Below are 118,488 nucleotides of genomic sequence, written 5' to 3'. Positions count from 1 at the left end.
TGCCCAGAGGATCGGAATTGCGATTTAACGGGGAAATGCTGTACAGTAATTAACTAATAACTATTTTTAATTAATATTTGTATATATTAAGGGCTTAATGTTATAAAAAGTTCAACGTCAATTGTTAACAATAATTATGTATTAATTTTTAATGGTTAAATTAAGGTAAAATAGAAAATATAGTTACTTTATTCTATAATAGAATACAAGTCACCCAAAAGGAATTTTAAATCCTATAAAACAACTCGAATTGTAGAATCTTCCAAGTATAGAGTCAAAGCATAGAGTTATTATTCTTCTTTGGTAAAAGAATTACGTTCCTAACTAATAAAATTTAATAACAACAAGACTCCCCTCTATTATGGAACATAAAAACATAAATAATAAAATCTGTCATATTGTTATAAGACTGTCTAGGTGGGTCAGTGAAACGAAACATGTCAGATCGGAGCAAACGAGTGAACTTTAAGTGGATAATTTCTGTTTTACTCGTTTTCGGCGGTGAAGAAAAAACGCGAGGGAACTCACACTAGTTAAATCAATTTTAGTAGTGCAGACAGACAAATATATTTTTCTATTATAATATCTTGCGAAAAGGAATAAAGATATCATGTTACGTGCGATAGCAGCTAACTACGGTATTGATAACAGTTTTGTAGAAATACACTTTTCTTTGTAAACGTTATCAACAAATCGCTTTATTTATAATAACATTTGTAATTTTGAATTCTTTGTTCGATCGATTTGGTAATGTTTATTTCGTAAAATGATAAGAAATTTCACCAATTATTTTTCGATGTTAACATTCGAATTTATGATGAAATGGTGATGCTCTTCTGACCGAATTCGGGCACGACCTATCAAGGGTGACCAGCCAATAACGCAACACATGAAGTAAGTGAACTACACAGATTCATAGCACTCTCTATTCTCTTACTTTCATAATCCTATGGGGCAGCAAATTAGACTCGACCGAAAAAATTTCAGGTGCAAGATCAGTAGCTTTAAGGGGGCTATAAGCTACGGAAGTCTTCCAACTTCTAGGATTTGAGAGGCTACTGAGAATTTTTTGGCCGAAAACCCAATTTTTTTATCAGTCTTACCAGGGATTGTAACAAGGAACTCTGACTCCACGGCTCTCTTTATATCTTTATCTGTGGATACAATAACATTTTATGACACCCATACATTAATAGCGTAAGCTGATTATTGTCCCATTGGTTATAGGACGTTAGCTACACATTGGTTATGATATCACTTTGAAGAGATCTAGCCATAGATGTTCAGAAAAAGAGGATTCATGATTTGCAAAGATTTATGATTTGACAAAGATTTAATATTCAAGAGCGGAAGGTTACTGGCCAGTGAGAGAACGGTACTACGGCTGTATAAGAGAAAACAAAATAAAAAAAAAATGAAAGAAAATTGATATCGACTAGTCTGTAATGACGAATGTCTCCAATGGCGGAAAGTCGCAGAAAATCGTGGTATACCTATCTCACACGACCGGAAATAGTCCAGGTATCAAGTATTCAGGTAGGTTCAGGATCAGTGCTTACGGTCTTACCAAGGCAAAGTGGTATACACTTGTAACTACCAAAAATCTTTATTAATATTATAAATGTGAAAGTAACTATGTATGTATGCCGCTCTTTCACGACCAACACGCTGTACAGAATTAGATGAAATTTAGCATAAAGCAAACATGAACTCCAAGACAGAACATAGGTTACTTTGTTATATAACACATGACAACAGACATACTAAAACGAGCGAAGACGCGGGCAACTGTAAGTCGATAATAAATACGAATTTATAAATAGAGATGGCCCAGTGGTAAGAACTCGTGCGTCTTAACCGGTGACTTTGAGTTCAAACCCAGGCAAGTACCACTTTATACATATATTTGCTGAATTGTATTTATAATTCATCTCGTGCTCGGCGGTGAAGGAAAACATCGTGAGGAAACCTACCTGGTAAATAGTCAAACCACTCTCCTATTAGAAGAGGAAGCTTTTACAAGACATTTACGGATATTTTAAAATGTTAAAATATATTTAAGTATATGTACGTATTTCGATTATTGAGACTTCGTACGACGTTTAAATGAAATATGTTTAAAAGAATAATGTTTTTCATGTGATGAGTTAAGTAATAAAAATAAGTAAGTTTTTATTTAATATTAACAATACACTAACTCAATTACAACAACTCCATATTAAAGATTTTCATCTTTCGACTTTGACAAGAAGTCACCTCACTCAAAAACAATATAAACTTTAGGAGAGTTTTCATTTGGTTCTTTTTTATTACTGAAATTGGTTAAGGTATGTTTAAGCAAGTGAATTTATGATCTTCAGAAATCGATTCAACTTGATGCTCTTTCCTTAAGCGCGATGCAGGAATCACTAAAGATAGAATAGCGACATCTAGTGACACATTTTGGAACCAGATGACTTCAATTAAAGCGCTAAAATTATTTATTATTAAATGTGAGAATTCGTTTTTACACGTCCCACTAGATGTCGCTCAAAATGTTTAAGACATTGACACCTAGAGACCTAGAGAATTGTTGTTATAAAAAGGTAGACTATAGATTTATTTTATAAAAGCTTTACAGCTTTACTGATAAATAATATGCAATTTCACCTCATATGTTGTAGCGTGTATTTTCATTAGTTAATTGCATTTTTCACAAGTAGAAGGTATTATAATATCCTTTTGTATAGACGTGTGTCCCTCAAGGATCAATTCTTGCACCCATTATCTATTTCTTATTTGTTGATGACCCCTATATCTACCTACCTATAATTTAGATAGACGTATGAGGAACTGCTGGTGGCAAGTCCATCATTAAACTCATACTCACCACTATACACACACCATTGTCATATTCACCCATTCTAGTTCTTGTTATTTAGCTAGACTTCGAGGGCTTGATTCGTCTATAATATTCACTATTCATTTGCGAAAAAGTGGCGTTTTGAACTTCGACGAAAGTGTTTTCAGAATTAAAGTGAAAATAAGCAGTTAATTTAATAGTGTTGTATGATAAATAAAAGTATATGATCATAAAATCTAAGTAGTGCACAATATACCTGCGTTATTAGTATATATCACGAAATACATAGATCTAAGGTTTGTTTATCATTTTCCTACTTCCATTGGAAAAGTTCAGGCTATTGGAATAGTAACGTATGTGATTTTAATATAGCTATCGTTTATAATAAGGCCAACTGAGCATTTGTTTGATTCAGTTCTACAACGTACTTTTAAATTAAGCCCATAGATGTCACTAATACACTCAATCAGCTGACGATCAAGAGATTCTCTTTTACACCGTTAGATGTCGTTGTTCAAGGTTACAGCGTTTCTGAATCGCGCTGGCCAAATTCTTACTCGCCGAATGACTACCGTTGAATATTTTATTTTCGACAAGACCTTACTTCATAGGATCATTTCTATAGTAAGCTCTTCACGAGATCAACACACCACGTGTGATCGTACCAGCCGCGATGAGGAGACGTGGCGCGGCGCCCTGAGCGTGAGGCGGACGGCGGCTTCGGCCGTCAGTCCTCGATGATCGTTCACTCCTCTCCTTCGGGAGGGGGGCGAGGGGCGTTGTCGCTGTCTGAGCGGCTTTTTTAAACCTTATCAATTGTAACTGCCTACCTTTAGCTCACACTAACATATCACCTAATAATACACTATGATAAAACATTTACATTGTGTAAATATGTTTTAATCGCCGTAGTCACTTGCTAACAATGCTGATATGGATTAGTATATTGCAATACCCCATCCTTACCTCTGAAAAAAGAAATTCTCTTGGTAAAGCTACAGACTACGTAGATAGTAGTACAAAAATCATTCAAACAATTTTTATATATTACTCTTAAAACGGTTTATAAATTAATACTAAACTGCAGATTTCCAATCAATTACATAACACTTTAATTTAATAAAATATTAAACATTGTTGTCAACGACTCCCGTCTGTCACTAAGCCAGCTAACATCCAGCGTAGTCGTTTCATAGTCGAATTGCGTCGAGCATAAAGCTTAGTTCAAACATTAATATCTCAAACACCCATTTAATTTTAATTTTTCAACAACTCTATTTCTCAACAGAAATTATCCATCAAACACTACTTGTATTTATTTATATTTTCGAGAGAAGAGAACTGTTATTACTTAATCTATAGTCACTATGGTGAATACTGCTTCAAAGAGCGACTACACGGAAATTAAATTTAACTGAGATAAGCATTAGACATATATGTCAGCGTCATGTTATCGACAATTCTAACGTCTATTTACACTGAATTACATGACAAACCCCGCAGCGCCCTCTTCAAGGAACTAATTTTCACAAAACCGTAACATTGAGTGTCACCTTGTGTTTAGAGGTCGCCCTTGGATCGAGGTTTTGTCCTTGTTCCAAGGTTTCACCTTCACAGAGGACGCGGTCTTGGATCCAACCTTGATCCAAGGTTGGATGCGAGGTCGTCTCGTATTTCCGCAAAATAATCTTCGCGAATACACGCATGTACAAGCTACGTAGGATGACGTAGCATGACGTCATCCCACGTAGTATTGTGATTATTTCTATATGATATAAAGTTATCTCTGACGACAGTAGCGTCTCTATAAAGATTAATTGTATGGTCAATTACGTACACAAAATGTTTGATAACACACATACTTGTACATTTTAAGTTTTAATGGTATTTAAATAATCAAAGATTTTCCGATCCTGTAAGACATTTTGTTACAAAAAATTTTAATAGATATTACTGCCACTTGAAATAAAAATTTAATTTTGCGTTAGCTGGCTCTGGGTAAGTACCGCTCAATTATCAGATATTCTACCTACCACCTTAGTATTATGGAGTTCTAATGGGAAGAGTGACTACAAGCACAAATATTACTTTTTTATGTTATATATACGTAGGCCATCTGTCGGTAAGTGGTCACCACTGCCCATAGATATTGGAGCTGCTAGAAATATTAACGATTCCTTACATCGCCAATTCGCCACCAACCTTGGAAACTAAGATGGTACGTCCCTTGTGGCTGTAGTTATACTGACTCACTCACCCTTCAAACCGGAACACAACAATGCCAAGTACTGTTGTTTGGCGGTAGAATGTCTTATGAGTGGGTGGTACCTACCCAGACGGACTCGCACAGAGTCATACCACAATGTATACCTGGGGGGTCATTGGCGATGTAAGGAATGGTATGGTCACCTCTAGATATTGGTGTGCCTTACTACCGACAATAACCACTTACCATCGGCTGGACCATTTGTATTTCTCACTGCCTAAGGTATAAGAAAAATAAAATAACATAATTATAACAATCGCAGTTTATTAAATTAAACTCTCGATATTTATAATAAACAAATACAAAAAATCGTTAAAGCGATCACGTTGCGTTGGTAACGGTAGGTACAAAACTACGATAATTTAGAAATATGTATATATTTAATCTATTTACATAAGAACATCTCGTAATTTTATTCTCATTACAACTGAATATTAACACATTATACGATACAATAACAATACATAAATTAATTTTGTTTAAAATATAATTGTACAGTTTACGTTTAATTCATAAAAAAGTATTTACAATTACCGTCTAAAATAAATATTTATTAAACAACAAAATTGTCCTAAAGTATTAATTATAGTTGTCACATTAAGCTAATTAAGCAGAATTAAACACAATAATAAAATCAATATAGAATATACACAGTATGCATTGACCATGTAGCGGTTGCAGATCACATCAACAAAACTAAAGCCATTTAAAGGATGGTTAATTTGAGCAACTTCAAAAAGATCTTCTTAACTTATTTGTATTATTTAAGTTTATTTTTCAGAAGTCCATTATTTATGAAGCGTTCTGGAGGGAGAACTTTTTTAAGCCTTCCTGTTTGGTCCCATTATATTTGAAGAACAATTAGGCTCAAATACGGGTTTATTCACATTGTTTTTTTTTATATATTTTATTTTCATATGAATATGACAGGCAATGCAGAGTGCATCTGTTACTCGATATCCTACGATAATGGCTAAATGATGCTTCGAAACAAAAAAATAAGCGTTATCACAATAATAAGAAATTAATTTCCAAGACTCATCATCTCAGTGCTTCTAATGTAATTGAGAGACATAATCAAATACGAAATAGTTTTTCACATTAAAATCACTGAATTAATAAAAAACTTACACACTAACGCCATCTATAAATATTTTATTGTAGCTATATGGCGACACAATCTTAGTATGTTCCCATAGTTATAATTTAGTCCAGTAGATGACATTCTAAACATAAATAATTTTATAATACAGTTATTCTAGATAATGGCAGTAAAATTACACAACAAAAAAATAAGATTCCCAAAATTTTAAGTCTCTAAGTTCAAAATAAGATTGAGCCGAGATAGGAGAGGATCTTAACTGATGCTTGCGGATTCAAACTTTATGTGACATTTTATGTGCCCTATCTGTACTTATAATAACTCATTTCGAGCTAAATGTTGAAAGAAAGCATCGTAATCAAATGCATGCGTCTAATTTCACAAAATTGCTACAACCGACGAATATAAGAACAGTGTGGTGGAATATGCTCCAACGCTCTCAAAGAAAGAGGAGACCCAATCTTAGCCCAGTGAATTCGCAGGTGACATCAATGTCATCACGCATTTTACCGTCAAATGAGAATAATGAGTGTTGTACAAAGGACATATCACTTCCTCACACTAGTGGTGTAATACCGACGTCACTGATGGTTTATAAATCTCCAAGACAATGTGTATGGGCCATGGTGACTACTTACCCTCAGATAGTCCATTCGCAGGCTCTATTGTTTATTCCACAAAAAAATAACAAGATGATGGAAAGAAAGAACGATCTACCTTAGTGTTCAAATTTTCGGAAAACTAGAGACATTTGGATATCTTTTTTAAGTTAGTAATTAAATATGCTTTTTAGTTTATTGTTAATTAAGATAAGGAAACATTTTTACATTCATTTACACGAGTAACAAACAAAGATTCTATAAAACAAGAGTATAATTTTATTTTGATCATTATGCACCAAAGAAAGACTCTTCAAGAGGGCCATTTAATTTAGACTAATTTATTCACATCTAACGTTATAGTTATAAATTAAATCAATCTACTACGTTATATACAAGGGCATGGTTTTAGACTAATTTATTCACATCTAACGTTTTAGTTATAAATTAAAAACAATCAATCTACTACGTTATATACAAGGATATGGTCAACGTTTTACAAAAAGTTAATCATCTATATCTAAAACACTTCCTTCCTAAAGTTAAATCCGAACTGATCGCACTTAACCCTGAGCACTCGCGCCAGCTGCGGCGGCCCGCAGTAGAACACCGTGACTTTCCCCTTTCGCTGTTCCTGCAGCCTTTGGAATACCTTGTCCCAGTTTGGACGACCTGCGTTCGTTCTGGTCTTCAAGCCTGTGATTAAGTCACGCTTTTCCTGAAAATAATAACCCTCGTACACAATGCGCTTGCAAATCGACTTCTGGTTTTGCAATGGATTTATTGTGAAGTTTTTTTATTTTTATTGTATAGGTTGGTGTACGAGCTGATGGGCCACCTGATGGTAAGTGGTCACCATCACCCATAGACAATGACGCTGTAAGAAATATTAACTATTCCTGTGCCATCTAACTACTACTACTACTACTAACTACTAACATCGTAACTAATGTGCCATCAACCTTGGGAACTAAGTTGTTATGTCCTTTGTGCCTGCAGTTACACTGACTCACTCACCCTCCAAACCGGAACACAACAATACTAAGAACTGTTATTTGGCGGTAGAATAACTGATGAGTGGGTGGTACCTACCCAGACGGGCTTGCACAAAGCCCTACCACCAAGTAAAAGTACCTTAATGGCTTCATAAAATTACCTCTTGCAGAAAATGGTTTACGCGATTTTGAATCTTAAAGATCTCTAAAACCACTTGAGTTTTTACGGTAGCACTCGTTCATGAAAGTTCAGAATGGGGTGATATAAATTTGTAACGAAAGGCTCTGCGTACCTTCTCGTGCAGCAGATCGAGCGCCAGCTGCAAACCGACCGCCTTCATGTCGCAGCGCTGCAGCGCGCTCGTTATGTACATGTGCATCTCCAGGAATCGCTCGCCGCCCGCTTCAGCCTGCTCGATTTCCAGCTGCGACAGCAGCGACACGAACCACTCGAACGAGCGCTGCTCCCGGTTGATCCAGAAGAAGTCCACCTTTCGCAGGCTCATGTCGGCGCGGGGCGGCAGCTGGCTGGCGAAGCTGTGCGCGCAGCGCGGGCACGTGGCGCGCGCGCGGCTGTAGCGGTACGTGATGGCCTGCAGGATGGACGCGAAGGGCGTGACGCCGATGCCGGCCGCGATGAGCACGGCGTGTTGAGCGTGGAAGATGTGCGACGACGGCGCGCCGTACGGGCCGTCCAGGTATATCTGAACGACACATTTTTTTAATAAGGTGCAACAGAAATTTGATGGTAGCGAATATCCCAAAAAGCAGATTTTTTTTGTAAGTAGATTAAAGATTGATGTTCGGATTTTTCTTTTGCTAAGTAAAGAGTGTGATGTGTCTTTCAGTGTTCCAAGGGATCGCAGACTAGATTTTGATTTGAGATTAATTGTAGCAATAAATACATCCTAGCGTTCCCCAAAAAAAGGTAACCAACGAAAAGATAGACAACGAAACTTCGTTCCAATAAGTAAAGTAAGTATCCAATAAGGTTCCGTTTTTTCCGCAATCCAAGCCGTGACGAAAATAAAATCTAAAAACTAGAATTCAAGCTTATACGTACCTCTAGTGGTTTTCCGATTGGATAGTCATGTGTAGATTCCTCTTCGATAGTTTCCGGCGGAGACTCCACAGCGCAGGGTTTATCGTTCGACTCCACGTCACGATCCTGAGACAGACTCTTCGACAAACGACGTCTTGCTGGAATACGAGATCGTTTGGATTGAATACATTATATAATACCATACGAGATAATACCTCTCCGCAAAGTAAAAAGTAAATTTGCACAAAAACAGTACACTAATCTAGCTCCTAGGTTATATAAAAGGTTTAGTGAATGTTTAAAATGTCAAAATTTAAGGATAAAAAATTTGACCAGTTATAATTTGAAAGATAAAACTAAAACATGGTTGAAACAGTTTAACTACTATGAAACAGAAAAACTATTAAATATTGATAAATAACAATTTAAGGTAGACGCATACACTTCATCTGCACATCTTCATCACACATACATGCACATACTCACACACACGGTCTGGGTTTTAAAATTATTAATTAAAATAATAGTAATTAGTCTTAACAACTTATTGTAATACCCTTTAGAATTGTAATAACGTTGGGAAGGAACTGACTTCTGACACACGGTTAACACTAGTTCAGAAGTCAGGGCTGCACTATTGTAAGATGTAAGAAATGGTTAACAATAAAGCATTTTTATTATTATTATTTATTATTAATACAAGAGTATTTAGAAGTGAGGTGGAGTCACCGATGCTGAGGATGCTCTCGTTGGAGCGGCGGCGCTCGGCGCCGGGCGGCGGGCACGCGATGATGGCGGGCTTGTTGCGCATGTAGCGGAAGCTGTGCGTGTGCGACGCCAGCGCGGGCGCGCGGCCGCCGCCCAGCGCGCGCGCGCGCCGCAGCGCCAGCGCCGGGAACGCCGACTCCGACTCCGAGCGCGACGCGGCGCGCAGCCTGCAAATAAAAATAAACATTATTCCACACAACAGCAGCCTGTAAATTCTCACTGCTGGACTAAAGGCCTCCTCTCCCTTTGAGGAAAAGGTTTTGGAACATTTTGAAAGAAAGAAAGAAAGAAAAAACATTTATTGACATACACACATATAAAGAAAAAATTTATATAAAAAAAAACATAAACAAAGAAAGATATAATAATAACGAAAATATATATATATAATGAATATAAAACTTGTGTGCAGTCAAAAGGAAACAGTTCAGGCTTTGAGGGATTTTTATCCCTCTGCTGATTTTCAGCTGTCTCCCTTGTAGCCACTTATTGTATTTTCCACCACGCTGTTCCAATGCGGGTTGGTGGAATACACATGTGGCAGAATTTCAATGAAATTTGTCACATGCAGGTTTCCTCACGATGTTTTCCATCACCGCAGAGCACGAGATGAATTATAAAGACAAATTAAGCACATGAAACAGAGGTGCTTGCCTGGGTTTGAACCCGCAATCATCGGTTAAGATGCACGCGTTCTAACCACTGGGCCATCTCGACTCACTATTTCTATCACTATGACATTATTCCAGTAGTCTTCGGAAATTAGATTCCACCGAGAAGAACCGGCAAGTAACTCAGTGGTTACTCCTTTTCATCATTTAGAAAATACAGTCATGCTAGTTAAATAAAATTATATACATAGCTACACAGTTCCATAGGACGACTATATACTTATAGAAATTACACTCACGTCTGTATGCCGAGCTTCTTGCCGTTGCGCACGTCTGGCATCGACCGAGACTTCTCTAGGAACTTCAACGGCGACAGAAATGATGGACGCTTCGTCAGGGGAGGTGGAGACAGGGCTGAAAGGAGATATTCAACAAATCATACTCTACCTCAAATTTTCAGATGATAAAATTAGTAAAGTGTGATAAGGAACAAATTCAATCCAAACCGATCGATCACTAGAGCATGCAGCTAAGAGACATTACCAGCAAATCCATTCCCAGTTTCTTCTTCAATGGTGAAGGCCTCGTTTGTGTACGCGAGGGGGGAGAAGTCGACGGAACGCTTCTTACTCGAGGAGCTCTTTCTTCTGCTTCGGTTGCTTTGCCCCGAAGCGCTTCGAGTAACTTTTCTGAAAGAAGGTAATAATTTCGATTTGCTTCTAATAATGTATTGTCAAATTTTAAATATTATATTGATAAGCTTGACTATTAGTGATATATAAGTATTTGCATTAGTGTTGCATATTGATAGGCCACTATCGATAAACTATCGATAGTTAATGTATAAACGATACTATCGATAGTCTATCGATAGTATTGATCGAAACGATACTATCGATAGTACTATCGATATCCTGAATAGTTTTCGAGGTCAACTATCGATAGTTATGCAACGCTAATTTGCATATTTATCGATTTAAATTTTAATGGTTATCGATTAATTCACCCATTCCTTTTTTCCATTCCATCAAGTTTTTTTTTGGTGCATAATCTCAATGTCACAAAATTTGACAACTGTTAATCTCTTGTTACAAAGTTCTGGTTTAATTAAACAATCTCACTCGTGTACTTCCTCGCTGGCGTTCAGTCTGCGCTGCTCCTCTTCAAAGTACGCATACAAGCGGTTGGTCCACTCGCCGACGCCTCGGATGTGAAGCCAGATGTAATCTGAAAGAGCAACGGACGTCACACAGTCTGTCTCGGCTGACGTCGGCTGCGTTCGGCTGCGCTCGGCTGCGCTCGGCTCGTACCGGGCTGCTCGGGCGCGCTGCTGATGGTGAAGGGGTGCCACTCGTAGGCGGCGATGGCGGGCACGTTGACGAAGACGAAGTCGCCGGCGTGGAAGTGGAATAGCGGCGGGCGGCGCACGGCCACGTGCGTCACGCGCGACGGCAGCAGCGCACCCGACGAGATGTACGTCTTGCCGCGCTCCGACCTGACGCGCAAGACTCACTCTCAGACTCTCAGTACAACAATGATGTTCTAGTTAACAAATGGTCCTGGTGGTCGGCTCTCGCTGAGGGCGTCATTGTTGATGAGCTCTCTTGGGTAAGCCCAGCCGTCAGGCCGCGCATGCTGACTACTTGGTGGTAGGTCTTTGTGCAAGCCCGTCTGGGTAGGTACCACCCACTCATCAGTTATTCTACCGCCAAATAACAGTACTCAGTATTGTTGTGTTCCGGTTTGAAGGGTGAGTGAGCCAGTGTAACTACAGGCACAAGGGACATAACATCTTAGTTCCCAAGGTTGGTGGCCCATTGACGATGTAAGGTAATATATCTTACAGTGTCATTGTCTATGGGTGATGGTGACCACTTTCCATCAGGTGGCCCATATGCTCGTCCGCCAACCTATAACATAAAAAAAAAAGATATGTCATTAAGGCGCAAAAAGTGAAGACTAGAAAACGTCCTAATTGGGACGTTTGCCTTAAGTCGTTTTCATCATAATTATGCCAGTGATACGTTATAATACATCATAATTATGTAGTAATACGTTTTGCGTAATTAAAACATCTAGTTATCCCTTTTACTTATTGTTTTTACCAAGCTATCCTTTTTACTTGTAACGAAATGTAAAATAAACGGTCCCCGGCGCGGCACACTTTTTTCTCTTGTTTAGTATGGGTATAACATATCTGTTTATTAGAATAGCATTGCAGTACAAGATATTTCAACTTTATATGTACAGTCGGGGTAAGAAAAGGTTCACCACCTTAAGATCTTTTTCGTGTGTTCAGTATGAGCGATAATCTGCTTTGCCGATCGAGAATGACATATTGCGTTGCAATGTTTAGATTCAAAAGGTACTAAGAGTTTAAGACTCGATGGAGGAATGAATTTGGAAACTGACAAAGGTTTTTTTCTCTGACTGTACAAGTAACTAATGAAACATGATTATCAGTGGCACCTATTTGTTTTATAGTTAAACAATATCGGGAAGCATCCTTAAGATCGAGTGATCTAAGTTGTTCAAACTTCTCATGTAGAAAAAACCAAGACAATTAAAGTTAAGTTATACGAATTATCAAAAAAACCGGCCAAGAGCGTGTCAGAAAGCCATAAGATGGGCCATAAAATGAAAATTTAGTTGTTGTTGTTGTTTAAAAAATAATTATTTTTCGATAATTTTAAAAACTAATTTTTGGATTATCAATATACATCTCTCCACCAATTTTGGCACCGTGGCATTCGGTGCAGAAACGGCGGAGAACGTGCCAGGACAGACAGACGGACAGACATGACGAAACTATAAGGGTTCCTAGTAGACTACGGAACCCTAAAAATTGAAGTGTATTAAATAACTTCATTGAAACAAATAAACAAGATTGAAATCAATTTGGTTAATTTAACAAAATACCTCATCCAAGCCAATCTCATGATCCGTTCGATGAGATAGATGAACCCAGGCACGATGAACCATTTCCAGAAGTTGGGAGCGTGAAGGATGAGGAGGATCCAAAACGGAATGTACAGCAAATGCGCGAAATAAAACACCTGCAATTGAAATGAATATTATGCGATACTTATGAAATAGGCGTCATAGATTTTAAAAATTGTATCTACATTTACATGTAGTGAAAAATATACAACCCACATATAATCGTAGACTCCAGTTACAGTGGACTCCCGTTTTGCAGGGCAGTGTCAGACGATCAAGATTGTCGGACTATAGAGTACCCTACTGCCTAAAATAATAAGACCCCAATTTCCGTCCGATTTTTTTTACAAAAGAGTAACTTGTAATCTGACAAATTAAAATATCCAATGATAAGATTCTATAAATTATACTCTAAAGTATAAAGAAATGATAATTATGACATATAGTCAAATTCAAATTGAGCAATTCGAATCAAAACAAAAACCTGTGTGCTATCACTACTGTGCTCAACGCGTTACCTTTACAATCATACATTCATAAGCAAAGATTGTCAAAACAATTTTCTATGTCGGATTACAAGTAGGGCGGGATTAACGGTATTCCAGTGTAGTTTTATAAGAAACACTTTTACCAATCAGTAGTCGAATGTGTCATGTCATCACTTACGTACGTAGTTTATATGCCTGTTGACATCCAAGCAGGATACATTAATTTAAATAATTAATTAAGTAACTACTGATTTTCTTGCCGGTTCTTCTCGGTAGAATCTACTTTCCGAACCGGTGGTAGCTTCACTTAATTGTAAAATGACGATTCAAAAGTGCTTATAAAAGCCTACTTGAATAAAGTTTATTTTGATTTTGATTTTTTTATGATTTTTGATATTGACTTTAGACAATTATAACAATGTATCCTCAGCATATATTCCATCTTACCTCAAAACATCCCCCTTTCCTCAAAGCAGGTCGAGACGAGATAGACAGTCCAAACAACGCCACACACAGCGCGACTCCTGTGGGATTAGCGTAGCCACCGCAGAGACCAAACAGCCCCGGCTTGGTTGTGAAAATCCACTCGGATATTGTGTAATTCTGGGAGTTGATAACGGGGTCATTTACAACTAGCAAACCTGAAAGAAGAATTGACCTTGACTTTCTATGTGTAATTAAATCTTTTTTAATTGCACGTTAATACTGTTCACTTTTGATTGGAATGGGTTTTTTTAGTAAAGGGTTATTTTATTTGAAAGAGGAAATATGTATAGTATCTGTAAGAAATTGACAATTGGATACTACGAGTGGTATTTACACCGATTTTCATGGGCATGTCACTTCGAGGTCCCGGGTTCGATTCCCGGCCGAGTCGATGTAGAAAAAGGTCTTTAGTTAGTTCATATGTTGTCTCGGATCTGGGTGTTTGTGGTACCATCGTTACTTCTTATTATCCATAACACATGTGCTTAAGATACAATGAAATCAGAGTAATGTGTGATGTTGTCCAATATTTCTTTAATTTATTTAAAAATCATTAAGACATAATTACCCAAACGAAATTAACATATTTGATCTAAAAGTTTCTGAGATGCTACCGGAAGTCATATCATAAAACGTTGCTTACTAGACAAACTGTAGGGTATGAGTAATTTAATTAAGACGCCTCACTGAAGTTGCAGAGGTGCATGATGGTGTGCACGAGGCCGTAAAGCACGACGAGCACTCCCGTCAGCTTGTGCAGGTACACGTGGTGGTCGAGCAGGGCCGAGCCCACGCCGCGCACGCGCAGCGCCGTGATGCAGCGCCGCAGCATCAGCACCAGCACCCACGTGCACGTCAGGTTCAGGCACTGACCTGCGCCCGCAAGACAACTATATCCAGATACTCAAACTCAAACTCAAATAACTTTATTCAATATAGAAGCATTACACTTTCTTATTGATGGTCAATTGAAACACTACCACCGGTTCGGAAAGAAAATACCCTGACCTGAGAAGAACCGGCGAAAGAAACTCAGCGGGTTTTTTTTTTTTTGTTTGTCTTATGTATTATATAAATAAACAATTTAATATGAGATGAAATAGCCAGGAGGCGATCGTATCATTCCCAAGGTGTGCTATCGATCATAAACTCATTAATTGTATAATAACCTTTTGCACACAAGCGTTCCTTAATAATTTTTTTAAACTTGGCAACAGAGGCATTTTGAACGCTTTCTGGGATCCTGGTGTAAAACCGTATACATTGCCCCACAAAGGAGCTACTGACTCTACGCAGTCGAGTAACAGGAGTAACAAGTTTGTGTTTGTTCCTTGTACCAATGTTATGAGTATCACATTTTCTCATGAAATCATTAATATTTTTTCGTACATACATAACATTAGAGAATATATATTGAGAAGCAACAGTCAATATCTTGATTTCTTTAAACTTATTCTTTAACGATTCTTTAGCTCCTAGGTTATAGATTGCGCGAATAGCCCTCTTCTGTAGCACAAATATGGTATGGATAGCGGCTGCATTGCCCCACAGCACAATACCGTATGACATTATACTGTGAAAGTAGCTGAAATATACTAAGCGAGCCCTATCAACATCGGTACATAATCTAATTTTTTTGACCGCGAATGCCGCAGAACTCAGTCTACTCGCCAATCCGTTAATATGGGGGCCCCAATGCAACTTGGCATCAACAGTAAGGTCAAGCAACTCAGCAGAATCAATTGGATCCATCGATTCCCCGTTGATGAGTACATCGGCTTTTACATTTTGTACATTTGGTTTTTTTTTTTTTTTTTTTTTTATGGAATAGGTGGCAAACGAGCAGGAGGCTCACCTGATGGAAAGTGACTACCACCGCCCATGGACATCTGCAACACCAGGGGACTTGCAGGTGCGTTGCCGGCCTTTGAGAAAGGAGTAGGCTCTTTTCTTGAAGGTTCCCATGTCGTATCGGTTCGGAAAAACCGCCGGCGACAGCTGGTTCCACAGAGTGGTTGTGCGAGGCAGAAAATGTCTAAGAAATCGCGCTGTTGTGGATTTTCGGACATCAAGATGGTGCGGGTGAAACTTAGAATTTTGACGAGATGTCCGAAGGTGAAATTCAGCAGCCGGGATTAATCCGAACAATTCCTCGGAACATTCCCCGTGAAAAATTCGGTAGAAGATGCAGAGTGATCCAACATCTCTACGCAAAGCCAAAGGATCAAGGAGATCGGAAAGGGCTTGATCGTCGATAATTCGAGCCGCTCTACGTTGGATGCGGTCAAATGGAAGGAGCTGGTACTGGGGAGCACCCGCCCAGAGGTGAGAGCAGTACTCCATGTGAGGCCGAATTTGCGCCTTGTAAAGTTTTAGGCGATGGGCCGACGTGAAATACTGTCTCGCCTTGCTGAGCACACCGAGCTTCTTTGAAGCCAATTTGGATTTGCCTTCCAATTGACCGCGGAACTGAACGAGGCTCGAAATATCAACGCCAAGTATTCCGATACTACCTGTAGCGGCTATCGGGATGTTCTCAAATCGTGGAGATACGACAAATGGTGTTTTTTTAGCGGTTAACGCGCAAACTTGCGTCTTTTTGGGGTTGAAATGGACTAAATTTAGCCGGCCCCAGTTCGAGACTTCGTTTAACGAAGACTCGATTTCAGACACAAGTTTGTTCCGGTTTTCTTCGACGTTTTCCCGAGAAATATTAGCGCGGCCGGTGTATAAGGTGTCAACGGTACTGTCGTCTGCATAGCAATGAATGTTCCCGATTTGCAACAAATCATTGATATGCAGAAGAAACAGAGTGGGTGATAGGACGCAGCCTTGTGGAACACCAGCATTGACGAATTTTAAGTCAGAGCATGCACCGTCGACAACGACCTTGATGCTCCGATCTGCCAAAAAGCTGGTAATCCAATTGCATAATTTCCCGGGAAGCCCATAAGAAGGAAGCTTCGAAAGAAGCGCTTTGTGCCATACGCGATCGAAGGCCTTCGCTATGTCCAAGCTGGCTGCTAATGCCTCCCCCTTGCTCTCAACTGCTTCAGCCCACCTGTGAGTAAGGTAAACTAGAAGATCACCGGCTGAGCGACCCCGACGGAAACCGTACTGGCGGTCACTAATCAGCTGATTCTCCTCTAGGTACCGCAGGAGCTGGCAGTTAATAAGGGACTCCATTATCTTGGAGAGCAAGGAGGTGATGGCTATAGGCCTATAATTGGACGGATCTGAGCGGTTGCCTTTTTTAGGGATCGGATGCACCAAAGCAGTCTTCCAGGAGTTCGGGACGACGCCTAATGCGTAGGATTGCCGGAAAAGACGCGTTAAGACCGGTGCCAACTCGGGAGCACATGTCCGTAGCACGATTGGAGGGATGCCATCGGGTCCACTCGACTTGTGAATGTCCAAGGAAAGAAGTGCTTTCCGAACTGCACTTTGCCGAAATTTAACCTCCGGCATCGTCGTATCACATCGCGGGATTGATGGAGGTGACTTTCCTTGGTCATCCAGAGTCGAGTTCGACGCGAAGAGAGACCCTAAAAGATCGGCCTTCTCCTTCGCGGTATGGGCCAATGACTCACCGTCCCTGTGCAAAGACGGAAAAGAAGGCTGACAGAAATTCCCTAGGACAGCCTTAGCGAGAGACCAGAACGCACGTGTTCCTGATGGGAAGCGCACCAGTCTCTCGCCAATTCTGCCAATGTACTTCGACTTCGCCTCAGCTATCACGTTTTTGAAGGACCTGGAGGCAGAGTTATATTCCTTTCTGAATGTGCTGGTGTTTGTATCACGAGACGCCGATGCGTTAGCCCAGTCTTGGTAGCGTTCCCATTTTCGGCGTGAAGCCGTCTTACAGAGGCGACCAAACCAGGGCTGGGACTTGCCACCAATGGGCACCGCAGAATATGGAATGAAAAGTTCCATACCCTGAAGCACCACATCGGCGACAGAGTCAGCAACAACGCTCGGATCATCCATCGAGAAACAAACTCGCCCCCATGGGTAAGATGCAAAGAAGGACCGCATCCCATCCCAATCTGCTGACTTGTAGTGCCACACGCGACGACAGCCCGCGAAACGAGGTCGTGAGTACCGTGCAACTGGCACTGTACTCCGGACGAGACAGTGGTCCGACGAGCCCAGAGGGGGATCGACGACAATCTTATAGCCGTCCGGATGCGAAGTCAGCAGAAGGTCCAACAGGGAAGGTGTATGATCCTCCACGTCCGGTATTCGCGTTGGCGAGGTGACCAGTTGTGTCAAATCATAAGCCAAAGCGAAGTCGAGAACAGATCTACCCGCATGATCAGTGGTGCGTGATCCAAGCCACTCTGTATGATGAGCATTGAAATCGCCCAGAATAATGATCTCTGCGGATGGAGTCTGCTGCAGCACGGAATCTGTAGCCAATTGGACGTGCTCAACCAGTCGGTCGGTTTCGGCATTACCGCTATGGGACCTATAAAGGCACGCGTAGATTCGCGGATGGTCGTCGCAGTCTACGCGCAGCCAGATAATTGATAGGTCCTGCCCTTCAAGGCTGCCGAGGCGTCGAGAGCAGATATCATCTCTGACGTAAACGCACACCCCAGCTCGTGGCACAAAAGTATGCTCCAATTTGTACCCGGGGTAAGAGAGAAAAGACGTATCGGCAGGAGAAGATATCTGGGTCTCGGTAAGAAAGAGCAAGGCCGGCTTCGCCGTCTCAAGGTGAAAGTGAACGGCATTCAAGTTGGAGTTGAGTCCCCTTATGTTGCAGAAGTCCACAGCGAGTGTGGTAGGGGTTGCCTTATGATGCCTGCTCCGCTTGCCCCGAACAGTGGCGAGCGCAAAATTGCCCCCCCCAGAATTCGGAGGGCAGCCTGGGCATCCCTGCTCAGGCGGTGTACGTCCTGAGCATGGATGCCCAGAGAGGGATTCTCCATCGCAGTCGCTGATGGTACCCTCCTGGGGTAATGTCACCAAATTCTGCACAACCATGTTTTGGGGGGAGAGGGATCGGGCCTCCGGAACTCTCACTTACCGGACGAAACGCGGTAGCGTAGCTACCACTTCACGCCGATTTTAAGTGAGAGAGTGGTACTTCCCCGGGCGTGCCGGCCCATTCGACTGCAACCGAGAGGTATGCAGTGTGGCACTACCACTTGCAGAATTTGGTGTACTAAATTTCACAATTTTAGTTTTATTATTATTTAGTTTAAGATTATTTACACTAAACCAATGTACTATATCAGCTATAGCATTGTTTACGTCGTCGTACTGTACCTGTTTTCTATTAATTTTAAAAAACTAAGGAGGTGTCATCAGCAAACAATACGATATCATGTTTGTTCCCAACAAGGAAGGGCAAGTCATTTATATATGTGAGAAACAGAAAAGGTCCAAGAATTGATCCCCGAGGGACCCCCATACCAACTGAGACCCCAAGAGACCTTTTTCCTTTAACGTCAACCCTCTGAATTCTATTGTTAAGATAGGAAGTCAGAAGGTCGAGCGCAGTTTCTCTAATTCCATAGTGATAAAGTTTCCTGACCAGAGTCTCATGTTGAACACAATCAAAGGCTTTGGATAAGTCACAGAAAATCCCTAAGGCATCCCGTGACTCTTCCCAGGCTTCATAGATATTCTTAATAAGCTCGATACCAGCGTCTGTAGTCGAGCGACCCTTCGTGAAGCCAAATTGTTTACTATGAAGCAGATTATGTTTGTTAAAGTGTTCTAATAATTGATTTAGAATTATTTTCTCAAATAATTTGCTCAGGGTAGGTAGAATTGAAATTGGTCTATAGCTGTTGGGGTCTGAAGAACTACCAGATTTAAATATTGGAATAACTTTACTATGTTTCATCAGGTCAGGAAATATACCACGTTGGACACAACTATTAAATATTAAAGCAAGATAAGGTGCAATCACATCAATAATCGAATTTATCACCTTTAGAGAAATACCCCATAAATCAGCCGTTTTCTTGATGTCTAGCGACTTAAAGGCGCGTATTATGTCGTTGGGGTTTACAAGGGTAAAATTAAAGTTAGATTTGCAAGCTCTTACATTTTTTTTCATCAATGACTCGGCAACATCAGGAGAAGAAATAAGTAACTTAGTCGTGAAAACTGGTATGTCAGCAAAAAATTTTTCAAAAACTGTAGCAACTTCCTTTTGACTATTTACTACTTAACTATTATAATTCAGGCTCAATTCGGAGTTGCAACTGCCAACTCTACCAGTTTCACAATTAATAATTTTCCAGGTCATTTTTATCTTGTCATGTGCATTCTTAATTTTATTTTTCATAGTTAAAGATTTTGCCAAAAAGCACACTTTTTTAAATAATTTTGAATAGTTACTTACATAATTGGCAAAAGTGGCACTATGATTGTACGTCCTTTCATTGTAAAGCTCATACATTCGTTGCCTACTTTTATGAATTCCAATAGTCACCCAATCATTGAATTTTAAAAAGTTCCTCACGTCCGATAACTTCAGTTATCACATTACAATTATCACTCACCGCAAGCCCTCGCGAACATGACGAAGACATTCGACTCCCAGTATTCAACGATCCTCGCGATAAAGAGGCCGAGGTTCACGAGAAAGAATAGCAGCAAGTATGTGACGTAAACGTAGTTATTTTTGAAGTACGGCATTGAGAGCTGGTACGGCATCATCTTCATAAATCTTTGGTAGAGGGACGTCGGCTCGGGTTTTGGATTCGTTGGGACCAGCCAGCGGTCTATGCTGTGGATAAATGTACGCGTTAAGGAGGTATAGGTAACATAAGGAAATCATTTAAATAAAACTAGTTATTACGGATTTTAATCGCGTATATTAATTATTTTGGACATCCCGACGAACACTTTACAGCGTTCGTGGTCACGGGTAGACCACGAACGCTGTAAAGTGCTCGAACGATTAAAATCCGTAATAACTAGTTTTATTTAAATGTGTAATAATCGCGAAAATTTAAGACAACATTATAAGGAAATCGTAATAGTGTTACGAACGCGATATGATAAAACTTTTTTTGTATTACTTCCAACCATGAATAAATTACTGGAAATTAGACCAAATACGTAAGATGCGGTCCGAGAAAATTCGATAATCATTAGTTACACTACAAAGTAATAAGTCATGTTTAAATCTTAAAAGGACATAAATAAGGTCATATTTCGCCACAGAGATGACCATATTTAATATCTCCCTTTAGTCTAGCAAGTAAAACGTTTGAAGGTATCGTGTTAAAGCCTCACATATTATGTATATTCATAAAATAATAAATGAGTTTAAAATAAAATATAATATAAAATAAGATAAAATGTATGCAATAAAATAGTATGTCACTAAAACAAGTCACGATTCATTCTGAATCGCGCTATCGAAGTTGTGAACTGAATCTTCATATATGTCATAGACGGTAAGCAACGGCAGCTCTTATCTGAATCGCGCAAGCATTGTGTTCGCGGGAAGGTATATAAGGGTCGCCGTGTTTTTGTAGCACTAGGCCAGTGGAGACGAACTCCGCCACACCCGGACTGACATACGCGGCTGCAGCGGCATACCCGGCGAGGAACACACCCGCCATGACTACAAAAACCGCAACCACGGCGGCTACCACTGCCACCTATGCTGCTTCGACCGGCTCAAACGCACCGAAGACATCTGGCCGCTATCCGCCGCTTATAGTGGAAGCACTGCCAGATTGGCCAACACACTTCCAGGAGCTAAAAAAGCTGCTCGGACATACACCAAACGGACGCCCGTTCGGGAAAGGCGTCAGGTTTATCCCAAAGTCGGACCAGGAGTTCCGGTTAATCCAACGGTACTTGACCCAGCTGGAGAATACAGTCGGAATCTCCTGGTTCTGCTACTCGCTCCCGGCAGAGAGGAGCATCAAGGTAGCAATCCGCGGCCTACCGGCAAACACCGAGCCAGCACTAGTCGAGGCAGAGCTCCGAGAGCTTGGTTATGTCCCGGAGTATGTGCGGACGATTCCTGCGCGACCTGGCAGACCAGGCTGCCTCCTGTTTGCGCAACTGCAACGGACACCAGACCTCATCCCGGGAATATACGAAGTGAATGAACTTCTATGCATGCCCGGGATCACCATCGAAGCATGGCGTGGCCGTAAGGGGCCCGCGCAATGCCACCGCTGTCAGCAGTTCCGGCATTCATCACATAACTGCCACAGACCTATTGCCTGTGTGCGCTGTGGAGAGAACCATGCGGCCAGGGACTGTCAGCGCCCCTTGGAGGAAACCCCGACATGCGCCAACTGTGGCGGCGCGCACACGGCAAATAACTCCTCCTGCCCAATATTCCATAAGGAAGCGAAGAACCGCCGAGTTGGAACCGTTGTACGTACCACAGCTGCGCGCGCTCCCTCAGCCCCTGTCCCCTCAGCCTCCACTCCTGCAGAGGTCAACGCGCCGGGTTCGCTCATGGCAGCAGCAAACCAGCCACAACAGCAACCGAGCCAAAAGCGCCGTCGTAAGCGCGCTAAGCGCACTCGACAAGATTCACGGCCTGAGGCCGTGCCTCCTCCAGCACCCCCAACCTCAAAAGAAACAGTGACGGCAACATCAGTGTCGCCTAACATACCGTCCAAGCGCACCGTGGTCGCTGCCCCTGTTACGGGGACGAAGGCGAAGCGGGTGGCTCCTATGGGCCCAAGACTGACCAATATCATCGGCACCCTTAATCAGGTTCTGGTGGCCATCCAGGAGCAGCGTGATCCGATTCCGCTGATCCTAAAATGCATAATGGAGCTCTGTCATGGATGAGCTCCGTATTGCATTCTGGAATGCCGACGGGCTTTCATCACAAAAAGCCCAGCTCTTTAAAACTCTGCTTGCCCAGCGTCGAGTGGACATCGGCCTGATTAGCGAGACTCACCTTAGACCAGTAGACAAGTTGAAGGTTTCCGGATACTACGTCTACCGGGAGGACCACGCCTCGCCGACCGGAACTGCTTATCGGGGTTTAGCAGTCTTGGTCCGTCGAAAAATCATTCACCAACTCCTGCCAGTACAACAACTGCAGTCGTCGTACGCACTGGGCGTGGAGATATGCATCGATCGCCAGCCCTTCCGCGTGTTCGCCTTCTACAAGCCTCCGAATAACCGACTCGCAGTAGCTGACGTCCACACTCTGTTGAACTCGCCGCTGCCCACGGTAATTGCTGGAGACTTCAACGCGAAACACACGGCGTGGAATTCAAGCACAGTGAGTCCGGATGGCAGACGCCTCCTGGATGATGCAGACCGTCACGGCTATTATGTGTTAGGACCAGAGGTACCGACGCACTACCCGTACTGCGCAGCCCACATGCCAGACGTCATCGACATTGCGATCACCCGCGGATTGCCCGCCGCACCATCGATCGATGTAATGGATGACCACCTCATTTCCGACCACCAAACAGTCCTCTTAACATTGAATACCACGCCGATGACAGCAAGACCACCTTCTCCAAAACATCGCCAGGACTGGCGACTCTTCGCCGAATACCTGACTAAGCACTCGCCGTCCTACAGAGTTGAGTCGCCAACGGACGTCGACCGACTTGCCTTAGACCTCAGCGCGACTATGTCTGATGCGCTTCGTGAATCCAGAGTTGATGCTTCAACCACATGTAGACAACCCCAGCTACCCCCCTACATCAGAGCGATGTTAGAGGAGAAAAGGAAGCTACGCAGGAACTGGCAAAACCAGCGATGTCCAGCGATGAAGTTGCTACTCAATGCTCTGGCTCTCAGGATCTCGGAAGCACTGGAAACTGTTGCAAACGAGTCTTGGCAAATTACCATCGAACAAGCTGGCGAAGACTGGAACGGTATCCACCGCCTTTGCCGACGTCTCTCCAGGAAGCTACCCCCGATTAGGCCCCTAATGGCCAGTGACGGTACCCCTCGTTACCGTGCTGAGGACCGAGCTGAGATTTTTGCAGATTTCCTGGAGACGCAGTTCAAACCGAACCCGACCACATATGTACAGCATGTTGAAGCCATCGAGCGACACGTAAAAGCATACCTCGAGTCATCGATAGCACCAGTCGAAGACCCCGTCGTGTTTTCTCCTGGACAAATCCAACGGACGATTCGGCGAACAAAACTGCGTAAAGCGCCTGGCCCCGATCGAGTCACCAATGAAGCCCTGCGGCACTTACCCCCGCGAACAATAGCAACTCTAACGCGACTTTTTAATAGCATCCTTCGCATCGGGCACTTTCCATCATCGTGGAAACTCGGTCGAGTTATCCTGGTTCCCAAGCAGGGGAAGAACATAATGCTTCCCGGGAGCTACCGTCCCATCACGCTGCTGTCATCGACTTCGAAAGTCTTCGAGAAACTACTTCTACTGCACATCACGCCCCACCTCCAACCACGCGACGAACAGTTCGGTTTCCGAGCCGAACACTCCACCACGCTGCAAGTCTCAAGGGTTCTGCACCATCTCGCTGTGGCCTATAACAAACGAGAGCACTCCGTTGCAGTATTCCTGGATATGGAGAAAGCGTTCGACCGTGTCTGGCACTCCGGACTCATATACAAACTGTCCACATCTGCTACTCCCCGTCGAGTAGTTAAGACTGTGGCCAGCTTCCTCCAAGACAGGCGCTTTCAAGTGGCAGTTGAAGACGTACTGTCTACGGAACGTCCCATCCAAGCCGGAGTGCCCCAGGGAAGCTGCTTGTCACCCATCTGCTACAGCAGATACACGGATGACATTCCAGTTGCGGATGGTGCCATCTTAGCACTGTACGCTGACGACGCCGCATTTGTAACCACGTCGTTGAATGCCTCGCACGCGGCGACCAAAATGCAGCGAGCACTAGATGCACTTCCCCCCTGGCTGGAGCGTTGGAGGCTTAAGGTCAACGTTGCAAAGACCCAGGCGCTACATATAGGGCGGTCACTAGCCCCGCGACAAATGGTGTCGCTCCAGGGAGAATCGGTCGAGTGGTCTCCGTCTGCAAAGTATCTAGGCGTGACCATCGACAAGAAGCTCTCAATGCGTCACCATGTTAAGAACGTGGTAACGCAGACGCGAGCGGCTAGAACCCTCTTGCACCCCCTTCTGGCGTCTCACCTGCCGCTCCGTGTGAAGCTGTGCTTATATAAAGCGTACGTCCGCACGCGACTCACCTACGCGGCCCCAGCGTGGTTCGCACTGACCAGCGAAACAAGCCGCAAGTCTTTGCGGGCCCAACAGTCGCTAGCGCTGCGCACCATCACCGGAGCGCCCCGCTACGTGAGAAACGCAGTGATAGCCAGAGATCTGCATGTGGAGAGCCTAGATGACCACGTTCGCCGCCTGAGTTCTTGTATGTTCGCGAGGGCCGACGGAGCGCGATCCCAGCATCTCCAGGGTATTGCGCCATACCATCGGCGACCACCGGACCCAAGAGGATTACCACGCGACCTCACTCGACCATGACCGCTTCGTCGTCGCCGGCTGACGGGCGTTCGCCGGGATCCACCGACGAACTCGACCTCGCTGCGCGACGGGAGAAGCCATCACATGGACATACCGCAGTGGGATCCGCCACAGGTTGCCGATTGCCAAGGCTTGATCGCCCTGTGGCGTGAACCCCACCCGGATCGAACACCATGGATTGCAATCCACCCAGTGACCCGGCTGTAGTTGCAGTCGGCGTTGCCACCACTGTAGGGGGCCATCGCCCCGACCAGTTACCCCGGGGCCTATGCGGGCCTGCGTGGATATCTCAATGTAGCACTAGGCCTGAGCATACAGCTCGCCTATACTCCGGTGACGCTGTAGAGGCCTATAGGGCCAACATCGATACACATTTCGAAAATAAAAAAATTGTATAAGGCTTTTTCTTTCAATTGTGAATAAAGTCAGTTCACCTTGAAACAGTTGTTTTACTGAGTGTAATCCCGTAGTAGGTGGCTTTTATTGGATGCGTGTCGAACATATTGGTCCTTCGAGCCGGATTGGGAAGGCAGCATAACAGAGGTGCCCTCTGGTAGTTATATGGGCACCTCTCCAGCCCCTACTACGGTGGTGTATGGTTCTTGACACAGTGAAGATGCTGTGAGGCAGCAAATATATCACAAGATTCATCATCAATACGGGAAAGCCAAGCGGATGAAAAGTCGGTGGATGGATTAAACGGGCGAGGGCTATTGAAGCAAAATATAAATGAACCAAGCTACCCAAATATGTTAAAAGAAATTCTTAAAAAAAAAATGCTATTACACCCTCGAGGAATATCTGACAGATAAAATTGTGATATAACGTCCGTCTCTCTAACATTTGCTACGCCCTAGCAGGGTTTATTTCATGTAAACTAAAGTTTAATTGTATGTGTGAGCATGAAACCGCAAATAAATGGATGAATGAATGAATGAATGAATGAATGAAAGAAAGGATGGATGGATGAATGAATGAATGAATGAATGAATGAATGAATGAATGAATAAGCTGGAGGCACCTGATGGAGAGGTTCTCGAGCAAGCCGCCGTGGCGTCGCAGCAGGTCGCGCAGCGCCTCGTACGTGAGCGCGCGCGCGTCCTCGCACATGGCGCCCGTCAGCTCGAGCAGTTGCTGCTCCGAGAACTGCATGCCGTTCTCGTGCATGCAGGCGCGCATCACATGCTGGAGCTCACGGTGCTGGATCAGCCCGTCGCCTGCGACACACATGACGTCATCAGCGATTACGTCATTAGTCTTGACGGACATCTTCGTCCTTTATGCTTTAGCTTTTAGTCCAATACACCTTTTTTTATGGTATAGGTTGGCGGACGAGCATATGGGCCACCTAATGGTAAGTGGTCACCATCGCCCATAGACATTAACGCTGTAAGAATTATTAACTATTCCTTGCATCGTCAATGTGCCAACAAACTTGGGAACTAAGATGTTATGTCCCTTGTGCCTGTAGTTACACTGGCTCACTCACCCTTCAGACCGGAACACAACAGTACTGAGTACTGTTGTTTGGCGGTAGAATAACTAACCTCTTCAAGACTTAAGCAATCAATTAGATAATAGGCTATTTGACAAAGCGAAAAATAAATTGTGAATTATTGCAATCAGTGTATATTATGAGTTTAAAAGTGGTTATTTACTAACAAAAGTTGAAAATAATACTTAATTTATTCAATAATCCATAAATTAAAATGCAAATTTTCAAACGTTTGTCACGTGACACAAAACGCTTCTGATTGGCCGTGCTTATGATGAAGTCACTTGCTTGTAAACTTTGCTTTTCTACTATATGTACCACAGATTAAAATACAGCAAAGTGACGTCACCGAACCCATTGCGGCGCCATATTCTTCAAGTAGCGTTTTTGCGCGCTATTTAAATATAGAATTTTTAATATGATATTTTTCGGCAAATATGTACTAGAAATAAAAAAACACAACTTGTACTGGATTCCTTAACTTCTACTAAATAATATAAAATGTGTTAAGTCACCAGTCAAATAGCCTATTAATTCTAACCAAATCTAAGATCAACATCTCTCAATAAAAATGACTAAACCCAACTAAATGAAGTTGTTAAAATAAAAAAATGGAATTATAAAAAAATTATTGAAGCTATAATCTAATTTTACAATTATTTTAACAGCTTTGAATTAATTCCAAAGGTAATTTAGGTATATTTTATATATTACCATCTAAATCGTAAACTTTGAACAGGAATCGTATCTTGTCCTCCGGCGTCTGCCTGCCGAACCTGTGAACTGCTTCTATGAACTCATGATGGGAGATGGTCCCCGAGTTGTCTTCGTCGAAGATTTGGAAAACACGCTCAGTGAAGAAGGGCTAGAAGGAGATAAAGTTTTAAGAGCAATAAATTATTGAGTGAATCAGTCTAATTAATAACTGATGCAAAAGACACAGTCATAACATCTTTATAATTTTTTTTAGTGCTAGCGTATATGGGCAGAGGTGAACACTCGGTCGGTTGATATAATTGAAAATTGTCTTAAATTTTATAATTTTAAAGAATTTATGTTTTTCTTTGAAAAGTATTTTTCTATAATTTTATAATCTATAATAAATACATGCCATATTTGTATCTACATATAAAGTATTGTAATGATATCAAACAAAATAATAAGTTTACATGATAATCATAATGAATACTCCCACTTTGTTCATATGCATGTTTAACATTTTACGAATTGTTTATTTACAACTTACATTTTTTGAAACGACAATCTTCTGGAACTGTTCCCTTGTGATCTCTTTCTGATCGCCTACGGTTTGTTTGAAGAGCTGCTCCAAGCGGTCCACACTCGCCTTGTCGATGCCCACGCGTGGACTGCAACATACAGTTGTAGCTTGTCAGTTGTACGTTGTAATATAATGGAACTACGGTTGTATGTTTTAAATTGTATTAATATCTTGGACCTAAGCAACTGGTATGTCTTTATAAAAAATAAAAATAAAAAATAAAAAATAGGACCTAAAAAGGATTTATGGTACATCCGTGAAGAGAGAGAAAGGGTGATTCACTAGCTGAGATTTGTAAATGCTAGATGCCCAACAATAAACTACTGAGTTTCTTTATTTAAAAAATGATGATATACAAAAATCTTAAATAGTAAAGCTTGTTTTAATAGAGTAAGTTTTGATTTTGACTTAAACACCCGTTAAACTGAAATAAACTCAATTTCGATTTAACCAAACATTTTTGTTTATACTTTTCAAAAAATTAAATCAAAATATACTTTATTCGAGTGGGCTTTTTCAAGCACTTTTGAATCGTCATATAACAATTAAGTGAAGCTACCACCGGTTCGGAAAATAGATTCTACCGAGAAGAACCGGCAAGAAACTCAGTAGTTACTCTTTTTCAACATTTAAAAAAAATTACAGTCATGTTAGTTAATACAATTATTTATATTAATATATCCTGTCTGGAAGTCAACAGGTATTAATTACACGCTTTTTTATCATCTACAAAATCTTGTATCGAATAATACGCCTTTTTTACCAATGTATTTTTTATAAACGATTTGAATTTACGAGACGGCAAAGTTAAAAATGTCTGCGGAATTTTATTATAGAAATGGATACCTTGCCCCAAGAAAGATTTATTGACTTTGCGGAGTCGGAAACTTGGCGTTATAAGCTTATCCTTACTTCTACTGCACATACAATGATTATCACTGATTTTATCAAAGTGATCAATGGTACTGTGAATATACATGATATTGTTGTAAATATATTGCGACGCAACAGTGAGTATTCCTACTCTGTTAAAAACATCCAGAAGAGAGTCTCTAGCTCTAAGATTATAAATAAACCGGATTGCTCTCTTTTGTATATCTTAATTTATTAGTTGACTGACCCGCTCAGCTTTGCAAGGGTGCAATGCTGACACTAAATATACTTCAAAACTTGTTTATTTACGACATCACATTACAAACATCTAAAATTATCAGTGTTTCTTTACTATATTGTCCATGTAATTATATACAAAAAAACTTCCTGTCGAATCATTCTATCTATTAAAAAAACCGTATCAAAAGCCGTTTATTAATTCTAAATATATAAGTATGCATAGGGAGAGATAGCGGCAAGGGATTTTGTTTTAATAGTATAAATGACAGTATAAATGTATATAGTATATATAGTTAATATATGTACGTAGTGTATGTATTTTATGTATTATATTTTTATTTATGTAAGTATTTATATTTTCATATGTTTCTGTATATTTTCTATACTACAGTCTGCACTATTTTGCCCGCTACATCACCCTGTCACTCACCTCCATAGGTTGACTGGAAGTAATATCTTTTAGAGATAAGTCCACCTTTGCCTGTACATATATTACTTTACAATAATTGTAACATATTTTAGTGCAATAAAGAATATAACAATGACATAGTTGTCATGAAGGTACCTGCTGCTAGACACTGCGGAGATAAACTCCATGATTTCCTCCGCTGTGATGTATCCGTCACCATCGGTGTCGATCACTCTCAGAAGTTTGTTTGTCACCTGTGATTAGGTAAATTAAGTTAATTAACAATCAAATTTCACAAACATTAGCTAAGAAAATTACAAACTAATTAACTTGCGATTTTATCGTCGATGTTAATAAAACTTGGTCTACAGCACACAAATTGTCATTCCCATTTCATTTTTATTAAAAATCGCTTCAACTGTTTAAGCGTGACGATGTATGAGACAGTTACTTTCGCATTCATAGTGTTAGTGTAGATATGAGTCGAGATGGCCCAGTGGTTAGAAAGCATGCATCTTAACCGATGATTGCGGGTTCAAACCCAGGCAAGCACCGCTGATTCAAATTGTCTTTATAATTCATCTCGTGTTCAGCGGTGAAAGAAAACATCGTGAGGAAACCTGCATGTGACATATTTCATAGAAATTCTGCCATATATGTATTCCACCAACCCGCATTGGAACAGCGTGGTGGAATATGTTCCAAACCTTCTCCTTAAAGGGAGAGGAGGCCTTTAGCCCAGCAGTGGGAATTTACAGGCTGTTGTTGTTGTTGATTTGTAAAAAGAAGTAAAATTTTCTACGACTAAATCCCATTGTCTTTGATTAATTTAGGTCAGCCGCTGTATTCTGTAGTATTACTATTAATCAGTAGTAAGATCAACTAAACAAGACGTTTTCTTCGTTTCGATATAAATAAACATTTGTAACATACCACTTTGTTCTTCAATATCAGCTGGAAGGTGTCCAGTGTGATCACGCCGTCCCCGCAGAGCACGTACGCTACACTTTCCACTTGCTCCACGAAGTCCAGTTGTTTTTCTTCTCTTTAAATAAAATAACTGTTAGGGTACTTTTGATATAAAATGATATTTAACCATGAAGATTTAAAAAGTATAAAAATAATTTTATGAAATGGTATCCTAAAACTAAAAATCTCAATACTTCTTTAAATTTCCTAATTTAACGCCCAATGCTGGTCAAACGAATTCGTGGTCAAAATACATATAGCATATTCTTAAGATGTTTGATCTTAGTTATCACTGAGCGAGATTAGATATAAATACAAATTATTATTATATATTCAGTAGTTTTTTTAATTAACCAAAGTATAGACTGATTTATGTTTTAATTTGTATCTTGTTGGACGCCCTTATGGTTAATATTTTGAGTACTTACATATTAACGCCATCGCAGCAATAACAAAAAGGTTGGATTTAGAAATTAAATGTACGACTTTGTAGAAACAAAGTGTTGCATATGATATATTTACTGTAACATTAATTTACTGTAACCTTTTAGATAATACGTATTATTATTATACTTTACATTAATCTTTCCTTCAAGAACTCGATCCAGTCCTCCTGCACGAGGTGGTCTTGCCTCTCCACGTCGAATAATCGAAATATCCTCTCCAATAGATCCTGCAATACAAACAATTCATTACATTTCTTATCACTTAGTCTGTAAATAAATGTTGAGCACTGTTCATCTTACGCTAGAACTACAAAATAAGTACAATCTCTCATTTGAAGACTTTTAACAATGAATATTCATGAATATTCTTGATGATAGGGCTATGTGCAAGCCCGTCTGGGTAGGTACCACCCACTCATCAGATATTCTACCGCCAAACAATATTACTTTTAATTCATTTATTTTGTACTTGGTATTGTTGTGTTCCAATTTGAAGAGTGAGTGAACCAGTGTAGCTAACTACAAGTACAAGGGACATACGAACTTAGTTCCCAAGGTTTGTGGCGCATTAGCGATGTATGGAATGGTTAATCTTTATTACAAAGCCGATGTCTATGGGGAGAGGTGACGATTTACCATCAGGTGGCCCATACACTCTTTCGCAAACCTGTAGCATAAAAAATAAAGATTTGTATATGTTGTATTTGGTAATATTAGAGGTAAGATAGTCTCCAAGTTTTAAATCCAGCTCTGTATTAACTATTTTGAGAAAGGTTTTTAACTACATAACATTACGCAATGCTGCATTATTAAGCATCATTGTTTAACGAAGGTTCTTTGCGGAACAAGCTACATTATAAAATTTAAAAAAAATTGTTATTATTTAGCTTACTTAATTGTTTATTATTATTGATCCTATTGACCTTGAGATCGTCATCGGTTGGGGTTGTGTGTGACAAGAGACAAGGGGAATCGACGGAAGGGCTACATAAAGTCTAAAAGGTACGAAGTGTAACAAAGGCTTAATACTTTTGAATTTATGATATTACCTGAGGTCAATTTTTACAGCCTTTCAATAATAATGGGAAGAATACTTGACACTGATATGGTTTTAAAGATGGAATTACTTTCTTCTACAGTTCAAAATCAATGTTATTTGTCTTTTACACAATAGACAAGAAAATACTTACAATTATTTAAGTTTAAATGAATAATAATAAGCTTAACACTAAGACTTTCAACAATTAGCACTGACATATACGTGGTATGTTTAATAAACACTTGCTTTGTCGTCGAACATAATATAAATCTACCTTCATATTTTTATTATATGCTCGAAATTGCACTTGTTCTTATTGTACTGTGGCATAAGTCAGTATCGAATAGACACTGTATTTACAAGGCTTACAAGAACTAAGAATAATATTCAACGGTACGCAAGATATTACTGACATACTAAGTAGAATACTTCTCTTGTGATAGAAGCATTTGGAACTTTGTTCACACTATGAGTCGGTGAACACATGGGATAGGATTTCCTCACGAGACAACATGAATTAAATAAGTCTTGCCAGGATTTGTCATTGTAATATTTATGTACTTTAAAGATTATATATATACAATAGCGATAATAAACAGTGGTTCAGGATGCATCTTTGTGTTCATAAACCTTTTGTGTATATTCCAGAACTTCTAAACGACCGATTTCAATGATTTTTTGTATGTATTTGAGTAGTTTAGATTGGACCTGGTAGGTACGCTGCGAATAATTATTGTGATGACAGATTTTGTTTTAATTTCATTTCATAAACTGCAAATATTTCATCATCATCTACATTTGTCGTCAAAATTATGAAACTTTATTTTAAATGAAATTTTAAATGTCAAATAGTATACGTAGGTTATAGGACATTTTTAATTTTGTTTACGTACCTCACTTATTTTCGCTATACTCATACCGGCCAAGAACATTTTTTGTCCACTTTCTAAAATTTATTTATTTTTCAAATTGTAATAATTTAGTAAATTGAAATCCAAGAATCCCTTTCATTTTTCTGCTCATCTCATGGAGCTCTTCAAAAAGAGTAGATAGCGGTTTTTTTATATATAAAGGCGATAGCATCGTCCCTTAAGCACTGGGATAAAAATCGGCTTACGCTATTAATATATAAGGTGTACATTGTGCTGAACTTTCAGATACTCAATTTCGTACGCCGTGACAATATCGTCGCTACAGATGCGTTGTGGTAAGTTTAAATATATGTATGTCCTCAGCACGAAGTCACAATGTCTTTGATGTAATCCTGTTTATTTTAAGATTATCTCATATTTTAACGGACATAAAGAAGCAAGGAGCTTATCTATTCGCTGTAATATTATATTTTTGCTTTGCACCTCAAAAATCTTTCATTTATGCAGAGATAAAAGAAAAAATGAAGTCATTATTAAGGTCACATTTTATAATATTATCTATGTTCTTTCGTATGTTGGGTAAGTGTAAAACGAATGAATATTGTGGATAATGAGATTGTTACAATTCGGCTTATAGAGTTCCTGTAGACCTGCAGGGTTTTTAGAGACAGCAAAGCATTTTCAACATTTATCAATCCGCAACTAATAATTGATAACAATAGTTGCTATGCTACAAGCCTTAAAACACTACTGATTACGGTCCAAATTATGGCCTTAGGTGGTGGCGCTTAGTGCAGAGTAGTTTAGTGGAACTACATAACAAATGTGAAAATTCCGCGCTGCACAAATAATCGATCTAAAGCCAAGGATTATTGATGCATTATAACGTGGTTAATAAATTTACAAAGTGCAGCAGTTATATCGTTTTATTTTCAAAGTATTCGAGATATTTATGCAATAATATTTTATAAAAGCCGCTCAGACAGCGACAACACCCCTCGCCCCCCTCCCGAAGGAGAGGAGTGAACGATCATCGAGGACTGACGGCCGAAGCCGCCGTCCGCCTCACGCTCAGGGCGCCGCGCCACGTCTCCTCATCGCGGCTGGTACGATCACACGTAGTGTGTTGATCTCGTGAAGAGCTTACTATAGAAATGATCCTATGAAGTAAGGTCTTGTCGGAACTAACATATTCAACGGTAGTCATTCGGCGAGTAAGAATTTGGCCAGCGCGATTCAGAAACGTTGTAACCTTGAACAGCGACATCTAACGGTGAATAAGAAAAAAAAATTTGTATTCAGATGTTTTGGTTTACTAGCGACATCTGTTGGAATAATTTTATAAGTTGTATGATTAATTCAACAGTTCTGATTTTTTTTAATATTAATTCATCCAACTTCAAATCCTTTACTTCGTAAAGCATTCAGAACCATAATTATCCATTTTAATCCATCTTTTTTTATCAGGAGATAGAATAAGTAGGGTTACAACTGAGTCATTACGTTGTCTCCTAATTTGTTTGTATAAGTAATTAGTAATAGTAATTGTATATGTATTAAGTCATATTATTCGCTTCAAGCATTGTCGATAACAATTGTCGAGTTATACAACGTACTTTTAAATTAAGTCCATAGATGTCACTTATACACTCAATCAGCTGACGACTAAGAGATTCTCTTTTACACCGTTAGATGTCGCAGTTCAAGGTTACAGCGTTTCTGAATCGCGCTGACCGAATTCTTACTTGCCGAATGACTACCGTTGAATATGTTAGTTCCGACAAGACCTTACTTCATAGGATCATTTCTATAGTAAGCTCTTCACGAGATCAACACACCACGTGTGATCGTACCAGTCGCGATGAGGAGACGTGGCGCGGCGCCCTGAGCGTGAGGCGGACGGCGGCTTCGGCCGTCAGTCCTCGATGATCGTTCACTCCTCTCCTTCGGGAGGGGGGCGAGGGGCGTTGTCGCTGTCTGAGCGGCTTTCATTATCATGATATAAATAGACTTTAATAATAGAAAGACATAACTTTTAAACCTGGTAACTCGATTAGAAATTAGTTACCGTATTATAATGGCTCGTTTATCATCGGTATGATTATTTTTGCAGCACGGAATATTTATATTTGGTATGTAATTACCTCTAATATACTCTGCAGTGATAAATCTACTTTAGTGATTCAATATTGACACCCACATTATAATTACTTTGTCGTGTATCGAATTCAATGAATAAATTCTTCAATATTTCTAGCAATTATCAGTTATAAGAAGATCATTACAGATCATATATGTAATTAACGGCTAACCGACACACAGAACTGAGATGGCCTATTGGTTAGAACACGTAAATCATAATCGATGATTGCGAGTTCAAACCCGGGCGAGCACCACTGAATTTTCATGTGTTTAATTTGTGTTTATTCATCTCGTGCTCAGCGGTGAAGTAATGCATCCTATGGAAACCTGCATGTATCTAATTGTGCAACATGCGAATCTCCTAACCCAAATTGGCGCAGCGTGTATATACTCCTAACCTTCTCTTCAAAGGGAGAGGAGGCCTTAACCCAGCAGTGGGAAATTTACAGTCTATACACTTGACATGTCTACATTTGTAAATATTAATTTATTGTTAAATTTGATACCACTTAGTGCGTCTATAATATCTGCAGGAATGCGGCCCACATGTGGGCGGATGTCATCGAGTGTTAAAGTAAAATATCGCTTTGACACGTGTCGCATGACATCGCTTTGACAGCTCACTTGACAGATCGTGTCTAATTAGTGTTGCTATGTCGATACGTGAACATCGATTTTATTTCATCGATATGAGAACTATTTTTGTTTAGAAATAGAAAACAGACTAGACAATATGCCTTATGATGTTAATTAGTCACTGTCGCCTGTCGAAATTAGCTTATATGCCATTAACTTACCTTGATACTAACACGTTATGCCCCTTGTGACTGTACATACACAGGGTCACTTACTCTTCAAGCCGTAATACGACGAAATCAATCAAAATCAAACTATTCTTTTTCAATTAGGCTTTTAAGATCTTTTTAAAATCATCATATATCAGTGCTAAAAGTACACCTAAAACCGGTCGAAAAGTAGATTCTACCGAGTAAAACAAGAAACTCAGTAGTTAATTTCAATACTAAGTTTGGCGGTTAAATATTTAGTGATCAGTCAGTGTACCATTCTCGGTGTGCTTGCAAAAAAGTGTATCAACTTATTTTGTTACTTCGAATAGATTAAATATAAAAATAAGATTGGCAAAGCCTTGCGTATTACAACATCGTGTCAATTATCAACTAATTGGAGGACTCACCACGATTTTTAATTAAAAAAAAAATATAAGCAACAATTATGTAACATTGTGACCGTGTAAATACTTAAGACGAGAGATTGGGATTGTGTCTAGCTGACACGTTTGACTTGTAAATTGCTTAAAAAATTGTCATTTTGTATTTCATTTTCAACCTGACGCCTGTTTCATTTTGACAGATTTAACTGTTAGCGAAAAATGCGTAAAGAAAGTGATCTTTAATTAATAATGAAATTTAAATACGTATACATCAAGATTTTAAATTAAATCTGTACGATTAATTTAAAAATGCTCCGCATGGTGTATTTTGCGACAGATTTTCTGTACTCAAGAGACTCGCTTAACGGTACAAGTTTGCGTAAGAGATCGCAAACTTGATAAAATGCCATGAAAAAACTGATGAATTTCAGAAATATATCCGATAGTATGTCAACGTGAAAACATAGGAATGCAGTAAAACTTAAGCGGGATTCAAATAAATTTGCATAATTAAAGTGAAAGTAACAGCCTGTAAATTTCCCACTGCTAGGCTAATGGCCTCTTCTCCCATTAAGGAGAGGGCTTGGAACATATTCCACCACGCTTATCCATTGCGGGTTGGTGGAATGCACACGTGGCAGAATTTCAATGAAATTAGACATATGCAGGTTTCCTCGCGATGTTTTCCTTCACCGCCGAGCATGAGATGAATTATAAACACAAATTAAGCATCTATATATATATATATATATATATATATATATATAGTGGTGCTTGATTGGGTTTGAACCCGCAATCATCGGTTAAGATGAAAGTTTTCTAACCACTGGGCCATCTCAGCTCTTTGCTGCATAATTGCTGCATAAAAAATAGATAGATTTTTAGTACGGATAGGATATTCTTTAGGAGATGGGCTAAGCGGTTTGAAATATAGATACCACCAATGTTCAACGCTACTTTATTACACTGTAGTTATTTCTTAAATACGATAACATCGATCGTGATGTCCCGAGGTGTTTGTAAACTCTTGACACGATCAGATCACGCGTTTACATGTTACGAGGTATAATGGTTGCTTTTATTGTATTATCCTTGTTTGTATATAAATACGCTTCAATATATATGTTTTTATATTTATTCACTTCATATTTAACAGGGTAAGGGTTACTTATATAGATTGTCATTACTTTGAGTCGTATGTCCAAAGGATTCGAGGCCGCATGCGCAAGCAATCCCGTGTGGGCCACACAAAGAAGTAGAAGAATCCCTGAAGAGACTGTTTTAGTGGATATTTTGGTGAACCACTACCAACACTAGGCTATCCCGGCCGGTGAGTCCCACATACCCCCTACACGTGGGCAAAATGAGTAAGAGTTATTCTCCAGTGAGAAAAAAATATGCCCAAGTTGAACTATTTTATCAATCTTTCTTTTGTTCTTATAATCGTTTGTTCTTTAAATTTTCAACGTGTATTTATTTGTCTTAGAAACCCTTAAAACTTCTGAAATCTGAAAGTCGACTTACCAACATAATCTAGATTATCGAGTCTCGTTTAAAATGTAGGTCACGCATTGACAGTAATCACGCGCCTCGAGCTAGACTTGCAGTTATTTTAAATTAATAGTGACGTCAGACGCTGTATAGTAATTATATATGTTAAATATATATATTAAGGCTTACGTGTAAAACGTACAGCCGTACGCAATCTATAACACTGTTATTAGTGTAATCAGTATGGAGATTAAGCAAGCTAGGGGACATACAGTCGCATGGAGTATACAGCAAGCTTTTTATTTTTTAATAGTTGTTTTTGTTGGGTTTATTTTTTCTATTTCTTGTACATGGGCGCTGACAATCTATTAAAGATGCTATGATTCCTTAATACTTGTTACACTGATTCGCTTAATCTACTAAACCGAACGCAGCGATATAAATTAAAGTTGCCAATGTGAGAGGTTACCCAAATCTTTTATATTTTACTGATGATTTTATTCATTAGATATTATGAATGTGAAAGTATCTCTGCCTGTCTGTGGCTCTATCACTACCAAATCGCTGAGCCGAATTTCATGAAACTTGGTATAAAGCAAGTTTGAACTCCGAGAAAGGACATAGGCTTTTTTTGCCTAACACTTGACAACTAAATCCCTAAAACGCGAGCGACAACTAATTTTGAATATAGCATTATAATGTTCCGATTCATTAGTTTTGCTGTTTTTTATCTTATATTTGGAACTCTATTTACGAATGATTATATAGTGATACCTAATCACTATACCTATACTAGTGATTCAATTGAGATGTGATAGTATTTTGTTTTTTTTCAAATTAATATGTTTTTGAAACACTATAACTGTGTGTCACTTTTTAAAATCCAATTATTTTATCGCATAGTCAATAATGTTGGACATATTATAACGGATTTTGTAAATTATTAGTAAATTTGTAATGTGTTATCATTTTTATCGCTAGGTTTATATTACTTCATGTTTAATTTTATATAATTCTACTCGTAAGATTATGCCCTAAAGACAGTTATGAGCTGAGCTGTGTATATTACGTGTCTGGTCGACCATCAGCTGTTTGACATATATAAGACATTAAATTCTGAAGTCCTGGATTCAAACATCAGATGGGACCGATAAAAAAATATTCTTTTTTTTTCGTCGAAAGCTTCTTCGTAGAAGAAGCCTTGAAATGGGAACTGTCTGCAGTCCTGTGCCACGTGAGCCCGTTGGTCGTGCGTTTGGGATTTCTCCACCATGTTGCATTTACCGTCCCATTGTGAGATTAAGATAATAGAGTGTATTGCGCACTTACTTGTGTTGTGCCCTATATATCCTTTATAGTTAGCTCGTGTCCCTAAGAATATTCCCCTTGATCGAAATCACTCATCAGGTCATAAACATCATCGTATTTTGTTTGGTTTTTAAAGCAATATCTCTTATTGGCACAAGAAATATGACTGGTACGAAGTGTCAACTTTTTTAATGTGCTTTCGTCCCTACTGTTTTTAACTGCATAACTAAGCGGAAGAGTACTGAGAATCAAGTTCGGTACGAATTTGTCTTAAAATATGCTCGACTTGAGCATCCTATGATGCAGGTACTCGCCGACTATCGCAGGACATAAACAGTGCATCAACAGCGCAACCAGTGACAGGTACTATAACGTAGGAAATATATAAAGATAAATAACACGGTCAAATGATGTTAACAGCTAACAAATACAATTATTATTATATAGATCAATAATCAATACTTACACGTTTAATTGTAATATACACTAAAAGTCAACATAAAATTTGAATTGAATTAAATTTTTGATAAATATGCAATATGAACCTTTAATTTAAATATTATCAATAGCAAACAATTAATATATATTACATTATTAATGTTGTAATTAATGTCTCTGAGTAATATTTTAAATGAAATAATAAAATTAAATACATTACTCCCTTTAGCCCGGTAACCGGCGGTCAAGGTGTCAATGTAAGAATGCCGGATGTCGCTAACATATGTCGCATGTCCGGTAAATGGTGTCTATCAGGTGTCATGAATCTAGATAACGATTTGACTCAAATGTGTCACGTGTGGGGTGACCTCATTCAAAACTATTAGGGTACCGTTAAAATTTAAACAAGAAATAAAGTCAAGAACCTTATTAAATTTATTCGTTCGAAAAAGGTACTATTTAAATGATCTTATACTCCTACGTACAAATTGGGGTCATATCTAGTTTAAACAACAACAACAGCCTGTAAATTTTCCCACTGCTGAACTAAGGCCTCATCTTTGAAAAGAAGATTTTGAAAATATTCCAACACCCTGTTCCAATGCGGTTTGATGGAATACACATGTTGTGGCAGCATTTCAATGAAATTAAACACATGCAGGTTTCCTCACGATGTTTTCCTTCACCGTCGAGCACGGGATGAATTATAAACACAAATTAAGCACACGAATATTTAGTGGTTGGTTGGGTTTGAACCCGCAATCATCTGTTAAGATGAATGTTGAAACAATAAGAAAATTAAGATCCCCTCTCTTTTAGTTTACAATTGAAGTGTAATTAGTGTAATCCTTGCTCCGGTTTATACCGTTTTTTTTAAATTAGCTTTAGTATTTACACTACAATAAATTTTGTCCATTTTCCTTGAATACGGAACCAATCACTTGTATTCCTTTTCAACTGGTTTTTAAGTATGTTTTTATACAGCTTCATTGCAAAATCATTTGAAGATATTAATTAACCTTATTTGTGCAATAACTATCATAATTACGGTTTGCATAAAAATATTTTGCAATATAACATTAATATATTAAAGGCCATAACATATTAAACATCTAAATTCTTAAAATATTTTTAATGTCATTTGTAATCATACATGTTTTATTCTTGCTCGATAAAGAAATACCACCCACGGGGCCTAGACAAGTAACATATCGATGAATAAATTCGTTTGACCGAAACAAAAACATTACAGTGCATATAAATAATAACAAAAATTATTGTGTAATATTGATCAAATCTTTATTTCTTTACTATTATTAAATAGGCTATTTGACAATGCGAAAAATAAAATCACAGTATATCATGAGTTTAAAAATGGTTATTTACTAACGAAAGTTGAAAATAATACTTAATTTATTCAAAAGTAAATAAATAAAAATGCATTTTTTCAAACGTTTTTTTTTTTTTTTTTTTTATGGCATAGGTGGCAAACGAGCAGGAGGCTCACCTGATCGAAAGTGACTACCACCGCCCATGGACATCCGCAACACCAGGGGGCTTGCAGGTGCGTTGCCGGCCTTTAAGAAAGGAGTACGCTCTTTTCTTGAAGGTTCCCATGTCGTATCGGTTCGGAAAAACCGCCGGCGAAAGCTGGTTCCACAAAGTAGTTGTGCGAGGCAGAAAATGTCTAAGAAATCGCGCTGTTGTGGATTTCCGGACATCAAGGTGGTGCGGGTGAAACTTAGAGTTTTGGCGAGATGTCCGAAGGTGAAATTCAGCAGCCGGGATTAATCCGAACAATTCCTCGGAACATTCCCCGTGAAAAATTCGGTAGAAGATGCAGAGTGATCCAACATCTCTACGCAAAGCCAAAGGATCAAGGAGATCGGAAAGGGCTTGATCGTCGATAACTCGGGCCGCTCTACGTTGAATGCGGTCAAATGGAAGGAGCTGGTACTGGGGAGCACCCGCCCAGAGGTGAGAGCAGTACTCCATGTGAGGCCGAATTTGCGCCTTGTAAATTTTTAGGCGATGGGCCGACGTGAAATACTGTCTCGCTTTGCTGAGCACACCCAGCTTTTTTGAAGCCAATTTGGCTTTGCCTTCCAATTGACCGCGGAACTGAACGAGGCTCGAAATATCAACGCCAAGTATTCCGATACTACCTGTAGCGGCTATCGGAATGTTCTCAAATTGTGGAGATACGACAAATGGTGTTTTTTTAGCGGTTAACGCGCAAACTTGCGTCTTTTTGGGGTTGAAATGGACTAGATTTAGCCGGCCCCAATTCGAGACTTCGTTTAATGAAGACTCGATTTCAGACACAAGTTTGTTCCGGTTCTCTTCGACGTTTTCCCGAGAAATATTAGCGCGGCCGGTGTATAAGGTGTCAACGGTACTGTCGTCTGCATAGCAATGAATGTTCCCGATTTGCAACAAATCATTGATATGCAGAAGAAACAGAGTGGGTGATAGAACGCAGCCTTGTGGAACACCAGCATTGACGAATTTTAAGTCAGAGCATGCACCGTCGACAACGACCTTGATGCTCCGATCTGCCAAAAAGCTGGTAATCCAATTGCATAATTTCCCGGGAAGCCCATAGGAAGGAAGCTTCGAAAGAAGCGCTTTGTGCCATACGCGATCGTAGGCCTTCGCTATGTCCAAGCTGGCTGCTAATGCCTCCCCCTTGCTCTCAACTGCTTCAGCCCACCTGTGAGTAAGGTAAACTAGAAGATCACCGGCTGAGCGACCCCGACGGAAACCGTACTGGCGGTCACTAATCAGCTGATTCTCCTCTAGGTACCGCAGGAGCTGGCAGTTAATAAGGGACTCCATTACCTTGGAGAGCAAGGAGGTGATGGCTATAGGTCTATAATTGGACGGATCTGAGCGGTTGCCTTTTTTAGGGATCGGGTGCACCAAAGCTGTCTTCCAGGAGTTCGGGACGACGCCTAATGTGTAGGATTGCCGGAAAAGACGCGTTAAGACCGGTGCCAACTCGGGAGCACATGTCCGTAGCACGATTGGAGGGATGCCATCAGGTCCACTCGACTTATGAATATCCAAGGAAAGAAGTGCTTTGCGAACTGCACTTTGCCGGAATTTAACCTCCGGCATCGTGGTATCACACCGCGGAATTGTCGGTGGAGACTTTCCTTGGTCATCCAGAGTCGAGTTCGACGCGAAGAGAGAGCCTAAAAGATCAGCTTTCTCTTTCGCGGTATGGGCCAATGACTCACCGTCCCTGTGCAGAGATGGAAACGAAGGCTGACAGAAATTCCCTAAGACAGCCTTAGCGAGAGACCAGAACGCACGTGTTCCTGAAGGGAGGCGCACCAGTCTCTCGCCAATTCTGCCAATGTACTCCGTCTTCGCCCTAGCAATCACGTTTTTGAGGGACCTAGAGGCAGAGTTATATTCTTTTTTGAATGCGCTGGTATTTATATCACGAGACGCAGATGCATTAGCCCAGGTTTGATAGCGTTCCCACTTTCGGCGTGATGCCGTTTTGCAGAAGCGACCAAACCAAGGCTGGGACTTGCCACCGATGGGTACTGCAGAGTAAGGAATGAATAGTTCCATACCCTGAAGCACCACATCGGCAACAGAGTCAGCAGCAGCGTTCGGATCATCCGGCGAGAAACAAATCTGCCCCCATGGGTAAGATGCAAAAAAAGACCGCATCCCATCCCAATCTGCTGACTTATAGTGCCATACTCGGCGGCACCCAACAAAGCGAGGCCGTGAGTACCGCATAACCGGCACTATACTCCGGACGAGACAGTGGTCCGACGAGCCCAGAGGGGGATCGACGGTAACCTGATAGCCATCCGGATGCGAAGTCAGCAGAAGGTCCAACAGGGAAGGTGTATGATCCTCCACATCCGGTATTCGTGTTGGCGAGTTGACCAGTTGTGTCAGATCATATGCTAGAGCGAAGTCCAGAACAGATCTACCCGCATGATCGGTGGTGCGTGAGCCGAGCCATTCAGCGTGATGGGCATTAAAGTCGCCCAGAATAATGATCTCTGCGGATGGAATCAGCTGCAGCACGGAATCTGTAGCCAATTGGACGTGCTCAACCAGTCGGTCAGTTTCGGCATTGCCGCTATGGGACCTATAAAGGCACGCATAGATTCGCGGATGGTCATCGCAGTCTACACGCAGCCAGATAATCGATAGGTCCTGTCCTTCAAGGCTGCCGAGGCGTCGAGAACAGATATCATCTCTGACGTAAACGCATACCCCAGCTCGTGGCACAAAGGAATGTTCCAATTTGTACCCAGGGTACGAAAGAAAAGTCGTATCGGCAGGAGAAGATATCTGGGTCTCGGTTAGAAAGAGCAAGGCCGGCTTCGCCGTTTCCAGATGGTAGTGAACGGCGTTGAGGTTAGAGTTGAGTCCCCTTATGTTGCAGAAGTCCACAGCGAGGGTGGTAGGGGTTGCCTTATGATGCCTGCTCCGCTTGCCTCGAACAGTGGCGAGCGCAAAATTGCCCCCCCCAGAATTCGGAGGGCAGCCTGGGCATCCCTGCTCAGGTGGTGTATGTCCTGAGCATGGATGCCCAGAGAGGGATTCTCCACCGCTGTCGCTGGTGGTACCCTCCTGGGGTAATTTAACCATATTCTGCACAACCATCAAGTTTTGGGGGGGAGGGGGATTGGGCCTCCGGAACTCTCACTTACCGGGCGAAACGCGGTAGCATAGCTACCACTTTACGCCGATTTTAAGTGAGAGAGTGGTACTTCCCCGGGCGTGCCGGCCCATTCGGCTGTAACCCGAAGGTATACAGCGTGGCACTATCACTTACTGACACGTTTACGTTTGTCACGTGACACAAAACGCTCCTGATTGGCCGGGCCTATGATGAAGTCACTTTCTTGTAAACCAACCTTGCTTTTCTACTATATTTACCACAGATTAAAATATAGCAAAGTGACGTCACCGACCCCATTGCAGCGCCATATTGTCCAAGTAGCGTTTTCGCGCGTTATTTAAATATGAAAATTTTAATATGATATTTTTCGTGTACAATAATAAAAAAACAACTTTTACTGGGTTTCTTAAGCTCTACTAAATACTATAAAATTGATTTTAAAAACCAGTCAAATAGTCTATTAAACTTCCGACACGAAAGGAAAAAACTAGTAGAACAACAGCTTTACTTGATAGCTGAAGCTTCACTTGATGAGATTATACATACTGTCAAACTCCAAACTACCAATGATCGTTTTCTGATCAGACTCGGCGTTTTTGAACCTAGAACCTCCGTCTACTTTATACACCACTGAACCAGCGATGCAACCACTGGCCCTATTAACGTTGTTTTGTGACATAACTCGACAAGATATCGGGTTCTTATAACATTCAATCATCATTAATCTTCTATGCATTTACATAAACAGACACTTTAACGATTCTATTTATAGATATATAGATAAACGCTATTATATTCAAATGTGGCACAGAAGTGTGCCCTTTGTGACGGATGCTGTATTTAGATCAATGTTAATGCGGCTCTCATAAATTATAATTGGTATTTTGTTTTGAAACGAGCGCGCATTATAGTGTTTAATATCACCATTGATTCAGTATTTATGGATCGTATAAGTTATAATCATGTTCTTATTTATGACGTCCGCCTACATCATTCGTGTTTTAAATTCAATAAAAATGGAAGCTGAGCCCACATTCTATTATGTGGACTAAAAGTAGACAAGCTGATATATTGTTACTGATATGGGGTTTGAATCGTGGTTCGATAACCCAACGGCCAAACTGGTTTGATCCTAATTCTTATAATACCTTATTTATGAAAAGAAAAACATCGATACCCGCAGTAGTATATCAATGTTAAAAAAAACAGTGCTCTAATCTCAATATCCAAAGAGGAATTAATGGACAACGTTTGTATGGGCAAAACGCCACCTTTCCTCTTAATCCTGTGTGCTATGTCGGCCCTTCTTAATAAAATAAAATGAGATGATAATCTGAGGACTTATAAATAAAATTGATACTCTTTAGATATAGTCATTCAACGTGTGGTGTAAGCTTGGAAGTGATGTAAACAGTTTGTCATATCTACCTGGTCTGGTAGTTATCAGCCTAAGTAGCGTTTTCAAATTCGGAAATGAAAAGTGCTTGTTAAAAGGTTATTTAAATAAAGTATATTTCGATTTTGATTTGATTTGAATATGTCATTTGCGTATGTTATACTTGCTCACTCTTCAAAGCGAAATATAATTAGAAGCAACTAGCGGAAAGCTTCGCACGGGTTGACATAAGTTTTTTTTTAAATATTTATTTATTTATTTATTTAATAAGTACACTAACAATATACATATTAATTGATGGCTTACACAACATCCAACAAAAGAAAAACAACTTCTGATATGTACATCGATTACAAGTGTACATAACATTCATAGTGTATCGTGTCAACATATTTGTTTAAAGTTGAAAATAAAACATATTATACAATTAAAAAAAAAATGACCTATGCTATCGTCGTTTATAAACGTAATAACTATAACTAAATAATATAACAGAAAAAAAAAGAAAAAAAAATAACAGGAATGTAACGCACTATTTAGCTAATAAAAAGTAATCCATGAGCTTTTTTTTAAAAGCAATGAAGCTATCATGAAAGATGTCAATGCCATGTATAACTTTTGTCAATTCATTATGTCGAGCACATATGCGCACTATCGGAGCCATTTTTCCAAGACGAGTTTTCGTGATAGAAGTATGGAATATTTTTGTTATGTAACTTCGGGGATGTTTGCGAGGAACAGTAAGAGATATTCGATGTAAATGGTCGCAGCACTTAACCTTGTTGTGTATAATTTTATGCAAAAAACATTGATCGAGAATATCCCGCCTATTTCGAAGAGACATTAATTTATATTCAGCTAGTCGCTGATTGTATGGCTGCCTGTGTGAGAAACCGCTGGCTTGGAAGGCCAAATGTCGAGTAAATGCACGTTGTATTCCTTCAACGCGTTGAGAGTTAGAGCTGTAAAAAGGATTCCAAATGACGCTGGCGAATTCAAGATGACTTCTTACGAAAGCGTTATATAAAATAATTTTAGTCCTGGAAGAAAATCCCTTAGTATTGCGTTTAATGAATCCCAAGAACTTTGCAGCTTTGTCAACAATATTGTTTATGTGTGATTTAAAATTTAACTTTTTGTCAATAGTAACTCCTAAGTCTCTTATCTCAGATAACTCTTTTAAGGTTACATTATTAATAAAATAACTGGAGACAAGCGGTTTTTTCTTCCTCGTGTATTTTATATGAAAGCACTTGTTAGTATTAAGAGCCATACTATTGACTTCACACCAGTTCATAATATTATTAAGGTCATCCTGTATTAACTGAATGTCATCAACTGATTTTACTGTTTTGTAAATTTTTAAGTCATCTGCATATAACGAGCATGAACAATTTTTTATAACATTAGTGATGTCATTAATATTCATTCGCCTTTTATTCATAATTTTTTTTATTTTAGTTTAGCCCTTTTCGAAATGTTTAAGAATTGTCGTTCTATTTAAACTTTTTTTTGTTTATATACACAAAAAACTTTAATAATTTTTTTGTGTATATAAACAAAAAAAACTTACTTATTAATCCCTTTGTATAGACAAAGGGATTAATAAGTAAGTTAGTGAAAACCTCATGAAAATCCGTTCAGTACTTTCAAAATTTATCGCGAACAGACAGACAGACAGTCGTGGCCGGGGTACTTTGTTTTATAATATGTAGTGATAATCAGTGTGCTATACAATTTATAATCTTTTATCGATGTCGATTAAACTGAATGCATGGATACTGTTGATTGCTCCGCGCGTGACCCGAAGATTAACCTCAATGTCACAGCGCAGACTTGCAACTTTTATACAATTTTTTAAATAAAATTATATCGTCCTTGCCTTTGTAAAACGTTGTGCAATCCAAATGCTGTAATTAACTTCATAAGTAATTATTTTGCTGTTCGATATAATTACTTTAAAGTTAAAAAATATTATCTTAGATCAACGAAATATATTTTGTAATAGTCTTGTCATAAAATAATAATAATTCAAAAGTTATTAAGGTACCAATACATACATACATATTTTTTTTCGGGTAAAGTAATTATTTTTTTCTTAAAATAATATTGGTAAACTATCGAATGGGACATTTCATCCGCTGTGATGCCTACTGGCAACATTGGAGGAAGTGTAAACTATTCCTTACACCCCCACAGCATCAATACATCACCAAAAAGTTTCAAATACATTTTATTGTAAAGTTAAATACACATATTTTATGTGATATGAAAACAATTCGAGTCAATATAATTTCAGCAACAAAGTGTTCTAGATATTTGAAACGAGCGGAATTTGCCTAGTGGATAGAAAACGTGAAATTAAATCAAATATCATGTATCATCATCCAGGCAACGAATAATGAGTTTTAATGTGTTTCATTTGTGTTTATAATTCATCTTGTGCAGGGTCATACATCCTAAAACCCTTTTGTCAACTATTCAAGAGCATGAAATATTTAGCCTCAAATTTTCTTCTTCGATGCAAAAGAGGACTTATCCAAGGTGCCTTTTATTGATTCCACTGTACCATTTTAATTTTGATGATATTATTTATGCACAATTAAATCAAAGCTTTTATACTTACTCTGGTTTATTGACAAAAAAAAATGAAGATTTTAAATTTGTTTTACACGCACTAAGACCGACTTAAGACAGTCGCAAGTTTACGTAATTCTTAGCGCTTGAAAGCTCTTACGAAACTTCGTCGCGCTATTGTCTTGAGTTTGATTGCGTAACACCGACAAGGATTATCTTTATATAAATATGAGCGGTATTATAACACTCACAGACATTTCAATTGATACTTAATATCTTAATATGAAGATAAAAATTTTTACTGTTTCATGTTAATCGATAAAAGTATCTAAAACAATAAACTTCAGTTCTAATAAAAGTCTTCAGTCTTCAGTTCTAAAAAAAAAACCCGCTGAGATTTTTTCACCGGTTCTTCTCAGGTAGAATATGCATTCAGAACCGGTGATAGCTCTACTTAATATAGTTTGATAAATGACGATTATTTTCTTTTCCGAACCGGTGGTACTGTTTCATTTAACCATCAATACGTAAGCTTAATACTTCTATATTGAATAAAGTTATTTGAGTTTGAGTCAAAGTGTTCTGCATAATACAACTAAAACATAATTTATAATCTTTATTTAGAGTACTGTCGTAAACACACTGTTATTGCAAAACCCCCTATACTTTCCTTCCGTATTAAAACATGAACGCAATATGCATTAGTGTAATATCCCTCAGTTGCAATATTATTAATGTCTGATATCATCTGGTGGGTGTTACTAATTAATTACTGTTAATCAAAACTTGTATTTCGATAATTTCATGGAAATATATTAAGAAAATATTTATCCATTAAGCATACGTCGAACAGGACAGACGGCTGTGCCGACGTTATTTATTATGAAGGAGTAAGATAAGGCTAGTTAGTCAGGCCTATTTATGGCAACACCTGACTGCTGAGAGTCATAGATGTAAGATTGTTCCAGATGTGGCATGTCCGCGGCATTGGCAAAGATCTATGGAGCGATGTATAAATATTACAAGCACCAATAAATCTTAATATTTTAATAAATGTGCCAAATAATTCTCTGAGTTTCTTGACGGTTCTTCTGGGTAGGATATGCATTCCGAACCGGTGGTAGCTTCACATAATACAGCTTGTTATATGACGATTCAAAAGTACTTACAAAAGCCTACTCGAATAAAGAATATATTTTGATTTGATTCCATATTTAACATTTTGGTATCGATTCCAGCATCAACAATAACAACAACAGCCTGTAAATTCCCACTGCTGGGCTAAAGGCCTCCTCACCCTTTGAGGAGAAGGTTTGGAACATATTCCACCACCCTGTTCCATTGCAGGTTGGTGGATTTGTTGGATTCCAGCATCAATCAATCTATATTTTACTTTGTTAAGTAACGCATGGCATACTTTAAAATTGATCGGAACACTGTAACAAATAAATTTTAATAGTAATAAACATATAAATAGGCCTTTTGATGATAACCGTCACCCACCCATCTAGCATAACAATCTAATTGTTGCTGTTTAACTGTAAAATACCTGAAGATATCTACCCAAACGGGCTCGATAATATTTACAAAAAATATATATAAAAATGGCATATTATACCAATATTCAAAGTCATACTAAAACACGTGACACAATATTTAAGGTCTTTGTTGAAGATATATTATACAAGGAAAAAAACATCCATTTTTGACACGATGAACACTCATCGTCGTCAATCATCGTCGTTTCTATGCTTTTCGTTGCTCTGCGAGAAAAGTAGACCAACGGGACGCCTTGTTATTTCATTAATGAGCTACAGTCCCTGTTTGTAACCGACTTAAAAATATAATGACGTTTTCAATTCGATTGCAATTCCTTAAAATTTTATTTTTTATCTCAGAACCCCGTTAAAATATGTAAACATATTTGTAAAATTGAATATAAATGTTGTTACTTTGAATAAGTTTTGTAAAAAATACCACTCCTTAGGGTAAAAGTAAGGGTAAGGGTTTTTATTAGTTCGAATTTCATTTAAAATTGATCGTTTTTGTTTTTGTTTTTATAGTGTTTGAGGAGCCTTTTTACTACACTTGATATTGAATCTGAAGTGGTTTTCCTCAACTCAACAAGCTGAAATTTTAGGTGATCCTGACAATATAAGCTTGAGTAATTATTTTAATTAGTTTTATTAAAACGCTTCGATAACATAAATGTGTGTGTTTGTAAGTGGTAATCTCGATATTATATATGTATATAAGATAGCTCTTAAAACAAATTACTGGTAAAAAGCTACCTGAGTTTGATACATTCATTATTTTTTGTCACGTATACTTGCCGAGCTAACAACATTCGTCTAACCAGTCGATAAGCAATATTCATTAAGCAGAATATCTGTAGACGCTTTCATAAATTCCAAGTTATGTGCAAATCGTTCGCTGCGAAACCTGCGGCCAAATAAATGGCTGCACCATTTAAATGTTGACCTCCCTTTTTCAATACATTCCATCCTTGCGACGAGTAGTAATAATAATAAATATCTCTAAACTTGTTTCAGAAAATAAAATTAGGTACTAATTATTTTTCACACACACGGACATCTAGTAGATACTGCTAATAAAATTACTTACGTCGAGTTTTTAAGATTATCGCATCCTTGTCAATAATTTCACGTATCTATTGATCAAATTTTTGCCCATCTTGTCTGCACTGTCGATAAATATACACAATTAAATTGCAATACAATGTAATTAATCTCAAAAGCAAAAAGTCCAATTAAACTACCACAAACATTCACCGAAATATAAATTATCTAAGCGAGTTATCGACATGAATTATTAGATCTGCCATCATTTAGGCTGATTCATTGTGCTGAATCATAAATCAACGAATCGTTGAATCATAAATCAGTAAGCAAATCGAAGCTTTGGCTGACAGTACAATACAGTAGTATTAAGAGGCTTGTTTAAGATTAGGGTTGGCACTTTAATTGTTACTTTTATTATTCAGACTATACTAAAAATAATTTAATAATACAAGCAAAACTGATATTACCTATTTGCTTTAATGTATGCTTCTAATAAAAACTCAACAATGACATATACCAATTAAATTGAGACTTAACCAATTTATACCGAAAGCAACGCAATGATTTATCAAAATCTGCTCAATATTTGCTTGGCGTTGTTCCTCGAAAAAAAAAAAGCAATTGTTAAATTAAACAGAGAGACCGTGATGCTTGAGGTACACGCTACAAACAAAGGTTGCTTTTAATCTATATTTAGTGTAACCATCGTTCTCGGCGTTCACGGTTGCTTTACAAATAAGTACTACTGTTTTAGAGCTGCGATGGCCTTGAACTATTAAACCCGAACTTATGGGTCCAATGACGAGCTAATACCACCAAATTGCCATGTATTTTATTCATGTATTTATTCATAGTGATCGGCTTTTAAGGAAACACCTCTGTAGAAGGAGAGGAGATCTTTGTCCAGTGTCACGAAATTTGCAGGCTATTTACTTTATAATTCCAGAAACATTCATATTTCAATTCAATGGCTTCGCATTGCGTACAGGTCACACAAACAAACATCGAACTTCTATTAGATTAGATTCTACCCGGGAACTTCGAACGGGTAGAATCTAATCCGGATTAGTAAAGCCCGTCCCTTAGGTTTACATATTAAAGGTCAAAGAATTTAAGCCAGAAGCTTAACAACTTACTAAAGTACAGTCACAATAAAAAAATCAGACGAATCGTATCGGACAACCATACAAAGACTATATATGGATAGTTACAGTAGCTTATTATTATTATTAACATATTATACATTTTTTACAGTAACATATAAACAATTACTTCTCAAATAACCTTCTAAGCCTCTGATCGATGACGCTTTGACGGGCAACTGTTCTAAATAATCGAAAACACGATTATTATCGCAGATTACTCTTGTATTTAATTACAGCGGAGGATGCTGGCCGATTCGAGATCATTTGTCAATGTGTTGTAATCATCAGTCTTATATGGAGTTGTGTAATGTGGTATGGTCTTTATATTCTCATGATCATTTAATTCGTAGAAACTTATTGTATACAACTATCACACCAGCTGTATGAACCGACTTTCCACGCGTTATATTAAAATTTATACAATGATAATAATTTAGACCAATATTATTCTGGATTGAAGCATGGGTGAGCCAGTGTAACTACAAGAACATAGCATCCCAGTTTCCCAGCTAGGATGCGAATTGGTTTATGTCTCCGGGCAGTGGTGGTCACTAACCATCAGATGACTCATTTGAACATACCATTGATAGAACTAAGAAATTAGTATGATATGCCAAATCAACGTTTTCGCACTCTTTATTTTTCACAATGCGAAAGTTTTATGCGAAACGAATAAGAATTTGACTAAATAATAATAATAAACAAAACAACACATAATAACAACATAAGTATGATTTCTTACTGCTGACGTAGTACGTAGTACTTCATCGACAATTTAAGATATACCTAGTTTTTTTAAATTAATTAATTTAATTTCAAAATCAGTTTCCGCATCACAAGAAGAGAAGCTCTTTATTTAATAGAAAAAAGTTTGTTTCTAGTATACGTTTTTATATTCCCGAAATATAAAAAAACCAAGGTTCTCTATATATCGTCTATCGATTCGTATGAGATGCACAAACAAACATATGGAGCTAATTATTAAACTTGTAGGGCTATAAAGTTACCCACATGTCTCAATCCGATTTATATATAAGTTTAATGAATCTGTAACAACACCAAATAAGATTTCAAATAATTAATGATTTTCTAATATCAGGCTTGAGACATAATTAATAACGATCGCTACAAAACCGCAGTCATGTCGCCAGCGACCTTCCAAGTGTTAATTAATGTATCATATATCACATACACTGCTGGCCAACAGCTTGGGACCAACTTAATTAAAACATAAATTACTATAAAACATTAATAAGAGTTTTATTAATAATCAACAAATTACGTTAATTGTTGCATGGGATAATATATACGATACCACTAGTCAGCTAAGTTTAGTGAAATAAGGATTGTAATTAAATAATGAATAAAAAATGATCATGTCATTATAGTCAGCTTAAGGTGGTGGCTGGTGGAAGGGCTTCCAGTTTGGATGGTGAATAAGTCAGTGTCTGAAGGCACAAAGGACATAATAACTTAGTTTCCAAGGTGAGAAGCATTTGCGGTTTGCCTGTTCTACCAATTTTATAATAAAAACAAATTACTGGATTTCTCGTCTTTAATACGTTGGCTCACCACCACAACTGATGTCAGAGCACTAGTTTGATTCATCTGTTTTAATAGTATACTAGGAAAAAATACCTTGCTTGTGTTTTGTGGGTTCAAGTTTACTACCTACTTATAATATAGAAGAAATGGTAACATAATTTACCGGTATACAGATGTATTCCTCACAAACAATATATTTACTTAAAGATAAGTTAAATATGAGAGTGGTGTTAGATTTTGGATCGCGGTGTACATGGGCTGCAAGCGGTCAATCAAATTATGGAACTTCTGTTGATATCCGATTCTTCTGTATGTATTTCGTTCTGCCTCATGAAACTTATGTTATCTTGATTCAAAGTTTCTTGATTCATCGCGGTGAAGTTGTTTTCGGTTAATGATGTAATTAGATTCGAAGTTCCACTTTATCAGATGCGTTCATCTCTTAACTTTTAAGACTAGTGTGCATCAAGGTACTGGCATCAGTGAATCGTTTCCGAAGTATAAGGCTCTTGTAGAACTCCTATTGCTTAGCAAGACAAGGCAATATTATGCTGGAAATAGCTTACGAAACAACCTCTTCAGTTTGTTGTCCAAAAATCAATCCGAACATTGGACCATGCAGATTCATGAGCCATGAGATCGAGCTAATAAGCGTATAAGCATATACTATTTAAAGTATAAAAACAAGCTCCTTAGTGGTATGGCTTTTCGCACGCCCATCTGGGTAGATCTGAAGAGTGGGTACTCATCAGATCTACCCAGATATATTACATATTCCAGCGCCAAACAACAGGGTGAGTGAGTTAGCCAGACAGCACCAAGGGACATAACATTTTAGTTTGCCCAGGTTTGTGGCGCATTGGTAATTGAAGAAATAATTATTATTTCTTACAGCGCCATTGTCTATAGGAGATGGTTATCACTTACCATCAGGTGGCACATATGCTCGTCCGTCATATGTACCATAAAAAAACAAACGAACAAAAATATATTTTATATCATATTATGATAAACTAGAATATAATAAATACGTCGAGAGCTGTCTCACAAAACGAGCCGCTACTCATTAGTCAGGCGGTGCACGGATAATTGAAAAATATTTGTACATTTAACAAAATGACAGGCTATGATTGGTCGGTCGTGACCCGAACTGTCACGCTGTGAAGTGACCAATGGAAGTGCGGTATTGTTGCAGTGAATGCAAGGTTAGGCGACATTTGATTGATAGAACAGTGGCATTCTTGACTAACTGGATACGCGACTTTGTTCATAGAATTTGGCTATCTACTTTATTCTTATTATTCCGGAGCTTTTATTCAATATACTCATATATAATAGCTCATTATTGAAATATATGAAATGATTTTAAAACCTGTTTATACAAAATGTATTTTATTAAAAAACTATTTTTTTAATTTAATAAAATAATGTAAGTAATCTCGACAGTACCCTTTCATCTTTTCATCTTCATTGTGTTTGCTTCATACGTGATATTTGCGAAATAATCTGTTCTCTATCAGAACAAAAAAATACAAGAAAACAATTACTTCGGACAACATTTTAAACATTTCGTATGTACGGCTATATAAAGGCTGTTCATATGTAGGCTGTAAACGTTTATACAGAGTCGGATTTAAAGGTGTGGAGGCCCCGGGGCCACAAAACAGTGAGGGCCCTAGACAAACAGAAGCGTGAACACCCTAATAATTATATTATTATGAATTAATTAGTTTTTTATTATTTCAATCAGTAAGCTATGAATTGTTTCGTATTTGTATCGGTAACTTTTGACTATATCTCAGTATTTGTTAACTTGCTGAAAACTGTGGCCCCCTCTCATGTGGAGGCCCCCTCTCATGTGGAGGCCCCAGGGCAGTTGCCCTGGTTGCCCTCCCCTAAATACGGCCCTGCGTTTATAAATAGATTTATTATGTGTAAGGCATACTGTTCCAAAGTTATCGGGTACAACAATTATTCCTCAATTAAAATGTTTGGGGACTTCGCCTCTGCAAAGAATATTTTTTACTATAATCAGGTAGCGCATGAAAAAATTCAAATTTCTACTAAATAAAAAACATATTCTATTTTATATTTTTAAGTGAATATATGTAATAATATATTTATGCTAAATAACGTATAGTCAATTAAGGTAAGGTCTAAATACGTCGTAAAATCTAGATATGTAAGTCGATTCATTTATCACGGGCTGTCTCATTAAATAAGTTCACAAGAAATGGTGCAACTAATGTACATAAATATTCTATAAATGTGACTTGACTATTAATTTGATAATCAAATAGATTTTTATTACTTATGTTTTTTTTTTTAATTATGTATTTAATAGTAACACTTTAATAAGTGATGTTAAATGAAAGCTTAGGAAAGGCGTAGAAAACATAGAAAGTTTAGAATTGAGACGACTTGGCAGGAAAACTGACGAGACGCTATCGGCGACTATCAAGATTCTAGGTGATTCTATGTGTTCTCATCATAGGTGTAATAATAATCTTGATTTAAAAAATATACATTCTAATATATATCAATACATATACATACATAAATTAATGGCTGTTAATATACCATTGCTGGGCAAAGACCTCGACCACGCTGCAAATGTGGGTTGGTGGATATACGAGGCCGATTCTCATCCGCCCGGACAATCCCTTCTCACGATGTTAAACTTCACCGCTGATAATGGAATGAGTTATAAACACATATCGAACACATAAATTCAGTAGTGAAGTTACATCTCCTAACTGCCCTGATTGCGAAAAACCTGAAGATGTACATCATGTTTTACTTGAATGTATTCGCAATGAAACAGAAAGACGGGAGATCGTTGGCCGTTATCCTATGATACAAGGAATTGGCGGTTGTAACATTGCCCTTGCCCGACCTGTATCAGATGAAGCTGTGGCATTATTACGGTTATATAAAAAGTGTCTCCGGGCTAACAGTGTATCTAACAATATGTTTAGTAGCTCTTAAGTTAATATGGATTATTTGTAAAATTTTGTGTACTCTATGGAGCGACGTAGTCCAAGGAAAGGACCAAGCTCCTTAAATTAAAGAGAAAAAAAAAAAAAAAAAAAATTCAGTAGTGCTCAGCTTGGGTTTGAATTCAGAATCAGCAGTCAATATTTACGTAGTATAACCACTGAGCCATCCCGATGCTTAGATTGAAACGGATTTACGATAGCTTAGTAATAACCATTATAGTCATTGGCCAATCCAGAAATCTAAAATTCAAGTATTTTTATTTATAAGTTCTAATTTCTAGTATTAATAATGATCGCGAACCAATAAGCAAAGTTTCAGAAATGAAACACAATATGTCAGAAAACGTTACATATAGAAAAGATCAACTGAAGCGTTTGTAGCGTAATCTTTGACGAAGGTTAGCTTTGTAAAAGTAGCAGATTCGATCCTTACCTTTTACATAAGTCCGCGTAACTCCTATCATATGCTTTACGTTCAATTGATATTAGTAATTTCTCAAAACACGCATAACAACACTTTAAAAACAGACGTTACAATTAGATTAGGCCCTGAAGTTATAAAACAACACAAATCTTTCATTAATCTGTAACAAGAATATGACTTCACATATTACCAAAACAAATTAATCAAGTCGATAATTGTAAAATATTGAGAAATCGTGGTTACCTTTTACGATCTAGGTATTAAATCAGATCTAAGCTCTAATAAGCTGGACAGGCAGCCTTGCTATTTCAAAGCGACATGTTTATAGTGCGCGCCATTAACATGTCTCTCTGAACGATATTTGTAAAGTTAATTTACATTCGTTTAGTTAATTGGATAATATTAATTTTAGATTTAAAATCACATGTAACACCGTTTGCTACCACTTGTAATGACTCGCTGAGAAAACTGGCACTAAACATTCTAGAAACACGTCCAATGCCAAAATTATGTTACAAGAATGTTTAATTGATATTGATATGGTCATCATATATTATAATATTAGATTATCATATTAAAAATAAAGTCTATTGCTAAATCAATATAAAATGTGACCATGTATCCGAATATCGTTCTAGACTCAAGTGGCTTCCTATACGTCTTTGCCGGAAGATGCATATTTTTTTCCTTCTGTGTACTGTGCACTATTTAACGCTAGTTTTCCTACGTACTTAAAGGAAAAAATTGAATTTTTTGAGGATCCCTCTTAATTAAGATCAAAGCGGTGCCTAAAGTTTACTGTAAAGGCCATAAATATAGTATAAAAGATACGCTGAAAACAATTCGTTGTCTGTAGAGATAAAAATAATATTATTTTTTAAGAGAAAAATAATTAAAATAAAGTGTTTCACAAAAGAGTTCCAAGGCTACAAATATGAATAAAATACAACTGAAAAAATAACCTCCTCCTGCTTGCTTTTTGGGGATTACATATTATGTGGTGGGTACACATGTGGCAGACTTTTTTCCCAATAATATTTTTTCACCGCACAAATATGAATTCCAAAAACAAATTATAGTCATAAGACCTTAACCTTGCCCGGGGTTGAAGCCATAATCTTCGGTTAGAATTAACTTGTTCTAACTTGGCATTTTCTTCTCTTAAGACAATTATAGCAAAAATTATGAAGTGCTAACAGCCCACTAAAATGTATCAGTATCAGTACGAGTATCAGTCATGGAAACAAACATGATACGACTACTGTTCCCATTGTAACATAACGGCGACTATTATGCATGTCCAGCAACACAAAGCATGCGTCTTATAAATATTATTTTGTCTGACACGTTCCTAGTATGAGATAATGTAGTATGCAGATTCCATTAGTCACTAGATTTATTTCTCCTGTAAAGTTAGTCTTATTATGTAATAAGATAAGTTAAGTATTCTAAATTCAAACTTTAGATTCTTTCATTGCTTGTTAAGTAAATTGATTTCTTTGCTCACGCTGTCGCGTTTGCGGTGAGCGAGTTCTTGCGGTGAGCAACGCGTTAGCATCCCGCTGTGAACAGTGACAGCTGAGACAGGGCTTTCGTAATGTTTTATGTCGCTAGAAATTACATGGGGAGATGCAAATTGACCTTATCAAGGTACCTGCGTATGATATTAATTGTACATTTTTATTATCATTGCAAATAACAGTCATATTTATATTGTGTACTCGCACGATATATACATTGCATATATAATTATAAGTTGAATATTTTCGGTCGATTTACTAAATTTAGTACTCACTAACAGTCAGTAGCAGCGGAGCAGAAACTTGAATTATATGAATCTTAGATTGTGAGTTCAAGTCCTAATAAGAACTGCTGAGCTTCACGTACAAATTATCTCGTGCTTGAAGATGAAAGACAACAAAAAAATGCAGGTAAATTTGCACTGGATAAGCATTGTAAACTTCAAACTTAAGAGGAGGAACAGCGGTATATTTACAAGCTTAATTTAAATAACTTTCATACCTAATAATTACACTTTTATCGAAATATGCTTTCAAATATAAATATAAATCGTCAGTGTGAAAGGGTTCTATGTCTCAATTATCATAACTTGATCAAACAATGCTCGTGGAGAGGCGTTACTTAAAATCACTTGTAACGCAAGTATTGTCATGTTGATTCTAAGTTTTATTAATCTGTACTCCATGTTGTAATATTTCTAACATCGTAACTGTGTTTATATAATATACTAGCGACCCGCCCCGACTTCGCACGGGGCAATTCTAATCAGTGTTTCTTGACTATATTTTCTGTGTTATAGATGATAAAAAAGCGTGGAGTTAATAACTGTTGACTTCCAAGCAGGGTATATTAATTTAAATAATTGTATTTAATTAACATGACTTTGTATTTTATAAATCTTAAAAAAGAGTAACTACTGACGTTCTTGCCGGTTCTTCTCGGTAGAATCTACTTTCCGAACCGGTGGTAGCTTCACTTAATTGTAAAATGACTATTCAAAAGTGCTTGTAAAAGCGTACTTGAATAAGCGTTTAAACATGTCGGTTTTAAAATTAAACAAAATTATATTTTTTTAGATTTGCTGACATCGATTTCTAAACCTTTAAACAATAGTAATATTAATAGTAATACTATATATTAAAAATTTAAAAAACCTCGGAGGTGTAAAAAGAAATAATCAACTATTATTTTCCAAGTCAAATATTTTATTAGCACCTACTTTTTAAAATGAAAAAAATTTAAATGTAGATTCGAGATGGTCCAGTGGTTAGGACGAGTGTATGCCGATGCTTGCGGGTTCAAACCCAAACGAACACCACTGAATATTCATGTGCTTAATTTGTGTTTATAATTAATATCGTGCTCAGCGATAAAGGAAAACATCATGAGGAAACCTGCAGGTGTCTAATTTCATAAAAACTCTGTCACATATGTATTTCACCAATTCCCATTGGGACAGCGTGGTAGAATATGTTTCAAACCTTCTCCTCAAAGGTAGACGAGGACTAAGCGCAGGAGTGGCAAATTTACAGGCTTTCATAGGAATTTTTTTTACACATATACCATTATCTACCACAGGCTTACATGCAGTGGTTTATTTGGTGCCGTTACCGTCTTGCCATTAAAAATGGTTTTTGCCTGCCGGCGGGCGGGCGAGGCGCAGGCGCAGGCATCGTTGATCAATATCTCGCGGCTAACAAGCGTCCGGTTTCCATAAAAAGTATATAATTAAATCTATCAATCACGCGGCCAACCTGTACTTGTCAGAGTGCAGCCACACTGGACGTATCACCTTAACATTGTTATATATTCATTAATATTATAATTATATTTTCTTAAAGTATATTGGTTCTGTCAATTCGCTAGCTTATATGGCTGCAGATCCCGAGACTGCGAGGTGCTGAAGAACAAAAGTTCTGTTAAGAAAATATTAGACTCTTACCACACATAGGAAGTCCATGATATTAATGTATACTGTATAACACTGTATGTCTGGGGCTGTGCAATTGTCATTCCTTGGACCCATGAGCATGAGAGTAAGAGAGTTTACCTGTATCTCGATTTTTCTTGCTTTATTTTTTACTGGGAATTTCCGTGACCAAAATTCATTCAGTAAGATAGAATTTGGCTTTAAATAAGACTAATATCTCGTGAACAAGACAGTCGTAGATAATGTCTAAATATCGAACTCCAACAAGCAAAAATAAAAAACATGGGAAATATTCCGTATTTAATAACTGTAATAATAAAGACTCAATCGTTTATCAAGACATACAAATTGCTTTAGATCTTGTAAAATAAATAATTTTATATTCTATGTCTGCAATTTAATATTTCATAAGTGCAGCGATTCGTAAACACAAATCAGTTATCGCGATGGTCACTCCAGCGTAACAGTAACTTGGGGACAGATCTAATTAGGTACCATCAGCTGTCGCGTATAACATCCACATTCCGATCACGTGAGCTTCACATAGAAGTGACATTCAGACATATGTCAAGTTAGAAACTTCGAGGCGCTATGTAAGTCAATTTAAATGATGAAATCTCAATTATTAGACAAACGTCGTGAGTTGTTGTGGTTTAATGTCGTTCTGTTGGTATGTGATGTGTTGGTATCATGTGTGTTGGTTACCTTTAACTAGCACATTCGCGCGACTTCCTATATAAAATTAAAATATTATGTAGTGAATATTTTGAAATAAATATATTTTGTGTATAATATGATAGAGGAGAAGCTCCTTCATCTGGAGATAATACTGAGTTTAGGCTCAGATCATTCTTGCTATAAAAATGCATTGAATCAAGAAGTACAATTTTGGCTATTTAGGTTAAAAATGATTTAAATCAGCTGACAAGATTTAGACTAAACTGACCAGAAATGTTGTAAGGTAAATAAAAGCTTGTAAAAAAAAGACAATCGATAATTCGATCGATAATCGATATATGATAAAACTTGATACGTTCAGTGTGGAATCACCTTTATCATAAAGCAGTGAAAAAGGAAAGATATACAAGTTTACAAAATAGCATATTTAGCCGCGGACAGGCATCGTTAGCGCGGCCGGCTGTTAATTAGAGAATAACTTAAATGTATTGAATATCATTTTTCTAGAGAACACCGCCCATATCCTTATTAAGACTATCATGTGTTTGGATAACAGACGCAATTAAATTTCGATCTATAATAAAATTGAAACGGGGCCGTTGCTCGTGTAGTTCTTGTAGGAACATTAATCATTGTGTAGATAATAAAAATACTTTTATGTTGATGGCAAGTAAACCTGTTGCTACACATATGGCAAGTATTTCAAGGACATTACATTTATTTCGAATGCCTGCATTATGGTACCAAGCTGTTAAAAAAGATTATTTGTGAAATACAAATTTAGGTGAGTCATTTATAACAACGAAGAAGAGAAATGAACCAAGAGTAGATCCCTGAGAGACCCCACAGTAACTGGAACTATGTATTGGAGATGTCATTCCATAAATATCAATGTTCCGACTTCAATTGCGTAGGTACAAAATCAGTAAAATAATTGCAGCTTCTCGCATGCACTTTTTATAACTTTTAATGTTACTAAAGCTATTCGTGTACGATGTAAAAATTTAGTGGTTAATAGTTTTGTATCTCCGCTATGGACATCTTGACCAATTTTAGCCACATAGAAAACTAAATATGGATTAATGGTAATTAGAAATGCTAAGACGATTATAAAATTATACGGTGTCAAAGAAACACTTTGATAATTTAAATTCAACGCCATATTAGCACAAGTAATAACAATTTGTTAAATTCATATAAAAATAAATATAAATCGATTAGCCTGGTTCGAACAAACATTTTTTATAGCAATTAACCTCATATCTAAAATATATTTTAAGAGTCAAAAGTTTTGATTACATTTAGGCTTAGGGGTCCTTAGTCATTCCAATGTGAACTTAAAACTATAGCGAGTACATGTAAATTTGTAGCAAAAATCTTGTTATTAATAGAAATAGAACGGAAGGTTACATTATAATATTTTGAATTAAAACGATTGCTATAATTAATAGTAAATATAAATATTTGGAAAGTATGCATTTATATTATGTTATTTAAGAGATGGGAGGGCTTTGCGGAGGCTCGCTCGCAATACCATAACACCTTTTTATTTTAACATAAATCATGAATACTACGTAACGTGACAAACTCCCAACCAAAAGCCTTTTTTTGTAAAAGAAAATGCTTGTTCATTACACGGGTGACCCTTCCAAAGCTGAATGCTTTTGAGTTGTATTTTCAAGAACGAAATTGTTGTTCAATAAACATATAATTAAATATGTAAATAAAAAGGTATCGGCGTTTTTGTGATAATGATAAAGTTTTGAGCTGTGTCAACTTATTTTTTTCGAATGTATGTAAGATATAGTTATGTCAATATATTTCAATGATGTCATTGCACAAAATCGTTTGTTTTGGCACCTCTAGTATAATGTATTTGTCGATAACTCGTGCGTAACTGCGGCGACTCGATAGTTTAATATTAACTAAAGATTGTGTTTTTCAACTGTAGGTCGTGACCGTCTGGGTAGGCGCATAGCGTTACTCTAGGCATTTAGTTTAAAGAAATAACTTATATAAGAAATTATTATTATTTCCTTTTCTCATGTACCTATTATCAGTGCAAGTCTCACTCGAGTTAAAATATATATATTTATATATATACATATATGTAGGAAATGTTTTAAAACCACTAACATGTTTTTATTATAAGTTCGCCCGAATTTATCGACCTGTAAAGGAGCCGCATATTCAAGAACTTTGGAAAACACTTCTACAGTGCGTATTATCTTACATAGAAATATCTTTTTATATGCGATACTCGTTTCGATATTAAATGCAATTACTTTATATTATCTGTTTATATAATTTAAAGTCTACACAGCGTTTAGAGCAACTTTTTTTAGCGTAAAGTGCTTTGAAGCATAACTCGCTTCATAATTGTCATCCCAGTCATTCCAAGCTCAGCGGTATTGATGCAAGGTGAGGTGTGGAATACTTAGACGGTCGACTGCCTGATCACTGCCAGTTGGTATGTGGTACCCTATGCGTAATAAATTATAGACGATCTATATTACAATTATGAAAATTAATATTGATATTTTTTTTCATGGCGATGTATATTGTACTTGTAAATTTACAAAGCAATAATGCTTTCGAATTATTTATATACTTACCTACTGTAGATTAGATATTTTATTAAGATGGTGCTGAAAATTATAACGATATTGGATCACTGGTAAGATGTTTTGTGGTGTAAAGCGCTTAAATATTGTCTGAAAAGAATATCTTTACGATTTTGAGTAACTACTAAAATATCACCTCTTTATTTATCAAATTAAATCAATTATATTCAAGTTAACTTTAAAATGACGTTTTTGAATCGTCAATTTTTAACACTAACATCTTTTCAGGAAGCAACCTATAGCGAGAAGAAACGGCAAGAAATTTCATGGCGCTTGCCTGGGTTTGAACCTCCAATCACCGGTTGAGATTCCGTTCTAACCACTGAGCCATCTCGGCTCTTAAACAACGCTTTACTTATATTTTGTATAGCTCGTAATAGAACACGAAGAGATATAAACTCGAGTAATACTTTGCTCAACCATAGCCGGCTTATAAAAAGCATTGGCTCTGAGTGTCTTCCATTATTTTAATACATCACATCTGACGAGTCTTCAATGGGTCGTTACGTGCTTCTAGTTTGAGATTCAACGACCGTATTATGAGCGTCCTAATGGCCGACAAAAAACCCTTAAAGGTGTTTCGTTCGCAGAAGCAGTACGTACAAGGCGTCTATTACCATACCAAGTGAATAGGAGACTCGCTTATGGTAATCATCGTAATTTATGACTCTATCGCTAATTATCGCACTTTTTATTATAACTGGGTTCTGTTTAATATTATTGATTGTAGGAACACGCTGTATATTTACTTAATTATAATGTAATAGACTCATGTTAATCTACGTCATCGAATTTTAACATATCATTAGTAATAAATAAGGTATTGGTACAATGTTTTAATGTAACGTATGTATTACAAATAATACTTTATCTTTGTTAATATTGACAGCCTCGATAGATAGAGAAATTTATAAGGCTGAAAAACCAGGCTCTCAGTTAAATTACCTAGGTCGGAATAATAGCATAAAAAAATCCGAGTTTTTCGCTCAAGAAACAACTGATCTAGCTTTGGAAGTTAGAAGCATTCACTCTCCTGTAGTGAAAGAGAATTGAATTATAGATTGAGGTAATGGATGCTACGAAACTGGAGAATTTTTACGTTGGTCTTGGTTGTGTGAGTTAGGCAAAAAAGTAACCTATGTCCTTCCTTGAAGTTTAAGTTTGCTTCATGGCAAATTTCATTAAATTCGGTTCAGCGGTTCGGTTCAGACAGACAGTTACTTTCACATCCATAATTTTAATATAATAGATATTGTATGCAAGGATCCCTAAAGTCCGTGCGAAAGGGCATGCAGATATGTTAATCGTCCCACAATCACATCAACGGTGCTTAGTTTCTTTAACACCTATTTTGTAAACTAGTTCTCACATCGCAGTCGGACTTGTTTGATGACCTTTTTTATCGCTGGAAAATGCATTTTGCACGACATTCACAAGTGGGGATGCCCTTCGGTCAAGGGCCACAATACTCCTGGCGAGTGCTGAGGCCAAAATCACCTTCGCTTACAGAGCCACACCAAGCCATTAACGGCGCACCGTCTGGGTGGTACTATGAATCGTTACATCGATACGATCTCTGATCTTTCTGATATGTTAATTTATATAAATACCGACTAAAATACATTGATTTATAATATATTGACATATATTTACGAGTGAAAATGTTATGAGTCTAATTTTATACATATTTTCCTTACTGTGATATTTTAATTTGACATCGCCCTCAAATCTTCACTTACATGAGATCAATATATATGATTAATTAAACATATCATTACTATAGAAGCATTACAATATATTGACATACATACAATGTATGAAACGCATTACAGTTCTTGTGTCATTAACGTCGGATAAAAAGCAGTCTAAGTTTAAAGTAATGACTTTCTAATTCAACGCGAGGTGCAAGTAAAAACGAGTTATGCTTTGATTATAATACTCGTAACGTGAAAAAACAATCTAGCCCGCGGTGCCTTCTGTAGCTTATAAGGAACCATTAATGAACTGAAACGTACTAACAGACTTTTTCATTCACGATTATACCGCAAAGATATTAATATGGTGGATCGGAGCTACGTATACGGTGTAATTATGTGATAAGCGATGATCAAGTCCGCTTAAGGCCTCGACTCGATGACAAGATTCCTATTACCATGGGCTATAAATCCCATGTCTTCTTCGTACAGCTCGGCGCGCTTATGTGGAAGTTATGTCTGAGTTGATGACGGATGTAGGATTGTCAGTCGCGGGCATGAATCGAATTTGTAATGAATATTTGTATATAGATGAACCGAGATGGCCTCGTGGTTAGAACACGTGCATCTTAACCGATGATTTCGGGTTTAAGCCCAGGCAAGCACCATATATATATGTGCTTAATTTGTCTTTATAATTCATCTCGTGCTCGGCGGTCAAGGAAAACATCGTGAGGAAACCTGCATGTGTCTAATTTCATTGAAATTCTGCCACATGTGTATTTCACCAACCCGCATTGGAACAGCGTGGTGAAATATGTTCCAAGCCCTCTCCTTAATGGGAGAGGAGGCCATTAGCCCAGCAGTGGGAAATTTAAAGGCTGTAACTATTTGTTTATATATACACCAGCGACCCGCCCTTCGATTGTCATTAAACAATACAAACCACTATGTCCCTGCGTTTATCTTCTAAGTTAAATCTTCAATATCTTCAAAAATATTCAGTAAATTAGATGCTATAAAGTACCTTCATTGATCCATATAAAATGCACAATGTATTTAAGACTGTGTTGCTTAAAATCGCTTCGAAAATAAGCCATTTATTTCTCGTGAAAAGTAAAGAATATGAAATGGTTATTGTGAGTTATCCCCGAGAATAGAAATATACAATCGCGAACTTTTTTGTTGAATTTAGTAAGATGTAGAAATTTATTAAGATGTAGTCAATTATTTTGATCTATCTCGTAGGGTTAAGTCAGCGATTGCAATGAAAGCGAAAAATAAATATATTTATTTACGACATCACATCACTAACCTCTAAAATGTTCTGTGTTATCCTACAATTTTGTACCTTGCTCTTGAATCACTCCATCTATTAAAAAAACGAATCCACATTCGTTGTGTAATTTTAAAGATTGATTTATACTCTATAGTGATTATAGTGATAAACTTATTAAAATTCAAAATATAATTACATATTTTACAGATTTTATCGTCTGAAATCTGGCCCTGTGGCGCAACGGATAACGCGTCTGACTACGGATCAGAAGATTCCAGGTTCGAATCCTGGCAGGGTCGAATTATTTATATTATTTTGGTATTTGTATACAAATTTAAAAGATCAAGATTCTGAGCAAAATAAAGTTTAATTAACCTTTTTTTAAAAAAATAATTTTATGATAAAAGTGTTATTTGAAGGCCAGATGGCAGATCAGAAACGGAAATGTAAAGGTGAGTGGTGACCGTGTTCCATATGTAAAAGCACTTTTAGAAATATGCTCGTAGACACCTCCTTAGGGTGTCAATGAGTTGCAAACTAGTCACTTTAATTACACTAATTTTCTGACACCCGTACACAGTATACGCTGGAATAATCGCGTACAGGCTTGGCAGTCCCACGATTAAATAGTACGGTCAGGTTGAGACCTCCACGTGGAAGTAAAACCACGGTTTACCCGAATTGAGCGTCTCAACTTTTTAATTTGACTACACAATTTACTTCAGTCTCGTTAACTTCTAGTATTGCGTTACTAATGGAGTATTGTTTATATATATATATATATATATATATATATGTATAATAAGTTAACTCATTCTATTTTTATGTTAACGTAACTCATTGAAGAGTCGAGATGGCCCAGTGGTTAGAACGCGTGCATCTTAACCGATGATTGCGGTTTCAAACCCAGGAAAGCACCGCTGTTTCATGTGCTTAATTTGTCTTTATAATTCATCTCGGGCTCAGCGGTGAAGGAAAACTTCGTGAGGAAACCAGCATGTGGCAAATTTCATAGAAATTCTGCCACATGTGTATTCCACCAACCCGCATTGGAACAGCGTGGTGGAATATGTTCCAAACCTTCTTCTCAAAGGGAGAGGAGGCCTTTAGCCCAGCAGTGGGAAATTACAGGCTGTTGTTGTTGTAACTCATTGCTCTGAGATGTAAGTTGTAGAACGGCTTGTATTAAAAGTAAGTAAGATTCCAACCAAGTAAGACAAGCAAAAACAAGAGACGAACGTCCTGTCCAGAAGAGTTTCCACTAAACTCCAAAACTATTTCATCATCATCATCATCAGCCTGATCTTGTCCACTGCTGGACATAGGCCTCTCCAAGTGCACGCCACTGTGGTCTTTATTATCAAAACTATTTGACGCAATTCAAAATAGCTGCTGGTCAGACATTCTAGTTTCAAGCTTCGTGAAGTTCTAATTGACGCTATATGAGCATGTGTGTTATCGGTGTTATGGTACAAACAGTGATCGTGATCTGATGTTATTGGACTCTTTGATTGATTGGTTAAGTTACTTGTGGTTTGTTACAATTAAAACAATTACAGATTTGAGATATCAGCTTATAAGTGCTTTAAATGTATAAGCGTCGGAAAGCTTTTACAGATATATCATATATAATTGTATTATGTAAAAAAAATGATGGATATTATTTATAATAACTTGATGGTAGATATATATCGCTAACAAGCAGTACTTAGTATTGTTAAGTTACAGTTTGAAAGTTGAGTTATTGTAGCGACAGGCACAAGGGACATAACATCTCAGTTCTCGAGATTTGTGGCGCATTGGCGATTTAAGTAATGGTTTATATTTCTTACGACACCATTTTCTACAGATTGTGTTGAATACTATCAAGTGGGCTATATAAAAAAAAAAACAAAATCTTTTTTTATTTACTATCCACTTATTGAATGTTATTGAGTATATATGTTATCTTTTAAATCTAAGTTGTTTTTTTATTTCTATTTAAAGTATTAACGTCAAAGAAAACAGTCTTGAACATTTTAAATCGGACGCATAAATGCTTCGCGCTGATTACAAACGCATATCGAAGCTTGAAAGTAGATCGGTGGATTGATATCACTTAAATCGATATTACGAGCGGAGGATTATGTAAATTCGGTCGGCACTTTGATATTATTCTAATTCTTAATTAGATTCGGCTTAGTGAGCTGGAGCGGCCGCTAGTGATTACATTGTGTCCGAATGTAATCAACATCTGATTAATATCGTATCGTAGAAATTAAAGGCCGGGGATAATTTTTTACAAATGTAATTATTAATCGAACAGGAATCTTCTAGTAGTCAACTTTTTTAGGAAAATTGTGCTCATATTAACTATAAGAGGTTCTGATTACTTAGTACTAAGACTCTGCGTGAGCAGTCCTATGAAAACACGATGAGAGCATGGCATTATCTACTCCATCCCAAAACAGTACTACATATATATGAAATGTAAATGTCGAAAAAGAATAATACTAAGTTCCTTGTCGGTTCTTTAATATAATTTCATTTAAAACATTCGAAACCGGTGGTAACTTCACTTAATATAGCTGTTAAAAGACGATTCCGGCGTTTTATGATTAAATTTATAATTGGACACATTTTACAAGAATTTAAGACTAATTTTTGTTTATTTTCCTTGTGTTTTACTGGCGTTTCTTTGAACTCTTAAACAATATCTGCCTCGCTCATCGGCCACGCTCGGCCGCGTACTTCCCATGTTCTAGACTCGATGGATAAAAACTGACAGATGCGTTCAAGACCTCGGGGTACTCGCGAGCTTGTCAGATTCATGTTTCTCATAATTCACAATATTGATAGTCAGTATAAATATCGCGATAAGTTTAATAAAAATAGTCCCGACCAGAAAAACCGGTGAACGAATGAATTAAAATTAATAAATCATTCCTATGTGCTCTCGTCGTATAACTCATTACATACATAAACTTTTGCAGCCAAACATTGTTTTACATTTACCTTAAAATCATCAAGTAATATTTTGGAATCTTCATTACCTATTACCAGTGGTTTGGCCGCGAAACTTCGTTTTCGGTCAAAAGATTTTCTTGGCCTTTCAAATCCTCCTTTTATTTTAAAATCTTTTATTTTCAATTTGTAATGTCTCTAACATTAATTTTTTATTAAATTGTAACAATTTAACAAATTTTGATCAAATGGCCTCTTTTCAAAAAAAGCTTTTGATAATAAGATCATAACCAATTTTTATGAGCAACTGTCCAATGGTCATGTTAAACAATATGAATTTATATATGTATCTTTTATTCTAATTAAGCCAAAAATCACAGTACAAACCATTAAACACTTAGTTTTGTAAAGCAAGGAAACAATATAATTAAAATGATATGAACACTTAATGTTCATTTAGAAACTTTGACTATCCTTGAATTACATAACACATCCAATAACTACAGCAGATATAAAGATGTTAGTTATTATATGAAGCATCCACGAAGTTTTCCTTCCCCGATAAGAATAATATGAATGATAGAAAGTAATTGAATAAATAAAAATTAAATTTTCTTGGTGCTTTATTTCTGTGCTTAACCCAAGCCACCTCAACTTATAGATAAAATAATGAAAAAAAGATATCTATTACTAAATGATTATCATCTTAGATTCTATCTACAATCATTCAGAGTTTCCACAGAACGGAAGCTGAGCAGGTGCATGCCATCTCCAAGATAACAATCATCTATTCGATTTCTTCGATAAGATCTCTGCTCTTCGATAATTGGTCTTATTCCCTAAGCATAAAGTGTATTTCACTATTTCGTTAAACGTGTATCAATTATATTATTTAACGCGCAAGTGCATCCTTTATTGACTATGAAACAAAAAAATGCTTGATTTAAAATACTTAAGTGTTTATAAATAGGATATTTTTCATTATTCCATTACATCAAAGCCAAAGATGTTTATTTACCGTTTTAACGCAACCGACTCTCAATAGCCTGGCTAGAATTTCGCTCTTAACCGAATAAGCCCGTGGGAGTATAACCTAGGGAATAGCAAAATGTGTTGAGATATTTTTTATCTAGTCGCACCTATTTTTTCCGAAGGTATCCGAAAAGTATTCCCCCTTTTATGTGGAATTCTTATCATCATTGATGGATTTCAACCATTTTATACCATCGCATCCCTTGCCAACGTCTGCTTGTGCTCCTTTTAGAGTGAAGGGATGCATCCCCTCACTTTTCCCAGGTCACAGGCATGACCCTGGGGCTTTAAACTCGTGTGTGGGCTGCGGGCATTCCGAGATAACGCTACTCGCATTCGGTATCATGTTTTAGCCCACGCGTCGATGTTTAAAAACTCTACAAGATGTCCTCACCTCAAAAATCATGTTTATCTGTATAGATAGTTTCAATTATTATATATGTATGCGCAGGTGACTCAATCTGTCACTCGCGCATACATATAGTCTGTCTGTTTGTTATCTCTTCATAACTAAGCCACTATATACATATTTAGGTATATTTAGATCGATATATAGATCATCATTGACGTAATTTGATTTGGCAAAAATGTATATTAATATTATAAATGTGAAAGTAACTCTGTCCCACTATCTGTTTGTCTGTCTGCCAATGAACAGAATTTGATGATATTTGAATATGAAGCAAATTTTAAATCCAAGAAAAGACATAGGCTACTTTTTTTGTCTAACACATGATAACCAACCCCTGATATGCAAGCGAAGCCGCGGGCGACAACTAATACACAGTATCAGTAACGTGACAGCCTCGTATTCCTGAGCTCAGCAAAGACCTATATGTTTGAAGAGACGATTTACACGGTTTATGTATGTACATATGCAAAAATCTTTTACGTCGAATACATGAAAAGTTATGTACTTACACAGACTTCATTGTGAATTATTCGGTTATATAATGTAAAAATATTACAACTTTTGTTTTATTTTCATTTTTTTTTTGTATCTTTCTCTATTTTTGTTCGTGGTGTGTACAATAAAATATTTCATTCATTCAAAAAATATGTGTAATTAAATCGTGGCATTCGTTTTGAGCGGTACACAGTCTTACGAGTTTATGTAATTCTACAAACATGTTACGAATAACAAATGTTTTATTTGACCTTGACATACCCACTATAATTTATTCATTAATTAAATTATTATTGATCATACATATTTCTTTTGGAGATTTAATGTGTCACGGCCGATGCTCTCAATGTAGTATTTTGCTCACTAGTCTAGATTGCTATCTAGAAATCGTACAGCGTATGAAATCGGACACTTTTTGACAGTAGGCTCTTACAAGCACTTTTGAGTAGACATTTTTCAATTTACAATTACATTGATATATGAAGAAAAATCGAGTAGAAATGAAGTGAAATCTTTTGTGAAAACAGTGGATTTTGTATAAATTAGAATTAAAATCACCGAAGAAAACCTTTTTTTTAATATTCCAAATTTAAAAATACTTCCAATATCCTCTGAATTTTATTCTTATAATGAATTTATAGACAGAGGTATCACGGTGTCGGGATGAAGCAAATATTGCGACAATAATACCCCGTACACGCAAATTTGTTCAGGCATTTATATATTATGGGGGATTAAACTTACATACATAAATAAGCTATGAAAAACTAACAGTGTGATAAATGTGTGATTACATGTGTGATAAACACCGAGTATGAAATTAATCAATGTCAATTGAATCAATCTCAACATACTGAAAATTAGGCTTGTGAGAATATTTTATACTTTTTCGGATTGCAGTTTGCGAAATTTGGTCTTCACGCTTTATCGACTGGACTGTTTCAAATTAGACTTTATCTTTTTTATGACATATTGGTGAAATAATAAATTATACTACTTAAAAAGAATGAAGTTTTTAAGTATTCAGAACTTCTAATCAGAAGAGCTGAGATGGCCCAGTTGTTAGAACTCGAGCATCTTCACCGATGATTGCGGGTTCAAATCCAGGCAAGCACCACTATATATATGAGCATAATTTGTGTTTATAACTCATCTCTTGCTCGGCGGTGAAGGAAAACATCGTTAGGAAACCTGCATGTGTCTAATTTCATCGAAATGCTACCATATGTGCATTCCACTAAACCGCATTGGAACAAGCGTAGTGGAATATGTTCCAAAACCCTCTCCTTCATGGAAGAGGAGGCCTTATACCAGCAGTAGGAAATTTACAGGCTATTACTTTACTTTTTACCTTTACTGCTAATCATGTCAAACAAAAAAAAATAGTAATTTTTTAAATTTAGCACTAAAATGTATGTCTTTGGTTATAAGAATGTATAGGTGTGCCTATTCAAATTTCCAATTTTCGCACAGCTGTAACAATAGTTAATTTTAACTGCGATAGAGTTTTAAGGATCTTGAATGAGCACCTCTCAAAAATATGAGCTAGTTCAGTCACATTTAAAGTATCACCATTACTGATTGCCACCATGCGAAATTAATACGGCTGACCTTCGCGATCGCTAATTCCGTCAGACACCAGCCTAATGAACACTACTTGCTACCTTAAAAGATCTCGTAGGTATTAGCGATGTAGGTCATGTTGGTGAGATTTAATGTGATTGGTCAGTTGCATATTTGGATCAGCCAATCATAATGGTTTATTGCCTGTCACATGTCTGTTCAATGTTTGAAAGCGATTTGAATTTCAATTATTTTTAAAATGAACTGTGCAAAGTCGAATGTCTAACTTTGATCTTTGGACATGGAATTTGTTAATTGTGACTATATTATTAGTATAAAATTCAATATGTATTCACTATATATGTATTTATTTTATTTCTAGTGCCCTTTCTGCTCATGTTTTACTATGAGACATTTTTTACTCAGACTTGTAAGACTGTACAGATATCTGTGCGACATAAGTCTGTGCTGAGCCTGTGTCTTGTGGATCAACCATAAGAAACATAGATCGTTCCAACGTCAATGCTCCACCAATCTTGGGAATTAAGATCTTGTCCATCCATAAGGACGTAAGATCTTAATTCTATTATTTTTTTAAATGACGTGGGTGTATTATTATCTTATATAATTCCCAAGATAAGAGCCAAGATAATAGTAGGCATAAGTCTATCGCTGCTTTTAAGATGCTTTCAAACCGGAACACAAAAATATTAATTATTATTATTTGGTGGTAGAATGTGTGACGAATAACTTGGTGTCTGAGCTTCTAAACGGTCCTACACCTTTTAGAAGCTCAGACAACAAGTTAACTTAAAAAAATATTATAAAATGTAATGAGATGCGAGACACCTTACAGTAAATAGTAATTCCACATCTATAGTCAACCATTTTTCCCTTGTAGAATGTAATAGTACGTCTTGTTACTTAAAATTTATTTATATACGCTATAGAGTTATTATGTTTCACACATAATGCATAAATAGAAACTATTCCACAAATAATTTAATGTTTGATGATTAAGTCGAGCCAGTCCAGGTTCTAAAGTAATAGCATAAGTTCATAGATATTATGATATATAGATAAAAACATATATTATTAATATTGATACCCGCATCCGTCATTACCTTATTGGGGATCTTCTAAAAACGATTAAACTTTTTTCACATTCCCATTCAACCTCCGATCTAACTACATATACCTCTAACCATAAACGTTGTGATCGTAACTCGTAAACACTGCACGTACATACATCACTAGTCTGTAGATCACTGATCTATAGATCTTCGGTAGATAGATCATTAGAGTGCGATCGATATAGCCTGCCGTTCATGCATTATTTATTATTATAAGTTGTTGCTGTGTTTTAGAGGGAGATGTAGAATTTTATTAAATAAAACATAAGATGATCAAAATAATAGTAAGACGTGATAATGATCAATTAAATGATACATTTAAACCTACAGCTATTTTCCACTAGCCACTCTTTATTTAAAAAAAAAAGATTGGGGATTCAAACCCGGGCAAGCATCACTGAGTTTTCAGTTGTCAGGTTTGTGTATTATTTATATAATGTGGCAGCATATGCCACATTATATAAATAATACATGTAGAGTCGAGATGGCCCAGTGGTTAAAACGCGTGCATCTTAACCGATGATTGCGGGTTCGAACCCAGGCAAGCACCGCTGATTCATGTGCTTAATTATTATTTATAATTTATCTCGTGCTCAGCCGTGAAGGAAAACATCGTGAGGAAACCTGCATGTGACAAATTTCAAAGAAATTCTGCCACACGTGTATTCCACCAAGCCGCATTGGAACAGCGTGGTGGAATATGTTCCAAACCTTCTCGTCAAAGTGAGAGGAGGCCTTTAGCCCAGCAGTGGGAATTTACAGGCTGCTGTTGTTGTGTTGTTGTTATATAATGTAATAAATCATAAAAATAAATCTATGGTATATATATTATAGGTTGGCGGTTATGCCAATGAACAATGGCAAGTGGTCACCACCGCAGTTCGCCAATACACGACCCAACTCTAGAAATAAGATGTTATGTCCTTTGCGCCTGTAGTTACATTGAGCCTCTTATCCTTAAATCCGTTGTTTTAAATTAAATATAGTGTTACACCACGTTATTATTATAAGCAAACTTAATATCTCTATAAAACGTTTTAAGTCGCGTATTAAGTGGTATATTTCACACTAAGCTCACACGATTGACGATCAAACGTGACACGCATGCGATGCCTGCCGTCACGACTTTAGCATTACCGGAGTAAGCACCAGCGTGACATTATCAAGGTCACAATATAAACACTACGGTGCTCGTAGCATTGTATCAATTTAATCTTCATATCTGTATTATTTATAAAACCGTTGACAAGGTTCGACTATAAGTCTTGTCTCGGCTGACTACTTGTGTGGGCCATTCGTCTAAGGTTGATTGTCCAACGCTATATATGATGCAACAATAACGGCCTTAAGCGATATTATAAATTTAATCCTGTAGATAAAAATCCATTTGATAAAAGCTTATACTTGTTGAATAAATAGTATTAAAAATCAATATCAAAATGTACTATACTTTACATACAATTCTTAAACGTTAATTACGAAGATTACATTTAACATAAATCTATCTGTAATTTGGAATGAATGATGCTCATTAGCTCTACCCACCAAATTGTAATAATACGATAAAATTTAATTAGTAGTAGTGTTTTACTTGGTGTTAGGCTTTGCGCAAGCCCGTCTAGGTGGGTACCGCCCACTCATCATATATTCTATCGCTACACAACAGTACGCAGTATTGTTGTGATCCGGTTTGAAGGGTGAGTGAGCCAGTGTAACTACAGGCACAAGGGACATAGCATCTTAGTTCCCAAGATTGGTGGCGCATTGACGATGTAAGGATTAGTTAATATTTCTTACAGCAACATTGTCTATGGGTGATGGTGACCACTTACTATTAGGTGGCCCATATGCTCGTCGGCCAACCAATTCCATAAAAAAAAATAGTTCTAGAATGACAATCGATGAATACCATAAGAACCCTGTGGTTAGATCACGTGCATCTTAACCGATGATTGCGGGTTCAAACCCAAGCACCAATGAATATTCATGTACTTAATTTGTGTTTATAATTATCTAGAGATCGCCGGTGAAGGAAAACATCGTAAGTATAATTAAAAAAACATCGTGTGTCTAATTTCATATAAATTCTGCCACATATGTATTCCACCAACCCGCATTGGAACAGCGTGGTGGAATGTCTTCCAAACCCACTTCTGCAATGATAAATTATAAAGCTCTTGTTCATATGCATATTTTTATGTCATTTTTTTTTAATATAAACTTTTAAAAATATATCGAACGTGTGCTTTTCTCAGTTGCAAGGCTTTGCACGATAAAATCTGATTAGAGACAACCCAATCACATGTAAAAACAGTTTTATTTAGTATAATTATATTCCAATTTTAAAGATAAATACGCCAGTGTAACTACAGGCTCAAGGAACACAATTCCCAGACCTACGAGTGGCGAGACTACATGTGGGGGATCATTAACGTCATTTAGTGCTGTTTGCCTACCTCAAGTTGCTTCAAAAGCTTTATACAAATTAAAATGAATAATGAGTTAATATTAATTATGAGTAATTTTGCATGAAGTAACATAAACATCTCCCTTCTCTGCTCACATCAATAAATATTCTAGTCATTAACAAATTTCAAGCATTTTACGAACATGCAACTTAATTGAAGCAATTTGAATTCCTTACCAAGTTTATGCAAAATTAATTATTACAAGAGGTAACGTAGGTAACCATCAGAATGAATATTGATGGACAAGTTGTAATTTGTTTAATTTTAAGAAGGAAAAAAAAAATTCTAACTTAAATTTTTCTACAAAATAATACTGGCATTTTTTTATTTATTAGTGTTACGCTACCAAATACCATCATTTATTATTAATGTAATTATTGAATTAGAATAGCCATCAACTTGTCACAAGGTATTTAAAAAACTTAAGCAAGTAATCATACAAAGCAATAGTTCTTAAAAGGTTTAAACATTGAAATGTTTTATGGTTAGTGTATGTGTACAAAGACCTATCCCAAATATTAATGATGATGATGAATGGTAATGGAATGGTATGATCTGCATAAATGCAAGCACAAGTCAATCACGTTGAAAGGTTGACAGTGCATTTATCAAATTCTCATCTACTTTACTGTCACAATATATATTCACATCATATTTGGGTACATTCAAAAAAAATCATTTGCTCTAATTTGTAATCCAATACTTTCATCCACTTTAATGCCCTTTAAAATTTTTGTTACTTTATACCATATTATAATCGGGATTATTGATTACATTTAAAAACATATATGCTATAATTGTTATTTTTTTCTGTTTTTTTTTTTAAACAAAATCTTCAACGCAGATTTATGTTATGCTTCCGCCAAACGATCTTATCTTCTATTTCTGTTATCGTTAGTGTGGTTTTATTTTCAAAAGTTTTTTATTTATATAATTGTGTCTGACGTTCAAAAGACTATAAATAGCGAAAATAACTTAATTCCTACCGGGAGTATCGAAAAAAACCCTAGTCCTTTTTATTTCGTTTACATTGCGATTATAAAATATTTTGCTTCTGAAAATCATAAGTTAAGAAAATATTCGTTCAATTAATTTTCTCATTTAGAGATACAGTTATTACACTTAGTGTACCATTTATTATGAATTTTATCTTAAATGTCACTGACAGTAATACCATTTGCACTATTGAAGGAAGGATAAATGTGAACCAATCAAGTGTTCCTAGCACATGACTCTATTCAATAAATTGTAATATATATTGATTAAATCAGTATTTTATTGCAAATAAAATTAATATTATTTTTTATCGTTTAGTCACTTATTTTGTAATTTGAAAAGTAATTGCTTAAACTTTGTAATAACGTTAAGATTTTATCTTAAGAATTACGAATTGTGGTATTGCACCTACTTTGTTGTAATGTTTAATAAAACAGAAACAAAGTATATTGAGAATGTTGTGGCCACTTTAATGAGGTTTACACGATTGCAATTTATGATAAGAATGTAAAACACATATATATGCAAATGATCATGATGTTCACTGTTCGATTTCGGCCACGGCGACCGAGGGTGACTAACGACGCAGGACATTTACAGTACATACGTAAGCTCTCTTGTTCATTCTGGTGCATTGTTTTCTACCTTGTTATCTTTTTCCGATGGTATAGCAAATCCGACAAGACAGAAAAGATACAGCCACAGGATCAAAATTTTTACATGAATTTCAAAGCGCGGGAGTGTATACTTTCAGAATCGATAGCCGAACTCCGGACTACCTACTGAGAATATTTTGTGGGAGGATAATTCAATAACATTTTGGCAGTCCAACCAAAGGTTTGAATCGATGACCTTGACATTTCCTGCTTTGCTTTGCTTGCTTACATCTAGCCACTAGCTAACCTAAGCCTAACGAGACAGCGCGCAAATATTTTTGTATGTAGGTCTATGCACACGTCACACTGTCACGGCCGAGAATATTAGTATGTAAAAGTATCAATACTCCAGTATTTGGATACAATATATTCTGTTTCCCTATTACTTATCGCAACTTGTATACATATATCCAAAATTAATATGAAAAGCAATAATATATGCAATAAAAAAATGTCCTGTTATTTTAAGCGCTTTCGTGGTAACCTTAATAAATGTTGCGAGTATTTCTTAAAAACGTAATCAAATTTTACGATGTCAAATTAAATTCGCAATAAAAGGAAATAAACAATACCATTCTCCTGAATCTTCATTTGTAACTGTTATTTTGATCGCTGTGACCTGCGTGCGACAATGCTTGCCCTTTATTTAAATATTAAATTAATATTTCAGAGGTCAGTATCGAGTGAAAACATAGGTAAACTTTTTTACTGTTTCTCTCATCGTAGAAGTGACAGTGAGCTGAAATGGCCCAGTGGTTAGAACGCATGCATCTTAACCGATGATTGCGGGTTCAAACCCAGGCAAGCACCGCTATATATATGTGCTTAATTTGTGTTTATAAATCGTCTCGTGCTCGGAAAAACATCGTGAGGAAACCTGCATGTGTCTAATTTCATCGAAATTCTGCCACATGTGCATTCCACCAACCCGCATTGGAACAGCGTGGTGGAATATGTTCCAAACCCTCTCCTTAATGGAAGAGGAGGCCTTATCTCAGCAGTGGGAAATTTACAGGCTGTTACTAGAAGTGACAGAGCGCTTAATCGCAAGACAAATGGCTTGACGTGCTTTCGAAAGCACGGCAGTGTACAGCCATACTTCAGGCTGTTTCTGACCATATCTTAACCGATGATAGTACATTAATTAATACGTTTAACCTAACGCCCTGACCAAGATGGCAATTTGCAAACTTTTTATCTACACATATAATTAATAAAGATTATATAAAGTAGATAACTTCAAAATGGAACTTTGGAAATGCCACACCAACTCTATGAGTTAGTTTGACTGAGAGTTAATTAAAATACAATTAAAATATGACACTAATTATATGTATCGTAGACAAATATATATAATAATAAATCATCGTGTAATTTCGTAGTGTTTTGGCCAAACAAACGCTCATTTAGTGAGCTTTCGAAATCCAAGGTCGAATTCGATTCTCGATGAAAATTCAATAAACATTAACGGCAATAAAACGAATGAAATATAATTTAATTTGGTTTTATTTCTTTTAAAATAAGTGTTTAAACTTTTTATGTATTTTGAATTGAGCAATTTTATCGTTAATCGAGGGTCGTTAATATCTATACTGATATACGGGGAGATTATATATATAATGCCTAAATAAAAAGAAAACTGAATAAACAAATATACATAAAACCATATGACTCGGCGTCTTTCTGAGAAAGTGGCGTTTTTAGTTTAATTTGCCTCAAATTAAACGACTGACGTGACTTGTTTTGAACAAGAACTTAATGTTATTTCGATTTTATGTATACAATATAATGTAATATTTGATAACGATTACTTTTTTCTAGTACTAGCCGAATACCGATAAAAGGAACACCAAACTTTCATCAACAATTTTACTATCTAGGGTGATATTAATTAATTTTCTCGTACATGACGTAAACAGATACTTGAATAACCATAACCAGGTTTCAAATATTGAAAAAGGTTTCCCTGATACTAGCTTTCATCCCTAATTTCAACCTTTTGGGGGAGGAATTCTCAAACGTAAATTTTCCCGCCTTGAGGAACATCTGTCAGTTTTCATGTTGCCAGGGTAAATATGTGAAAGACAGTGAAAGACATTTGTCTATATTATATAAAATAAAAATAATAATATAATAAAAATAAGTCATATATTATATTTGATATGAAATATAAATATGATATTATAATTGACTCATTATGATGACATTATATAGGTATGTACATGTTTTTATTGAATTCTACAATGTAAATTTGTTTTGGAAACGAAAAAACATGTGTGATTTTACATGTATCTATGGCTTATAAGATATCTATATTTCACCGCTATAAAATATAATAATACAATGGATAATTTCAAATCAGAATTAATTATAAAAATGATCTAAAACATATACATACCTCATCTTGGAAGGCGCGATGCAAGGACTCCTTATTGTACCTTTCATCTCCCTGTTTCAAAATGGCGGAACACTGCTTTAATAAAGACAATCTAATCCTCTCTTTAACGTTCTCCTCTTCCATAAATGACATCCTGTGCCCCTGTCTAGGAACTCCCAATAAATCCTTAGAAGTATCCCTTTCACAAGGACTATTCTTTGAATTTTTGCGCCCATGATTGTCAGTTTGGCTGTCATTTTTCCCGCCATCGGAACTGTCAATGCTGATTGTTATATTATCTGTGACATTTTGATAACTGTTTTCCTTTTCTGACGTCATTTTTATCTTTTCACTTTTTTATTGCATTGTTTTTTTTTAGTTACACTGTTATTTTTATTGCATCACCAATATTACGTGAAATCGAAAGTATGAATATTAAAATTATAACACACGATTTAAAAGTTGTTTTTTTGTATCGCATACAAATTCTATGAAATTAATTTAAACGGCATTCAAATTATTATTTCTTTACAATACATTAAACTTCAATGGCCAAACATTTTTATTGATTGATGTTTTGTATAACTTGATTAAGATTGTTTTGAAATGTTGAGATCATTGATTTTTTTATTTTATTTAGTTAGACTAACGCCTAACTATAGCGTTCTTAATTGAAATAAAATGATTCTATTCAAAGTAACTTCTACAAGTTAATTTGAGTCGTTAGTGTATTTATATTTACAGTTATACTTTAAAACTCTAAGTAATATTATTATAGAACTACATTTTTTTTACTATTAGTTGTCAAAAATAACAGATTGCTTTAATTTCCATATTTATACTGATGAGTATTAAGGGGACTACATGAGCTAAATGCAAGTTTTAAAATGCCAAAAAGTATATTATCCAATGCAATAAACCAAATGAAAAAAATATATGTTAATCTTCAGGATAGATGCTAGTTATTAATTGTGTTGAAAACATGATGTAATTAATTTGGTACGATAGAAAAAAATCGCAAAGTTACCTCTAAAAAAGTATTTTTTTGTTTTTTAACTACACTTATATACCTTCAATAATTTTGGTCTTTTGTCAGATTATTCTACAAACAATATACTAAAAATTTATTATCATAATTATTTAGTAAAATCAATAGATTTTTTTTAAATCAGATTTTCTTATTTTCGACCAAAATGCGTAAGCATGTGTGCGTGAGCGCCTCGTACAGACACTGCCGGCCGAGGCCTGTTGCTATACAGACGTGTCGCTCTTTTCACCGCATCGTTGCGAATAAAATCTCGTAGATTTTATTTTTGTGTAATTTTAATTGTAAATTAATTGTCGAATATTATTCTTGTATGTAAATAAATATATTAAGTTAAAATAGTCTAGTTGTAGTTAGCCATTTATTTTTTTGTTAAGTTATTTTTTATAAAGTTTAATTTTGTAAACATGGGAAATAAAGTACAATCTGTGAAGAAAACTAAAAAACGTTCATATAAATTAAAAAGCCGAACATATGAAAGATAATATGAAAAGGTAAGAGTATTTAATTATTAAACATATATATATATATTATAAATAATGATTATTGGAAACATTTTTAAAAACAATGCAATTAGTTCGCATAGAATCAGATTTTTCGTCATATTTCTTACAGTCACCATGGAGTATTTGGTCAATGCAAGCAAGTCCAAGAAGAATGTGCGGGTTCGATCCCCGCACTCTGAACTAAAATTTTTTATTTTTAAAGGACTATATTTAAAAATATATATATATATATATATATATTATAATTATTAAAATTTAATTGCTAACATTTTGCATTTATTTTTTCAGAATTAAGAAAATCGAAAAAAATTAACACGGAAGCTATTTCTATTACGTTAGAGTTTAATTTTATCAATTTTGTTTATAATAGGAAATATAGTTATGTATGGATGAAATTTAATAATAAAAAAAATAAATAAATACAAATTAGCACATCACATGAATATTTAGTGGGGCTTGCCTGGGTTTGAACCCGCAATAAGATGCGCTCGTTCTACCCACTGGGCCATCTTGAAATATGTAATTGTTGTGAACCAAAGAACTAAAATATTTAGAAGTGTCATATACGTAATTCAATATTTTTTAAAGATTGGAAATAGTATCAATTGAATAGTACAAATTTTAGCTCGTAGCTTCAGTGAAAGTGGGTGAAATATTGATTGCAAGTATCCAAGATATTTTAATAACGAACGACGACGAACGAATAATTAAAAAAAAAATATTTTAATAAAAAAATTGAAACGAAATTTATTTGTTTTTTTTGTTAAACCAAAAATAAATAAAAATATTTGAATTTAATTGAATCAGTTTTATTTCAAATATCAGTCAAAAACAATTCAAATAATTCTAATATCCAAACTATTTTTATGAGATTTATGATTAAACCCACTGTGATTGACCGAGTTAACCAATAATTGTACTAAACCGACTTGACGATATTATTTTTATAGTAACTTTTTGATGCTGACTTTTTTAACTTAATTTTTTTTCTTTGTGTACCGATGTTAGTAAAATGAACAAACTCTACGCTTTTTGTCAGTGTACAAATTACGAACAGTTCCAATTTTATTTAATAAATCGCTTAACAAACTTATAAAATTTAAAAATAGGTACGATTTAATATTTAATATTACAACTAATTGAATTGATACAGTAAAAATTAAAGAAAAAATGTTTAAATTAACTATTTTTTGTACATAAAATAATAATAATTTAAGTTTAATTAATTCAGTTTAATTTTATCATAATTTTTTAAATGACACAAAAAAATTAAAATAATTCTGTTGTCCTGTCTATTTTTATGAAATCTATGATTGATAGAATTGATAGAATTGACTTCGCTTCGCTTTTTCTCGGCGCGGCGCGCGGCGGCTCGGCGCCATCTATTGGAATATTCAGGCGTAACCTCGCCGCCTCGCTAAGCGTAGTGCGCGCGGGGACATGCCGTTTTTGTCGTTAGTGTGTGCGCGTGATTCTCAAGGGCAATTAGCTCCTGTAGTCCCCTTAATATTAAAAAGTTATTAGCATAACCGGCGTTTAATAAATATTCAATATACATAGTAAGTGTTACGAATTGAAATAAATTATAAAGAAATATGATGATGCTTAACAAGAATCATGTTTGATAACAAGTTCTAAAGCTATTATTATAAGTTCGTATTTCAATGTTCTGTATTTAATTCATTTTCATTATAAGACAGTTATTTTGTTTTTAAGTTTAAATTCAGGTTTTTTATTTTTTAATTTAGAAAAGCAAAGGATCCATAAAAAAATGTTCTATTTTTAAAAACTGTCATTTAAATAACTAGTTATGTTAATATAACTGTTTAAAGTTGATGTTTTAGTTAAATCAAATTTAAATACTTATGATAGTAAATATCAGCAACAAAATGTGATTTATAATTTTTCAAATTTATAATACAGTTTCTTAAAAAGTTAACAAAGAATAAAATATTTATAAACAATGTAAATATTGTATATATCTATACTAATATTATTATCTCTGTCTGACTCTTCGCTGTCAGGGCTAAAGAACTTAATTGAGTTTGTTGAAATTCTATATAAAACAAGCTAGTCCTAGGAAAGGAATACCCATGTACTAGTGTAGTTTGAATCCCATAAGCCGTAAAGACGACAATCCCCGGCCAGAGAGAGAGCAGCTGTTGTTACCATCAGCTTGCAAATTTCAAGTTTTTACAATAACTCTTTTCTTTTTATCCATTCGGGATTTTAAGTCAATACCTCAAGCTATGCAGCCTTATAAGCTAGATACTTGTACAAGGGAAATGTTGTTTGGGAAAAAAATATTGTAGTACGTAGAATTTGTATCAACGGGTGGTACCACCGGGTAGCTTGGTATTTAAGAAATGCATTGCATTAGTAATCTCATAGCGTTCCAGATGTCATCTGATGCGATCAACGAATATAATGTTAAGGTAACAACAGACCACATTATTTTGACGCTGCGTTTTCTTTTTAATTTTATGCGTATTTAATTTTTAAATAAGCTGCAATAATGGCTGCTGTACTATTACGTAACTACTGCAATAGAACCGCTAGGAAACAAAACGCCGAGAAGATATACAACCTACACCTCCTCTGAAGTATATCATAAGATATTGTTAAACTTGGTTTACTAACAAAATAGAAAGTAGCTACTAGAGCTATTTGAATTCAGTAAATGAATGATTAAATCAAACGATCAGATCAAACGAGCATAATTTCTGTTGGTTAGTATCAATAATATTTATTAGTAAAGTATTTGATTTAATTAGCTTTTTTTATATAATAAGTAGGACAAATGGGCCACCTAATAAATGATTAATGGTAAATTACTCGATCTTCAAACAGGAACTGCAATGAGTGGTGACCTACACCTATCCGCTCGCACAAAGCACTACCACCAATAAGTTATTTAAAAAATATATTTTAATAAATCAATATTGTAGTAGCCTTTTCAAGTGTTTCGTGTCAAAATTTACCCGATAGCGACCCGCCCCGGCTTCGCACGGGTGCAATACTGATACATTTAGTATCAGTATTGCATACCACAGAATTTGTTTATTTACGACATCAAATTAAAACTCAAACTCAAATAACTTTATTCAATATAGAAGCATTACACTCTCTTATTGATGGTCAATTGAAACACTACCACCGGTTCGGTAAAGAAAATACCCTGACCTGAGAAGAACCGGCGAAAGAAACTCAGCGGTTTTTTTTTTTATTTGTCTCATATATTATATAGACAATTTAATTTGAAATGAAATAGCCAGGGGGCGATCACATTAGAACATTTAAAAATTATAGTGCTTCTTTACTTTATTTTCCGTGTATTATATGTATACAAAAGATTTCTTTCAAATCGTTCTATCTGTAAAAAATAACACATAAAATCCATTAATTTAAAAAAAAAATTTTGTTAAGTTTTATACTATGTAATAATTACTCTACTTTACAAATTCAAATTTCAGTTTCATATACTGTATATGTAAAGCATATTCTATCTTTACAATTACATTTAAAAATATTTCTATATTTGCGTCTGTAACTCGGACGTAGATCGTGGTAGTGTGTTTCTACCTTAACGCTCCAGGTGCTAAGTTTTTGTGGAGTCGCGACCACTTTTACCGCCGGCATGTGGCGACATGAATAATACAAAGCGATGCAAAAGTATCGCGTCCCACGCGCGACTTTGGGTTCCGTAACACAAAATATAAAATATCGAATGCCTCTAACGAAAAACGTTAACCATTATTATAAATGTGAAAGAAAATCTGTCTGTCTGTATGTCGCTCTTTCACGACCAACCCGCTGAACCGAATTTGATGAAATTTGTTATGAAGAAAACTTGAACTCCAAGAATAGATATAGACTACTTTTTTGCCCAACACGTGACAAGCAACACCCTAAAACATCCTTTACTAGCTTTCAAACAAAAAAAAATCAAAATATATTCACCCAGTAAAAAGTTAGGAGGTAACAATAATAAAAAAAAATACAAACGAATTGATAACCTCCTCCTTTTTGAAGTCGTAAATAAAGATTTAAGCCATTTAATCATCGATATCATTTAAAAACGTTTTGGTTTAACAAGCTGATTTGAGATTGAGAGAGAGAGACCACACAACGCCTCCGACATACGAGTATGATTAAAGAAGTACTTGGACGAGATCAACTATATTAATTTTAAAAATGTACTATCCAGTGCATGTTATTCCTACAATGTAATTGTATATGTTTCTTAGATGACATCATTCTTTTAACAATTGAAACTGAGCTGAGCTATCAACATTGTTAGAACGCGAGTATCTTAGCCGAAGATAGCTGGATCAAAACCAGTCTAAATGATCTCTAGTAAACGAATTGCAGCAGAGTGGTGGTCCGCTCCAACCCTTCTCCCCGAAAAGAGGGGGACTGAGATCAGCTGTAGGACATTTACAAGTTATTACTTCAATTTATTAAGTATTTGTCTAATTTTATTCGCTAGAACTTACATTCGAAACCAGTTGTAACTTTTGATTCAGAGATGCAAACTCATTACAAAATTTTATTAAAAAATAGAACAACATTACATATAATTATATTATATATAAATGTAGATATATCTCTTAAGTATTTGATAGTATGAATATATAAAGTATACATATTATATACTCGGCAAATGGCATGGACAAATGAAAAAAATACGGCTAAAACTATTTGTATAACTGCCTATTTGTCTAAAGTATGATTTTGTTTTGAATATAACTACAGCTATAAAGAAATAAATTTGACCCTACACATGAAAAAGATTTTTTTAATCATAAAAAAAAAAACATTTAAATGTATTACAAAGCTTACATTGCCAAGTTGTTTTCTTATTTGTTTTAATTATATATTAAGCGAAAGGTCATAAAATCTATTTGTTATGTAATCTTACACAATGTGTCATTAAGCACACAAAAGTGTAACGCAACGTGTACATAATATATTCTAAGCAAATATCCTATTTTCCCGACTTCTTTAAAGGAAAATATTTTGAAGTTCCACTACGCTTGTTCAGTGCATGTAATTTTTTTGATTGTCATCCGACAAATACAAATCTACTCACAACATTTTGACCAAAATAAGCTTATATTAAACCGGGTGCTTAAATCCGCAATATTGGATTAAATTAAGTTTAGGTTGAGTTATTTCAACCACTTATTTTGAGTCATATAATTAAAAGAAGTTTAAAGATTAATTATCTGCTTAACACGATTTTTTTATATAGTCTAAATATATTACAATGTGTAATATATATTTTATCTACTACTATTTTTTGCTATCTGTAATGGAATAATTTAAAAAATTGTCCGAGAATGTACATGTCGAAAGCGAAAGCGCGTCCAAAGAGATATAATTTGCAAATGATAACATTTCGAATAATTAATTACTAATTAAAAATATATGTCATGAAGTACGTTGTATGATATAAGTAATTATGCAAAGTAATTAAACCTTGCGTAATTGCTTATAAACAAATATATATTTGTACGTTATTTAATTTCAATATTTTTTTATTTTAATATATCTTTATAAAATATATTCAAAATAATATTTCGAATCCCATGACAAAAAACATTAATCGAAGGAGGAGGACACACAATGTAGAACCTCCTTTGATTCGGTTCTCTATTTCATTACTGAAATACTAAATAGGTACATATGCAAGTAATAAGAACAGTAAATGATGCTTTGCACGCGTTACTAAACTTATTAACAATCTGTATTAAATTTCAATCATTTTATCCAGTTAGGATACGTTCCCAACTAAAAAGATACTTGGAAATGCAGCTTTACAATTCACTGTATTTAATTGATTATTAATTATTTTTAATAATTAATTAGATAGTTAAACTTAAAGAGGAACATTTAAGATATTCAGGTTGAAAGCTTTACGCAAATCTGTACATATTTCTGCGTTTGTATTTTAGCAGCAATTAAAATTCGGAAAAGCAGGTTCTTGTTTAAACTGACGCGTTAAATTATTCGTATACCTCGGATCTGTTGTGTCTACACGATTTGACGAAGATTGATTTTACTTAAAGAATATTAAATATTACATAATTATTTATGGTTTAGTATATATTTATGTGAAATCACAATTGTATAATTCCATGGATGATTTTGAATTGGAAAATTTATAACATAGTTTTCAGTAAAAAATGTTTGGTCTTTTTATTTAGATGTCGAATTTTTTAATTAGTTTTGATGTTTAATATATATTTTTTTATTTCAACAATTGATTAAAAAAAAACTTTATTCACACACATAATATCACACACTACATATAATGTGTCCGCGTGTTTATAACACGAGCGTTCGTTGCGCGATTTCGTTCGGTACTACATACAAAGCGACGGACACGCGCCGACTTTTTACGTTATATGTTAATATCATTAATTATTAAAATCATATCTATAGGTATTTTTTATAAGCTATTGCTTATATGTTTATACATTAAGGAATATATCTTTGGGATACAGTTAAAGGCTTTATTAATAATTATTGGATCAACAACTTCCTCTAACTGAATACTGACTCCTCTTATTAATAATCCTACTTTTATAATTAATAGTAATTTAAAAAATATGTGTCTCTTATTGGCCAGTTACATAATTCATGATGATCTTCAAATATCGCGGAGTTAATATTACTTGATTTAAAGGCTGGATTTATAAAATGTATACCAATAGTATACCTACTACTGTAATTACTGTATTTTGTAGAACGCACATTAAATTTGAATATCAAAAGATCTGAAAGTTTGCCTGGTGTAGGTTAATGGTGCGTGCTGGTGGGTGAATGGTGCGTTATTAGATTCCCGTATGCGACTGGCGAGACCGATAGAAACCATTGCTACGTGATTGCTATATAGTGTCACTAACACCTCAATCGTTTGTACAACATCTCGATTTATTTTTAACAAGTAACTGACGATTATGATTGTTGAAGCGTCTGAATGAACATTGGATCTATACGCGTTTCAAATTGTATACAAATTTTGTCTCGTATGATTAAAAAGACATTTTCAAGTCATATGTCTATTTATACTATGACAACCACGAATAAATCAATATTTTTTTTGTTGCTGTCGTTGTTGCCCGTATAGTACTCTATACAGTCACTGAAAATCTGCGTTGAACTTTGCTTCAACATAAACTGACCTTCTATAATGTGTCAGTATACTGCTGTGCAGACATTAGTTTTATAATATTGGAAGGCAGACAGGCGGATGAGCCAGTTGATAAGTCGTCACCACTGCCCATAGACAATGGTGCTGTAAGAAATATTTCCATACATCACCCATGCGCACCATGGGAACTAAGGTGTTATGTTTCTTGAACCTGATGTAACACTAAAAATACTGAGTAAGTACTGTTGTTTGGTGGTAACACTCAAAGCCCTACCACCAAGAAAAGTCATCTTGTTTTAATAATAAAATGTGACCTTTCTTAATATTTATCGACAGTAGAATGTGTTCATGTAAAATTATTTTAATTCACTTTCAATTTAATATAACGTGTGTCTAAGTTATATTTTTGATGTCGCGGGGCGGGTCATAAACATCTATGAGATAGTGACGTGTCAGTAATTAATACTAATTCCATTTTCATGACTGTATTTTATCGCCTCACAGCCGTTTAAAATTCGCATCTAATTATACGTTGTAAACTATTATTTAGGATATGTCACTTTTATTTCGTTGTAGTTAATTGATTATTGTGAATAATTGTATCATATAATTACTATTCGTAACAGACAGTATTACCTGCAATATCACAGGCATAAATCGCAGATATGGCGAAAATATGCCGAACGAAAGAGTATTCATTAGGCGGTGGCTATCGAGATCGTCTGTTCAAATCACGAGAATTCGTAGTAGTAGTTCGGAGTCTGGAAGTTGCCTTATCAATTCCGTACCTACTACTATCCCTCTTTTTATTATTTAACAGTAAAAAATTAACTCTAAACCAATGTACTATTTCAGAGAGAGCATTACTACTATTATATTAAATAACATATCATCATTCCATCAATTTTAACGGGATCCCTATGTTTTATGCACATAAAGACATGTACTTAGTCGCGGCTTCAATTGGGTAAGAATTTAAGGAATAGATACAACTAGTCAGTGATCATGAATTTCAAGACACAGATGCAGATCTGCCTTAAGCCCAAGAAACGGCCGAGTGTAAGCAGAGTTATGGTCATCTACACTCATTCCAAAAAAATACTTCAATGCCTAACCAAGAGCCAACGGCACCAAGGGCCCCCCATTGCCTAGGGCCCGGGTTATTTGTACACGTTAATTGTACGCCTGAAAAAATTTAATGATGACTCTTAACGGTCATTTTTATCGTACAACAGCAGATCACAAGAAATCATTTTTTTTTAAAGTAATTGACATAATAAATAACAGATACGAAGATAATTATATTTTTGAATAAATACTCAGCTTGCGAGACTGATAAGAAATTATAGTTGTTTCATTAATATAGTCATTAAATGAGCGTAGATAGTAACTAAAAAAATTGTAAGTTAAATATATGTACATTACTTTTATTAAAAAGGTAAGATAAGTCGACCCTGCCAGGATTCGAACCTGGAATCTTCTGATCCGTAGTCAGACGCGTTATCCGTTGCGCCACAGGGCCAGATCTTCGGTATCACTGACATATAAATTTAAATTCGTATTCTGAACATTATCATCATCATCATCATCAACAGCCTATTTTTGTCCACTGTTGGACATAGGCCTCTCCCAGTGCACGCCACTGTGGTCTTTCTCCGGCTACTCGCATCCAGCTCCTGCCTGCCGCCTTGCGTATATCGTCACTCCACCGTGCCTGAGGACGTCCTACACTACGTTTGCCGAGACGCGGTCTCCACTCTAGAACACGTTTTCCCCAACGGTTGTCGGTTCTACGACAAATATGACCAGCCCACTGCCACTTCAGCTTACTAATCCGGTGGGCTATGTCGATGACTTTGGTTCTTTGACGGATAACCTCATTTCTGATGCGATCCCTCAAAGAAACGCCGAGCATAGCCCTTTCCATAGCACGCTGAGCGACTTTAAGTTGGTGGACCAGCCTTGTCGTGAGTGTCCACGTTTCGGCTCCGTATGTCATGACGGGTAGGACGCACTGATTGAAGACTTTCGTCTTAAGGCACTGTGGGATCGACGATGTTAGGATTCGACGTAACTTCCCAAACGCTGCCCAACCCAGCTGAATTCTTCTATTCACCTCGTCCTCAAGGTTGTTTCTACCTAATCGCAGAGTCTGCCCGAGGTAGACATATTTTTGAACAACTTCGAGAACGGTACCGTGTATCGTAGTCGGTTCCGGTAGAACATGTTCATTGAACATGACCTTGGTTTTATCCAAGTTCATCCGTAGGCCGATACGCATAGAAGAATCAGCCAGCTCGTTCAGCATTTGTTGTAGGTCCTGCAGCGTTTCTGCCACGATGACGATGTCGTCTGCGAATCTCAAGTGAGAGATGTATTCGCCATTGATGTTAATGCCACGTCCTTTCCAGTTCAGCGTCTTGAACATATCCTCCATTGCATTAGTGAACAATTTGGGGGAAATAACGTCCCCTTGTCTCACTCCTCGATGCAATGGTATGGGATTTGTTTGCTGATTTTGTACTCGGACGGACATGGTGGCAGCTTCGTAGAGACATCTCATCACTTGGATGTATCGCCAATCAACTTGGCAACGCTGCAGGGACTCCAGAACAGCCCAGATTTCAACCGAGTCAAAGGCCTTCTCATAGTCCACGAATGCAAGACACAGGGGCCGATTATACTCATGGGACTTCTGTATAATCTGCCGCACTGTATGGATGTGGTCTATGGTGCCGTATCCGGTCCGAAACCCGGCCTGCTCCGGGGGTTGGAATTCGTCGAATCTTCGCGCAAGACGGTTCGTGATCACTCTTGAAAACAGCTTATAGACATGGCTCAGTAGGGATATGGGACGATAGTTCTTCAGCAGGGTTTTGTCTCCCTTTTTGAAGAACAGGACGACCACACTCCTACTCCACGCCTCCGGAGTTCTCCCTTCGAAGAGGACAGAGTTAAAAAGCGTCTGAAGTTCCCTAAGTACCGGTTTACCTCCCGCTTTTAATAGCTCTGTGGTAACGCCGTCCTCTCCAGGGGCTTTTCCATTTTTAAGCTGTCCAAGAGCAGTCTCGATTTCGCCAATACTGACTTCAGGCAGGTCTTCGGAGAAATGGCGTGTTAATGTAGCTCTAGGATCCTCATTTTCGGGATCAGGTCGAGATGCATGCGATGCGTATAACCGGCCGTAGAAGTCCTCTACTTCCGAAAGTACTGCCGGCTTAGAAGAAACGACTTCTCCACTTGCTGTGGTCAACTTCGTCAGGTGGCTCCTTCCAAGAGATTGTACGAACACCTTAGACCCCCGATTCTGCTCAATAGCTCTTTTTATTGCAAGAGTATTGGAGCACCGGAGGTCGTGTCGTACGCGCCTGCTGATCTCTTGGTTTAATTGCCGTTTCTCTGACGAAGTGACAGGTGGGTTTTCACGTCGTTTCTTCATGAGCCCCAAAGTCTCTTCCGAAAGGTTCGACTTCCTGCCCTTACGCTGCATGCCACAATATCTCGTGCCTTCTTCCCTGAGAATTCGAACTACATTTTCGAGGTTCTGGTTTACGTCCGTTGTGGTTTCCACGGCAGCGAATCGGTTCTCCAGGATTGACTGGAATGTTTCAGATCCCGCAATGGTTTGGAGCAGCTTTGGTCGGAGCGTGGACTTCATCAGACGGGCGCGCTCGGCCTTAAAATTGATATTCAGAGAGCCTCGGAGGAGTCGGTGATCACTACCGGTATTGAACCTGTTAATCACTGAGACGTCTCTGAATATATGCCTCTTGTCCGTCATTATGAAGTCGATCTCGTTTTTCGTCATAGTGTCGGGGCTTTGCCACGTCCACTTCCTTTGCGGCTGCTTCTTGAAGAAGGAGTTCATCAAGAAGAGCCCCTCCCGTTCGAGGAAGTTGACAAGCATTTGCCCCCTATGATTCCTGCTTCCAAGTCCATGGGGTCCTACTACCGATTCGCTGCAGTTCTGTACTCCCACTTTAGCGTTGAAGTCCCCCATGACAACGTTGTAGTGGGTTTTCGTGGTGAAGTGGAGGGCCCTCGATATGTCATCGAATAATTCTTCCACTTCATCGTCCGAGTGTGTCGAGGTCGGTGCGTACGCTTGCACCACCTTGAGGCTGTACCTCTCGGTGAGCTTTATAATGAGGTACGCTACCCTGTTCGACACACTGGAGATTTCCACCACGTTGTCAACTAGGGACTTATTTACCAGAAACCCAACGCCACCTTGGGATTGTTGGTCACCCTCTCGGAAGTACATTAGGTGGCCTGATTCGAGGGTTACGGTGTCCTCTCCCTCTCTACGGACTTCACATAGCCCTAATATGTGCCACCTAATTTTCCCAAGTTCTACCTCAAGTTGCGCTAGATGCGAGTCAAGCCGTAGCGTGCGTCCGTTGTACGTCGCAAGGGTCAGTCGGTTGTGGTGGCCTCCCGTAGCCCGGTGATTCTTAGCACCCCCCGTCCCGCCGTTACCATCGTCGCCACCATGACGAGGAATAGCGGGGCTGCCGGGAACTGGGGGCCGTGGCTTGCGTGTGTGCTGTATGTGGAGGTTGTGCCCATAATCGCCACGCTGGGCAGGCGGGTTGGCGATCGCAGGGCGTAGCTTCTCGCACCGGTGACGCTGCTGCCCGTCACCGGCCTGTGGTATTTAGCTACGCCTATTATGTTTATGGTTATACCGCCATCAGTCGGTCGCCAGAGCCTCGTTTGCTGGTCGGCAGGATGCACCACGGGCAGGTGAGGTTGGCTTGGGGCACTAAGGTGTAGTTTGCGCCCCCTTACATCCCACATTAAAAAAGTTACAACAGTTACAATTTCCCACTGCTGGGCTAAGGCCTCCCCTCCATTTGAGGAGAAGGTTTCGCACATATTCCACAACGCGCTTCCAATGCGTTTTGGTGGAATAAACATGTGGCAGAATTTCTATGAAATTAGACACATGCAAGTTTCCTTACGATGTTTTCCTTCACCGTTGAGCACGAGATGAATTTGAAACACAAATTAAGCACATGAATATTCAGTGGTACTCGCCTTGGTTTGAACCCACAATCATACAACCGATATCGATAGAGATATAGTGTATCTGTTAAAATATCTAACTAACCACTGGGCCAACTGGGCAAAAAATTACATGTGGTATAAATTACATACAATTGTTACTTATTTCTGTATTAATTATCTTATTAATCACATTATATATTAGGTATACTTTTTCCGGTGCGTCATGAAAAAAAAGTCATGTAAGTGAATTTTATGTATGCGCGCGCAGGTGTCTTGTAAGCTACATGATGAATGAGCTCGCTTATCCGCCAATTAATTGTCAAGTCGCTAGAAAAGACAAGTTTACACCTCATCTTGTTAGAACACATTGAAATTTGTTTGGTTATAATAGTGGTAGAAAAGGAAGAAATATCAATAATTTTATTTCTAATAATCAAAATTTCAAAGACGGACCGGTAAGAAGCTCAGTAACTTCAGCAATTTAATGATATTCTAATAAACAGATATGTTATACCCATACTAAACAACAGAAAAAAGTGTACCGCGCCGGGGACCGTTTATTTTGTAAAATAACATAAACGAAATGTATATCGTTACAAGTAAAAAGGATAGCTTGATAAAAACAATAAGTAAAAGGCGTAACCAGATGCTTTAATTACGCAAAACGTATTACTACGCAATTATGATGTATTATTATAACGTATTACTACGTAAAACGACTAAAGGCAAACGTTCACTTCACTTTTTGCGCGATAATGACATATCTGTTTATTAGAACATCATTGTAAGTATGTAAATAAAGTAAAATTAAATTTATATATGTCTTTCATCGAAATCAATAAATGTTAATACTTTTTTATCTTTAATTATTTCATTGAGTAATATTTATCAATGCCGAAATATAAAGCCGATTATTATTACTTCATTGTAATTAGGTTTTTGCATGCAATTAGAAACTATATCTAACAACGCGGACGACGTAGAATTTCCGACGCGAATACATAAATGCACCACCTTTTTTAATATATAACCTATTACACATTCGGTGAAACAAAAATTAATCTATCCTAAACATTATTGCGAATTCGAAATTGACTTTGTTTAGTACTATTTTTTTTTAATCCACTTGAAATTCTATTTACAGGATGCATAGGTTATTTCGATTTTTTATAAATAAATATAAATATGAGACAACATCACATACATTACTCTGATACCAATGTAAGTAGCTAAATCACTTGTGTTATAGAAAATCAGAAGTAACGACGGTACCACAAACACCCAGACCCAAGACAACATAGAAAACTAATGATAATAATCTACATCGACTGAGGAATCGAACTCAGAACCTCGGAGTTGCGTACCCATGAAAACCGGTGTACACACCACTCGATCACGGGATCGTTAAATGTTTTAAATCAAAGTTTCCCTGAATGGGGTATATGTCAGTCACCTATTCGTGGTCTACCCCGGGCAACAGGGCCGGTTTGAGCTTGCTCGTCTAATAGTATGCCATGGGACTCCTGGTACGTTTCTAGTGAGCAGAATAGACTGTGTGAGCGGCCTCATTGGCGTTGTCGCCTTGGTGGTAACTCGAGGAGGTTTAGAAGACAGAACGGAGCATTAGGCCCTGGTGAGTCCCACATACTCATTCCTGTCCCCTAGGCGGCATACCTAAATAAATTTCCTCCTCGTAAAACTAAAAAAGAAGTCTGCCTGCTTGAGCTCACGGCACATACCTATGGGTAGTTCTACAAATTATGGTCGAATTCGAATCTGATTTTTTTCTGACATTTTTTATATTTTCTGGTGATGGAATTCAGTCTAATAATTAAAGTACAGTACCTTTTAGCATTTAGAAACAATTGTCATTAATGTAAAAAAAATTGTTAGTAGGTTACATTGTTTTTTTACATATTTTGGCTGAACCGCCAAAAATTCATTAATTTGTAGAACTACCCCATTTCAGAACAAAATCAAATTATTCATCTTTTGTGTCATATTTGTATGGTCACCTATCCCCTGTACCAAAGTCAGCGTCGCTTGACGTGTGTACAACTGGGCCACAATAAAGGAATGTTTTATACCAATTATTCAATCCTCTCATATAATATAACGATCTGTCAATCCGTCAGTCCTAGTTTATAAAATTAAGTGTGTTTTTTAATTATAGCAATCAACTTGTCCGCCTTTGATACAATGTTACATAAATATACGCGTACGACGCCAATTATAATTAACTAAGTGTTGATAGTGACTTTGCTTGAGAACTGAACTTTATTTATCTGACTAAGCTGTCCTGTACTGTACCTGTATTGCTGATAATTACGAAAATCAATAACAGTGCAATTTTTAAGGCATTGTTGCCTGTGGAACCAGCTTTCTCCGGTAGATTTTCAGGACCGATACGACTTGGGAACTTTAAGAACTTGGGATATCGGATACCTGATTATAAGTGGTCACTACGACTCATATATAACCAGGCCTTGTATTCACCAATGCGCCACCAACCTTGGAAGCTAAGACGATGTGTTCCTTGTGTAGTTGCACTGGCTCTTGCCCTTCAAACCGAAAAATAACAATTCTAAGCATAATGCGTATGCCTTTTTGGAAAGTTTTTTTTTAATTATATTTAATTTTCCCTAAACATATCTATAATATTAATCTAGACTATTTAAATATAACATAAGTATGACAATTTTTATTATAAATCATATGTGATAAATCCTTCTAAAAGTTTATATACTAATATATTTTTATGGCGTGTCATTAGAGGTGGCCGGAAGCTGACGCGAGCATGATATGGTTGGTTCCGGGTTAAAGTCGGATCCGCAAATAGTCGTTGTATGGAAAATTTAAACCATTGCTCGTAATAATCAAACGAATCTTGCCTGTGTTTCTTTTTGAGCAATTTGGATTATATTGTAGACACATTTAATCCGAACCAAATTCAAATTGTATTGTTTTTACTAAAGAAAAACTTTACAATATAGTTATTTTTCAACGTCGATATTTTTTTTACTAATATAAAAAATATTTAAAGATAGAAAGCGATATCCTCACATCCTGATGATGAAGTTATTGGGGCTTATATACACGACCATTAAAAGTGGGTTGGCGGATTACAAATGGCTAAAATTAATTGAAATAACACACATGCAGGTTTCTTCGAGATGTTGCCTGTTAGCGACCACATGAGCATGCAGTGTGCATACTAAGTGGTTTACTAAGTGTCTGGATGCACCTCTAAGCCATCTCGGCTCTTTCAAAGTCTTGAATAAAGATAATTTGATCAACTTAGATTTGACAATAATGCTTCAGTCTGATTCATCAAGTTTTATTTATTTATTTGTTTTTATTCACAAATGATCACAAAATGAAACTCGCATGTAAACTTTATGATTTGAACTCACGATCCTCAGTTGAAATACATAACGTTGTAGCCATTGCGTTACTTATTATATAATTTTTGAGCCAAAAAACAAATACTTCTTATATCATGACATTAAACTGGCATGTCAACAATTTTTTTTGCGCAGTTGTAGAGCTTTGATCAAGCCCGTCGGGGAAGGTACTACAGGGATAATGGACCTTACACCTTTATTTCCAAGGTCAGTGATGCAATGACGATGTAAGGAATTGTTACTATTTCTTATAGCATAATCTAAGGACGGCGGTGACCATTTACCATCAGATGGCCTATTTGCTCGTGCATCTAACTATGTCATAAAAAAATCTAAAATAAAATATAAAGTAACTAGGTAGGTCAACATATATTGGAATATATCACATAAAAATATTCATGGTAATTGTTTAAAAACCGTAATATCGTATCGTGTAAATATAAGTACGAATTCGAAGGCTCCACTCTCAAGGCGACGTTAATATTTGTTGTTATTACACGATTATACACATACATACTAGTCAATGATATAATTGCTTAAAATCTAAAGGTTAAGCGTTTACCAATATAACTTGATTAGTTCATGCCTATCCGAGTTAGGCACCAAACTGACTGGACACGCTGAGCTATGGAAAGCGAAGATTTATTTAATGCCTAAATGGAAATCTTCATCAAACATCTCGTGGTCAAAATAATTAAGACTAAACTAATGAGGTTTATTATTTACATTTCATGTAACATCACATATAACTTTTCCATAAACTAATTAACTACGATCGGCCAGCTAAAAGTTAATATTAGCAAGTTTCTCTAATACAATGAAAACTTACATAGTTGTTCTCAATAATAAAAAAAATATTGACTAATAATAACATTATTCAAATGTAGTCAAACAATCATGTATAATTATGCGTAGCGCGTTATCATTTCATAACTTTGCTGAGCCTAGTCAATAGAGATTTGCATTTAAGTATTTATACATTTAAAGGAAGGATTTGTCCGTCCTTACGTAAATGAGGAGCAGAGATGGCCCAGTGGTTAGAACGCGTGCATCTTAACCGATGATTGCGGTTTTAAACCCAGGCAAGCACCGCTGATTCATGTGCTTAATTTGTCTTTATAATTCATCTCGTGCTCAGCGGTGAAGGAAAACATCGTGAGGAAACCTGCATGTGACAAACTTCATACAAATTCTGCCACATGTGTATTCCACCAACCCGCATTGGAACAGCGTGGTGGAATACGTTCCAAACCTTCCCATTAAAGGGAGAGGAGGCCTTTAGCCCAGCAGTGGGAATTTACAGGCTGTTTGTTACTTATAAGTAAATGAAGGAACGTCCACAGAAAAACATAATCCAATCTTTCTGTTAGATATCAGAGAGCTGCACTTGCATTTTTAATTTTTTTTGCTGACTGCTACCAAGTAGTTTTTACGAACGTAATATAAATTGAAAATAACAGGTTTCGCTAATTTGTTGTCAAACTTTCACGAGATTCGAAGTAAATTCTGACAGAATCGCACTCAAGGTCTCGATTACTTATTCATCGTTGGTTTGCGTAGAGCGCTGTGGAACCGCAGCCTTACCGACTAGCCGTAGCCCGCGGCTGCTCTCAATCTTCAACTTAATTTGTTAATGGCTCTTACGAAAGAGAATTACGACTCTTACGAGTTATTAGCACTTGAATTCGAATTCGTTAATGAGAATATGACGTCATGTTTTCGGACGTCGGGACATGGTTGCAGCGATGTCTTTTAAATTAACTTACAAAAATCTGGTCACTTGGGAGAGGTTCCCCAAAGCTGTTTCTGCCCCTTGATTGATTTGTTCGTGAATTATTTAAAATCTATTGTTGGTCCTTTTATATAACAACAACAGCCTGTAAATTTCCCATTGCCGGGCCTCCTCTCTCTTTGAAGAGAAGGTTAGATGCATATTCCATCACGCTGCTCCAGTGTGGATTGGTGGATTAACATGTGGCAGAATTTCGTTAAAATTAGTTACATGCAGGTTTTCTCACGATGGTTTCTTTCACCGCCAAGCTATATCAGAATTATAAACACAAATGAAGCACATGAAAAATCAGTGGTGCTTGAACCAGCAATCATCGGTTAAGATGTACGCGCTCTAACCACTGGGCCATTTCGGCTCTTTTTTTTTCACTTCACGTTGCCAATGTTTATTCCATCAAACCTTCCTATGAACAATTAAATATGTCAAATGTAATAGTTTTCAAAACCAAAATCAAAGTAATCTGTGACATATTTTGCTAGAGTAAAAGTATAGATTTGTCGATCCGTCTCAAAAAGGCACACTAATAATAAAATAATATAATAATAACAGCCATTAAATTCCCCACTGCTGGGCTAAGGCATCTTCTCCCTTTGAGAAGGTAACCATATTGCAACGAAACACAAAATATGTGTTTCGTTTTGTTCATTTTTATAAAAAATGTTTAATAATAAATTAAACTAAATAAAAAGTTAAAATAAATGATTCTCCATAACCTTTTGTGGTTTATCGTAAAAAGTGGCGTTACCTTTAGAATTGAAGTGTGTTCATTTGTTTGCCATTAACCACAATATTAACAATGCCCAAAATTTTGTCCGAACTTAAATAAAGCCGACCATTGACCATTATTAATAATCATTATGCAATAATTATATTTAATAATTAATAAAAAAAATTATTACGTTTTTTACTCAGTAGTTATTTCGGAATAATAAAATACCCAAAAATGGTTATCAAAAGCAAGTCAAATGGTTAATTAATGAATTTTTATACTTTAATGTTATTTTTATAATCAATTCTTGTAAAAATTGATACTTTTAATTCTAAATATGGAACGCAATGCTTAACAAAGTATTTACAGATAGTATTCATAATTTATGTAATATTACGTATTTTGTGACGTAAATTTGCAAGGTTCAAACACAAGGACGAAGAAGGGCTTTATAAGTTATATGTAACATTAGCATGTAACGGAAGATTTTGTTATTATTGATATTGAAAAATTGCAATTATAAATTGGTTTTGTCGCATAGAATATCTAAATATGTATAGTACTTAGTAACAATGCTTAAAATCAGAAAAGAACCGGTAACGGATAACTGTTATAAGTAGCAATTAATATCATGCCGAGATGGCCCAGTGGTTAGAACGCGTGCTTAACCGATGATTGCGGGTTTAAAGCCAGGTAAACACCACGGAATTTGTATGCGCTTAATTTGTGTTTATAATTCATATCGAGCTCGGCGGTTAAGGAAGTGAATGATAGTGATGAATATGCTTCTAAGCTTTTCCTCGAAGGGAGAGGAGGTGTTTGTCCATCCGTGGGAAATTTACAGGCTGTTTTTATTATATTATTATTATATCATAAATTGACTATATGTGACTATATATGTGATTCTCTATTGCAGTTGTCTATGCATAGCCTTTTTCCAAAACACGAAGTTAACCAACAACGTAACTCTCTTGTAACTTACTTTCAAATATTCATAAGCATCCACACCAAACCTATGTGTAGTGTTTGTATTTAAATAATAACTATGGTAATAGTTATTAACATTGTCTCGTGCTCACGGTGTGGTGGGGCGAACGTCATTCGGGCGAGAGCCATTGGCGAGAGCTGACGTGTCGCTTGCGCATACCGTGTGTTGTCGAGCCAGTGAACCGTTTAACATAGTGTACACTACAAGTGGCGACGAGGACAAAGGTCTGTTTGCACATATGTACATATAAAATTAATAAATATATAAAATAAAAGGGAGCAATCTGTCGAACTTTACTGGTAAAATAATAATATTATTTTAATGAAACGCGTATAACATAGTTATAAATAGGATTAAATATTGCTATTAAAGATATTTTTATTAAAAGTTATTACGTAAAGATAACTTATAGGACAGTAAGGAAATGTTCAATAGAATAACAGTAATAATTTCAATTATATATATAATTGCTTGATAGTATCATATTAATGATGAACGCCTATACGAAAAATATTGCAATTTTATTTACCTATATATTATTTCTTTTTTTAATCAGGCGTATTAATTACTATTTTATCTGATAATGGTCATTAGACTTAACAAATCTTAAAAGTATTAAACCTACGTGGTGGGTGTACGTTGTAAATACCAATAATAAAATGTTAAATAAAAGCTAGCATATTAGTAGATTATTTAATATTTGCTGAAGGTAAAGATAAAATAATATATCTTATTGATTCAGTTATTGAGTCCGACACATTGACTGCTCTGTATGTAAAATATGTGTAAATAATTAACTTAAGTAATGGTAATAAGTTACCTCCATTAAATTGGAAAGTTGGTGCAAATGTACCCCCATTAAATTGGAAAACATTGGTACGAAGATACCTCCATTAAATTGGGAATCGATGGTACTAAGATACCTCCATTAAATTGGGAAATTATGGTACTAAGTTACCTCCATTAAATTGGAAATTAAATACTTCCATTAAATTGGAAATATACGGTATAATAATAAAAAAAAAAAAAAAAAAAAATCATATTATTTCAGATCGCCCCAAACAACTCGTCACTATGTCATACGCAACAAACAACGCGCTGTCATTGGAGAAATTGGATTTAGAGGGAGACGGTGTTTCCTTAGGCCAGCGCTGGGAGAAGTGGAAGCGGTCTTTAAATATCTACCTGGAAGCAACAGAAATTACATCTCCGATAAAGAAGAGGGCAACTCTTTTATTACTTGGAGGTTCAGGTCTACAGGACATATTCTATAATTTGCCTGGTGCGAATGCTGAAGCTAACGAGAATAATGATGTGTTTGAAATAGCGATAAGTAAATTAGATGAGTATTTTACTCCAAAACAGAGTAAAGTGTATGAACGACATGTGTTCCGTTTAATAAAACAAGAAGAAGGGGAAAAATTTGATAAGTTTTTAATAAGATTAAGAAATCAAGCCGAGAAATGTAAATTTGACAATCCAGAAGATCATTTAATAGATCAAATCGTAGAGAAGTGTTTATCAATTGATTTACGTAAGAAAATTTTGACAATAGGTGACAGCATAACACTAGATAAAATTATTACAGAAGCTAATACATTAGAGGTTGTAAATCGACAAATGGAGGAATACGGAAAGCAGGATAAACAATCGGATGTAAACTCTATAGCTTTTAAAAGAAATGAAAATGAAACTAAAAATGAAAAGAAAAACACAATCTTCGTAAATAGGAATAAAGGATGCAGTAGATGTGGGAATTCCAAACATTTTGCGAACGACGCAAAATGTCCGGCGAAAGGAAAACAATGTCACAGTTGCGGAAAATTAGGACATTTTAGACAATATTGCAAGAGTGGTAGAGAAGAAACTAGGAAAAGGAAAATAGATGAGATAAATAGGCAAGAAGAAGAGCGATCGAGTAAGCAGCCTCGAAGAAGGAAGGAGGTTGATAATATAATTGATAAAGAAGTTGATTATGTCTTCAACGTTAATAATGAAGCCAACATAGAATGTGTCATTGGAGGGATAAGAACGAATATGTTAATTGACTCCGGATCTAAATATAACCTTATTACGGACAAGACGTGGAATACATTAAAAAACAAGGGGTTTTTATATTTCAATCAAGATGAGAAGCCAAACAAAACACTTTTTGCATACGGTAGCAGAACACCACTAGAAATCGTAGCATCCTTCGAGACTACTATTAAGATTAATGGAAAAGAACAACGCGCAAACATTTATGTTATTGCGGGAGGATCAAGAAATTTACTAGGCAAAGATAGTGCTATTCACCTTGGTGTACTCAAACTTGGAACCAGTGTAGATCAGATTGCAAATGAACCATTTCCGAAATTTAAAGATGTTATGGTAGAGATACCTATTGATAACTCTATAAAGCCTATTTCTCAACCATACCGCCGGGTTCCAATACCACTTGAAGAAAAAATAGAGAAAAAAATTAAAGAATTACTGGACAACGATATTATTGAGGAAGTTCGAGAACCATCAAAGTGGATATCTCCAATAGTACCCATATTGAAGGACAACGGGGAACTGCGTCTCTGTGTAGACATGCGACGTGCTAATGCAGCAATAATGCGGGAGAACCACCCATTACCATCCATGGATCATATTTTGCCAAAGACAAGGAAAGCTCAATATTTTAGCAAGTTGGACATAAAGAACGCATTCCATCAAGTGGAATTGCATCCAAACTCAAGGCACATTACGACATTCATTAGTTCGAAGGGCCTTTATCGTTATAAACGTTTAATGTTTGGCATTACTTGTGCACCTGAGTTGTTCCAGAAAATACTGGAAAATATACTTCTCAAATGTGATGGAGCTGTAAACTTTATTGACGACATTTTGATATTCGGTCGTACTGAACAAGAACATGATTCGCGTTTAGAAAAAGTATTACAGGTTCTAAAACAAAATGGCGTTTTGCTGAACAAAGGCAAATGTTTGTACAAAGTGCAAAAAGTAAACTTTTTGGGACATGAGTTAAGCCCTGAGGGAGTTAGACCCTTAACTAAGTATATTGAAAGCGTAGCCAAATTCAGAATTCCAAAAACGATTGAGGAATTACAAAGTTTTTTAGGGTTAGTAAATTATATAAACAAATGGATACCTAACCTAGCTACACTGACAGAACCATTAAAGTATTTATTGCGATTTAAATTTGGAAAACATACAAATATTGAAAAGTTTTGGAAAAATGAACAAGATCAAGCTTTTGTGCAATTGAAAGACAAACTTACGAAAATTCAAACACTTGGGTACTACGACGTTAATGACAAAATTCAAGTGATTACTGATGCTAGTCCTTTCGGATTAGGAGCAGTCTTGGTACAAATAGATTCTAGTGGACCTTGAATAATTGCTTATGGAAATCGCACATTAACTGATTGTGAACGCAGGTACAGTCAAACCGAGAAGGAGGCCCTAGCGTTAGTTTGGGCTATAGAACATTTTAATGTTTTTCTTTTCGGAAAAGAATTTGATTTGATTACCGTTCACAAACCTTTGGAGGTGTTGTTTGGAATAAAATCGAAACCGTGTGCCAGGATCGAACGATGGGTGTTACGGTTGCAAGCATACCGATATAATATAAAATATAAGCCTGGGAAAACAAATATAGCCGATTCATTGTCTCGATTGTGTAAATACTCAGATTTCCAAAAAATTAATAGCGATAAACATATACACCATATTGTTGAGAATGCGAGACCTCGTGCAGTATCCATAGCAGAAATTGAAGCACACTCTGAAGGTGATCCTGAAATAGCTAAAGTAAGAGAAGGCATTTACAATAACAAATGGGACGAGACTATCAGAGGTTATAAAATTTTTGCGAATGAATTATGCTTCTTTGGAAATGTGCTTCTAAGAGGGACTAGACTAGTGATACCTTTAAAACTTCGTAAGATCGTTCTAGATGCGGCACACGAAGGACACCCAGGGATAGTAGGAATGAAAGGACGATTAAGGTGTAAAGTATGGTGGCCAAAGATCGATAAAGATGCCGAAAATATAGTGAAGTGCTGCAAAGGATGTACTTTGGTTGGATTGCCGCATGCACCTGCTCCAATGAAGCGTCGTGAACTTCCGATGGCTCCCTGGGTAGATATAGCAATAGATCTGCTAGGTCCATTGCCTAGTAATGACTACTTATTAGTCGTTGTTGACTTTTACAGCCGTTACAAAGAAATAAAAATAATAAAAACTATTACTAGTGCTCAAATTATAAAATCATTAAAAGAAATATTTAGTCGATTAGGTTACCCTTCATCAATAACGGCAGACAATGGTCGACAATTTGTAAGTGATGAAATTAAGAGATTCTGCAAAGAGTGCAACATAATATTGTTTAATACGATTCCTTACAACCCGCAACAGAATGGCGAAGTTGAGAGACAGAATCGCGACATATTGAAACGTTTGAAAATTGGTAAAATTGAGAAAAAGGATTTACAAGAAAGTTTGTGGGAATACCTCATGATGTATAATTCTACCCCTCACTCAGTTACAGGGAAAACACCAACCGAATTATTTTTTAAAAGACAGAATAAAGATAAAATTCCAACTCTACAAGATTTTAATAATAAAGAAGATGACACTGAGGTTAGGGACAGGGATAAAGAACAAAAGGAAAAAGGGAAGGAGTATGGAGACAAGAGACGGAATGCACAGGATCCAGATTTGAATGAAGGAGACAAAGTATATGTAAAAGAAATGGATAAAGCAAATAAACTTGTACCAAATTATAACCCAACACCACACACTATAGAGAAAGCAAAAGAGGGAGATATAACCCTGCGAAACGATGAAACAGGACAATCATTAAGACGGAATATATTACATCTGAAAAGAGTTGAAGGCGAATGGAAATCAATTCAAGAAAAGGAAGCTAGGAATCATGATTTGGAGCAAGAGTAATTGTAAAAGACTAATTATAAAATATTACATAGAATATGAATAAGTATAAATTACTGTATTGCAATGATTATTAAATTTTCAATAAGAAAGGGATGTAGTGTTTGTATTTAAATAATAACTATGGTAATAGTTATTAACATTGTCTCGTGCTCACGGTGTGGTGGGGCGAACGTCATTCGGGCGAGAGCCATTGGCGAGAGCTGACGTGTCGCTTGCGCATACCGTGTGTTGTCGAGCCAGTGAACCGTTTAACATAGTGTACACTACACTATGATTTAAATATTATTCAATAATTAGGAATACGATTAAAGCTTAAATGTTAGCGAATCGAAGCATTTAATTCATTACCATTAAATTTGATTACTTGTCCATCAATCATGAATTTAATCGCCTGTCAAGAAGATTAATACGATAATAATAAGATTCTGATCGTTTTGATCGGTGAGTGACCTCGTGTCAAAATATTACGATATCCCGCCGCGATGCAACGTCTTCATTCTACGAACAATATGCTCGTGATCGTACAATAAAGTAATTTGACGTCTCTCTGTCTTTTTGTTTTTCTATCATACATCACTAATAAACTACGAGCATTACTTGGAAAGTTGGAACACATAGGTTTAAATCAATATGCATTTATAAAACTTAATGTATCATTAATCGCTGTAAATGCTGTTTAGAGCTTGTAATATATTATTGCAGTGGTATTTCACGTCGATTGATATGATTTAACTATAAAAGCTAAGAAAATTGCTTTTAATCCAGTTTTGAATTAAAAACTAATAAATTATTAGCATGAACTGCTTAGAATCACTACTTATGCCATCTAGCGACAGAAATTTGTATTATATTTGTCGAATAGCTACTCAATACTAAAAAGTTTATGTATTGCATACTAGATGGCACTATTCAAGCAAAATTTTGTTGTCTATTTATATAGCTTGTATTGTATTACATTGTTAAATAAAAGAATAAGAACGTTTTACAGTCTTTATTTAATACTTTTTACAATATTTATACAACTTTTATTTCATTAAAATGTAATACATTTTGTATCCCTATGTATGTATGTATGAAGTTTTACTTCAAATGTCACTAATCTAGAAATATTATTATTATATTTACGTAAATTCCTTAAACAAATAATATTTAGACAAAACATTTTTTTTAATAACACGTATAACAATAAATTAAATTAATTAGTGGAGGAAAAGGATTCCGTTTAATAAGTATTTACATTACAACTCCATCTATGGACGGATAACTGAACTACGATGAAACAAAATAATATAAAGTTTATAATTTAAATGTAAAAAATATTTAGCTTCTAGTCAAGAACTCATTAGCGATCGCCTTCCAGTTGGTAGGATCATCATCAGGGTCAGGTTTGGTCTTCCGAATCTTCTTGAGCAGTTCCCAGCCGTTGGCTTTCTCGGTTGATGTGACATAGGTGTTATTCGGGTCTTGTTCTATCGTGTAAGCACCGAGAATCAAACTCTGGACCAGACGAGCTGATATCAACGTCTAAAATACAAAAATGAGCGTTAGTTTTGAAGACATAATATGTATTATGTAAGCATTAGCTATTTTAATTGTATTGTCATAATACATACTTACTCTATATGTAATATTATATAATATAAAAGCCTACAATATATAATAACAATAACATGTTTTTTAAATAAAAAAAGTTTTAAGTCATATTTTTAAATAGATATGGCATAATAGAACCATTATATATAGATGCATGTTTTATAACATTACCTAAGAGAAATAATCAGTCGTGAAGTTTTCGTTATTATCTTTGACATACAAACATATAATACAAGAGGGAACGTATACTTTTTCACAAACAGTTAAACACAACGATTTGACAATATGAGACAACATCACATACATTACTCTGATCCCAATGTAAGTAGCTGAAGCACTTGTGTTATGGAAATCAGAAGTAACGACGGTACCACAAACACCCAGACCCAAGACAACATAGAAAACTAATCAAAAAAAAAAATCAAAATCAAAATAAACTTTATTCAAGTAGACTTTTGAATCGTCATTTTACAATTAAGTGAAGCAACCACCGGTTCGGAAAGTAGATTCTACCGAGAAGAACCGGCAAGAAACTCAGTAGTTACTCTTTTTTAACATTTAAAAAATACAACGTCATGTTAATTAAATACAATTATTTCAATTAATGTATCCTGCTTGGAAGTCAACAGGTATTAACTCCACGCTTTTTTGTCATCTACAAAATCTTGTATCGAATAGTATCTATGCTTTTTCTACCAATGTATTTTTAACAAACGATTTGAATTTACTAAACGGCAAAGTTAAAATTAAAATGGTAATCTACATCGACTCGGCCGGGAATCGAACCCGGAACCTCAGAGTGGCGTACCCATGAAAACCGGTGTACACACCACTCGACCATGGAGGTCGTCGACAATAATGCTGGTGTTATACGAATACAGAAATAAAATGAAGTTCACCTTCAAGAGCCTGTACTCCTCGTCAGGCAGGCGCCTGGTGACGGTGTAGCCAGCCAGCACCAGCCCGCCAGTACGAGGGTCACCGCTGAGCAGCATCATGTACGTCATGGTGATTGCCAGCTCGAACACGTAGTACGAGTACTGGATGTCGCCGAAATCGATCACGCCGGTGATGCGGTAATCTGTTTTACTGTAAACATTCCCTTCATTCACGATTTGACTCTCGAAATGACTTGATCTATTTAAGTTTTGGTAGATAGTAGTTCCTTAAGCTGTAAATGCAAAAATGCGTACGGCCCAGCTTGCTTCAATATCAGTTGTAAGTTGCTTAAAAGTACTTATGTTATATTTTAAAAAAGTTCATATTTTCATACAAAGAGTCGTGTGATGATTTTAATGATGTTATTCTGATTTAGAGATGGTAACACTGTTGCGTCGTGGTTGGCTGGTAAAGAAAGCTGACTTTTATCGACTGACCAATTGGATGACTGGACAGATTGTGAAGTGACAGGAGAAATAAGAGAAGAAAAACAGAAGAGAGCGGTCGGCGGTCAGAATCCGGGGTTTTTAACGGGGTTATCATGAAAATTAAGGGTGATTGATTGTACAACTTGGAATTATGCCGATTGAACCTACCTATTATATTAAATAAATAAATACGTAAATAAATATATTTATATCTAATCGAGCTGGGTTTGCATTTATAAAAGTCGTGTCGTGCACAAACTATAAAAACGCTCTGTAGTACCTAAATCTTAATTAACTTTAATAAATGTGCTTTTTAGTGACTATATATATAGTAATAGGACTTGGTGATGATGTGGTACCACTCGTCACATATTATACCACCTAAGAGTCATCACAAAGATATTACTTCTTACTCTATCTTACATCTTAGTCCCAAAACATTTTTGAAATAAAGTATTCAAAAATGTAGTCGGCCACAGAGTATATGAGCTAAAGTAACTGTTAATTAAGCAGAAGAGTAATCGATAGGTATTAAATCGATTATAAACCGGTTAAGTAAGCCCGAGCAAGCATATTGTCCCCTGGTAACCACTGTCCTGACACTGGCTCACCTCAGTACAATCCCATTAAGAATTTGCTTGATAACTCTCAAAACGCACGGGTTTAAGGACCTAGTACATGAAATATTGATTTAATATAATTTTGAACAAAATATAAAAGCAAATGTTTAAGAAATATTGTTTTTAATTAAAATCAACAACAATATGTTAATGATAAAATGTTACTTTCTCCAATGATTACACAAAACATTGTTATAACTAGATGCCGACGTTTAATATGATTTTGTAAATAATACTTTATTTAGTTAACAGCTAAGATGGCCCAGGGGTTAGAACGCGTGCATCTTAACCGATGATAGATAGCACCACTATTATATATACGCTTAATTTGTGTTTTTATTTCATCTGAGGAAACCTGCATGTGTCTAATTTCATCGAAATTCTGCCACATTTGCATTCCACCAACCCGCATTGGAACAGCGTGGTGGAGTATGTTCGAAACCCTCTCCTTAATGGTAGAGGAGGCTTTATCTCAGCGGTGGGAAATGTACAGGCTTTTACTTTACTTTACTTAGTTAATTAATGTTATTTAATAATAATATCATACAATTATTATATGTAAGTATTAGATATATTACAGTTGTAGAACGTCGTACGTCATAGTATTATTTGTGGCCTTGCCTATGATAGTTATTGCCCGCGGCTAACATCACGTTTTCCCTTCGATTTTAGGTAAGAATGTCATGAAAGTATAAGTAATTAAATGTAATAGTGCTGTGTTATAAATATAAGAACATATCGATAAGGAACTGTTAGTAATGAACAATAAAGCTGAACTATACGCAAGAACAGTAAGTATATGTAAATCTAAGGTTTCTTTATCATTATTCTTTGGAACAGGATATATATACTTAGACACAAATTAGTAAGTAATTAATTCTATGTCATAACTTGCTCTTTATCGGCGATGTATTATCTAAAAGATGTTTTCAAAATGTTATTCTTCATATTTATTTACTGTTAGCTAATGCTCGGAATGCGTTTCGATAACTCAATATATTACTCGTTGTAAGCGACTCGAGCGCCACCTATTGTTAATGTATTGTACCATTGGAAAAAAGTCAAAACAACTAGCTATAGTACGACACAAATTAGATGTAGCATCGGAAAATGCAATGGAATGAAAATAAAACCGATTACTGCCGATTTACACGACCAATAGAAATAGCTCCCTATCGCGCCATTCGACGCTATTCGTCGCTATAGATTCATGCGTCAGAGAAAACAAGTGCATGTAAAGCGACGCGTCAAATTGGCGAATATATTCGGTCATATGATATTACAAGTTATTACATTTGTGTAAAGATCATATTCGCATAAGAAATAAACATTGATAATTTGGGATAGCGCACTCAATTCGGATGTGATCGGTTTTTACGAATTTTGTCGATATATACAAATAGACACGTAATAATTATTACATTATGTATGAATGTTTAATATTCACAAATAATATAATTTTCATATAAGATTTAAAATGAACATGGTTATGTTTCCTTACCTGCCTTCAGGCTTCAGCCCTACGAGGATGTTCATCTCGTTGATGTCTCCGTGGATGACACCTTTCTCCAGCTCGTCGAGGCGAGGCAGCACGGCGTACTTGAACTCCTCGATGACCTTGACAAAAATTAACAACAACAGCCTGTAAATTCCCACTGCTAGGCTAAAGGCCTCCTCTCCCATTAAGGAGAGGGTTTGGAACATATTCTAACACGCTGTTCCAATGCGGGTTGGTGGAATGCACACGTGATATAATTTGGATAAAATCAGACACATGCAGGTTTTCTCACGATATTTTCCTTAAAAAAATTAAGCACAGATATATAGTGGTGCTTGCCTGGGTTTGAACCCGAAGGCATCGGTTAAGATGCACGAGTTCTTACCACTGGGCCATCTGAGCTCTCAGATGTACAAAAATTAACAGTTGATAATTTTACATTTACCGGAACAACGCGTTATTACCTACTATTAAAAAAGAGTCATAAATTAAAAATATGAATGTATCAACTAAAACTGCGTAATTACAGTTAATTAATTGAGTAATGAAGGGGCGTAAAAAGTTTTTTTTATTTGTACAATATTTGTGCTAAAAGATCGAATGTGAATAATGATTTCGAATTGAATATTAAACTTAAAAACATCCAATTATACAATTTAAAAATGCCGCCCACATATTATATATTTAATATTCCGATGAGATTCAATTTATGTAATAATACTGTATGAACATCAAAGTATAATAACTCCACCCTTTAGTACTTACTACCTATATATATATATATATATATATATATATATATATATATATATATATATATATATATATATATATATATATATATATATATGTTTTTATGTTGCGTCAATGTAGACGCCAGTCTGAACTCACCTCTTCAGCCAAGTCGAGTTTCTCAGCATCCTTGATGACGTATTTAAACTTATCCAGATCGGGGACCTTGCTCAACATCCAGATGTGCTCGCGGGAGACCAGACCGGAGTGGTTAAAGTTCTGTAACAATGAAAGATTTCTATTTTAAAATAGTCGCTAGCAAGTTTCGGAATTCAACATTAGTATATTGACCGGAAACTATAAATGCAGGGAGGAAAATTGTAAAGAGCTGACAAACAGCGGCAACTGAGGCAATTCTGGACAACGACTTAAGCACGGCGATTCACAGGGATCCCATCGAAGACCATATTCATCTCTGCAAACCTTTGTACTCATTCAAATTAATAGCAATAGTAATTAATAAGTAAAAGGACAAATAAATTGTTGTCACAGGAAGCTCTAATACGGGCGAAGCGGCGAACCGAAAATACTGTAAAGTATATAGTCAAATCCAAAATGGTCACTTTAAAATTTAATTATTAATTTTGTATTTTAAATTTATCCATTCACACATAAATGAATCAAATCAAAATATACTTTAATCAAGTAGATTTTTATAAGCACTTTTAAACCTAATGTTGTCTTAAATTTTCGCGATTATTACACATTTAAATAAAACTAATTATAACGGTCTACCCGTGACCACGAACACTGCAAAGTGCTCGAAACGTCGGGATGTTTAAAAATAATTAATATACGCGATTCATCCGTTATAATTAGTTTCACTTTTAAACCGTCCTTTTGCAAACAACAAGTGAAGCTACCACCGGTTCGGAATGTATATTCTAACGAGAAGAACGGGCAAGAACACAGTACCAGTAGTCTTTATCAACATTTAAAATATCAAGTCCTGTTAACCAAATACAAATATGTATGTATATACTATACCCCGCCTGGAAGTCAACGAGTATTAGCTCCACGCCTTTCTATCATGTATATAATTCTGTATTCGCATGCTATCGAGAACACCAGATGTTAACTCGTGCGTCAGAAACAACAACAAACAACAACAACAACAGCCTGTAAATTCCCACTGCTGGGCTAAAGGCCTCCTCTCCCTTTGAGGAGAAGGTTTTTGGAACATATTCCAAACGCTGTTCTAATGCGGGTTGGTGGAATACACATGTGGCAGAATTTCTATGAAATTTGTCACATGCACGTTTCCTCACGATGTTTTCCTTCACCGCTGAGCACGAGATGAATTATAAAAACAAATTAAGCACATGAATCAGCGGTGCTTGCCTGGGTTTGAACCCGCAATCATCAGTTAAGATGCACGCGTTCTAACCACTGGGCCATCTCGACTCATGTGCGTCAGAAACGTTTCAGTCAAATATTACACTTCAAATATCAAATTTGTCATTGATAATCTCTCATTGTTTATACATATAAAAACAACCTTATATCATCAATGTACTAATATATAAATTGATTTAATTTATTTGTCAATAACACAACTGACAGTGCCTGACCTTGGGCTATTGTAGCTGGTAATTATGTGTGACGTTTTCTGAGCCAGTTATGTCATAGAGTAATACTATATTTATGTAAAGGAGGCCACGTAATACATGTGGACAATATTTCTGTGGTATATACTAGCCACTCCGTGCAGTTTCACCCGCATATATGTAAATGTTCCATCTGCGTAGGTCTGAGAAAGATCGAAGTAGACCAACAACAATAACAAAAGCATATAAATTTCCCACTGCTGGGTTAAGGCCTTCTCTGCCTTTGGGGAGAATTTTCCAATGGTGGAATACACATGTGACAGAATTTCAATGTTTGCAGATTTCCTCTAGTAGATGTTATTGGTGGTAGTTTCCAGTAGATGCATTATAAACACAAATTAAGCACATTAACATTCAGTGGTGCTTGCCTGGATTTGAACCCGCTATCATCAATTAAGAACCCGTGCAGCATTTCACTGTTTCACCGAAGAAGACCGCGGAGGGGGTGTCGGCGCTATAAAGGCGGGCAACTGTCACGGTAGTCTGCACAAGCGATACCGCGACGCCCCCAAATACTCGGAATGGATACTATTGGTTTTTTAAAAACGCCTACGTAGTAAATAAACCTCGACCTCGGGCAGACTCTGCGATTAGGTAGAAACAACCTTGAGGAGGAGGTGAATAGAAGAATTCAGCTAGGTTGGGCAGCGTTTGGGAAGTTACGTCGAATCTTAACATCGTCGATCCCACAGTGCCTTAAGACGAAAGTCTTCAATCAGTGCGTCCTACCCGTCATGACATACGGAGCCGAAACGTGGACACTCACGACAAGGCTGGTCCACCAGCTTAAAGTCGCTCAGCGTGCCATGGAAAGGGCTATGCTCGGCGTTTCTTTGAGGGATCGCATCAGAAATGTGGTGATCCGTCAAAGAACCAAAGTCATCGACATAGCCCACCGGATTAGTAAGCTAAAGTGGCATAGGGCTGGTCATATTTGTCGTAGAACCGACAACCGTTGGGGAAAACGTGTTCTAGAGTGGAGACCGCGTCTCGGCAAACGTAGTGTAGGATGTCCTTAGGCACGGTGGAGTGACGATATACGCAAGGCGGCAGGCAGGAGCTGGATGCGAGTAGCCGGAGAAAGACCACAGTGGCGTGCACTGGGAGAGGGCTATGTCCAGCAGTGGACAAAAATAGGCTGATGATGATGATGATGATGAGTTAATAAAAGAACTTTTGATGATTTTAATTCATCATAATCACCAACCTGCAGTTTGTTGTCTAGGTTCGCGACAAACTCCCCGAGCTGGTAGAACAGGGCCTCCGAGCGTGGAACATCCTTCAGCAGTTCACCGGGAATGTACTCCAGCAGTCGGACCACATGCTGCTTCCCGCTGATGCTCTCCACTGAGTGCAGGTGCCCAAACACGTTGCGGATCGGTTTCGGACAGGATACCGACCGTGTGGCTGGAAGATCAAAAGACTTCATTATTATTTTTATCTCAAATAAATCTTAAAAGACATGTGTTAAAATATTTTCTCATTATTATTCATAAAAGTCACTGAATAAGAAGTTGACTGCCCAAATATTTTCTTATGCCTATACCATCAATCATTGCAAAATGAGAACTAACCTAATGTATCTTCTATATTAATATTATAAATGTGAAAGTAACTCTTTCTGTTTGTCTGTCTCTCTGTGGCTTCACGATCAAACCACTGAATCGAATTTGATTAAATTTGCTATGAAACAAACTTGAACTCCAAAAAAGGACATAGGCTTTTACTTTTATACCAAACACAGTCATGTGTTTGGCTAAAAATGTAACCAATACCCTAAAACGCGAACGAAGCCGCGGGTAACTACTAGTATTGAATAAAGATTTTTAAGTTCGACTTTAATCGAAAGAAAATTAGTTCAGAGCATATGGAAACATAGTTATTACATGTTTTTATGCTATTATAAATAATGATTGGAATGATTAATATTTCTTACAGTACTAATGAGCTGTGGACCATCAGACCAATTACGTGTCTGATTTACGATTTGAAGTAATCAAAGGCAACTTACATAAAAAGTTCATGATCTCGTTCTGAGCCTCAACGACGCTCAGGTTTTGGGAGTCGATCGAGTTCATTATCTTCAGCACGTACCCGTTGGCGCTGTGGTTCGTGATCAGCGGGTTCTTCATGTTGGGATCCTCGATCAGCTTGTAGTTCTTGTCGTCATAGCCATTCAGCTCGATGAGCTCCAGAACTGATATCCCGTAGAGCCTCTCAGCCAATAGCTTCACTCCGTCGTGGTCTATTACCGGACGTATAACCTTCCCCGGTTCCAGGATCAAACCTCCCTTATCCGACATTTTGAAAATTCTGCGAATAAATTGTTTTGATAATTCAATATTATTTCCTAATATATATTACTTGGTGGTAGGGCTTTGTGCAAGCCCGTCCGGGTAGGTACCACCCACTCATCAGTTATTCAAACGCCACATAACAGTACTCAGTATTGTTGTGTTCCGGTTTGAAGGGTGAGTGAGCCAGTGTAAATCTTAGTTGCGAAAGTTGGTGGCACGTTGACGATGTAAGGAATAGTTAATTTTTCTTACAGCTTCATTGTCTATGGGTGATGGTGACCACTTACAATCAGGTGCCTATATGCTCGTCCGCCAACCTATATCATAATAATATATTAAAAAAATATAACCATCTCCATAGTTTCTCCAAGACACATATAAAAGTACATGAGTGAAATACTAAAAATGCAATATAGATTTTAGCATTAATCAATCAATCAACAAATCAATTTTATTCAATTAAACTTCACAATGAAACATTTTTGACTTGTCGATATTTAAATAGTACCTTAAATACCTAATATTAACTTATTAAGGTTTTGTTATATGGAAATTTTTTCGTATCTAATGGCTTGAGCGCCCATTCTACTCACAAATTGTCAAAGCGTAAATGTCGCTGTGGTTCGATCGCAGTTAGATTGGAATATAATCGGGAACTCCGACATAAATAAGTAGGCATTCGTCCTCAGTTACGATTACGCTAAGGTAAATTTTTGTGAAGAATAGTCGTTCGATCTGAATAGACTCGGGAACGTATAGCACTTAAAGTTAGTAGAATATCCCTCTATTTGTAGCTCTAATTAGATATATTCGTGATGTTATAAATATAAATCATTGAAAAAAACTTAGACAATTTATACGTATTTGTTCCGAATTGTAATAACTATGTATATATAATTTTAATCTACGTGAAAATCGAACAGACTACTTTGCTGTAAGTTACTAAGTTTTTTTATGTAAAGTATATCAACAACTATAATCTACTAAGTTTCTATAACGTAATAATAAACTCAAAATAGATCGGAGAACGAACGCATGAGTTTGATCTAAAGATTTTATATGTTTAATATTTTAACTGCCACCAAGTTGCACTGAATTTTGAAGTTCTTATTTTTTGGCATTGACACATTAAAAGGCAAAAATAGTAGTAACTTACTATAATTGTAAGTTATTTTCTATGTTTTATTAAGCTTTCAAATTTACATTGGATGCAGTACAAAAATCAGTAATTTCATTAAATACATTTGACAGTACACTAGCGCAGAGAGTTGTGCAAGTATCTTTGTATGTTAAATATCCTTACAATATTAAATACTGTTAAATACGTGTATATACCTATGTACATTAAAAACATAATATATCTGTAAAAAAACAAGACTGTTCATTTGTAAATGTTTTTATAACATTATGGTTTTATTTAAATTATTCGTGCATTATAATACAGAAGAATATTCGATACAAGTGTCGCCCTCTGTCGGCCGTGATGGTGTAACTATAATCACATGATGAGGGCATCAGCCGCATCGCTTGTCAAATTAAACGATTCTTAATGGAGCGATCCTTATCACTATTTATAGAATATCTGATGCGACTTCAAATACGTCCAATAGCTTCGTCTACATTATTGACAAGCTTCAATTTATTTACGTAAACAAAAGATAATTGTATTAACGGCACTGATTGAAATTAAATAAGTTAAGTTATTGATATTATACTCAAAGAGGTTTAATTCGTATTTAAACAGGATGTTATATTAAAGGTTTAAACTAATTCTATAAAATTAATCGGTATATTAATTGCTATTAATAAAATAAAGTGCATAAATAAAAATGTGTACATAAATATAAAAAATAAATAATCGAAAATAATTTAAAATTAAATATATACGAACCAAAACAATAATATAAATCCTTATAAGTTCAAGTCACTAGTAAGTGTGGTAAGTCACCGCTCGCGGCCGCGTCTGTGGGTTCACTGTAAGCCTGAGCGGTAACCCATGACGCGCCTGATCACACCGCACGCTGATAAACGAGATGACTGATAATGGACGCAGATAAACAAACACATTGTCCTCCTTTGCACTTTACAAATCAATACATTTAAATCTTAAGGTAAAACATAATAAGGCGTGCATAAAAATTATATGAATGCAATGATAGCGTGGAATCAGATATGGTGATATCCAGAAAGGATTTAGAATCGTATTTTATTAACTACCTAATAATCGTACTAATAAAACTACCTAATAAAAAAAGTTATAATTATAGCCCT

The 118,488-nt window shown here is 36.5% G+C and overlaps 2 protein-coding genes and 5 non-coding genes across 8 annotated transcripts; 3 read left to right on the top strand and 4 right to left on the bottom strand.

The window, feature by feature from the left end:
* Nucleotides 1–3,436: 3,436 nt before the first annotated feature.
* On the top strand, nt 3,437–3,640 carry LOC124539489. Its single transcript, XR_006967037.1, has one exon. It is a non-coding gene; the product is annotated as a small nucleolar RNA U3 (small nucleolar RNA).
* A 3,141-nt stretch (nt 3,641–6,781) lies between these two features.
* On the bottom strand, nt 6,782–88,802 carry LOC124539360 (NADPH oxidase 5). 2 transcript variants are annotated; one of them, XM_047116731.1, is made up of 20 exons: nt 88,732–88,802; nt 80,908–81,374; nt 31,429–31,523; nt 30,815–30,926; nt 30,038–30,135; nt 28,327–28,447; nt 27,795–27,945; nt 26,607–26,802; nt 20,661–20,887; nt 14,827–15,012; nt 14,101–14,294; nt 13,145–13,281; nt 11,536–11,720; nt 11,347–11,452; nt 10,769–10,914; nt 10,525–10,639; nt 9,576–9,781; nt 8,868–9,004; nt 8,098–8,508; nt 6,782–7,527 (listed from the first exon to the last, which is right to left on the bottom strand). In XM_047116731.1, exons 2-20 carry the CDS (start codon nt 81,223–81,225, stop codon nt 7,330–7,332), a joined length of 3,339 nt encoding a protein of 1,112 aa, XP_046972687.1. In that variant the 5' UTR covers nt 81,226–81,374; nt 88,732–88,802; the 3' UTR covers nt 6,782–7,329. The 2 variants fall into 2 exon arrangements, with proteins under 2 accessions (XP_046972687.1, XP_046972688.1); XM_047116732.1 differs by having other exon boundaries at nt 80,908–81,270; nt 88,732–88,795.
* Nucleotides 34,181–34,384, bottom strand: LOC124539490. The gene has a single exon (XR_006967038.1). It is a non-coding gene; the product is annotated as a small nucleolar RNA U3 (small nucleolar RNA).
* LOC124539491 lies at nt 34,990–35,193 on the top strand. The gene has a single exon (XR_006967039.1). It is a non-coding gene; the product is annotated as a small nucleolar RNA U3 (small nucleolar RNA).
* On the top strand, nt 67,038–67,110 carry Trnar-acg. Its single transcript has one exon. It is a non-coding gene; the product is annotated as a tRNA-Arg (tRNA).
* A 2,243-nt stretch (nt 88,803–91,045) lies between the features above and the next one.
* Nucleotides 91,046–91,118, bottom strand: Trnar-acg. Its single transcript has one exon. It is a non-coding gene; the product is annotated as a tRNA-Arg (tRNA).
* A 16,613-nt stretch (nt 91,119–107,731) lies between these two features.
* On the bottom strand, nt 107,732–118,261 carry LOC124539429 (hydroxylysine kinase). The gene is made up of 7 exons (XM_047116822.1): nt 118,109–118,261; nt 115,932–116,233; nt 115,128–115,327; nt 112,413–112,532; nt 111,525–111,640; nt 108,936–109,125; nt 107,732–107,967 (listed from the first exon to the last, which is right to left on the bottom strand). Exons 2-7 carry the CDS (start codon nt 116,221–116,223, stop codon nt 107,764–107,766), a joined length of 1,122 nt encoding a protein of 373 aa, XP_046972778.1. The 5' UTR covers nt 116,224–116,233; nt 118,109–118,261; the 3' UTR covers nt 107,732–107,763.
* Between the last annotated feature and the right edge of the window lie 227 nt (nt 118,262–118,488).

Source organism: Vanessa cardui, chromosome 22, assembly GCF_905220365.1.
Source record: "Vanessa cardui chromosome 22, ilVanCard2.1, whole genome shotgun sequence".
Lineage (NCBI taxonomy): Eukaryota > Metazoa > Arthropoda > Insecta > Lepidoptera > Nymphalidae > Vanessa > Vanessa cardui.
This window is presented reverse-complemented; position numbering and strand designations above follow the sequence as displayed.

Excerpts from the sequence above, each read along its gene's own strand:
- LOC124539360 (XM_047116731.1), bottom strand. The coding sequence starts at position 81,225 with ATGACGTCAGAAAAGGAAAACAGTTATCAAAATGTCACAGATAATATA. Across the intron at positions 31,524-80,907 it reads ATCGCGCCTTCCAAGATGAG|GATCTATTGGAGAGGATATT; the intron begins GTATGTATATGT and ends TTTGTATTGCAG. Across the intron at positions 15,013-20,660 it reads CATGTTCGCGAGGGCTTGCG|GTCAGTGCCTGAACCTGACG; the intron begins GTGAGTGATAAT and ends TTGCGGGCGCAG.
- LOC124539429 (XM_047116822.1), bottom strand. The coding sequence starts at position 116,223 with ATGTCGGATAAGGGAGGTTTGATCCTGGAACCGGGGAAGGTTATACGT. Across the intron at positions 109,126-111,524 it reads GGGCTGAAGCCTGAAGGCAG|TAAAACAGATTACCGCATCA; the intron begins GTAAGGAAACAT and ends GAATGTTTACAG. Across the intron at positions 107,968-108,935 it reads AGGAGTACAGGCTCTTGAAG|ACGTTGATATCAGCTCGTCT; the intron begins GTGAACTTCATT and ends TTTGTATTTTAG.